The sequence below is a fragment of the Megalops cyprinoides genome, chromosome 4 (assembly GCF_013368585.1).
Source record: "Megalops cyprinoides isolate fMegCyp1 chromosome 4, fMegCyp1.pri, whole genome shotgun sequence".
NCBI classification, from domain to species: Eukaryota; Metazoa; Chordata; class Actinopteri; order Elopiformes; family Megalopidae; genus Megalops; species Megalops cyprinoides.
In genome coordinates, this window is record NC_050586.1 from 11238696 (window position 1) to 11381550 (window position 142855).

At 45.1% G+C, this 142855-nt stretch overlaps 5 protein-coding genes across 13 annotated transcripts in view; 3 read left to right on the forward strand and 2 right to left on the reverse strand.

Moving 5' to 3' along the window:
• Nucleotides 1–1123: 1123 nt before the first annotated feature.
• On the forward strand, nt 1124–51600 carry LOC118776716 (AP2-associated protein kinase 1-like). 9 transcript variants are annotated; one of them, XM_036527229.1, is made up of 21 exons: nt 1124–2560; nt 14715–14833; nt 16225–16333; nt 17249–17391; nt 17806–17927; nt 18426–18507; nt 19837–19969; nt 20333–20436; nt 21205–21284; nt 21687–21844; nt 22469–22683; nt 25271–25660; nt 26887–27080; nt 27482–27684; nt 29241–29345; nt 29927–30022; nt 35006–35110; nt 35525–35632; nt 38683–38865; nt 39550–39657; nt 48369–51600. In XM_036527229.1, the coding sequence occupies exons 1-21, from the start codon at nt 2401–2403 to the stop codon at nt 49235–49237; spliced, it is 3786 nt and encodes a 1261-aa protein (XP_036383122.1). In that variant the 5' UTR covers nt 1124–2400; the 3' UTR covers nt 49238–51600. The 9 variants fall into 9 exon arrangements, with proteins under 9 accessions (XP_036383122.1, XP_036383123.1, XP_036383129.1 ...); XM_036527230.1 differs by having other exon boundaries at nt 48372–51600; XM_036527236.1 differs by lacking the exon at nt 48369–51600 and adding an exon at nt 40450–41064.
• A 369-nt stretch (nt 51601–51969) lies between these two features.
• On the forward strand, nt 51970–56544 carry nfu1 (NFU1 iron-sulfur cluster scaffold homolog (S. cerevisiae)). The gene is made up of 8 exons (XM_036527051.1): nt 51970–52043; nt 53019–53128; nt 53270–53405; nt 53838–53904; nt 54074–54191; nt 54360–54423; nt 54541–54715; nt 55093–56544. The coding sequence occupies exons 1-8, from the start codon at nt 51985–51987 to the stop codon at nt 55135–55137; spliced, it is 774 nt and encodes a 257-aa protein (XP_036382944.1). The 5' UTR covers nt 51970–51984; the 3' UTR covers nt 55138–56544.
• An 859-nt stretch (nt 56545–57403) lies between these two features.
• Nucleotides 57404–78376, forward strand: gfpt1 (glutamine--fructose-6-phosphate transaminase 1). The gene is made up of 19 exons (XM_036527135.1): nt 57404–57457; nt 61111–61218; nt 61648–61755; nt 62697–62822; nt 63076–63134; nt 63368–63502; nt 63581–63642; nt 64003–64082; nt 64231–64339; nt 64674–64837; nt 66686–66781; nt 67306–67403; nt 67762–67882; nt 68595–68752; nt 71788–71902; nt 73000–73127; nt 74080–74247; nt 74663–74824; nt 76381–78376. Exons 1-19 carry the CDS (start codon nt 57451–57453, stop codon nt 76423–76425), a joined length of 2049 nt encoding a protein of 682 aa, XP_036383028.1. The 5' UTR covers nt 57404–57450; the 3' UTR covers nt 76426–78376.
• A 13869-nt stretch (nt 78377–92245) lies between these two features.
• LOC118776255 (anthrax toxin receptor 1-like) lies at nt 92246–136811 on the reverse strand. Its single transcript, XM_036526438.1, has 19 exons — nt 136787–136811; nt 132532–132655; nt 122913–122984; nt 121908–121979; nt 119042–119123; nt 118860–118893; nt 118566–118645; nt 117693–117761; nt 117361–117441; nt 116173–116233; nt 114347–114445; nt 111455–111524; nt 111217–111295; nt 110228–110323; nt 107726–107767; nt 104996–105091; nt 103970–104137; nt 100447–100527; nt 92246–92659 (listed from the first exon to the last, which is right to left on the reverse strand). The coding sequence occupies exons 1-19, from the start codon at nt 136809–136811 to the stop codon at nt 92246–92248; spliced, it is 1845 nt and encodes a 614-aa protein (XP_036382331.1).
• Nucleotides 136812–136822: 11 nt separating this feature from the next.
• piwil2 (piwi-like RNA-mediated gene silencing 2) overlaps nt 136823–142855 on the reverse strand; it is an 11702-nt gene continuing 5669 nt past the window's right edge. The window contains exons 8-20 of the mRNA XM_036526179.1: nt 142811–142855; nt 142598–142711; nt 142011–142199; nt 141731–141836; nt 141399–141488; nt 141031–141171; nt 140585–140698; nt 140051–140239; nt 139056–139157; nt 137637–137725; nt 137386–137491; nt 137022–137187; nt 136823–136827 (exon numbers count right to left, since the gene is read on the reverse strand). The exon at nt 142811–142855 is cut by the window's right edge and continues 36 nt beyond it. Coding sequence (XP_036382072.1) covers nt 136823–136827; nt 137022–137187; nt 137386–137491; nt 137637–137725; nt 139056–139157; nt 140051–140239; nt 140585–140698; nt 141031–141171; nt 141399–141488; nt 141731–141836; nt 142011–142199; nt 142598–142711; nt 142811–142855 — 1456 coding nt within the window. The remainder of the gene's footprint in view (nt 136828–137021; nt 137188–137385; nt 137492–137636; nt 137726–139055; nt 139158–140050; nt 140240–140584; nt 140699–141030; nt 141172–141398; nt 141489–141730; nt 141837–142010; nt 142200–142597; nt 142712–142810) is intronic.

Genomic DNA, 142855 nt, shown 5'->3' on the forward strand with positions numbered 1-142855 from the left:
TACACAGGCCCCGAACGCGGAAATTCTACGTTAAATGTGTGGATGCTTTTCCTGTAATTGTAATGTCACACGATTATGTGATACAGCTGCTATTATAAGTCATCGTTATACTTTAGCATGCAAAATGGTTCAACGAAGCTGTTAATATTGACTTAACATGGTGTTTAACAATATTTCTGAAACACTCTACTTTCAAAGGTATCCAGAGATATCAAATGCAATGCAGCAGCGACCTCCGCAGGAAATATTTTTATTATTCTTTATTTATTATTAATTTTCATTTAGACATGCATTGAATTAAGGCAGGATACTATTTCTCCGACCGAACAGAATGTTCGGTGGAAAAGTTTTAGCATGCAAAGTGTAACACTTCACAGTAACAATTAGCTACCAATGACATGACAAACTTTTACACATGCATACGTAGGCCACGGGGGCAATTAGACTAATCTAGTTTTCTCAACGACAGATAACGCAGCATAGGTATAATTCACCCTGTAAAAGTATGATTTAGCCATTAATTAAGAACTGTGTCGGCAATCTTGTCTGTGGCAAGACAGTATTCTGAGCTAGTGCAAAGCTTGTCTAGCTACCTAACGTTACCTCGTTTGAAATTACAATAACCTGAAATAAATTGTAATTTACATATTTTTCAGTTATGTCGTTATAATTGATATGCGACTGGATCGACAAAAACCAGTTTTACTTTAAGTGAGATGGACAAGATTACGTCGTGTCTCTTCCCAAACTTACCAAAATGGCACAATACGTAGTTACCGCCCCGTGCGTCATGTTCACCGAAGCATAACCAGCTCCCATCATCAGCGGGGGCAATAAACTACAACTAACTAGGGTCACGGTTGAAGAAAGCGAGTCTTTGTCACAACCACATTAACCTGTGCACTTCTGTTTAGAAATTGTCGCTGAGTCACAATACATTGGTTCTTTGTGTGATATTATTTTGGATATATATTTTATTTTATAGAGAATAAACGATGAGAAGTTTAGTTTCGTTCATGGGAGTTGTAGTACATTATCTTCCCTCTTTCAGTGGGGGTGGTAGGATCAGCGGTCATGAGCGTCTCAGTTTCTCCTCCCTCTTCCGTTAACGTCGTACCCCGGAGCGGGACTACAATTACCAGGTTTCGTCACGGACCGATAGTAATTCAGATTAGCGTATTTATTTTTATTTAGCTACCGACTTTAGCAACGTTCGTAGTGCTTTACTGTGGTGAAGAATTGTCGGCTGTGGGTTACAGATGTGAAGTCTGGACACCATGCTCCCCATTTCCTGTTTTGTTGCGTTTCCTGGTATGGGGATGAGCTGCTCAGCTGTTTTTTAAGAGCAAATCAGGCATTGAAATAAATAGCTGGATAGCTAGTTTGTCACAGCTTCGATAACAGGGGAAAAGCTCGATTTAATTACAAATTATATACTGAACAAACTCAACAGAAGACCCAGGGATTTGTCGAAGAATACTGTAAAAACAGACTGTTAAAATGTCACTTTGAATGGAAGGGCTGGACGAAGATGTTTCCAATTAGAAAATTTGCTGCCAACAACTGTCCAAACTGGAGCTGGATTTTTTAGCTAGCTAGTAAGCTAGCTAGTTACATAGCTAATCATTGCAGCGATTTTGCGACCTTAGATCGCTCGATGACATTAGTCTGGTGTCTTATTTATTAGGGCACCATGGAGGCAAATGATTGCATAGATTTTTAAACTGGAAAGGAAGAAAATCTATTTACCATTACGCAGAATAGCTGCTAGCTAGCCGTATGAGTATTATACATTAGCTAGTTAGCCATCTTGCTAGCTAGCTGAATGTGTTGGCTAGCTTGGTCGCTAAATTAACGTTAGACAATCGGAACAGGTACGGTATTGATAGAGTTAGATGTTTATTTTTCTAAAAAAATCTTATTGATTTTTGCGTTAAGTTGAATAACTACCTAGCTAGCTAGCTTGATTGCTAGCTAGCTAGATCGTTGCCTTCTTAGATTTGAAGGGGCTGGTCAATTTAACCTTGGCTTGGACTCTTGCTAGTGACACTGACAGTATCGATAGAAAAGGAAATTGACAGCCAGGTATTGACCTCTATTGTATGAACTGGTACGATACTGAGTTAACTTGTTTGATAGTTGTTCGTTTTAGTTGTCAGCTATCTAATACAAAGCGTGACTCAATCGGTTAGCATTGCTAGCTAGCTAGCTTGCTTGCTAAATCGTTGTCTTTGTGGCAAAGCGGGCTGGCTAGCTAGCTAGCTAACTAACGTTAACGCGTGATTTGGGCCACATGAGCTTCTGAAGCTGGCGACTGCAAGTCATATCCGTTCCCTGGAATTATTAGTCACCCATTCTCTTGATAATTAAATTAGTTATTTTCCCATATTAACGAAAACGATGAAGAAGTTTTTTGATTCTCGCCGCGAGCTGGTTAGCTCCGGGCCCGGTTCTGGAGCTGGTGGTGGAGGCAGTGGGTCCAGTAGCGGTGGCAGTTTCATTGGACGGGTTTTCACTATCGGGAGGTACCAAGTCACCGTGGATGAAACTCTGGCTGAAGGTAAGATAATGTTATTTAGATACATAATGTTATTTAGCTACAATTGTGTTTCTCTGTAGCCATCTGTAGCCTATTTTTAAAAACCGTATGTGAATCAGCTCAGGTCAGTGGCTGCATACAACAGTTGTAGGCCTTTCTTATTTGGTGGACGTCAGATGTACATATACACCGAATCACTGATTCGTATTATGTACTACCGTGTTGTATAAGAAAGTAGCTTATGAAATACGTTTAGCATTTGTAGGACGTCTTATTTCCTATCATACCAAACTCAAGATGTAGTCAGCATTTAGATACTACTCAAGTATGTTGTTTAAAGCTTGTTTCAGTTGTCTTTACCACATCAGAGATAAAAAACGTAGGATAAGCTTCGGTAATGTGAGGAAACTAGGAACTGTGCTGCCGTTCTTGGGTTTTGGTAAACCTTTCAAACTGATATGGATATGGCTCCATTGTCAGTCTCAGCCAAACTTGTGTAAGGTGGCCAGAACTGCTGAAGAACTTCGGACCCTGAACTGTATAGTCTTAGCTGTCAACCGATTAAAGCACTGTTCCTACATCCCCTTGCAGTGAAGTTGTTTGGTAGACTAGATACCTGTCTGATTGGAGCTAAAACACTAACCCTGGCAACAGGAGTAACAGTCCTTCCAAGCCCCGGTGCCAAATGCATGGTGCTTTTTCACAGATTACACAGATTATCACAAATATACTCTAGCCCTGATCTAGGACTGTTTTAAATGCCAAGATCCAGACTAATCACAGCCTTTGAAATTCCCCCAGCAAGAGTTCCTCTGTTCTTCTGACTGCTTGAATTGCTCTCTACAGTTAAGCCTTTTGCCATTTAGGAAGATGGTGGACATTAATGGCTTTTCCAATGTGATAAGCAAACTACAGCGGTAAATACTCTATAGGTCCCAGCAATGTTCTAGACTCGTAAATTGACTCTTATCGTCAGGCTTCACACTGGCCCCATCATGTTTTGTGTAGCCATACTTAAATAGTGGCCCCTTAGTTTGTCCAAGAGTTGATTGTTTGAATACAAGTTGTGTTTCTGGGTGCTCAGTTTTTCCTGTTCCCTTCATCATGTGAAATGACTGGGAAATATTGATACAAGTTTAAGGGTTTGGTTCTGATACACTTTGAGTGAAGTGAGAGAAACAGTGAAGAAACTATACAGTTCACTAAAATGCAGTCTGTATAATGAAGAGAACGATTGGTTATTTCAGGCTGGTGAAGGATAGAGAGCTCAGTGTTTGGAGCATGTAGCATGAGTACCTCATCCAGAGCTGGTGTTACAGGGTGCGGGCTGTGTGGGAGGGGGCATGGGGCTTAACTAGTGCAGTCCCTCTGATCAGCCCTGGTTAGCTGTGGGGTGTGGCAGGGCGCAGTGCCAGTGCATTGCTTTGGGTGAAGAGTTTGGAAAGAGATAGGGAGGGTGTGTTGCCCACATCCTGCTGAAGGCAAGGAGATGCTGGTACGTGTCAGAAGGGGCTCGTAACATGTCAGTCTATTGTAGCGCCGTACTGTCCTCCAAACTCATTATCCACATAGTGAGAGTGGTGGCTTCACTTTCCATTCTCACCCCATTAAATCATACTCCAAAGGTCCAGCTTATTTACCCTGTGTCTAATGAGATTTCAAAACTCTTCCGTTTCGGCCACAGCACGCTAACACCACTACTATCACTACCACTACTATCCCCCACCACTATCAGGGCCTTTGATCTAAATATGCAGGGGTTTATCATTGTTTGAACTCACAAGAGATTGAGTTTGGCTGCAAGAATTTAGTTTTGCTTTGAAAGCACTGCGGTTTGCCAGACATTTAATTGAGCCTGAGTCCTAAAATGGAAAGGATCGCGCCCAGCGAGTTGTAGGGGTTATTCGAGTCAGAACCGCCTGAACTGTCGCCATTTCCTTCGGTTCCACTTTTCTGCCAGTGCTCTGTGGGATGGGGAAGCCAGTGCACCTCGTTAGGGTTGATAGACCAGTACCTGCTCCAGTGCATCCCGGATGTCGGGCCTCCCCTATTCAGCCTGGTGGTTTGTCGCCCACACCTGCATGCCTGGGGTGCACCTTTACTTGCGAATCCCACCCTCCCTTCACACGCCTTTTCAGGGTATCTCCCCCTCACGGCTGAGTGACTCACTGAGTGTTTGTTTGTTTTTTTTTTTTTTACTGCGGCTCGGCCGATGTTTTGTGGCGTCGCCGATGATGTGCTGACGCAGCCGTGCCTGTTATGCGAGCCGCTCCCATCCCTGCTCCCTACCACTGTGCTGCAAGCCTGCAGCACCTGTAAAAAGGGTCACCGTGCAACGGACCCGTTTGAGCCACACACCCACGGAAAGCACCCCGGCTATCACTGTTGTCGTCACACTGGCCCCCTTTTATGCCTCTCCTTCTTTTTCGGCCATCACTTTAAAAGAAAGGGGGGGAAAAAAACGCAGGCTGTTATATACTCAGCAGAAAAAGCGTTTTGTTTTTGTGTGAGGTGAGGGTTTCGGTCGCTGTGGCTGCCGGGGATCTGTTTTTCAGAGAGGCTGCCGGGGATCTGTTTTTCAGAGAGGCTGCCGGAAACGAGGTGCCCTTACCCCTCACGTCTCGAGGCTGCTGTGCACCTCCTACGTTAATTCAGTGCTGAGTCACTGTTCTCTGAGCGGTGGGAGAAAGTGTGGACACCGGGGCTCAGACCTGCAAAATTCATACTAGTCCTTGTGTTGTTTCCATGCATCAGATATCTTAAAATCAAAGTTTTTCAAACTTGTCATGACAGTCCATACATCAGTGCTGTATAATTCGCCTTTGAAGCTGAAAAGCTCATCAACTTTGTACAGTGTCCAACAAATAGCTTTGTTATTCATTCATGATGCAGGGTTATTTATAAATCAGGAATGAGAATGATACAAATACATAGCAGTAATGTAGTGTGTTTGTACTGTGTAACTAGCACAGGATAACAATTCCTTATGTATGCATCTTCTCTCGGTTGTCAGGAGGTGCGCCTGTAAAGACGACCTGTTGTAGGCATTGGCAGACAGACAGTGTTATGTTGACGGTTAGTCACAATGTGGTATGGGAGGGAAATTGTGCTGTGTCTTCCTGTGTAATATGAAACCAGAGGCAGACAGTTCAGAGATGTATGTTTGGCTTCTGTGTTTTGATATTCAGAAAAAAAAAGAGGTTAAATAACTGCTGTTGTAAGTGCGGAGTGTGAGCCATGGAGCGAGGCAAAGCTTTATCAACTGGCAGTTTTGTCACTGTTGCAGCTTAGCATGCAAATGGCAGATATGACTTCAGTGAAAGTGCTTTTTCTGTGTGCAACGCCACTTGCATTTTTGAAGGTGCTGCTTTAGGTGTTACCTCATGTCTTAAAATAATGGCACACAGATATGGACACACCCACACAGACGGTGCCTTGCGAAGTTTCCATTGTGAAGTTGGTGGACCTGTGATGTCAGGGAAATGTTCTGGGCTGTAGACTGCATGCCAAATGCGGAGACAAAGAGTTGATGGCTGTAATTGTCTTCATTTCACAGCCAATTTATCTCTATCGAACTCTGTGCGTTGCCAAGGCCTAGCTGACAACAGCGTTTGAATCCCCTCAATGTGATGTGTGCATGGTTTGGCTTTCTGCTGTGCAGGATTGTTGAAGGTCTGATTTCGGCTTTAACCTGTAACTGTCTTCCACGCTGCGGCCTATCGCCCTGTCCTTCATGCTGGGGCCCGTCGCCCTGTCCTTCACGCTGGGGCCCGTCGCCCTGTCCTTCACGCTGGGGCCCGTCGCCCTGTCCTTCACGCTGGGGCCCGTCGCCCTGTCCTCCACGCTGGGGCCCGTCGCCCTGTCCTCCACGCTGCGGCCTGTCGCCCTGTCCTCCACGCTGCGGCCTGTCGCCCTGTCCTCCACGCTGCGCCCTGTCGCCCTGTCCTCCACGCTGCGCCCTGTCGCCCTGTCCTCCACGCTGCGGCCTGTCGCCCTGTCCTCCACGCTGGGGCCTGTCGCTCTGTCCTCCACGCTGGGGCCTGTCGCTCTGTCCTCCACGCTGGGGCCTGTCGCTCTGTCCTCCACGCTGGGGTCTGTCGCCCTGTCACCCTGTCCTCCACGCTGTGGCCTGTCGCTCTGTCCTCTACGCTGGGGTCTGTCGCCCTGTCGCCCTGTCCTCCATGCTGGGGCCTGTCGCCCTGTCCTCCACACTGCGGCCTGTCACCCTGTCGCCCTGTCCTCTACGCTGGGGTCTGTCGCCCTGTCACCCTGTCCTCCACGTTGGGGCCTGTCACCCTGTCCTCCACGCTGGGGCCTGTTGCTCTGTCCTCCACGCTGGGGCCTGTTGCTCTGTCCTCCACGCTGGGGCCTGTCGCTCTGTCCTCCACGCTGGGGCCTGTCGCTCTGTCCTCTACGCTGGGGCCTGTCGCTCTGTCCTCTACGCTGGGGCCTGTCGCTCTGTCCTCTACGCTGGGGTCTATCGCCCTGTCGCCCTGTTCTCCACGCTGCGGCCTGTTGCCCTGTTCTCCACACTGTGGCCTGTTTCTCTGTTAACAGCACTGTCAGTCCTTCTGTTCTCCATACTATGGTCTATTCTTCACACTGTTAACAGCACTGTCAGTCCTCCTGTTCTCCATACTATGGTCTATTCTTCACACTGTTAACAGCACTGTCAGTCCTCCTGTTCTCCATACTATGGTCTATTCTTCACACTGTTAACAGCACTGTCAGTCCTCCTGTTCTCCATACTATGGTCTATTCTTCACACTGTGGCCTGTTTCTGTTTTCCACACTGTGGTCTGTTGCTCTGCTCTCCACACTGCACCCACTTTGCTGGCCACATGGTGCCCTGTTGCTCTTTTTTCCAACACTGCCCTTTTAGGGGCACGAATGATCTCAGCGGACCCCGGGTTCCCTTCAGCAGGGCCTCCTGCCTCTCATCATGTCAGACTGGCCTCAACCCCCTGCCCTCCTCCCAGCATGGGGAGCACTCGGTACAGTGATCCAAGGCCATGGCGAGCATGGCGCTCCCCGTCAGCTGAGAAGGCCCACTACTGAATAATGGATGGGCTGCGGGTGATTTATTCATCACTGGTACGGATGGGCACCATCTGTCGGTCCGCACTCTGCCAGTTAGACGCCTGTTGTCCTCCTCACTGGCCTGGTATTTGGATAACTCCCCCATAACAGCGAGTGTGCTTTTCTGTCTGGCCTTTCTCATGCAACTGCTGGGGCCGAAGTGGACTTGCTTTGCTCAAGTAATGAGAGCATTGCCCTGCAGTAGACGAAGAGGAAAACAATGGCACGTGTTTCCTCAGTACTTCTCCTTTCCTCCCTCTTTTCACAGGCGTCAACCTGCTCTCTAATTCGTCCTTTTTTTATTTGGAAGTTTCTTTTGAGCCAATGCAGTGCCATTTTTAATCAGCGGAGAAACGGGATTAAAAGGCGTTAATCGCCAAACTGAGGCTGCCTGCTGCTCCAGCCTCCCCGTCTTCGCCCGTGCCCCGTCTGATCACTGATGATAATGAGCACATCCGTTTGGCTGATTACATGCGGCCGTGAGCAGCACAGTATGTTCTGCCGGGATCAGAATTCCGGCACTCGCCAATTTCCTGATTCCGGCCCTGTGTGGTTTCTCTCCCGGACACTGCCTGCTCTGGCTTTTAAAAATGCGGGAATTGTAGGGAAAAAAACACTAGCTGGAATGTTTTTCCAGGGATCGTATTTTGTGTTTCTCACTTTTACTGGGTGTGTTGTAGTCTGGATTGGCTGCATTTGTTTGTTCAGATGGTTTTGGGTTTGGGGGAGTGGGAGGGCATATTCCAATGTTCAGTGGCATTTTGACATATTGTCAGGTGTTTTGCTCACGGGCTAAAAGCTTTTGGCAGGCCCAAGTTATTAGTTATTCCTCATGCTCACTGTCCTGTCTTTTATGAATGTCCCAACTGTAAACATTGGTTTTGACCACCTTTGTTTCTCCTGTTTCATATTGCAACAACTACATAGTTTTTATGTCTTAGTGAAGGAAAGAAGCACTTAAGCCTTTGTATAGAACAAGGATTTACATGGCCACGGTCTTGCAACACCATGGTTCAGAGTGTCTTCAGCGCTCTTCCAGTGAATAATAATCCTAGAGCTTTTTAAAATGCTTTGAAGTCGTGTGTTTGCAACCCTCATTTGAACAGTAGGAATGACTCAAATTGTGTGCAGTGTCCATTCTTTAGCACTGGCGAATTGAAGCGGAGAGGCCATACTGACTGAGCATGGCTGGGCACAAAGCAGCTCTCAGGTGTTTAATTAAACAGCACATCCTCTTAGTCTGTCAAAAATGCTGGTCTAGCCGAAACAGAACAGCAGCACCAGCGCCTGCCCCTCTCCCACTGAGCCATTCTCACATGACCCCCCCCCCCCCAACCCCCCCCAGCTGGTCTCGGATCAGCACTTGGTTAAGAAGACCACTGCCCTGCCGTTAAGACTGCTGCTGTATTTTTTTCCCCTCACCTGGAGGCCACTTGTAGTTTTTTGAAGAAGGTGTCTGGTTCGCATTGATCCTTCTAGAACAACATGTCTCATTGTTGCTCCACATGCACATTGACTCTGCAGTAGCAGCAACACGTGATTGTCTGTCCTGGCTGGCCCGCATTCAGCATATTGGTCATTTATATATCTTGGTGTTTTCTGGAGTGATTCAGGTTAAATATCTTGCCCCGGGGCACAACGGCACTGACCCATGTGGGCATCAAACCTGAAATCTTGTGGTTACAAGCACAACTCCTTAACCACTATGCTACCATGCTGCTGTGTTGAGCGTGAAACACTAACTCATGGCATATTAACAGTAGCTCATGACAAAAACAGCTATGGATGTGTTCATTTACAAATTGAAAAGATACTTGTCTGAACATGGACATCCAGTCATGGAACTACAAATAAAATTCAGTGTACTTTATTCATGAATTTGTATACCGGTTTTCTATTTTTCTTTTCTTTGAAAGCGGGTATTGTCTGTAACGAGATCACTTTGGCAAAACGTGAAATGTATTCACATGCCAATAAAGCACTGAGGAGTTGAACGGAATTGAGTTCAGCTCTGAAGTGATGACGGCATCCGTCCCCTTCCTGGGGGGTGCTTCGTTTGTCGCAGTGACAGCGGAGGTAGACGCGCTGATATTCGCTCCCTCGCGCGCGGCGCTGCCGGGGCCGGCGGAGTGTACGATTACAGCCTGTAACACGAGCCTCTGCAGCGTTTTTTAAAACACTCCCCCTGCCATTGAGCCCTGGCCTACAATGTGCTGGCCTACCTGCCTGCTGCAGCATCCTCCGAGCACATGACACCAGGAGTCCCAGATAAGTCTGCACAGAGGCCGAGGCCCCCCCCCCCCCCGCCTCTCGGCGCAGGGGCCTCTATACAGCACACAGAGATGCTTTGCTGCATCTAAGTAAATTGTGTACTGGAAAGGGCGAGTTTATTTATAGCGCTGGGTCTTGTGTAAATCCCATCATCACAATGGTAAATTTACTGTACGCTGCACTCAAATGCGGGGAGCGTATTTCTGTCCCTGCGCGTGCGCGCGCGTGTGTGTGTGGGGTATTATTCTGGCTCACAGCAGTGTGAAGGGGTTATTTCTGATGTTGTTGTTGACTCTCCTGCAGGATGGAAGCGCTCCCGTTAGTGACGCTTGAGGAGGCCACTAATCTCTTTAATTTCACGCAGGCGCCGTAGGATTAGGCTGATAGAGTCAGCGGGCTGAGGAGGGTGGGGACAGGCGTCGCCCCGTCCGCCCACATTTGGGAAGGAGCACGCGCTCGCACGTTGCGTCCACCCTTGTGCTTGTGCATGTGCGCATGTGAGCATCCGTGTGCGTAACAGAGGACAGAGCGGGCCCTCGCTGCACACTCTGACTCACCACAGCGCGGCTAAGTGCAAGCACATGGGATAATGGGGAATGCACAGCTCAACATTTTGACAGCCAGCATGTTGTTTGTGTGTCTGCCTGTGCATAAACATACACATTTCGAACCAATTAATATGAAAGGCAGTAATAAAGATAAACTGAAAGGAAAACCACCAGCATACCTGTGCCTGATTGGCACCATACGGCGTCTGTGCAGCCCTGCGCAAGTAATGAAAGCATGGTGTCTTTTTCAGGGCACGCTGGGAAAACGCATGCCTGTCCCACACCACGGCCGTAGTAATAGGATTGAGTGTGTGTTCCAGTCACACTGCTGTGGGTTTAAATGTGGACCTCACTTCTTAACTGTTAAAAATAGGTGATGTGGGGAAAGTGTTCTGTGAGACTAATCGATATCTTTGGTCCACCTATCTCTGGAAAGTGCAGAGCAGGTGTAAGGTCAGTCCACATAAAGTTCCTTTATAAAAATGTGGATATTGTAATGCTTCTGGCTGCACCGTTTTACTATGAGAAAGAAAGGCATTGGCCTAAATCGTTTGACCAATGCTGTACTGTTTACTGTATAGAACTGTGGTTTGTATGTACCTCAGCTGATCCTTCATTTTCATATAACCAGTATGTGACTTGTCCAGTGTATGGTGCTCCCTAGCCTTGAGTGTTACCTGATACCTTGTCTCCGCTGGAGATCTGGAACCAGGCTGGCTCCCTGAGTTCAAATTCCAGTTAGGTTTTCATTGTCTTTCTTCTTTGTTTTTTTTTTCCCCCTCATGCTGGCTTGAGTCTTCCCGCTGGCCTTGCTGGTGTAGGCCTCTGCTTACAGAGGTGGAGTCTGAAAACCACATTAAAAAAAAGAACTGAAGAGCTGAACGTGGACAGCAGAAAGGACTATTCTGCCATCACTGCTCACAGCAAGCTGCCAGAATTCAGAAGTTGTCATGTAGTCTTAAGATGAATTTAACTGCAATATCTCAGCCCTAGACTGCAGACATGGTTCTTGATCTGCACATACAGGTTTTTGTCATATGCTAAAGCCCTGCTTGTGAACAAGCAGTGGAAATACATGTGTGCTGTACAGGGGTAGCCACATTTGGCTTCATTTCATGCCAGCCTGGTTTGAGCTCTGCAGTGAAAAAGGAGTATAATGAGCCAGTCTGGTTTGAGCTCTGTAGTGGAAAAGAGGTATAATGAGCCAGCCTGGTTTTCAGCTCTGAAGTGCAAAAGGGGTGTAATGGGCCAGACTGGTTTCAGCTTTGCAGTGGGGAAAAAAGGCCATAATAAGAGCCAGATTCTCGCTCTCTAATGGAAAACGAGTACAGCATTGCCTGCGAAAGTAAGGCTGGCCGACAGAAAGCTCCACTGAGCTCTGTGCCGTGGTTCAGGGTGGAGCTGCCGGGTACCTGTACCTTTAACGCAGGGCGGCGAGAGCAAGAGAGCGAGAGCGAGCAGAGTCAATCCCCAGCAGATTACCGAAATATCGTCCTGCCCCATATCTGTCTGCTCGCACGGCGGCCCACATTGCCTCTCTGAGCCGAGCCGCTCCGATAGCCGCGGAGCTGACAGCGCTACAATGCGCCAGCCCCGCAGAGCTGCCATTCATTCGGAGATTTGCCTCACTGCAGACGCTCACGCTCACACATACAAACGCAGGCCGAGACGCAAATGCAGACAGGCAACATGCTTGCAGACACGCAACTAGACAGAGGGATGGACACATACACACATATCTTCCCTATCCCATAATGCAGCGCTATCTTCAGAAATGCAGTGTTGCATCTCAGGCAACACCTGTATGTTCAGCATGAGCTCATCACACGCCAGCTCAGATCAGGCTCAGCTTGTTCTTGTCACACCTATCATTATACCACAGCAACTGCCGAGAAGCCTGCAGACAGAAGCAGTTGTTTGAACACTTTCGAGAGAAATTTTCACACTGCAATTGAGGCGACGCCCTTCTCCAGTACTCCTGTTACAGAAGGGTGACTCAGGGAGTGAAAGAAGCCGTACCTGCCGTTTCAGGACTGCACAATGCTTGGTGTTTGCCTCAGCTGTAGTGAACCCAGGAGATTAGAAACAAGAAAACCTTTGATGGTATTACTGGTTTTATATTCTTAGCTAATGCCCTTATCTTGGATGGTTTAGAATGCTTACAGCTTTATATCTCATACATACTGTCTGAGTTTATACAGCTGAATATTTAGTAGAGGGACAGTCTTGAAGTATGTTAGTCAAGAGTAAAACATTCATGTCAATGCCTGGGATTTAAATTGATAACCCATAGCTACTAGCCTGGAGTCAAGCACACCGTATGATGTTCTAGTTCTTTCTGTTCAAGATGAATGCTAGCACTGATGTGTTAACACAAACACCTGGGTGTTTATGTGGCAGTTGGGCTGGCCCAGTGAGCTAGGTGGCATCAGCATTGTGGGTTTGGTTGTTTGTGATGGGTGTGTACCTACGTGGGTTGCTGCTCTGTCAGCACGAAGCACTTAGTGTTGTTTTGCTGGTGGGCATTCTGGTATATACACACACACACACACACACACACATTTGCATGCGTGTTAGTGGATCTTACTGACACATGTACACAAGCACACACACACACACACACATATGCATGCTTGTTAGCGGATCACATACACACACACGCACGCCTTGGTGGAGCACTCTTGGACAGTACCTGCACTCTTCCCCACTCTCCCCAACGCTGACTCATGCTGTGCTATTTTTAGCCTGCCTTCCTCTGAGCTCTTACCAGCTTTTGACCGAAAACACATTTCACATCACGCCTTCCCGGGGCAGGGAGGCCAGCGGATTAGGCCCCCATGTGGCTGATGGGGCCGTCCATGACACGCCTGCTCCGGAGCCGGCTGCGGGGTCACACACAGGCTGGCCCATTCATGCCTGATGAAACACCCAGCAGCAGCTGCAGCAGCAGCAGTTCAGAGCAGGTGATAGGCCACGGGGAAGAGTTGGGGGTGGGGCTCGGGGCGTCTGTCAGGGTCACGGGGACACTCCTGAAGGGGGGGCTCCAAAGGACGTTATCTGTCTCTGTGGCACAGTTGTAAGCTGGGGGGAAACAAAACAATCTCACAGTGATGGCAACTGAGTATAAAATATTCAAAATGCCCAGGCAGTGCTTGGCAGCTTTGAGAATTTATCTTGCACGCCCCTTTCAACTCCAGCTTGTATGTGTGAACTGAATAGAAAAATGACCGCCAGCGCAAAGCAAGGCATTGTTCCACTTTATGTTCATGTATATAAAGCCATTTCTAAATGAAGTTTAAGTCTCGTATTACATTTTTTCATCTCTTACTGTGAACTGTATAGGAGCCCCATGCCATTCATACAGATATACAGTATATATTCGTCTCTGTGATGGCACAGAGAGGAATATATATATATTTTTCAAATTTTTTTCAATATATATATTTTTCAAAGTCCCATTTGTGCTGTGCAGATGATGTCGTTGCTGGTTTACAGCATGAGATTCCTGTGAGTGTAGCGTCTGCCTGTGAGTTCCAGACACACTGATGTGTCAGAGCAAGAAAAATAGAGTTGAAAAGGTTTCAGTATAAACATATTCACAAGCGATTTGTGCCGGACACAGTGGAGGGCAGCTTTTACAGTCTCTTCAGGCTGACCGTGGCGATTTTCCCATGCTGCTTTTTAGCTGTTATTTCATTGTAGTGCTTCCAGTGTGGAGCTACAGCACCATCCATCTTGAATTCTGAAATAATATTTAGCCTATTTGTATTCAGCAGAAGCTAATGCAGTGTCCTTGAACGTTGACATAACGGCTCAGCGGATCGGCTCAGTGGAGCTTAATGCTTCAGAACTAAAGTTTACATGACTCATTTGTGCTGTATTGACCATAATACAGCATTACACGACTGTTACAAGTTTGAGCAGGGGATTAAAAGGGACCCGAAGTGCTTTAATGGGTCTGTTTCGGTGTACTTTTTGTCTGCGTGTTTTTGTTTTGTCTAGTTATGGTTTGAAATGGTAATAAGCCTTAATTCCTTGAGTTGGAGGTACTTTACAGAGTCAGTGCATCCACTTGCAAACAGGCTCATTATGAGTTGCATGTCACTGTCATATGGAACATATTTTTCTCTGAATCATGGCCAGCGCTTATGGCAGTGGATTCTCATGTTCTGTCTTTCTCTCTCTGCCCCTCCCCCCACCTCTCACTCTCTCACTCTCCTTCCCTCTGTCCTTCCTTTTCTCACTCCCTCTCCCTCCCTCCCTCCCTCGGTCCGCAGGGGGCTTCGCCATCGTGTTCTTGGTGCGGACGCACCAGGGCGTCCGCTGCGCCCTCAAGAGGATGTACGTCAACAACGAGCACGACCTGCAGGTGTGCAAGCGGGAGATCCAGATCATGGTGAGGGGCTGCGCCGTTCGCCTCCGCTTGGGGAAAACCCTCCCTGTGGACCTTCTCTAGGGCACGCAGAACAGGCAGTACACCCCTCCCTGGGCAGCAAGCCCATTGCAATGAGTAAAGCTTAAGTAGCATATGGGCGGCAGTGTAGCACAGTGGTAAGGAGCAGGACTTGTAACTGAAAGGTTGCTGGTTCAATTCTCTGCTCTGGGTACTTAACCCTGAATTGCCTCAGTAAATATCCAGCTATATAAATGGATGACATGGAAAATTGTAACCTGTGTAAGTCACTCTGGAGAAAAGTGTCTGCTAAATGCCGATAATGTAATGTAAATGCTTAAAAACAGGACGCAGTTCCTGTCGTGAGAGGTAATGCAGGCACTTTTGACACAGGTGCATAGGTGGTGAAATGGAGTGCAGTCAGGTTTAATATGCAGAGAAAGAGATGTGCTCCATATTGAGGGAATGAGAGCACAGACTTGGAACAGGCATACTGAGAGAGAGAGAGAGAGAGAGAGAGAGATGGCAGTGTGTCACAAACTCCTAGCACAGTTGGAGTCTGCATCCAGCTAGGGGGTGGATATGGAATGGACTATTAGGCCCCTCCCGCCCAGCCCCCAGTCTGAAGCCATTCTGCAAGCTGACTGGCTCCCGCAGCCCCCAGCCTGAGCGCCAGAATCGTTGTTGCGGTGGTTATTATTATTATCAGTCCCTTGGCAGGCGCCCATGCCCAGTGTGACTTCTACACGAGCATGCAGTCACAGAACAGAGCCCCGCATTGTTGGCATGGGGCAGGCTGGCTGTGCAGCTGATCTGAGAGCAGCCCACCGCCTCATTCTGCAGGCCGCGGGCGCTCGCAGTGTGACGCTGCAGCCTTAACCATTTGTGTACGTGTGTGTCTGTGTGTGTACGTGTGTGTACGTGTGTGTACGTGTGTGTACGTGTGTGTACGTGTGTGTACGTGTGTGTACGTGTGTGTACGTGTGTGTCTGTGTGTGTCTGTGTGTGTCTGTGTGTGTACGTGTGTGTACGTGTGTGTACGTGTGTGTACGTGTGTGTACGTGTGTGTATGTGTGTGTACGTGTGCGTATGTGTGTGCTTGTACAAATGTGTGTCTGCGTGTGTGCATATACATTTGTGCCTGTGCGTGCGCTCGTGACTGTGTGTGTGTACATTTGTGGGTGTGTGGGTGTGCGTGTGGGTGTGCGTGTGGGTGTGCGTGTGGGTGTGGGTGTGCGTGTGGGTGTGGGTGTGGGTGTGGGTGTGGGTGTGGGTGTGGGTGTGGGTGTGCGTGTGCGTGTGGGTGTGGGTGTGCGTGTGGGTGTGCGTGAGTACATTCATGCGTGCATGCATACATACATGTCATACATGTGTGTTTTTTCATCTGTACACAGAGAGACTTGGTGGGCCACAAAAACATCGTCGGCTTCCTGGACTCCAGCATCACAGCAGTAGGAGTGGGGGACGTTTGGGAGGTCCTTATCCTCATGGACTTCTGCCGCGGTGAGCCTGTCTGCCTGTTTGCCTGTGTGTCTGTCTGTCCATCTGTCTGTCTGCCTCTGTTTGTGTCTCAGTTGATGTCCAGCATTTTCCTGAAAACGTTCTCAGCGCCCACAAAGCTTCCTCATCAGGCCTCTTCAGTTTTGGAATTTCAGTTCTTTTCTCCTCACTACATTTTTTTCCTCTCCTCTTTTTTTTTTTTTATTGTTATTCGGAGTCCGTGCTTCACCATGGGTCCGACCTCGCTCTCAGCTGTCTGGGTCTGAGTGGGGAAAAAGTGTGGCCTCAGGGGTGAAGGATGGACTTTGGTGAATAATGCATGATCTGCATTGTTACGATGATGATACAACTAAACTGAATCATTCATACAGCCCGTGGCCCTGCGAAGGCTTCTCATTGTTCGCGCTGAAATGTCAAGGCCTGCACATGGCCACTGGCCCTCAGTGAGGAGAAATGGCTCCTGTACGCGGCGTGATTTAGTATGCAGACCCGTGTACATCAGGAACTGGCTGTGTGAGATCAGTGATGTGCTGCTGCATAGATTTGCAGGAGCCTGAAGGCATCTTAACATGAGCGAAGTGTGTCCCAAAGAACCGGACAGCTGCAACATCACTACTATCTATGCAGTGCAAGTTGCTGCCATAAGCCAAAGAGGATAGCTGTGTCCCATTGAGGAAATCCACATGTACTGCACAGCTGTATGGCAGAGCTGCCTGTGTACTCAGCATTGAACTCAACAGATGTGTATAGCCCCTTGTCTGTGTTTGCACATGTATGTGTATATGTGTCTCGGTATCTATGTGCCTGTCTGGGTCATAGGTCCTGTGTGTGTGTGTGTGTGTGTGTGTGTGTGTGTCTAGACCCTAGTGTCTCTCTGTTTGGGTTGACTGTGTGTCCTGCTGTTTGTGTTTCCGACAGGTGGTCAGGTCGTGAACCTGATGAACCAGCGGCTGCAGACGGGCTTCACAGAGGCAGAGGTGCTGCAGATCTTCTGCGACACCTGCGAGGCCGTGGCCCGGCTTCACCAGTGCAAGACTCCCATCATCCACCGCGACCTCAAGGTATGAGCAGCTGCGCATCTGAGCTCGAGCCGTCTATCCTGCGGGATTCCTCACTTTCTCCATCACTCATTCAAAACAGCGGTCCAGCTCCTTCTCATAGATCGGAGAGGATGGAGTTCGAGTTGTGTGGTCAGCGGCACATCATGAGATCCTGTGCCATGCAAACGTATGAAGTAAATTATTGAAAGTCATCATGGACCATGATGATGTGAATCATTGATTAGAAATGTATAATCAGTGAACCACTTAGTTAAAAATGATTTTTATTTTTGATGGGGGTGTGGGAGAAAATGATTCCCTAGCATTATTCTAGGGTGATTTTTGTAATGTGGTTTCTGTCTGTCTCTCTCCCGCTCAATCACACACTCTGCGCTGTCCCCCTCCCTTCTCCCCTCCCGGTCCTTCTCCTTACAGGTGGAGAATATCCTGCTTCATGACAGGGGACACTATGTGCTGTGTGATTTCGGCAGCGCCACCAACAAGTTCCAGAACCCACAGAACGAGGGGGTGCCGGTCGTGGAGGAGGAGATCAAGAAGTGGGTGTGACCTCTGACATTGATCAGAGTCTCAGATAGGCTTCACAAACCCCATCATGGATGGAGCCACCACCCTGATGAACCAGTCATAAAAATTTTGCTAGTCATTGCAGAGCACCACAATTTCAGATCAGTGAGTGACTGATGGAATGTGTTGGCTCCACCCATTTTGCCATTCATGTCAGCTTACTGTCCAGTAATTATCTTCTGGTCCTTTGAGCTGATGTTGAAACCCAGCCAGTGATCCATATAGATTTGGCTTCATCACCCTATATTTAAATGAAACAGGATTGGACACACTATATTTAAATGAAACAGGATTATACCTTTTAAAAGTAATATATATCAACATGGGAATGAACATGTCTTAACTAATAACTTATGGCTTTTATTGAAGATCTCTGCAGCAGATTGTGTTTTGAGTCCACTTGAGTTAAGAGCAGACACAGAACAGCCTCACAGCCCAGTGATTAACACCCCTCCCCCTCCTCCTTCCAGGTACACCACCTTGTCATATCGTGCCCCAGAGATGGTCAACCTCTACAGTGGAAAAGTCATCACCACAAAGGCTGACATCTGGGTGAGTGCAGGCGCCAGGCTCCACCGCTTCTTCTTCTGATCAAACGAGTCCGATGGCACTCGGATCAAAATGGAATTCACCAGCCGCATGAATAATGCTCACTGGGCTAAAGCTGTTCTTTCCTCAATGTACTGTCTTTCATGAGAAACGTGCTTTAACCTTCACAATTTGTCACATACTTAGGAGATTACATCATGAATCATGCACCTACGAAAAGCCAGTAGGGTAGTGAAATTAACCGACAGCTGTATAGAACTAGCCAGATTGGTTGGTTGAAGCATCCCAGGAATTTCAGTAGCAACATTTTTTTCAGATTAGGTAGCCGACTACACGCCTTTGAAAATGATCACGTCATAGATAAAATGTGAGATGTGTGAGGGAGCTCTTGACATTTACAACACGCATTCTGTAGATTAAAGTCAAGTGAAAGTCATCACATGTAGTTTATTACAAAAAATTATGTCCGTCAGAGATAGTCAACAGCCAGGACACATTGGGTTGCCATTATAGTTTCATCCACATCATAGCTCATTTATAAAACTACACCAATTCATTGTGATGATTGAAATTACTCTCAGCAGAGGTTTTTCGGACAGACAGAACCCAATCCATTCAAGCTTTGAATGAAGTACTCCTTAGGATTTGACATCACAGTGCTGCAAAATTCAGTCCTGCACTAGGAAGACTTATGACTACTGTAGGAAATTCAAAGCACATCTTTGTTTTTATTGACAAATAAATGTCTAGACAGTATTTTTTTTTTTCTTTCAGAGATATTTTGCTGTTACAGTAAAGTTATTCAACATTTCATTCATTTGTATTGCTCGGGGTTCTTTCCAGTCACCATGGCAATCTAGAAGAAAAAAATCAATATAAATGATGTTATTGTGTTAAAAGAAAATGAAGGCACTATTTCAGAGGTCGCTGATTGGATTCGAGTTTATGATGTCACAAATTATAGAATCTGAAGAAGCTTGTCATTCATCTGGATTGTATTGTGCTTTGCAAACCTGCAGTGTAAGTGTCCTGTTTATATGCTGTGGGTCATTTGGACTTTTTTTCCTTAGATCTCCCCTCTTATATTAAAGTAGAGAATGGAAAAAAATAGACGATCTTAATCTTCCACATGGTAAAAATACCTTGAAAGGGTTCATCACAATTCTTATCTTCGGGCAATATTCTGCGCATTTAACTGTTATTATTTTTCCTTATAAGTGAATGTCATACCAAGTGCTAAAAAGCTCAGTTTGTTTACCGTAGGCCTCGGGCTATCTCCACTGTAAGGTGTGCTACCTCACTGTGCTGTGCATGTGTGTGATTCCCCCGCAGGCCATGGGCTGTCTCCTCTATAAGCTGTGTTACTTCACTCTGCCGTTTGGAGAGAGCCAGGTGGCCATCTGCGACGGCAGCTTCACCATTCCGGACAACTCCCGCTACTCCCAGGACATGCACTGCCTCATCCGTGAGTGTCCCCAATTCTCCCCTGTCCATCTGTGTCACTGACTCACCGGCTCCCTCCCTCTGTCTGTCTCTCTCCCCCTTTCTTTTTTTGATGTCTGGATCACTCTCTGGCTAATTTTCTCTACTCATGTCTGTGCTGATGTCTGCCTCTTTCTCGATGTAGTCTCTCCTTTATCCATGGCGCTGTTTATGTAAAAGGTTTCCTTCTCTGTCCTCTATACTTTCAATACTAGTGTCTATGGGTTTTTGTGTCCTCTACGTCATAACTTCACGTATTTGTAACAGAATCTTGAGTTGTATCATGGAGTAGTGCGTACTCTTATCTTTTGAAATGTCATGTCCGCATCTGTGTTTCCTGCAAAAGGTTACATGCTTGAGCCAGACCCCGACAAGAGACCAGACGTCTACCAGGTGTCATACTTCGCCTTCAAACTGGCCCGTCGGGACTGTCCTGTCCAGAACACACAGGTGAGTCCCTTTCTGCAGAGGAGCATTATACTGAACCTCTCTGCATCGAGTGCCAGGATCCCCCCAATCCCAAAACCTGATCCTTTCCGTATTTTAGACAACAGACATCTCGGGCAAGCTTCTCTGTGGCGCTATTAGGTCTCTTGAAAACTTAGCCACCATGATCATGTAATTACAATATAACAAGCCCAGAGATGGAAATGTCACAGTGCTGTCCTTCGTTGCATTCTCTCTTAATGCGTCACATTCATAGAGCCTTTTAGCTCTTCCGCGGCTTCCCAAGCTTATGCGTCTCAGACATGCACAGTTAATAAAATAAGCACTGCACACAGTAACGGAGGAAACGGTACAACATGGCTTTGCCAATTGGCTCTTTTCCATCAGCAGGTCTCATTGCAGGGAATCAATAAAATGGATCCCAGCAAACGGCCAACGCTGCAAATGTATTCCTCAGTTACTGGCCACACTAATTAGCATGAGACGCATCAAAGAATGAACTCTAAAGTGATTGAAGTTATTTTGGAAGCGGATTCAGTGAGCCTCTGAATGTCAGTGTCATAAGGACTCAGTCACTCTTTAACCATACATCAACCATAAACTCTGCTCCCTGGAGAAGGCAATATGCTTGTGGAATCCACCCCCCCTTTAAGACTTTTGACTATTTTAAGGGGTTGCTTAAAAAATCTGTTTGAAAGAGTTTGTTTTGAGTTGTCCAAGGTGACAGAATTTTGTTGACTTTGGCTGTCTGTGCTTTTTTGTTTTCTCTAGAACTCTCCCATTCCAGCAAAACTCCCTGAGCCAATCAGAGCCAGCGAAGCTGTGGCAAAGAAGAGCCAGACCAAAGCCAGGTGAGCACTGAAGGCCAAGTTTAACTTCACACATTTCCATATCCATTAACCTCCCGTGGGACTGTATTTACACCATACAGTATGTTATTGGCATCTAGCAGACGGTCTTATCCAGAGTGACTTACATAGGTTACAGTTTATTATTATTTTTTTTACGTTATCCATTTATACAGATGGATATTTACTAAGGCAATTCTGGGTTAAGTACCGTGCTCAAGGGTGCAACAGCAGTGCGCCAGCAGGGAATCAATCCGGCAACCTTTCGGTTATGAGTCCTGTTCCTTACCACTATGCTACACTGTTCTCCTGTTGTGATAAGCCATTTTTCTGTCTTTTGACAGAAGCTGGTACTGGTAAAAAGTGCTGGTAAAAGTTATAACCTGCATCTTTCTTTCTCTCTAGGCTCACGGACCCCATTCCCACTACCGAAACGTCCATCGCCCCTCGCCAGCGTCCCAAAGCTGGCCAAGCCCAGCCCATCGCCGGCATCTTGCCCATCCAGCCCGCCCTCACCCCCCGCAAGAGGGCCAACATGGCCGCTGGGGCCACCCAGCCAATCAGTATGCACCCCTCCTCCAGCCACTGTCAGACAGCAGGCAGGCAGTGTAGGCGTTTGAATGTAGACAAAAGAGACCTGCCTATTGTGAAGACTGTGCCAGGAGCTTTCCCTGTCTGTAGCCACGCTCACAGTGCAAGACATCCAATATTGAAGTAGACAAGCTGCATAATTCTTTGGCTGCCACAGCACAGCCCAGTAATCCTGGCGGGTCAACTTGTCCATCTTTAAAAAGCTTTTAATTGCTTTTTAATGAGCCCCAGATACTGGGCTTTGACTCCCAGAATCCCTAGAAGCCCTCCCATTCCCCTGGCTTTCATAGAAGCAGCGTACCAGCGGTGTAGCAGCTGTCTTTTACCAGGCACAACAGATAGTGGGGGAGAAGCGCTGGAAATATTTTTTGATTGTTTGGACTCATCCTTGCTTCTCATTGAAGTGGATTAATTTTATTCAATGTCATAGATCCAAAGGCTTCAGCAGTTGTGGTCATAGACAGAGTAGGCAGAGGTGTACAATAGCCTGTTGTTACCCGGCATTTCAATTTTCTCTTGTTTTGTCAAATTTGTAAATGAGAATCAAAGCGGCAAAATATACAAAGCAACCTGGTCCTTTTTAACATGTTTCGTAGGTGTGAGCATAGGAGCTACCCAACCTGCTGGGGTCAATATCCAATCACAGAAGGCACAGGCTCCTCAGACTCCCGCTTCACAGCAACAAGCCACGCCCACTCAGCCGCAGGCTCCCGCCCAAGTCACGCCCCCTCAATCGCAGGCCACGCCCCAGCACCAGCAGCTCTTCATGAAGCAGCAGGCGGCCGCCTTCTTCACAGCCCAGCAGCAGCAGGTAGGCTATCCTTTTGCTCCATTACACTGAAAGCAACATTCAATATAGTTTATGGATAGTCAGTGGTTGTTCTATTACAGACATTTGTGAGGTTTGTCTTGGCATCGGCACGTGTTGGTGTGACCCTAAAGGTTGTGCACCTGTGTGCATTGCCACATCACCCATTGCAGTGTTGGTGCACCAAGTATCGGTTGTTACAACTTTGCAGTGTGCACTGCTCTTTCATTTTTTAAAATATGTTTTGGTATAAAAAAATGAATTAATGGTTTGTTGTTCAGTGGAGGTCTTGATCTTGCCATCAGCTTTCCTGTGCTTGTTTGTAATACCAATAGGCTGTTTTGATAAGTAAACTTTCGTATTAAATTTTCATGTATGAAGCCGTTGTGTTTTCTAGGCCTCCATAGAGAGGGGGAATCACTGTGGGGGCGTCTGATTGGTACAGAATTTAAAAAAAAAAACATAAAATATGCAACAAATGGAAAAAGCCTCAAAGCATCTGTTTCATCTGGTCAGTACGGTCAGAACAGTGATATAATTTATTCCAATCTAGGGCAGTATGAATTCCAGTCATCCGGTTTGCTTGATCAACATTTTATTTTCTTTGGGTTTTAATTTAACTTTTTTTTCCATTTTTTTATCTAACAAAAATGACTGAAAATCATGCAGACACATTTTAATGCACAGCTACCATAGCTGCCCGACAGACATTCATCCAGAGGGATTTATGGAATGCGCGAGCTGAATGAAAACTCACAATTTTGAAACAAAGTACTGAAAACATTTCAGGGCCTTGGTGACATGTTTACCTTCTTCCTCAGCGGGCAACAAAGACACTCCAAGCAGCCTGCCAAGCGTGAAAATAGGCAGCTTAAACCTTTAATTGGTATTTTCCCTCGGCATTTGCTCTTAAAGAGTTCAGGTAGACACTGCTGTGTCCTGTGTGTGTGTGTTTATTCGATTTCCTCTCTTGAAGAAAGTGTGCCCCAGGTTGTGGGTCACACTCTGCCTTTGTGCTTTCCTCTTGTGCTGTTCTCTTTCCTGCCTTGTGTAATTGCTCTGTGTCTTCGCCTCTCTCTGTAAAGAATGTGCCTTTCAAAGGACTGGCCTCTTTCCTCCTCCTCCCTTCTTCTGTAAAATAAACGCAGCTTCTCGTCTAGCTGAATGCCAGTGACTACAGAAGAATGTGTGCCGTGTTCAGTGGTGATCACGAATGTTGGAATATTGCTGAGAGAAAATTACAGTTTTAACATCTCAAATGAAGGAAAAGTATGAAAGCTGGTCCTTCTGTTGATTTCTCCTCTTAATCTATTTGATGCGTCTGGTGTTGTACTGTCATTTTTGTTTTAGTACAGGTGTAGTGTTTGCACTCATTCTTTCTCACTCGTTTCCCTGTCCTGATGTATCCATCAGTATGAAGGAGGGGGCCAAGTTTATCAGACCCTTTTCAAATCACACTTCCCAGAGCCGCTGGCTTGTCCGCCCATGTCACTGCCGGTCTTTCTGCATCATCAGCTCTGCATTTCCCTGCTCCTACACTGTCACTTTCAGCTTGTCTCCTGTCATTTGCTCTCAGATAAAGTGTCCCATCTGAAAGGCCATCATTGTCTCGGTGACTGATGTGATGCAGTGCAGATTTCGCAGTGTGAAATTATGGATCAAAAGGGGGAAATGCCAAAAATTGGTATATATTAGCATTTCATGGACAGCCTTTTGTGTTTGACATGAATTGCCCTTTGCTATGTTCCTAAAAGGATGTATAATCCTGCATGCACACTATATTTTGAGGGTGCCAATGTACCATACTCTGCTTGGGTGGTAAACAAACAGCACTGACCAGCTGTGAGCTTCTGTTAATGCACCAGTTCATAAAAAAAAAAAAAAAAAGTTACATTGGCCCTCATGTTGTCACGCTTCACAGTGGCTTCCTGTTTACACGGGAGGAGCTAGCACATCACACAGTGAGAGGTGGATGGGAGAAAGCCTTGAGAGTACCCGCATTGTTCAGCCCATCACAGTGCAGCAGCCATTTTCTTCCTGTTTGCTGGCATTGCCTCCGTGTCTGTGCAGTTGAAAAGGGCGGCAAGGCAGCCAGAGCTGAAAGGGAACACACAGTCACAATGACAAACTGCTGGTAATGGAGGTGGGAGCACAGGAAGAAGGGAAGAGCAAGTCTGCACGGCTCACTGCAGAACTCACATCGATCCATTGATATTTCTATTTTTACCATTATATTGCCGGCTATAGTAATTTGAGCTCTCTCAAAAGGATGCAGAAGATGTATAACACATGCATATGCACACACACACACACACACACACACGCGCACACACACACACATACATAACGTAACCTAGCACCCCAGACAAAATGGAGGAGAAGCACATTCAGCACTTTCTGAATCGTGGCCTTCAGCTTTTCCCGGGGGAGCTGACGGCTCTTTACTCCGCAGGTTATTGGAAATCTTGTGGAATCTAGCCCTTCCTCTCTGTGTTTCTGTGAGCACTCTCTCTCTCTCTCTCTCAGCATGGCTTGGCTGTGTAACTCTGCTGCTCTGAGTGTCGTGTTGCCCGTCTCTGTGTGCCAGCAGTACCAGGCCAAGCAACAAGCGGCGCAGCAGCAGCAGCAGCAGCAGCAGCAACACCAGCAGCAGCAGCAGATGCAGACTATCTACAAGCAGCAGCCAGCGCAGTCCCAGCAGGCACCTGCCGCGCAGCCGCAGCAGCCAATCACGGCGGCCCAAGCGGCAGGGGGCGTGGCTGCGCAGCCCAAAGCTAAAGCGGTCACCTCGCTGCCCCAGCAGCCGGCCGTCCTCACAGGGGCTGCCCCCGCCCCCCAAAAAGCTGCGCCCGTGCCCGCCCAGCAGCAGCCCTGCCCCGCCCAGCCCAAAGTACCAGGTTCCGCCCAGCTGCCGCAGCCAAAGCAGCCCTCGGCAGGCCAGCCTGTGGCGTCTGCAGCTGCAGCTGGCCCTGAGCAGACGGTAAAGCCCACTCTGCGGCAGGCTGCACCCTGCAGCTGCTCGGCTGTGGGAACAGGGTCTCTGTCTCTTTGCACATCAAGGAGATCACATCATTCAGGAGACAGGAGACATGTATTCCTCCTAGACATGTATTCCCTCCCTCCGCACTGGGGCTACTGCTCTTCAGTGTCAAGCAGAATAAAAAGGCCTACAAGCGATGTTACATTTGTATGGTAGTATCCTGGAAATGGTTGACAAATTATCAAACTACATTAACTTTAAATGCGGAGGTCCACAGCACCCCAAAAACCAGTGCTGTATATCTTTCCAAGCCATGCAGATTGTAAAGGGAAAAGTAGGTCCTGTGGAAACATTTCAGGTTGGAGCTGTGGAGGACTAAAACACTGTGAGAATGGGTGTGATTTCAGAGCTGCAAACGGGGTGAATACATGCTGTTTGGAGATTTTCGTTTGTTTTACAATTTTCATGCCTAGTGCTTAAAAGTGCCTTGGGGTTTTTCTGGAAAAAATCTTTAAAATTGTACCAATAATATGCTTTGCACATCCAGCCAGAGAGACTTTCCAATGGAACTGTAAAAAATGTGATTTGACGCTTGAACATTAGACTAAGCTTACACAGGGAATAAGTTTGAAATTAAAATGTAAGAATGTTTCAAGAATACAGAGTTCTACTACTTGTCTTTGTACATACCATTGTATTAACTGCTTTAAACAAAAACCAAGGTATCAAAACATCAGAAACACCCCGGGGTGCTTTTACGGTTTTCTAACTTAAATGCATCTTCAGTCCTCATTTTAATGTGTCCTTAATTGCAGATTTCATGATTGTATGACTAACTACTGTAACAGAATGAATCCACCTAAGATCATCATCAGGGCTGTTTCTGGGGCATTGTCTCTCATGACTGACTCTCCTATACTAACTGTCTACTTTACTCCAATGTTTTTTTTTCTGCAAGGTGATCACTGCACTCCAGATTACTTTGTTTCTAACTTTTGGAAGGGGGTTGTGTTGATCACTGCACTCCAGATTACTTTGTTTCTAACTTTTGGAAGGGGGTTGTGTCTTGGCTTCATTTAATTTCTCTGTCTTCGAATCCCATCTCAGATTTTTTTTTTCCACTCCCCATTCGGGTCTCTCTCAATCATCTCTCTTTGAGATTTCCCTTTTTGATTCTCCTCTCTTTCCAGTACTCACCCTCCCATCTCTTTCTCCGCCACCTCCAGCCCATGGCTCCAGCCCGCGGGATCCACAAGGTGGGCTCCCTGACACCCCCTTCCTCTCCGAAGGCGGCACCACGTGGGGGTCACCGCCGCATCCTGAGCGACGTCACCCACAGCGCCGTGTTCGGGGTCCCCGTCAGCAAATCCACCCAGCTGCTGCAGGCCGCCGCGGCAGAGGCCAGCCTCAATAAGTCCAAGTGAGCCAGGGTCATGTGACTTACACTTAGCCATAAGGGGCAGCAGCGTAGCATGGTGGTTAAGGAGCAGGACGCGTAACCGAAAGCTTGCTGGTTTGATTCCCTGCTGGGGCACTGCTATTGCACCCTTGGGCAAGGTACTTAACCCAGAATTGCCTCAGTAAATATCCAGCTGTATAAATGGATAACATTGTAAAAACCTGTAATTGATGTAAGTCGCTCTGGATAAGAGCGTCTGCTAAATGCTAGTAATATAATGTAATAATGTACATAAGCCACCGGGTCTGCTCTCAACATCTGTTCTGTGCCAGCATTGCACAAAAGAAATTCTCCATTGCCGCTTGACGACATGGAAAGGCTGCTCACGGATAATTTTAACGAGGTTGTTCTGTGTGCCCCAGGTCAGCTAGTACCACCCCCTCTGGCTCCCCGTGCTCCTCCCAGCAGAGTGTGTACCAACCGGCTGAGACCAGCACCCCTGCTGCCCCTGCTAACGTGCGTAGCCCCCCGGACCAGCCCACCTGGAACCCCTTCGGCAACGACAACTTCTCCAAGCTCACCGCGGAGGAGCTGCTCAACAAGGACTTCGCCAAGCTATCTGACAGTAAGGCTGCCTCTCTGGGAGGAGTTAACAGAGCCAAGGTAGCCCGCAGTGAAGCTGCTCCTCTGAGAGGGGTTAATGGAGTCAAGATGGCAGACAGTGGGCCTCATTCATCAATATGTTTGTAGAAGTGATATTTTGTTCTTGGGGAAAATTGCATACAAAAACTTCACGTTGGATTCATGAAGTGTGCGTGAACACCCAATTTTGTTCGTAGCCTCAAGCAGGTGATGATTAATCCCAACTGTTGTTAAACTGGATGCTCGTGTACATCATCTCTGATCAGCATAGGCAAATGCCCCAACAATTCCATATAAGGACAGCTGATGCTGATGAAAATGAAGACAGGTAGATATAGAGAGATGTAAACAATTCTGACACAAGCAGATGCAAAAATATATACCTAACATTCATAGTGGAGTGTCTGTGACATCTGTAAATCACTGGTTAAAATTGGCATTGAGTTTGAAAGAACTCCAACATCTCTTTTAGATCAAAAAGCTTGTCCTCAGCTTGGCAAACAATGGAATTTGTGTCTGACACATAGAGGGTATGTGGGAGTAGACCTTACAGATGTATGCTGGGGGTAAAAAGGTGGATGGCTATATGTTGTTAATACTTTTATTCAAAGGTACTTAGTTCAGTGCAAGTCTGAATTGTAGCCATGTTCTCTGTAGCGATTCAGGCATAGGGCCCTCTCATTGCTGTTCATCTGATGGCAGACAAACGCCATCTTTCATGGCTATATTGTGTCATCTTGCATAACTTCTTTGTTATGTACAAATGCGTACCGTCTGCTCCGCCAGCCTTTTAGCACGCTGATGGTGCGCTCCATTACCGAGCGAGTGTGTGTATGTGGTTTATGCAGCTTTGCATAGTGTCTGCCAAGTGTCATCAGTCAGGGTTTCAGGACATGGCTATGTATAACAGAACAGCTCTGATGATGTTGCTTGACTGAATTTGCACGCGGGCACTTTGCCTGTGTTTTCCACCAAAAGAAATAAGGTATTTTCCATCTCGGGTAATAACTGTGTTTGTTTGTTTCAGTGTTTGCTTATAGGCGCAGAATTAAACTTTCAGCATAGGGTATGGAGTATTGGTGTAGAGTGTCTATAGACCGATTTGCCATTACAATTTGGAAAGTTAGTTAATTACAGTATAAATCTATGGATTAAATTAGTTAGTATATTTTTGGATTTATTTCAAATTGAATTCCGTTTTTAAATATTTCCACTGCAATTGGTCATTTAAATTTGATACTTGTACACTTTTATAGCAATGGAAAAAAAAAAACATCTTGCTCAGATTTATGTGGGTGTGACGGAGCTAAACTGGCAGACAGCAGGGCTGTTGGAGTCAAGATAGGCACCATAAATGTTGTTTCACTGGTTGCTGGGGGGGATACATTGAACTCCTGGTATGTATATTCGATATCGGGTGGAAAATAAGGAGTTTGTGACTTGAGATCTTCCTCCTGGTGTAAAAAGACACAGCCACAGGGCAGTTCCTTCTGCACTGAGTGGAACCAGAGACATTGCCTTTGTGTCTGTGTGTCACAGGCAAGGCGGCGGAAAGAGCGAGCACCTCCACAGAGAACCTCATTCCAGGCCTGCAGCCGGCTCCAGCCACCATGGCCTCTGGCAAGACATTCCCCCAGCCCACGGGTAGGCTCCCTGACTGGCCATCTCACTGTCCCTCACCAGCCCTGTTCTGTTTCCCTCTCTGTCTCTCCTCCCTCTCATCCACTTCTCCTCCCTCTCATCCACTGCCCCCCCCCCCCCCCCCCCCCAACCAAATGTGGCCATCATCACATGACACAGTGAGCCCTTCAGTGCCTCAGTCTGCCTCCAGTCTCGCCCTCTCCCTGTTTGTGCTTATTTTCTCTTCGGTGGCTTGTGTCCGCATCGTTCATCCATCACGCTGTTCTCTCCCCCGCTCCCCTGGCAAGATAGATGCCTCTGTGATAACAGTTAGACCTGCTGGAGTCCGGTTCTGTTTCCCAAAATCTCGTTTGGCTTTTTTTTTTTTTTTTTCTCCCTGGCCCTGTTTGAAGATAACTGTAGCCAATTATTCCTGCCCCCCAGCTGTGCTGCGCTCAAAGCGAATTCCCCTCCGGCTGCCTTTTGTAGTCATTATATTGCGTTTTAGATGTTGCTTTCAATGCTTTTCCCCTTCTTTCTGTCTCTGCCCATGTCCCTTGCTCCCCCCTGTCCCTGTGGTGTGGCTGTGTGTGCCCCCTGCTAAGCCGAGAGACCCGCTGACATTCTGAGTCTGGACTCCGGTGCCACGCTGTTGAGTGTCCCGGACCCCTTCAACTCCCTGTCCCTCTCAGACACCCCAGGTAATGACCCAGCAGTGCCTCTGTCCTGCGTTTGCTGCAAAGAGCCCAATGTGTAACGTTGGCCCTTTCCTGAAACGTACCCTCTCCCCCAGTCGCATTGCATCAAGCACAGTGGGCTGTTCTGCTAGAAGGATCACCTGCTGTTTGTTATAGGCCATTGCAAAGAATCAAAGCTTTTCTCCTTTTCTTTATGGGTTAGGAAAGTGATATGATCTAATGTTTGTCCTTCAGCGATAACAAGCACATGATATTGCAAGAGGTTGGTAAATGGGTTCCTGCCAGGTAACGTTACTGGTCGTGAGCATTACAATGCTTGCCCTGGTCTTGAATGGTGACGAGCGCGTTGGCTCAGCTGTATAAACATTGAACGAACGTTCCAGTCTTGAGGGTGTCTCCCACACACGCATGTTATATCTGTCCTTTGAAGATGAAAAATTTGCATCCTCATTGCACCCTCTGAAGAACTGAGTGCATATTTATAGGGGAAAAAAAATCTTTTTACCATGCTGTTGATCACGGAAATCGCGTGGTAATCCCACTTCTCCAAAGTATGCGAAAAGCATTGGCAAGGTGTTCCAGATACAGCACTGCCTTGATGTTTTCACTGGGTCTTTGTTTTTGCTTAATGCCGTTGGTATGTTTATGGTACAAGAATGAAAATCTGTACGTGAACAAGATGCTTGTACATGGAAACGTAATGCATTATCAGATGAAACTGCATGCATAAATGGGAGCTATATTGCTCACGCCAAGCAATCGAGCTTTCATCACTCTCTGCCTCTGCGGGTAAACACAGTCTGAGAGATCCAACGGGCTGTTTTCAGCAAGTCAGTTCTGTGTTCCTCCCCACCCCCCAGGTCAGAACAGTGACTGCTCTGGTTGGGATTTCTGAAGTTCAGTGAACAGTTATCCCCTGCTGATGTGACGTGCCTAACTGGGTAAAATCACAGAGGTGAAAAACACTTTTTAGTATTATTTTCAGCTTCCTGTGGCTGCACATACACCACAAGCTAGCTTGCAGTTAATAGGCAACCGACTGACTTGCATGCCAATTTACTTGAAACAAAGAAAGTCAGAATTAAATCTGAATTCCTCGTTCTGTGAGCACAGACCTAGCTGTGCCATACTGTGGTGTAGCCCTATGGCTGTCTCTCACACAGGCCGCTGTTCTTTAAACAGATCTCTCCACGCGTGCAGGCCTCTTGCCTGGGGATGGGGATTTGCTGTTGAGGGTGTCATCAAGTTTTGAATCCAGATCCGGGTTCCACACCTCTCTCAGTCTGCGCTTCACCTCTTTGCCAAATAGCCCCCAGGAGAGCCCGCCTCTGCCAGCCTGTCAGGCTGGAACGCTTCGGTCAGCCTCACAGACACGCCCCTGACTGCTTCGGCTGCAGTGGCGGGTTTCGCGCTCTCCAGCGGACCCTTGCGGCAGAGCGTGAGCGCAGCTCTGAGGCGTGAGCCGCTCCGAGGGAGCCGTGAGACTCTTATGTAAGGCTGGCTAATCCTCTCCGAGGCTAATAACTCCTGGAGCGCGGGCCGGGCCACGCAGGGCAGTGCGGTGTTTATAGTGCCGATAAATCCACAGAGACGCTGCGCAGTCTCGCTGCAGCGCAGTGGTGTGACCCCCGGCGCATGGAGAAAGGAATAGCATTCCTTTACAGAAACGCCTGTATGGGAGGAAACCCGTATCTGTGTCATTAGGGCATACTTATTCTCTGAATAAGGGAATTGATTAGATTTGTAGTGTCAGGAGTCAGGTGTTTGATAAGGCAGGTAGCTGTGTGTCTTGTTGGCTGGGATGTGCTCGTTTGAGTTGTTTTCAATTCTGTTTGTGTGCGCGTGTGTGTGTGTGTGTGTGTGTGTGTGTGTGTGTGTGTGTGTGTGTGTGTGTGTGTGTGTGTGTGTGTGTGTGTGTGCGCGCGTGTGTGCGCGCGTGTGTGTGTGTGTGTAATATTTGATTTCGCTAACATTTGACCTTGGATGGACAGAGAAACTCATTTCCTCTACACTTTTGAAAGAAAGGGATTTCAGTCCTAAAAATAGTAGTCTTAGTAGCTTTAGTCTTAGAAAAGTGAATACGCCTGCTTGATGTACGGAAACATTGCCATATGGTCAAATGAGCAATGGGGGCAGAGGTATGGGTTACCCCCGGCAGTGTTGCCAGCAGTGACCTGTGACCTTTCTCCCTCAGTGAAAGGGGCAAGGGGACAACTGTGCTGTTCCATGTTCTGAGATCCCCGCCCCCCCCTGCCCCTGTGCCCCAATCATCTATCTGGACTGTAAGTATGGGGATGAGGAGGTGGCTGCGAAGATACTCACACGCATGCACCTGGTTGGCAGTCAGAAAGTTTAGAAGCACTAATAACCATTTCCCCTTTGTGTAATTCCCAAGAGATGGTTTCAGTGCACCTGCTTTGCCCGTGGCATCATCTCTGGTAAAGAAACTCACCTGAGGTCATCTGAGATTTGGCACAGAAGCAGTTCTCCCAGCATGCACAGAGAGTGCTTCAGGGTGCCTGTTATGCTGATGCTGCAGTTGATCAACTGTGTTAACCTCGGGCATGCTGAACAGTGGGCGCTGAAGGAGGCTGAGGGGCAGTGATTCAGCATCTAATGCCCTGAGCAGAGAGCAATGGGAAAGGTAGTCTGCCACAGACTAACATTGTGTTTTTCAGACATAGCATGATGCTGAAAGGAACTAACACACGGTCTGACAGACCCTTCAATGGAATGAGTTTCTCTCTCATAAGACCAAAAAACATCATGTCTCATGTATCAGTTTTCTACTATAGGATTGGTACCAGGCCAATCCCTAACCCAAGGTCACCAAAGACCCAGCAAAATTATATTGCTCCCTTGTGTTTAGATAGCACTTTTATAAATTAGGGATTTTACTAATTTTAATGAAATCACATGCTGAGAATGAAGATATTGGTTATTTATAAACTTACACAGGAGTGAAAATGACAATCTGAGTGATGACAACCTGACTCAATTCCATAAATCTTGCAGAATGTGTTGTCGTTTACTTGCCAGCCACCGTCATCTCACGTTGTGTGGCAGGCAAATGCAGTATCTCCTGCGGATAGTTCTTCAGTCCTCCATTGCCGTAACAGTATCATGGGAACAACAGTGTTACTCTCACCTGCGGACCAAGGTCAGCACCAGAATGCTGATTGGGCCAAAGTTTATCGGTCTTTTTTGGAAACAAAAAAACACACAGCTGAAATGCACCTGGGGTGAGCATCATAGCGCAAAAAGGCCATTATGTTCCGGCTTTTGGTTTGTGTCCACTGAGAACAAGCCAAACCAGCAGCAGCTGCAGGGTTCGCAGCCCTTGGTTGTATGTTGATTCTCAGGTAAAAATTCAGCTGTAAAAATGGCCAAAGTATAGTATACATAGGTTACCATGGAAAGGTAGAGCCAAACTGATCCAAAAACTAGTCAGAACTGGGGTTAGGTATTGTTTGGATTTTTTCCGATGCCGGTGCTAAAGCGATACTTTTAAAATGGTACCGGTGCCTAAATGGTACCTGAACCAATACTTTAAAAAAAGCACAAAACGACGGTCGACGACATTAAAGAATGGCTTTTTTTATTGCTTAGGCAAATTTGAACTTGAAATTGAACAATAATATTAACTGTTAACAGTTTAAAGTATGCTTAAGTGTTTTGTATTTATATTTATTTATTTAAGAAATTTATGTAACAAATTCACATAATAAATAAAACCTAACCCAACTACAATAATTTAACACTAAATAACAATTACAGTACTAATAACAGCAAAATAAATTTTGGGCAGAAAAATCTCACTTGTATCTATATGTTGGTTAACTTACCTATTAGCTTTGAAAAACACATGGCATATGTTTTCACTCTTTATCTTTGCAGCCATGTGTTGCCATCTACCACACGGAAGCAGCATAGTGCTGTTGCTGTGATATCAACATTGAATAGATACGAGTGGCGTTTTTTTCCCCTGGAAGCATTTCACATGGCCTCGGAAAACTGTAGGTGTGCTCCCGCATCAGGTATGACTAAAGGGAAAAAATACGGGAAGAAACGTAACCCCACTATCCGGGGATAGCTGTTATTGCGCTAAAAATAGCTATTCGATGTATCGCGACGGCTATACCGCCCAGCCCTAGCTCAGGCATTTAAGTGGCATCAAAATCTGCATTGCGATTCAGTCCGGTAGATACCGGTTGTATAGGAACCGGTGCCGTTTCAGTACCCAACCCTAGTGAGAACTTAATGGATCATGGTCACTGTGAGACTGGTTTTAGAGTGTGCATCTGATAACCTGAGCTTGTGCTCTTGCTATTTCACATGTCACCTTGCAGTGCTGGTTTGTGTCCACTAGGGGCTGTTTCTCTGAATGCATGCTCATATACCTCTACTACTTGGTTGTCTTGAATGGTTGCAAAACAGTGGGCTTAGCAAAAGTGGGATTGCTCTTATTCAAATACACAGTGTAAAATTAACACACATAGGTTGGAGACTGCCTTCTGCTTGAATATTCGGTGACTTTTATGATTGCTTTTCATTTTTAATTTATTCATCAGTTTTACACAGTATTGAAGCTAAAAACTCAGCAGTTTGATAAGTCTCCATGGATTTAGACCGTGAATATTGGGCACATTATTAGGGCAATGTAGTAAAAGACTGAAAATCTAACATCTTCCTCCCCAATAAACCACGTCTGCTGTTTTTCTGTTAGCTATTCCTTAATTCTACAGCCTAGTTCTCAGCCTGAAGTTTCTTCTTGCTTGCTTCTCTGATTTATGTCTCTCTCCCTTTCTCTTTCTTTCTCTCTTTCACTCTATTTTTCTTTCTCTCCATCTTCTGGTTCATTTTTTCCTATTGGCCTGCATATCCCTGTGTTTTCCTACTCCTCAATTTTTTACCATTCCTCACAACCTCCTTGCTCTCTTCCTCGCCTTCCTCTTCCTCTCCTCCTTTCTCCTGGTCGGCTCACAGAGAAGCTGATTGAGGGGCTGAAGTCCCCCGAGACCTCTCTGCTGCTCCCTGACCTTTTACCCCTGACTGACCCCTTCGGCAGCTCCGCAGAGGGCTCCAGCAATGGTAACAGGCTTTGCTGTCCGTCTGTCTGTCATTGTGTCCATGGGAGCCTGCTTCGTCCACCATGTTTTTGGCTGGGTCGCTCTGTTGGCCTTCATGTCCTCTTGCATATGTGCTGGTCTTGTGGCAAAATCCAGTCTCACATCCACAGTTTGACGGTGTGCTGTGATGAGGGAGGGGGGAATCTTTGGGTTTGTGTTGTAAATCTGTGGGCCAAAGCGGTGCCTCTCATTCGCTTCTTTTCGCTCACTTTATTAGACCCTCTACCTCGTGTCTTTTTTGTCCACCTTGTTCACATTCTATATACAGTGCTCTTGTATTTATGCTTTCTCCTGTGCTCTCTTTATTTCTCTCTCTGTCCTCTCTACCTCCCTCCTCTCACTCACACGCTCACTTCTTCCCCTCTTTTGCTCTCAGCCGCAGGTAAAGTGGAGATGGCGGTGGATTCTCTGATCCCGGGATTGGAAGCCCCCCAGCCCCAGCGTCACGTGGCTCCGCCCGATGCCACCTCAGCCAGCGTGTCAGGTCAGTGCCTGGCCCTGCTCTGTCCCCTGGTATCAGCCCTGCAGTGGGCCACCCCTTTCTCTGCTCTCTACAGATCTGCACCTTTATAGGAAACATTACCTCATGAAGGTCTTTATCATTCCAAGCAAAGACAGTAAACAGATGGAAGGCAAACGCCTGGTTTAAATGATTCCTGCAGAGGAGAGCTGTGTTAATCCCATTGCACGATTACTGCTCCCACTGTCTAAGGCGGAGCGGCTGCCCAGCCATAAGGCATTTAAAGCAGCTGGATGGTTCCAGATGTTTCCTCCGACTAACACTGCGCTAACGGCGTCGCGTGGCCGGGCGCCTTGCGTGCCGTCGGTATTTCCGAGCTGCGTGCGGTATCGCGTGCAGCTGCCTCCGCTGTGTGGTGGCAGCACGGCGCTGGAACCGCCGAGCCCTGTGTCACTTCGCGGAGAGTGGCCCGCTGAGCGAGACAATGTGCCGTTGACGACTTCATCATTCAGTGCCAGCTGAATTCTCCCCCTGTCATCGCTTATTCCTTGCCGCCATCTAGAGTGTCTTGACCGCTCACTGCGGGCGGAATGTCGGTTTAATGAAGCAGGCGGTTTAGTGTCCTTAGTGTCCTTTGAGCACCGTCCTACAGTTCTAAAATAAGAGGTGTTATTTAAGGACAGTGTCCAGAGAAGCTTGTTGTGGCTGTTTGAGCTCTCCCTATCATATTCTGTAAACATTTAATGGCAGTGGTACCAGGTATCCAGGGGAAAGGGAGGGAGATTCTCAGGTGAGCATTCTCTTATCACAAATTTATCATAGTGGGTCGATAGGAAGTTCAAAATATATAGTGTGGTCCAGATGTTGTCCAGTTGAGCAGACTGAAAACTGATGACTGGTTGCCCAGCTGGGTAGCAACATTTCAGAGTAAGCATAGAGCCTTGGAACTGAAGGTGGGGCTTGTCCGGCGTGTGTGTGCGTGTGCGTGTGTGTGTGTGTGTGGATTGGCCCTGCCCTCATGTGACACCAAATCCATGTCAGACTGACTTCACTATCCGACCTTTTCCAAGGTGGAGTCACATGGCTTCCTGCTGGCATCCGCCAAAGCAGACGACGCCAGGGACTCTTCCTGTAAAACGGACCCATTCTCGGTGTCCACCAGACCGTGCTCGGTTCTGTCTGACACATTGCCTGCCACGGCGGATTGGCTCACGCTTCACCTCGTGTTGCCGTTTGATCATGAAGTCGGGCATGTGAGTCCGGGGTTATTCTGAGAGCGCCGTTGGGGCCAGACTGCAGCCGTACGGCCGTGGCCTCCGTTTCTGCTCTGTGTCCTGAGATGTGGACCGCAGAAGTGTGTGATATTGCAGGCAGGGACGGTCTGGGCACAAAAAACAGGCTGAGGATTTACATGACAGCAGCCCCGATATCTATCAAAACGAGCACACCGAAATAATTAAAGCAGTCAGAGCACACGGCCACAGTCACTGAGTCAGTGAAAGGGAAGGCAGCTATTAAACGGATGTAACCGGACACCAGCTGAACTGACCGTTGAGTTGAACTTCACACATTTGCTTAAAAGCAGACTTGAATGGTTTGAATGGTGTAGAGTTGGGCACAGAATGGATATTAAAGATTAAGTCTATGATAAGGTTTGAAGTGGTAAAAATAATTATATACAGTATTGTTCACAGTCTCCTCAGCACCTGAGGTGAATGTTTCGTGCAGAATCAGTGGAGCTGGAACATCAGTGTCTCTGTCAATGTCAGTGAGTGAATTTTTGCTTGATTCACTATCGTCCTTTTTTGGAACAGCAGTAAAATAGCCTGTTATTAATCAGAGCGTCAAGCAACATTGATTGTATTGATACGAGCTAATTAATTAAGAAAATGGGGCTACACTATCATTACATGCAGCAACCCTTCCTATGTTTTGGTGATGGGAGCATGTGTGAAGCAGTAGACAACATCTTTCCTGGGACGCTGGCTAAAAAGTGTCGGAAACATGGAAAAAATAAAACCCAAAGTTGGATCTTATGCTTGTAGCATTACTGGTGTCTTTTTGAGCATCATTGTTGAATTATGGTCGGCTAACAACGGGCAATCACTGGTAGCAGAAAGTAAAGGAAACCAATTAACTGATTTTAGCTACTGTTAGCTGGCTAGCTGTTTGTTATTTATGTTGGTTATGAAACTTGCTATGAAGCTGACGCTGAAATGGTCAGCTTTTGAATTCTTTAAAAATTACAGATCTTTATCAAGCAGGCCTACTTCATTCCCAAAAGTTAGTTAGCTAGCTACAAAGGATAACTTATTAGCATTGATTATAACTCAGTAAGTGACAAGCACCCAGTCTTATTCATAGTTCACATTGCCTGGCAAGCCAGCTACCATTTAGTCTAAACCACAAATAGTCAAATTAATAAATGTTGCCATAGTTAGCTCATGTAGAAGCTAGATAGCTAGCTGTTAACCTTCTCAGGTAGACTGACCAATTTCATTCCAAGAAAATACCAGGCAACTTCAAATAGGGAAGACTGTCCTCCTCCTACCTAAGATATGGCAATTTTGGACTGATCGAAGAGTGTTAGAATGATGGTGGTGATGTATGTGCCTGTGAGAGAGGGAGAGAGTCATTCTGTGAAAATAATTCAGTCTAATGTACCCGTTATAAAGAAAAGACCAGCTGAGTGTACCAAACAGGTCCAAACAGACTAGCCCTCTGATGACAGTCCCCAGATTCATCCCCACTTTCTCTACCTGCAATCACACCGCGCCTGATTGCAGGTAGAGAAAGTGTTCCTGGTCATACAGCACCATTTACACATAGCTTGGCGCAGTGGAAATGGAGCCCTGCTGAGCTAGGCTGGTGGGCCTCCTGTCTAAGCACTCTGAGTTTGGAGACATCGATTCCTGGCAGATGGGGAATGCATGTGTACTAACTCTCACTGCTTTCTCTTCTGCCTGCTTGAGCTAACATCTTTGTTTTACTTTTTCTTTCTCCCCCTTTCCCTCCTAACCCCTGGTCCTGCAACCCGCCTCCCCCTCGCCTGTGCTCCTGCTGCTGCCCTCTAGACCCTCTTGCTGGTGAGGACTCGCTGCTGGGCTGCTCCCTGCTCTCTCACCCCTCCACCCCTGGGGCTCCCCCTGCCTCCACACCCCCCTCCTCCTCTTCATCTGCCCCTGCCCCTGCCAGCTCTGCCTCCTGTCTGGACGAATTTGCCCCTGTATCACTGAGCGCATCCCAGCAGCTACCGGGTAAGACCCCCTTACATAGGCTCCGCCCCTTCTCAGGCCATTCATAAGCCGAGACCCCTGCAGTACGGCCCAGCCGAGAACATGCACACACGCAGTATGACGCATGTCTCCATGATATTAACTCTGCACGTCTGCATCTCTCGTAACAAGGCCACAGTATCACTGCCTGTAATCACACCCATATTTCGTACTACCAATCATGTCCCCACTATAACTCACAGCCAATTATGCCCACAGTGTCTACCACTACAAGTCAAGCCCACAGACCAAAAGCTGCAAAAAGACTGCAGCAAGTGTTACCTGTACTGTATTTTGTCTTTGGTCAAGTTGGAATTGGGTTCTGGTAATGTTAAATTAAAGCTTTTGAATATTAGTAAGTTATTCAAAGAAATTATTTAGCATCTGGTGTTTTGCCAGGCAAGCATAATTGGTGTCAAAGGGTTTGACCTCACTGTGGCTCTCAGATCAGCTGTGGAAAGCGAGTTGGCTGAGCTGAGGAGCATTTACATCACTGTATAGCAAAATCCACATGGGACACATCGCATTGCACTAATACTATAACCCTGAACTGCTCTGGCTGTGTGTCTGTCTATGCTGAATGGCACTAACCACAACGCCCACCACTCCCCCCCACCTTCCTCCTCCTCCTCATCCCCTGCCCCTCCCCCTCCCCCCCGACTGCAGACTCTGGTTACCTCATCTCGGGCTTTGAGCACCCCGAGAGTGCAGAGAAGGGCACTGAGGACGAGTTTGACCCCATCCCTGTGCTCATCTCCAAAAACTCCAACCAAGGTAAGGCCAGAAGGACACAGAAAGGTTCAGGGGGACCAGACGGCCCCTGACCACGTACGTGCACAAGCACGCACACATGAACGGTTCTGCTCTCTGTGGTAGCCCTTGCTTGGGAGGGTCTCCCAGTGCATGCAGTCTTCCGAGGATTGAGCACACCAGGTGACTGCCCTATGGGAAGAGTCTCCGCCTGGAATACCAAGCATGTTGGCAGACGCTAGTCAGAATTTGCCAAAACCGTAATAATTCTCCATTTTTCATTTGGGCATGCTCTCATGTTAGACAATTATACTTAACTTCCTGTCATCATATTAGGTCAATGTTTTCCTGTAGTGTGTTCAGCACTGCAAAAAAACTAGGAATTCTCTCACCGTAAGGAATTCTGCCCATTGACAGACTTTTCACTGTAGGCTGAGCTTGTTTAATATCTGGGCTTATCCTGGACTACCCTGGGTATGTTGTCCATCTCCCAGAGGCCTCTCCCTGAAATGTTCTGGGGACCTGGGGGTAACCCCTGCTTACTTCCTGTCTCTCTCTTTCTCTTCCTACCCCTGTCCTTTACTCACTCCTGACTGCTGTGTCTTTCCTCTCTTTCTCTCTCTCCATCTTTCTCTTGTTTGTTTCTTTCTTTCTGCACAACTTATTCTGTCCTCCTCCTCATTAATCTTTCTTTCTCTCTCCCCTTCTTTCACTTGCTCTCCTTCTACCCTTCTCTTTCCACTTCTCCTTCTCCTTCTCTCTCTCTCTCTCTCTCTCTCTCTGTTTTCCTCTCTTTCTGTCTCTGGCACGTTTCAGGTGGTCACTCGCGCAACAACAGTGGCAGTTCAGAGTCCAGCATCCCCAACCTGGCCCGCTCTCTCCTGCTGGTGGATCAGCTCATCGACCTGTAGTGGGGTGGGGGAGGAGAGGGGGGCAATGTGCACTCTTTGCATATAGCAGAGGGAGAGAAGGGGAGGCAAAGCAAAACTGAAATTGGGGAGGGGGGGGGAGGAGCGGGGGTGGTCCTGTAAGAGCAGTTTGCTTTAGTTTGCCCCTTTCCCCTCCTCCACACCCTGAATTCCGCTTCCCAGAAACGCTGGCTTCAAAATTCCAGCTTAGCTGGCTCATCTCCCCCTCTGCCATCCAAATTCCATTCATTACAAACACCCGAGTGCCCACTTTGGTTTTGTTCTGCCTTGGCTGCTTAAAGTTCTCTCTCGCTCTCTATCTCTCTCTCTCTCTCTTTTTCCCCTTCCCTCCATCTCTCTTCATCCCTCCATCATTCCATCAGCAGTCTCCTTCCCTCTCCCCTCATGGTCTCCATGCTTGTGTTTGTGTGCACCCCATATATGCACCTGTGTGCACCCAGTCTCCCTGGCCTTCCTATAGCGCCACTAACTTTTCCATGTTCCCTGTGCAGCATGGGTTAATTTCCCATTCAGTGTCGACTCCATCCCTGGTTCCGTTTTTCGAATGTCCTGTAGCTCCTAGTGACGTCCTTTGTGTCAAAACTTTGAACCGTTTTAGAAAAGCACAGCAGTCCTTTCTCTTATTCGGAGACGCATGTACCCTGCCTGCTCTCCTTAAGCAGCTGTGCCTATGTGCAGACTATAGAGCCACGCGGTAGCGCTGTAGGTGTTCCACGGTCACGGCGTTGCTCTGCCGAAATCTGCGAGGGTTGCACACAGACCCAGCAGGGATGTCCTGCCCGGTACTGCTTTGCACTTTACAGGTGGAGGTGACTTGTGATGTCTGGTTGCCATAGCTGGGGCTCCCTGTTCCGCCACTGCTTGGCACCAACATCTGCATTTCCTTGCACATTTCTCAAGTTACCTGCCTCTCAAAGGCTCCTACTAAAGACAGACTGGGTAGCAGTCAATGTACAGGCCTCGTTGCACGTTTGCTGGTAGCATAAGCTCCCCTCTGCTCTCCCCTCATAGCCTGTTTAGCAACGCTGAGAGGTTTGTTAGTGCTCCCCGTACCATAAGCATCCTCTTGCGTGCAGTACCCCTCGGACTACATACCCCATAATGCTCTTTACCATCCTGTCCTTCATTACTTAAGCTCTCACAGCACCCCCTTGCGGTTTGTTGTTTACATCATGGTTTATACCATGGAATAAATTATTCAAGGTCAGAAGGTGGACAGAAGGTGGAGCAGAACTCAATACAACATTTCTTAAGAAAAACAGGTCTAGAGGAATGTTAGGAGTACATCTGGAAACATGTTGCTTTCCAGTTCTGAGATATACCTGTATGCTTTAGCCATCTGTGATTGTTCAGAAAGAAGCTCTGTCCTGCCCACCCTGTACAGAATCAAGCTCCAAGAGTTAGGACACATGAAGAGGATGGAGGCTTTTCACTAAAGCCAGCTTTAAATAGTAGCTCTGAGCACTAAGCTCTCTCTCAAATTTTTGTCCTTCCGTGATGTCATTGGCATGTTAGTTTTTTGAAACGGTGCTATCAGGGATATACTTCTGTGGAATATGTACATAAATACATAAAAAACATTTGTTGCATTGTGGTAAACTCATTAAAACCCCAATGCTCAGCAGAGTGTTCCAGTATAGCATCTAGCACAGCATGTGTAAATAGGAGCTGTTCCCCCAAAATCATGTTGTTGTGAATGTCTTGCCTAATGAAATCCACAATTTTAATGCTATTGTTGACCTGCTTAAGAATATGTGTTAGTGAATGACCATATTTGGGCATTCCATCAGTAGCTTCACACCCGATACAAAGTAGCATTTTAGCAGGGGATTCCTGTGAATTTTGATGACCTCTTAGCTGAGTGGGACAGAGCTTCGGTTGTCTGTACTTCGTTTTGTTCTTGCTGTGGGAGCGCATCTGTTGGCATCTACACTATTCCCTGTTCATTCAAAAATACTGAAGCACACCTTCATCCATAGCCATCCTCTTCCTCACTCTTTATGACTAATGTACAGAAACCCTTTCTTGATGTTGTTTGTTTGACCCAAATGATGTATATTGTTAAACTGCTATTGGATCGATTCTCCGCCTCACAGTGTCAATACATGCTATGTCCCCTATGTATAAAGCCACTGTTAAAATGTCCTTTTCCCCTTTTCAGATAAATAGTATAAGTACATATAAAAGTGTTAAAGATATTTAAAAGATATGTCAAATATCATGGTAAGAATAAATGTGACTATAGATAGAGTGCTATAGAATGAATGTATGAAGTGAGTATCAATATATAAATATAATATTCTTACAATTATATATCATAGTTTAAAGAAAAAATCTTTATTTCTGTGTCTTCTTTATGAAGCTGTATTTGCGAGTGTAAAGATCTAGTGTCCCTCTTTCTGGTTCAGAGTGTCTTTTTGTCTTTTCTCTCCATCTCTCTGTTTTGTGGAAGGCAACTGCTCACTCCTCATTGTTTGCAGAATATAGTTAGACAGATGGTCGAACATAAGTTTGTTTTTTTTTCCTCCTCGCAAACATACATTTTAAGTCAGATCACTTGTCTTTGGGCTTAGTTCTGAGTACATTTCATCTGGGATTGCCTTGAGAGAGGTTAGTCAGGTAAGGGTGTTTGGTCAGAAGACAGATCACGTCGGACACTGTCCATTCTTGGGAGAAGCTCATTCAACAGTCACAGCCAAGCTTGACTATAGGACTGCGCTAGTATGACAGTAAATTTCAAAGCGCTGCATCACTGCTCTCTGCCCAGTGCCACACATTGTTTCTAAATGTACATCTTCAGCTGCAATTTTTTGGGGTTTTGCAGGCCTCATGATTCGTTCATTTTAATGAACCCACTGGCAGGGTGTAGGGTTTAGGGGGTGGGAAGGGATGAGTACTGCCATTGTGGCCTTTGATGAGACCATGCTGTTTTTGTATGGCTGGTGGCAGCGGTAGCATGGACAACATGTTGAGCCAGAAATCACAGTCCTCGTAAATAAAGTTTGCTGTCCCGAGCTAGAATCCTTCAGTGGGTCACAGAAGGAGTATGCAGTCACTGCTGTGCAGAGAAGAGGCGGTTTTTAAAGTTGATTCTATGAACCTGTGGATGATGGATCAAGGGGCAAAGATTGCCTCCTCTCTGCCTTGCGTTACATGTAACTTTTGGGAACATGTTGTCCCAGCTGAAACGACCAGAACAAGCCCTGCTGTATTCAACTGATGCTTTATCCCCAGTTCTTTATTTTAAAATCATTTTTTGTTTGTCAGAGGGCAAAAAAAGAACAGACATATCTGTCCTTTACAAAATGACACTGTTTTTGAATTGGAATGATGACAGAAACTTAAGTTTAACAGCTACTGCAGAGATGGTGCTGGTTTCATTATCATATCCACACAGTAACCTCTTCCAGTAAGATGAGAATAACCCTAAACATGAGTGATAAACATACATTTTCTTAAAGCATTGTACATGATCTGCTTTAAAGGGATCTGTGTAGATAAGTTAATTTAACCAGTGCTAGCACTAGCAATCCATCCCATGTACACATGTATGTATGTGGTTTGCGTTAGTGCTCAGTGTTGCTGTGACCCTGTTTTAGGTTGTATTGCTGAGAAACATTTGGTGCCCCTAGAGTCACAGCAGAGTAAAGCTATTCCCATCAGTCTGACTACTGCTGTCAGAGACGGTGGCAGGACACGCTCATGCTCACTGGTGAACTGAATGGATGGAAAATAAACCATTTGTCTGAGGAGCTGCTGTTTTTGTCGAGGTAATTTGCCATACACTGTAGCTACGTGGTTAGTGTAAGAAACTGCTCAGTGCAGCGGTCTAACCATGGCAGGTCCGCAGTACAGTATTCACTGCAGTAGGCAGGTTCATCTGGGTGCGAGCTGTGCTCATAGGAGGCAGGAACTCTTAGTGCTCTGTCTGCAGTGGGGTAAATAGATGGATGGAGGAAAGATGGAGGGCTACTGTCTCCCAGCTATCACAGTGCAGTGGGACTGTACCAGATCACGCAGCCTGACTTTTGTCATGGCTGGTAGAGAGGTATCTTGGCAAGTGGATTTGGCTACTGAGCATCAGTATTTGCTCTCTGCCGGTCCCTCCCTCTTCTTGCATTAACTGACGGGATTTTGTAAGTGAGTGAGTCATGTATTTGCTTGTTGCTGTAGATCATTTGCGTCTTAGGAATTACTTGGGCTACTTACCGTCCAGATGGCCTGCAGTGCTTGTATTGGATTTGGCTGATGTGTCTCCAATCTGGTTGTCTGCAGCAAATACTGCCTGCACACTCCTTCAGTGTTCAGGGAAGTACAGTTTAAAGTTTGACTCAACAGTTGGACCACAATGTTTACTTAATCATGCTGATGTAAATACTAATGAAAATTAAATTCAGGCTCTATTCCCTATATCAAAGATGAGGAACACCCATTTAAAGAAGGCCTGAAATATTAAAATAAGATATTTAAAAAGCAATAGAGCTACAGGTTTAGAGATGCTTGTGCCAAGAAAATGGCAACGGTAGCAAAAGAACCAACGTGACGGATATTGCCGTGCTTTGTATATCTATTCTATCATTTCAGCGCTGCTTAAAAAAGGGTGTTCCTCTGTTCTGATTCCATAAGGTCATGATTTGATTTTTGCCTGTATACACAGGGAAGATTATGAATCGGACTGGGTCTTGTGTTTTTGTCAGTTTTGTTCTGTGTAGTCAGTGGAGGTGGATTTCCTCTCTCTGTATAAGGTGGCTGTTGTTTGCAGTGTGGTGGGAGGAGTGTAGTACCCCTTCCTGTTCTGTCTCCACCCCCCCCCCCTCTGGACACAGGGCTCATGAAGGAAGTCTCTTCCTGATGTCTCTGTCTTCTCTTTTCTATGAATCCCCCTACCCCTCTGAATGCGTAACACAAGTCAAATGGTTTTAATTCTTGGCTTGGCTTTGGATCCAAGTCAAATATTCTGTATCAGGAGGGCTTTTATGTAGCTGTCCCAAAAAAGATTTTTTTTAGTTGTATCTCTTGGAGTGAAGACATTATCACAACGGGCAGTTAGAGCTTGATCTGAAGCACATCACAGGGTACCAAGTGCATTTGGACCCTGCAGAGAAATTTTACAGATGCTTGCTTTCGGAGTCAGGCTGTTACTATGACACATGTACAAATGCACAACTGTCTCATCTGATTGGCCCCCAAATGGGAGTTTCAATTGGCACCTCCTGCTGAGTGCTCCCATTGGCATATCCACCTGTAAACATCTCTAAATATGCGCACACAAACGAAATGCCTATTAAACCAACACATATCATTTCTATAGAGATACTACCCCTGAAGTACTTTTTAAAATGAAAAGGAAGTTTAAAACATGTTTATCCTGCTTTCCATAGCTATTTATAGTGAATAGTCAAAAGGCAAATATTCTGGACAGTGGTGGTGCTCATTGAGTTAATGTAGGCTTGTGCAGACAGATCATCCCTCACCCTCTCTCTCTGACTCCACACACACTCTCCTCTTGCTCTCCATTCTCCATGTTGTACAGTTGAGTCATTTGCAGATCTCTGTGTGGCTAACCTATGCAATCCTAGTGCTTACTTTTAGACACCACAGTGCTGTATTCAGTAGAGGTCTAGCCTTGCCGGTAGAGTTTTACTTGTGTTGCTGTGAAAAACTAATGTACCCAGTGTGTTTTGGAAAAAAAAAAACATTTATGCTCATTCTGATCACAAGAAATCTGGACAGAAAATATTCTGCAGCAAACGCCCATTCCTGTGTTGGAGCAATGATGTATAATTCAATGTGTACCTTCTATTTTTATGAAATGACAAAAAAGAATAAAAAAAGAAAGGGGGGCGTTAAATAAACATGTAAATGTGAATGTAACACAAGTCTTGCTTGGCTTTTTGTTGATTCATTATAGGTGCAGTCATTTTCTTTCTGGAGTGAAGCATCACATTGCTTTGAGATCCTAATGCAAACAATCAGTGATTTTACTGAAATGCTGCTTATATTGGTTTGGCAATGAGGTGCTTTCTCATGGCTAATTTCTACATGTGTGGTGGGAAAACACACACACACACACACACACACACACACACACACACACACACTCACACACACACACACATTGAGAGCCGCAGCTAGATACAGATGCTCCAATTATCTGAGCATCTTGGCACAGACATGCGCTAGTCAATCTCAGACTGTCTCCTTCCTGATTGCACATTCTTTTGACTCTTCAGCATCAGATTGCTGGAGATTACGGCTCCTCTCTCATTACTGTGCCAGCTTCTTGCAGATGTGCGAATGACATCCCAGAAAACTGTCTCCAGCTAAGTGTTAGTGAGCAGGCCAGGCCTCACCCCCTATGTCCCTGGCTGCTCTCGCAGCTGAGGCAGTGGCACATATTTCCGCTTACACTCACAGACCCCTTACATTCCCAGAGCTCATTCACCTACCCCCAAAGGTCTAGCCACAGTCAGTAACCCATAAAGAAACCTCAACAGCCCCCATATTTCCATAGCTCACATACTGACCCACAGAGTTTATTCTGACTGTTACGCCTCTCTGAATGCATCAGTTCCCAGAACTCACTTGCTGGCCCTAACATATCCTCACTGGCTCGCTGTCTGATCCACACTCAAGAGCTCTCTCACTCACCCCACTGATGCACATTTCTTAACTCTCATTCCTGCAGAGCTGTCACTGACCTGCTAAGTTTCCAATGCTCACTCACTGACCCCCAGAGCTTACAAACTGACCCCCCCCCCCCCCCCCCCCTCAAGTCACATCATGTGGCTGATGCCTGACTGCCAAAAAGCACAGACCCCGTGACTCTAGAGCTCACACTCGCTGACCTCTCAGGACCAGAGTTCCCTCACACTCACTGGTTCTCCCAGGTCTTTCACACTCTGGCTGACTCTGTTTGGCCCTGTCCTAGCGGGCTGCTACTAACCCTCTCCACCTGGAGCTGCTGGCTAACTTCTGCTCTCTGCACGGTGCAGGTAAGGCTGCCTCTGTCTCTCCCCGATCTCTGCCTGTCTGTCGGTCTCTCTGTCCCTCTCAGACTCTGCCAGGATGTGGTTGTGCCCTCTCAGTCTTCCTTGTTTCCACACGGTCTGCACCCCTCAAATGAAGACCTTCTCTACCTCGCCCCGCTTTTTACTGCTTAGCTTCAGAAATTCCCACTGGTGGATCTCAAATGTCCAATACTCACATTCAGATCTGTGTGACTATGATTACAAAACAAACACACCGGCACATACGTGTTTGATTTGTTAACTTTACTGCACATCTGCCAGTACTGATGAAGAAAAGCAGGTGAAAGGGAGAGAAAGTGGAATTTCTAGGTAAATGTGATATGATGTTTACCTTGGAAAAATGCTGCTGGAGCTGTGTTTGTGGAAACAAGGTTACTTGTTTGTGGTCTTTGTATGTGTGGTTAGTAGTTGTCTGTGCAGTAAATCGTTCCGTGCGTAGTCAGTACACTGGTTGCTACATGTGCAGTTTGTGCGCTAGACTCTTACAGTCGGCTGCTTTTTGGTGTGGGCGCTGCTGTTTGAATTTTTCTTTTCACATATTTGGAGTTTTGAAATGCTTTGGAAAAACTGCTGCATTTTAAGGTGTTGGAGTTCTGTAGTCCTCCCTCAAACCCAACGGCAGCAGTGTTCAGGGCTAAAAAGCTTGTATTAGATCAACTCCATGATAGTCTTCCATGTGGATTCATGTAAGTCACCAGTGTGTGGATGTTAGGTGTGTTTCCAGGCTGGCAACAAAGTAAAGGAGGAATTCTGACTCCCTCGCCTCTCTCTCCAGCAGATGTGCAGAGGGAGACCAACGGCTACAGTGTGCTGTGGGAGAGGAGTGAGGCCGAGTTCCCGGGAGCTGGCGGTAGCACGGCCCCAGGCTGCGTACACTCCAGCGATGAGGAGGGGAAAGAGGAGGAAGAGCGAGGAGGAGGGACCAGCGACGAGGAGCGAGGGGCCTTAGACTGCAGCGGCTCCAGACCCCTGCTGCAGGATTCGGAGGAGGAGGAGGAGCAGCAGCAGCAGCAGCAGCAGGGCCAGATGGCTGGGCAGGAGCCGCATCAACAGCCTTCTCATCAGCCCTATCACCTGCCCCTCGTCCACCCGCAACCTGCCCAGATCCTGGCCCCTCCCCTGGCGTGCTCCTCCTCCTCGGAGCCCTCCAGGGAGCCAGAGCTCGTCCCGGACGTATTCTCCAAAGCCCCCTTTCGGATCGGCCGGGAAGAGGCGGACGACGTGTTCGCCAACGCACCCTTCCTACGCCCTCCTGTCCCAGCCCAGCAGCAGCCCGACATCTTCCTTCAGGCCCCGTTTGGGAAGAAGGAGTCGGTCGGAGGTCTTCACCAAGCCCCCCCGCCCAGAATGCAGCACCCTCTCCTCACCGCTGCTCGCCCGGCAGCCCCCGAGCAGGCCTTCCTGGGTCAGGTGGCCACGCGGCCCTTCCGCCCGCAGGCCCTGGCCAAATACTCCCGGCACTTCGAGGCCCCCCTGCCCCAGCAGCCGGTGGCAGCCCACCGCGTGGTGTCCAACGTCAGCAGGCAGGCCGCCGTGGGCTCTGTCCCCGTCGGGCCCCTGCACTCCTGGACCTCGGAAGTGAGCGCCGTCGATCCCTTCGTCTCTGCGCCCTTCCACCTCAAGGGCCCACAGGAGAAGCCTTGAAGCTGAGGGACGACGTTTCATCACGGCAGACCTCTGCCTCCTCCCTTTCTCCCCCCCCCCCTGCAGGGCAGTGCCGGGCAGCTGGCCGTGGAGCTTGTCCCATCAGTCACAGAGTGCGTTACACGAACGCATCCTGTCATCGGTATCTGGGCTGGACTGTAGGACTGTATGGCCATCCTCAACCTATGAATTCACACATCCTCTAATTTATAAACGGCTGAAGTCAAGTAAATTAACCCCAGAAATCGTATCAGAAACCGAAGCCCTGCAGCCCACATCAGCCTCGGTCACCAGGATGTCGGTCGCCGTTGCATCCTGCGGTGTCAAACTCCAGCCCTCCACGCACAGGCATGGCCTTCTCGTTTTCGTTCTGCCTACCTCATTCCACCGTTTCTCTGTCTGAGCTAATGCGATGTTCAATTAGTCTGCTTTTGCTCCGGCTCTTAGGCCAGTAAGGGCTCAGCCAGGCTATTCCATGCTGTACTGCCGTTTCTCTGCAGCATGCGAAATTGTGCAACACCGCCATTCTTTTGTGTGAAACAGAGTGTGAACAGTGACCAGGAGGAGGTTCCCATGTTCCTTGAGGAATGGAGTTTGACACCCGCGTATGACTCAAACAGGGAGGAAGTTTAATCCAAAATCATTCCACCTATAGTTCTATTTCCCTTGTGGGTCCAGTCATAAAGAAGACCCTGAGTTGACACTCATTTGTGCAGTACAATCTGTGAACATCTGATGTTTAAGGAGGTGAGGCAGGCATTGTCATCAGCAACACTACCCCTCCTTATTTGCGTTTTCTTGCAGTTTTACAAACATGACTTCCCATTATGTTGAGTGTCAGATCCCACTTGGAAAGTTCTGCTGATGTTTCCTGGAATGTCTCTTGAACTTGTTTGAACATGTGTCTGTAAACTGTTTGGTTTTGACAATATTTTAATGCCTTGCTAATGGTTTACTTATATTTTACACCGTGTTGGTTAAATGCACATACCTGACTAACATTCATCAAATGCTGGATAGTGTTGCATATACACATCAAACCGTAGTAGTTTATGCAAGGTGGAGACTTAACAATTTGAGTTTGGCACAGATTTCCTTGCAAACGAAGGATGACATTCAACTCAAACAATCTGATGATAGTGTTTGCCCCGTCCCAGTTGCCCCCCCCCCCCCCATGAGTGTTTAAGTCAATACCAGTGGCACAGGGAGGGATAAGTATGGGGGGAAGGACCTCAGAGATCTCATGACTCAACAATCATACGGTATTGTGTGCCTAGACTTACTGTGTACCAGCCCGGTATTGTAAAGTCTGCACCTCAAATTATTTGTGGTGTTGGCCACTCTTTTAGGTGTAAGCTTGAACAGGCTGTCCAGGAGTGGCAGATGAAATGGTAGGCAGCCTTTACTCCATAATGAGGTAAATTCCAGCATCAGTGGTTACTTTTCAATCAGAAACAGATTTACGCCTGGTACACTTGGTGAGGTGCCTTCTGATCCAAATGATGACTTGAATTTACACAAGTAGGAGCTAGACCAAATGCCAGCAGACCCCACAGGCCTTGAGGAACAGTCACTCAGCACTCGTTTTACGTTACCAAACACCTTCCCTTCCAGCACATTCACTCCATGTCATTCCTGTGCGGAGCCTTGCCGGGTCTGCACAAACCAGTCTCGCACTACACTTCTTGTCTGGCCTCCTTGGCACTTTCCCCACTGCAAAAGAATTCATGCTGTGACGACATTTTCCTGTGCATCACAGGGTCCTCACGCACTTTGCGAATGTCCGATGCCCCCATTTCCCTCAACACACTACAAGGTGGCAGTGAGCACACTGAGGGAGCTCCTGGTTGCTGGACCCAATACAGAAGGTCTCTGTGCTGTACAGGGGCAGTGTAAAAACAAGGGATTGTTTTGAATGTCTTGGTTTGCAGTGGGACTGAAGGCCCCTTTGCACGCCTTTGACATCGTCTCCTGATCTTTTTTTGTTTCTCTGCAAATTGATTTGCACACAGCATCGATGAAGACACCGTGCTACAACAGATGATATGCGTTCAAGTGTGTTACAATCACATGACACAGTAGCGTGTGATGAAAGTGTTTACCCCAGTTTGTAAGTTTGTGTTTTTAAGTTTGTTAACTTGTATTCAAAATTGTATATCGTTACACTTAATGTTTTATTTCTGTATGTTTGTGTAAAACCAGGCTCTGTTGAATAGGAAGAGGGTGATGGTTGAAAATTTCACAACCGGTCTCCTCTGCTGAAATCTGAAGGCACTCATCTCAAAATACTTGAGTAATCCAAAGCACTTGTTAAATACTGTCATGACAAGCTGTGTACCATCAAATAAGAAAAATAAATGAATGCAAACAAACATTAAGACAAATCACTCTCTTCTTTACAGCATTTTTTATGTTTGCTGATATTCGTTGCAGCGTTTCTACCACATGCTGATGTGAGATATCTAAGGATATTTCATTTTGCTATGCTTGATTTTAGAAATCATATGTTGTATTTAAAGTAATAGAATATACTCGAGAATACACAAAATAACACATTTAGTGTCACAAATCGCCATTTTTAGGGAAAATTCATACAATTCTATGATTGTTGTTTTCCAGAAGGAAACAGGAAAATGTGCAGGAGGAAAAGTTCCGCCCTTGACAGTTAGGGGGGGCAGTAGAATTTTCGCTTCCGCCCCGCAATGAAAGCCGGCACGTCACGGCATGTAAGCTTTCCCCTCACAAACATGGCGTCCTACAGTCGTCTCGGACGTTTGTTTACTTGTTCTGCTGCAAAGTCAGGACCGTAAGTGCTTTTCTGGCGTGCTCAGTGCATGTAGCTAGTAAAATTAGTTGTTTTATTGTGACGAATGTTTCATTAACGTTTAATGACGAGTAGGTAAATGTTCAGCTATGTAGGTTTCATAACCCTGTCAGCTGGGCTCCTGTGTAGCTGTTTAGCCAGCTAGCCATGTGTAGTTATAGGTATCTGTTTGAGATTTAGTTAGCTAGATGGATGGCAACTACGACTTGATTGTAGCCTACGAATATGTTTACGCTTTCGGCACGTGTAGATGTGACGCTTTTAATGTGGTCTCGGGCAATTAAAGTGACCTAGCTAGCAAACGTTAGCTACCTAGCAAACTACGTCATCTGACCTTGCCTTTATAAAACTGTTAGCTAGCTCGCTGGCGGCTCTAGAATTGGCGAAGATTTTGAAATCCTAATTAAGGGATTGCATGCCTACTTTGTCACATGTCGGCGATGTTGTTGTTGGCTACCTTGCTAGACAGCTAACGCAAGCAGTCCAGCTAACAACGCGGTTGGAATGGCTAGGTGCTTACTATCGAGTTGGGAACGGTAGGCACCTAGCAGTTGAAGTATGATTTTATTTGAATTTGTTTGCCAGCAATATCTTGTCATTGTTTCATTCAGCTTTGGGTAGCTAGTCATTCTCTAGTATATTCTTGCATTTGGTCGATTGCCATGTGCAACATGTGACTAAGTAAAATGTTCGCTTGATGTCGCCAGAACTTGGAATGAAATGTCCAAGAAAGGGGTTGTAGCCTACCGGTATCAAACTCAGAACCTTCATACGCATTGCCAGAAATTTTCAGGGTTTTGTAGAGAATAATCAAGTAGGCCTGTGTTCTCTCAATGTTTTGAACACGTTAATAGAGCTTTAAGAGCTTTGAACTTATCGTTGATATGGAAAGTTTATCGTAAGTTTAACCTTAATGACCCAATTCAGAATTAAAGTTTCTTCTCACATTATTTGTAGCCTTGTTCACCCATCTATACGCGGGTATCAGGGAGCAGGACTGCACTGGGCTCCACTTAATACAGTCCACAATAAGAGATGGACTCCGTTGCCCACCTCGCACATTCCAGGTAAGTGCAGAAATACTGCAATGTCTTCATCCACATTCCAGCTACACAGGTAACATAACTTTTCAATGATGGTATAAGCTGAGTAGCTGTCAGTTTGTTTTAGAAGGCTGGATTATACTTTGTTTTGTCTTTGCTCTACAGTACGGAACATGTTCATTCAGACCCAAGATACCCCAAACCCCAATAGCTTGAAGTTTCTGCCTGGTCGTGTGGTTTTGGAAGCTGGAACAATGGACTTTGCAGCACCTCGAGATGCATATTGCTCTCCCCTGGCCAGGTACATAGAGATGTGCAGTGTTCAGGTCTTAACTTCCTCATTTAAAAAAAAAAAAATTAAGAGATGAGTTGCACACTCCAGATTTAGTGTAATCTTTATGGTTCCAGCACCATTTTTTTTCAGCTGCTCACTGACTTTGTCTCTTGTTTAACATAACATGACATAGGTCTGATGACCTCATTAATCGTAAAATGAAGTTGTATCTAAAAGGCAGTTGCCATATTTGTTCCAATAAAAGTTAACTCCCAATATTAGTCCTTTCTTCTGCTGTGAGCTAGAACTCTGGGAATACCTTGGAGGACTTGTAAAGTAATATAGCATTTAATCATTGTCTTCCTGAAGAAGATATACTGGAGAGTATTAGCGTGCATCACGTCACGCTGGTAGACTTTTTGGCCGTAACAAATGCACCCCTTTTCTCTTTCCTTTCAGACAGCTCTTCAGAATAGATGGAGTCAAGAGCGTCTTTTTCGGCCCAGACTTTATCACCATCACCAAGGTAACAGAATAGAGGAGTGCACAAGCAAGAGAAAAGACAGTTACCACCCAGTGAGCTGTCCACGATAGCAAAGATCCCTAAAGAGAAATGAGTGGCAGTCATAAACAGATAGGGAGGAAAAATGAATCCTGGCTTTCTACTTTCGAGCTGTGTTTTTGTTTCTCTGTAGGCAGATGTAGATCTGGAGTGGAAAGTGATCAAGCCTGACGTCTTTGCTGCCATCATGGACTTCTTCACCTCAGGGCTTCCTGTCGTCAATGAAGAGGATACTCCTAGTGCAGACACAGGTGCCAGTCACTTTCTGCAGCTGGGCTGCTTGCTCTGAATCCCCGTGGACAGATATTACACAGAGGCTGTATTATCCAGGCATCTCTTACATGATGAAAAGAAAAAGGCCTTTGTTCAATAATCTTGCCTGAGTTGCTGATGTTGACCTGCTATCCTTTTCTTTGCAGCCCCATCAGAGGATGATGATGAGGTGGTTACCATGATCAAAGAGCTCCTGGATACCCGCATCAGGTACAGTGCACTGGTTCCACTGACAACGGCCCTTTAAGGTCGTCCACTTGTGTTTGGTCTCGATGTATCCGTAGCGTTTGTGCAGCTCTCCCTCAAGGCCTGCATGTCTGTCTGCAGGCCCACAGTGCAGGAAGATGGGGGTGACGTGCTCTACAGAGGCTTTGAAGATGGCATTGTGAAGCTGAAGCTGCAGGGCTCCTGCACTAGCTGCCCTAGCTCCATTGTCACCCTGAAGAATGGCATTCAGAACATGCTGCAGTTCTATGTCCCGGAGGTGGAAGGCGTGGAGCAGGTGTGAACCATAACGCACACACAACACACAGGTGCCCTGACACTGATATATGCACACATTTAAGATTTCTGAGGTTGTGTTTATATACCCTTTTTCCCTGAACATAACACATTGGGAAAACAGTGGAAAAGAAGGAGGCGCATTTTTGAATATGGCATACAAGGACACCTGCACAACCATATTCCCTGTCAGTGTCTCTCTATGTAGCAATCCATGTGAAACAGAGGGTCAGCTTCAGGGTGGGATTCTCTCATGAACACACATACACCTAGATACACTGTATACATAGACATGTCTACACACACACAAATACACAGACGCACAAACATACTACTCAAAACTTACCCTCCACCTGAACCATGTTTGTATTATTACAGGTGAAGGAGGATGTGGAGAGCGTGGAGCAGGAGGCAAAGGCTTGAGCATCATGGAAACCTTTCAAAGTTCTACAGCCCCAGACATTCCGCTCATCCCTGTAGTTACCAGCGATTCCCCCAGTTACATGCATAGCATGAAAGTGTGTTACAGAATGAAGAACAGCACGATGCTTTGAGAGAAGACTACAGTTTTGAGGCTATTGTTTAAATGAAAACCCCAAGTAATGCTAAATCCTAGCACTCAGTGGTAACACCAAGCCGATGTCAGTTTCAGCATGGCATGGGATTGGTGGATAGGAGGTGCCCTTAAGATGTTCATCTGTGGTGTTGACCAGCTTGTTCTGTATCCTGTGTTACAATTGCCCATGACAGCTGGCAGAAGGACTGACATTTTTTTCATTGTCAGGGATGGGTTTGTGGAAAGGTAGAAGATCTTAAGATTATTTATTGGTTGTCATAATTTGTTTTCCCCTAAGAGCAACAGACATGTACTCCTCATGCACTCCTCCCAGTGCAATAGACAGGTGTTTGAAAATAGCAATTTTGGGATTTTAACAAAAAGACACCTACTCCGCACTTGTTTGTGTATAGTGTATATAGAATAAGTGAAGAGCTTTAATTTAAAGTGCATCTGCTGTTGAACACATACAAATGCCTTGCCTCTGAGACTTACATGTAAGGCATACTGAAACATCATTGTTTTGTCACTGGAAATGAATGTTGAAGTGTGGTTTGATCCCAGAGGAAGTAAACGCACAAAAAAGCAAATGTATGCAATGCCCGCCCAGTTTCCTCAATCCTTTTCAGTTTCTCTCCTTGTAGAATGTTTTATTTTGCTCATGTTACATCCATAATCATCACAAATGATCTGCTTCCATTTAGTAAGTATTATTTTTTGGCTATAGTGAACTTGCTGTCTGGTTTATATATCCTGAGTAATAAAGGGGCTTTTTGTTTGATATGTTGTGTAAAATGTAGGAAACATTACCATAACTTAGAACAATCCATCCAAATTGCAGTTAGCCCAAAGCCTTGGGGCAGGAGTTGGCTCTGGGCTGCGCTCTGACAGGTAATGTTTTATACATAATTACAAAACATCAAATGAGACTCTCCCTGGTGTGTCCGCTGTAATGAGTAATTGCAATTACAACATTTGCAGTATTGTCAACTTACAGTATCTCAGCGTGATCAGGCATTATGTCCAGACCATTTAAAACTTTTTAAGACTGATATTGTATAGATATATACTGGTTTGAAGTGCAAATATATGAATACATTAATTGTATAAACATAAAATATATTTTACTGCTGTAACAGATATGTAATAAAAATGCAAACATATTGTTAAAACACCTCTTCTCCTTAAATGATATTTGTAAGGGCCCAACTCTTAAAATTTGACACAGTCCTCAGATAAAATGACAGGTGCTGAGACAACACACAACTGCTGGAACTGGGACATTACTGTGTAATCTTTGAATTTGCCATTAGTTTTGATTAAGTGAAATCGAAACAATATAAATGAGAGTAATGACAAAATATCAGTCGCAAAGCAGTCACATAATCTTTCATTCTCGGCCATTATTTCATTGTGTACATTTTTTTTGTCATCATTTAGCTTTATGGTGAGGAAGACATTGCTGAGTTGCCCTCAATTTAGCACAAAATGTCTTTGTTGTTTTTGTGTATCTTTTTTAACAAATGCTGATAGATTATATGCATCCAGCTCTTTAAACCCTCTTGACAGTCTCACGCCCTGTTCTTTGCTGTCCGTAACCTCCTCTGCTGAGTATTCAATTGTGTACAGGGTTTTGATGGCCTTCCAGTTTTTTTGGTGTCCGGTGTCACCCATTTTCAACAGATCACAGCTGTAGCATATAGTTTGTTTTACTATCCATTTGCTAGTCATATATCCTGGATCAAATACAGTTTTATACAGTTAAAATTAAGTCAACTTATTTTGCCATAGGAAAATTTAAATACAGATATTAAACATACCAAGTGACGCAAACCTGCTTGGTTGATCTTAACATGAGATTTTGTGCGCTCATGTTAATATCATGATATGGAACATTCTCCATTACAAAGCCACAGTCGGTGAGGTACAACCCCTCTTTTTCCCACCCCCTCTATCACCTCTTTCACTACGCATTGTATGACGACGCATCTATGCATCCTGCTGCCACGTCTGAACCGACTTCGTCGACAGGTAGTAATAAAAATGACAGCTTCCACGCCAATGGGAAAAGCCGTGGGAGGCGTGGCCTGGCGTCTGTCCAATAGAAGTTGAGGGGCGGGTCCTGTATTCTGGAGTCATTCTGAGGAGGAACAGGAATCTATTTGGGCGCAGAGGCAGACATGTGTGGTAAGTAAATAGTATATAATTATAACATGTACATTGTGTATAACATTTAACATAGGTGTATGTTTAGAAACCATTTCAAAAATGTGTAAGACTCGCCCTGACAGTACACGTGGTATGATGGAAAGATTACTAGCTTAGCCAGCTAGCAACCTGGGGTTGCCCTGGATAACATCAGCGTGTTAGCTAGCTAGTGTAGCTAACCAGCTATAACAGCTATTGCTTCCTTTATCGCCCCTGAACACATGAGTTTACGTTACGCAGCTAGCATCACCGGTTGAAGTAACCAGCAGGTTAAGACAATGCCGCGTCACGCTTTTAGTAATGTTAACGTTAATCAACGAACAAGCTTGTCATGTTTGTAGATTCGCGTTGTTATACGTCTCCCATTCTTTGGAACCCGGCCTGCAAATGAAAAGCGCTTGGTCTAAGCATCTAACTTAGCCGGCTAACGTTAGCTGTCTTGCTATCCCCTATATTATAAACTAGCCAACGTTATCTAGCTCGATAAAATATTCCAGAAAAACTGGAAAACCGGACGCAGGTATTTTGGCTCGTTAGTGTAGAAGTGTCTTACTCTAAGTAGTTCCTCTGCTACCTGACGTACACTGCACATTAAAACGGACGTTTGTGGTTGGGGAGTATTCATTCATTTGTCATATTTCCTGGAATTACATTGCCGCTTCATAATAGCGGCTATCATAACTATCTGTGCCATCTCGTCTAACTAACAAGAAACCAATGACTGCCCTGTCTTCTAGTCGATGTAAGTGTAAAGATGACAAGTAAGCACCATTAGTTTCATGACATGGGTATCAAGCCCCAAAGAAGTTAACAGGCATTTTAACATCAAAGGGAGAGGGTCTTTCTCCACAGGTGTATGCTTTCATTGTTTATCCAGTAGTTATGTGGTTGTTTGGTTTGCTTGTTCTTTTGTAATTAGTACAATATATAGTCCTGTCATGTATATACATATAAATAAATATCTTAATAATACAGCATGTCCATAACAGGTGAAAATTGTTACACACGTGCCTAGAGTTGAGGTTGGTCAGTGTCTGTTGTTGGAAGGACACTATTGCATTATCGTCTAGTCAAAATCATATTGACTGCGAAGGTACTGGATAGACACTACAGCCACGTGTCTTCCTAGCACAGCTTTTGTAAGAGTGGTGTTAGTGACCTGGATTTAAATTGGGTCTATGACTTTGTCACTTTACACAGCTTGTTTTCTTGGTTTGTTGTAAATGATGGTCTAAGCGGGAGGAGCGGGTTAGGCTTGATGCTCTGTGAATTAGGACAGTGAGTCGAACCCTGACAGAACTTGATAGGTTATCTCTTCATTCCGCAGTTTTTCCTCTGCTGACCCTGTGCTAGGCTGGTGATGGGTTTCGTGTTGGGGAGGGTGAGGCAAAATGGGAAAGAGAATGAGGGGTGGGGGTTGAGGGAGGGGGGAGGGGGGAGGGGGGAGGGGGGGGTGATCAACGCCATCCTTGTTAATTCAGCAGGTTTGTGAGCACTTAGCCACCCTGCTAATGGAATTTTACTATCAGGGGAGGAGGGGCTCTTTGCCTGATAAGGAGGAACACTGTCATTTCTGTTTGAGAGAGTGAGCGCACTGGGCAAGCCAAAAATAACTACTCACCACTGATGTACCAATTTAATGAAGGGAATCTATGGTTCTTCATCAGACATGGCGTCTTAATATAATAATATAAATGGTGACTGTCATGGGCCAGGAGACATCCGTCTCTGTCTGTCTCCCCCCATCCCTTCATGTGCCCCCTTTCCTATACAAAACAGGGCCTTGTGAGCATGCACCTTGGCTCAGCCACATTTCCCTTGCCCTCCTGCCTTCTCTCTGTCCAGCTGCTCTCTGAAAGAGGGCTCTGTGAGTCCGCTGCCCCACCTCCCAAAAAAAGAGGGGGGCGCCACACACTTGCTCCTCAAATGGTCACTTTTTGCTTTTTTTTTTTTTTTTCCTTCTTCTTTCAATGATCCAACTGCCAGCGTTTGTAGTGAACTGAAAGGCCGTAGGAGCCAGAAGATGCCCTCACTTCCTCATTCGCAATAAGTTTCAGTTTTTTTGCGGCGACAGTGGTAATGCGTGTGACCGCGTGCTTCAGAGGGGGAGGGGGGGGGGGGGGTCCCGTCACCCACTTCAGAACTGCGCCTGGTTTTTACATGCTGGGGAGCGTAACGCCGCCAGGAGGGCGCGGAGATGCGTCAGTGCTCTTGCCCCGCTGTGAGTCATTCTCGGTTGCTGAAATCCCACACCTGCACCCTCTGCATTCGTACCCTCTGCCGTGTGCACATCAGTCTGTGCAGTAGAGTTTACCCTCACACCCCTGATGGCTTTGAGAGGGTACTTAAACGTTGTGGCAACATTCTGAGTAAAGTTCAGTGTCATTGTTCAGCCAAGCTGTCGCTTTTAATATAATGCAAATAAATCACACCTTTCCTGGTATTTTGTTTGTGTAAGCGGGTGTGTAGTTTGTCCTGTTTGCTAAGTGTTTGGAAAGCTATTCCTGCTTGCATGTTGTAGATGTACTGTGTTTTGTGTCATTTGTGCCATTTCTCCTAAAATCCTGGTTGGTGCACTTTGTTCCCTCAGACTTGTTTTGGCAGCGATTCCTGGGATGGAGAAATTGTGTGTCATAGTACAGGCTGGGGACTTGTTAAACAGGAGTGACGGGGGTTGCACCTTACAAGTGTTCCTTTTTCCAATTTCATGATCGTGACAGGGCAAGGTATTGGCCGTTTTCCTTGTTTAAATGAAGGATGCTTTCTTTATGCTAACATCCTCGGGGTGCTTTGCTTCTTCTCTCTCCGTACATTTCTAGGCCACTCCCTCAGGGCAAAGCAGGTGTCTGTGTCATGCATCAGCAGCTGACTCCTTCTGATATCTCATGACTGGCTAAACCTGAAAGCCCACCCCTCCGCCCCCCATGCATTGAAGGAGCCAGACTGGCTCATCCTCATTGTATGTTTTGTCTCATTCCTGACAGCGGAGGTCTCAGTGCCCACTGTGTTTATTCTCTCCTGTGAGCATTTGTTCTCCAAACAGTATTCTATTATGTTTTTTATTATTTAGTATGATATGGGTGTGACCTTCAAGGAGAGCTTTGAGTGGGCTCTGGCAGACAGAGAGGCAGAGTATTGGTTATGTTGAGTTTGTTTTAGTTTCCTTTTCCGATAGCTTACCAGCCGTGACTATGAAGTGCTTAGTTTTACTCTTTGCGTTCTCATGAGTTTTTATGAAAGGTGTTTATTGAACCCCTCACAATATGTATGAAAATACCCAGTTTAATCATTTATAAAGCTCACTTCTCAGATTTAGGACTGAACACCTGTGTCTGGGATATTATTCAAATCCCTTCTGCCAGAATAATTATAGTATTATATAAAGCCTCAGGATATGTTTCACAGTGCTCTTCTTATCTCCGTTGGACTTCCTGGTGATGCAACAACAGTGTGCTCTCTCTGTCTCTCTCTGTCTCTCTCTGTCTCTCTCTGTCTCTCTCTGTCTCTCTCTGTCTCTCTCTGTCTCCCTCTGTCTCCCTCTGTCTCCCTCTGTCTCCCTCTGTCTCCCTCTGTCTCCCTCTGTCTCTCTCTGTCTCCCTCGGTCTCTGTCTCTCTCTCATCCTTTCCTTCAGGAATTTTTGCCTACCTGAATTACCATGTGCCACGGACTCGCCGTGAGATCCTGGAGATCCTCCTCAAAGGGCTGCGGCGTCTGGAGTACCGTGGCTACGACTCCGCCGGTGAGGGGGGGCGGGGGGCAGGAGCAGGGCCACAGGATTCTCTAGCTCTATCTGCATGCCTGCCATTCAGCCTCTGTATATCTTTGTATGTGTTTGCCTTATCGTAGACGATGGCTAATGTTGTTCTGCCTGCCCTCTGCCTGTCCACTGTCCTGACTGCTTGTCTCTGTATTGTCTTTGTGTGTGTGTATGTGTATGTGTATGTGAGAGAGAGAATGGCATTGGTCTTATCACTCTGAGCGATAAGTGTAATCTGGAGTCTCTCTCTCTCTCTCTCTCTCTCTCTCTCTCTCTCTCTCTCTCTCTCTCTCTCTCTCTCTCTCTCTCTCTCTCTCTCTCGCGCTCTCTCTCTCTCTCTCTCTCTCTCTCTCTCTCTCTCTCTCTCTCTCTCTCTCTCTCTCTCTCTCTCTCTCTCTCTCTCTCTCTCAGGTGTGGGCATTGATGGGGGGAACAGTAAGGAATGGGAGACCAATGCCAAATCTATCCACTTGATCAAACAACGGGGGAAAGTGAAGGCCCTGGATGAGGAGATCCACAGTAAGATCTGTGTGTGTGTGTGTGTTCTGTTTGTATATCAATAGTGTGTCCCTTTTTTTCCCCACCCATGACATAATCCCCTTCTGTATGTAGTAACCAGTCTCCAGACCCTCCAATCAATCTGTAGTGGTCAGTGCATAAATGCTTAAATGATATTCCCAGCAGGGTTTCCTGTGTTAAATAAACCTCTGTGCACTGCTGTTGCTGTTTCTGCGTCTGTTTGTGGAGGAGTTGTTGCTGTTGTTGAAAGTGTTACCATCATAAACGCGACGCTTTCATTACCCAGCTGTGTTTTCCTCCCAAACTACTGAAAAAAGGCTCATAAACAGGCTTTTCTGTGCCAGTCAAATAATGGTGCAGCAGTGACACAGGTTGCATTAGTCACTGTATCATACAATACTGGGTGATTAATATACAAGTAAACATAAGGCATCAAGTTTCACAAGTGACTCATGCTCGTACTTATTAACAGTTGCATGTCTGTATTTGTTAAGATGGTATTTACTTATATTCTAACTTATTGAAAATAAGCTTAATAGTATCTTATGCTGTTTAAGTACAAAAGCACAAATGTGTAAGTCATTACTGACTGTTATGAACCATTATGCTCTTGGTGTTAGCTTGCACATGTTCTGTTTGTTTTTTTTGTGTGATGCATTTAATCCTCTTGCATCAAAGGTAATCAAAGAAGTTGCTTTTTATGATGCCAGAAAAAGTCAGATTTGTTGAACTGTGAAGCAAAAGTGATATGACAAAAAACTTCAGATGAAGTTTATAAACTGTAGCATGGAGTGTAGTTATGTGGACAGGTGTCTGAAGCATGTTTTAGTTAAATGTGATTAAGATAATACTCATAGGGTAGTGAGGATAAAGCTGTGACATGTCGCACATAGACGCTGGTCCCTGACTGGATCCCATTGTGTCTGTCACCCCCCTTTCAGAGCAGCAGGATATCGACCTGGAGGTGGAGTTCGATGTTCACCTGGGTATCGCCCACACCCGCTGGGCCACTCACGGTGTCCCCAGCCCTGTCAACAGCCACCCACAGAGATCAGACAAGAACAACGGTCAGTGTCAGCTGTGCTCAACAACCCCCCTGTTACGACAGTGCTCATAGAGCCAGGGCTGGTAGATCAGTCTCAGATCAGCCCAAAGAGCAGCAGTCAGTCTGAGAAGTGCTCAGTGCTTGATACAGCAGTACACAGAAAACTAGGCTCAAGGACAGGATCCAGGATTGGATCAAGTGCCTGTCTCATACCGTCATAGATCTGACTAATATGTGATCTTCTTTTCTTTTTCTTTCTTCAAACTGTCTCCCAGAGTTCATTGTCATTCACAATGGAATCATCACCAACTACAAAGACCTGAGGAAGTTCTTGGTGAGTACAGAATTCCAAAGTGTCCTCCTCTTTGACCAAGAGGAAGGCTCCAAAAGTGAAGCATACAGGGAAGCATGTACTGGGATGGGAATAAATTAGATGTGATTTCAAAGATGTGTTCAAGGACTGTGAAGGCGGTGCCTCTTGGCTGGGAGTATAGGGTTTGTGCATGTTGTTGGCTTTGGAAAGAGTTCTGTAAGTGCTGATTCTCCCCCTTCTTCCTCTCTCCCCAGGAGAGCAAAGGCTATGAGTTTGAGTCAGAGACCGACACGGAGACGATCGCCAAGCTGGTCAAGTACATGTACGACAACCGGGAGAACGATGACATCAGCTTTGCTACTCTGGTGGAAAGGGTCACCCAGCAGCTGGTAGGTTTCTGTCCTAAGTGCTGTCGTTGTGGTTGCCCTAGCTCTGCGGTCCGTCTCACTGCACACCCTCTCTTTCAGGAAGGAGCCTTTGCCCTGGTTTTCAAGAGCGTTCACTACCCAGGAGAGGCTGTAGGCACCAGGTACACCATTTGTAATGACAGGATGATTTCATGATTTTTTTTTTTTTTTTTAAACAATTGATACACTCAAAGGCAGTTAAATTGGTTCATATCAGCAAGCCTCTGATGGGTCATGAAACATTTGCTTGTCTCTCCCACCACTATTACTTATGATAAATTAGGAAACCTAGTACAACTACTTTTAGCTTGCTGAGTTTTGTTGACAAAAGGAGTCAATCGGGAATGCTTCCTAGGGTTCAGCTGATGGAGATGTAATGAGGAGAGAACTGATGGTTTCTAGACACCAATGGTCTCTAAATCACATAAATTTTTGACCATTTGTAATTTTTGCAGATGCATCCTAATTCCTTTATTTTGCAGGAGAGGGGGTCCCTTGCTCATTGGCGTACGAAGTGACCATAAGCTGTCGACGGACCACATTCCTGTCCTGTACCGCTCATGTAAGTGATGGCCCGCACCCAAACCCCCCCCAAGCAGCTCCTTCCCAGAAGCATTTCTCCAGGCCTGCTGCTGCTGCTACTGATGTCTGTGTGGGGGTAGAGGATCGCTTGGCACTGAGCCCCTTCTGTGCCTGTCTGTCTCCCCCAGCTGGCAAGGACAAGAAGGGCTGCAGCAGCCTGCCCCGAGTGGACCAGGACACCTGCCTCTTCCCCGTGGACGAGAAGGCTGTGGAGTACTACTTTGCGTCCGATGCCAGGTCTGCTCACTTACACATGCGCACACTGACAGATACGTATATACTCACACACATACACTCGGGTGCTCGCTCACTCTCTCATACTGTGTACAGTAAGTAGCCTCTTAAACACAGCTTTGTTAGATCGATTGGACTGATTGATTTACTGTCAAAATGGAGCAGCGTGGCCATAGCGGCTCCATTTTGAATGTAATTATGAAAAACATACATGTTTCAAAACCGCATCGGCAATTCCCCACTTCCTACACAAGACAAAAACATCCATGAACTTACTGTCTCTCCAATGATGCCAACGTGCATGGCTGAATGACTCGGCCTGTCGTCCCCCCCGCAGCGCTGTGATCGAACACACCAACCGCGTCATCTTCCTGGAGGACGACGACGTGGCGGCGGTGATGGACGGCCGTCTGTCCATCCACCGCATCAAGCGCACGGCCGGAGACCACCCCGCCCGTGCCATTCAGACCCTGCAGATGGAGCTGCAGCAGATCATGAAGGGTAGGGGAGCGTTAGCACGGCAATCGCTGCTGTTTGTGTTATTAGCGTTGTTATTATCACTGTCGGTGTCGATATTAATTTTACTATTAGTCGTGTTCATAATGGTGTGTTGGAGGCAGGGTTAGGAAGGGTCTAATTTAATGCCATTTAGGAGGTCAGCATAAGCTACTTTGGACCCTGCGTTAATGGTAGCCCATGGAGATATTTAAGCACGCTTGCGTATTTGCGCACACACACATCCGATCAGCCCTCTGTTCATTCTTTCCACTCCCGCCTGTTGAGAGGGTAACCATGGCAGCCGGAGCCCTGATCGTGAGCATGAGTGGTTGACCCCCCCCTTAGCCTTCTGATCCTGCTGCAGCGGTTGCCCTCTCAGTGTGAAGGCACACTCACCAAACCGCTGTGGGCGCAGGGGTCATTATTTTGCCCTGTAATTTTGGGCAGGGACATGTTGTGTGCAGGAGGCTGTTAAGTGGAGGTTGTTAAATGGCTGAGGAGCGTGGTGCTGGAGTCATGGCTCCGTGTAGCCCCAGCTGCCTGCTTTAAACCCCTGTTCGAGGCACAGTCTTTCCATGGAGGTGGAGTGAGACACTGGGACCCCAGTCACCCAGGTGAAATCGGCACTTTCTGGATACTTTCGACATCCCTGGGCCATAGGTGAAAAGTCTACCAATCCGGTTCATCCAGTTTCCTTCAGCAAGAGGCAGCAAGGACGGCGCTGGCCTGGGGGCTCGCATGCCGGTCTGGCGAGCTGGTTATCATGGGGCTTTGTAATGATGATAAAGATAAGCCCTCAGTCAAACCACATTCACCTCCATCAAACAGGCGAGACGTCGGTGACACAGACAGTGGCTGGCTCGAGGTATGACACTATTGACAGGAAAGCTGCGTCTTAATTTTCAGAGTGCCTTGGACATTCTTGTCCATAGCAAGGTATTGCTGGGTTTCCTTTATTCATGTTCAAATTTTATACATTTAATATGGTATCCTTGCCATCTGCATCAGCGAGTGTCAGTCTGTAGTTGGTTATATTCGGCTACTGGTTATAGGTTATTGAAGGGGTATTGGTCTCATTGTTTGTTTGTTTTTTTTTTTGGCCACCAGAGGGCAGTGTTTTATTTGAAGTGGCCATGTGTGAGACATTCCTCCACAGTTCACTAATTCAAGCCTCTTCTCTTTCCACACTTCATTCCGGGGCTCCAGTGAAATAACTTAATTCATGTGACCTAAATTGCTATTAGAGCCAGGCTGCAAAACAGTTTCTCATGTTTCATTTGTCGCTGATGGCTTCTCCGTGGAAACGGCAGTGACTTTGTTTTCTTTGGTCTGTATATTTTTGTGTCAGGCCGAGAAGACTTGCTCAAGGCTTTGTCTTTGTTTGTTTATTTCTTATTTTGCCTTCTGCAGGCTTAAAATCCTGAATTTGCACATTCTTTCCCAAAAGAGGCTATGGTGCTCATTCTGTGAGGCTATTACTCAGCCCCAGTTCCCTGTTCAAACACACCACTAACTCAGAATGTTTACTAAGCTTGCTTCTATTGTATTTATGCTGAACATTTTTCCAGCAATAATCTGTGCTCATTTTAGGTGCAAAATCCTACCATGTTTAATGCATCAAGTGCACTGGGTTCCACACAGAATTCAGAATCACATTCTTAGCCAGATACACAATGATGTTCATTTTATGAACAATTAAATGTGACATAAAGAGATTCACTTGCTCGAACTATCGAGGAGACAGCAGGGTCTGCTGCTCTGTACCAGTCTCTTGTGCATAGCCGAGCTGAGATGAGCTGTGTTGAGATCTTCAGGCATGCATCACCTGATTGCCTTGTGATTCTCCCACAGGAAACTACAGCTCCTTCATGCAGAAGGAAATCTTTGAGCAGCCAGAGTCTGTGGTCAACACCATGAGGGGGAGGGTCAACTTTGATGACAACACCGGTAAGGAGTCTGTCCAGACCTTCAGTCTGAAACCACTTGGGCATTACAAAGAGAGGAAAAACCATTTCATAAGCCAGTACTTTGACTGGTGTACAATACAAATACAATATACATACAAACATATACGTACAAATACAATTATATTTTGTGACTAATTGATGAGAATCTTAAGAATTAGAAGCTCAGGGGAGGCTTTAAGGGGGATTTAATAATGCAGATTACAGACTCAATTTTAAATTATATCAGCTGAACAAGAGGCCACAGATGAAAATTATGTGAAGGTAAATTTCATTCTGACTCAAAGAAGTGTTGTTTCATAGTTGTTAATGCAGGATATTGCTTACTAGGAACTCTAGTGGAAGCTGAGTTCCGAGGATTTTTCTAGACCAGGCCTGCTACAGCACTAGTTGCCAAACAAGTGTAGATGGGCTGCATGGTCTGTTTTCATCATTAACTTTATGTTCCTATGTAACGGCCCAAAATAAGCCTGCTATAGGAGTCGCCTTGCGTGTTTGTGCCCACAGTGACGCTGGGCGGCCTGAAGGATCACATCAAGGAGATCCAGAGGTGCCGTAGGCTCATCCTCATCGCCTGTGGGACCAGCTACCACGCTGGGGTGGCGGTGGGTACCCAGGGGCCAAGACAAACAGGGCTTCTCATCACTGCAATTCAGATGTGTGTGTGTGTGTGTGTGTGTGTGTGTGTGTGTGTGTGTGTGTGTGGCAGCTGTAGTCCTGTCTGTGTGGATTGGGGTGGAGCCTTGTGTTTCCACTGATGTGGATAAACAGTGCAACAGAAAGCTTGTGGTTCTGTCCCACTCTTGTGGCTTTCACTTATAAATGAAATTCCTTTTTGTCTGAGAAATAAAGGGTCGATGTGCGGTTGCCAGTGAGCTGTGAGTCTCAGGGGTAATATGGATGGGGGAAGGGGGGGGGGGGGGGGCCGAATGGGAGGTGACTAGTGCGTGTCTGTCTCTGCAGACTCGGCAGGTGCTGGAGGAGCTGACCGAGCTGCCTGTCATGGTGGAGCTCGCCAGCGACTTCCTGGACAGGAACACGCCCGTTTTCCGAGATGACGTTTGCTTCTTCATCAGCCAGTCGGGTGAGGAGAGACGAGTCCTCTGTGGTGCATTTTGTTTTATTCAGGAGGAGCGAATTTCTCCACATGCAAATGAAATGAACTCGCACATGTCATTCTGCTTCACCTCTTTCTTCTGACTGTCTCTCCTCCCAGAGCAGAGCAGTCAAGGTCTCTGGTAGCGCTTGCAGAAACTGCTGGCTCCCTGTCTTTCATTTAGAAAGAAAACCCTGTGCCTGTGCCTTTGTCTGTGCATGTGCGTGTGGGTATGCATGCCTCTGTGTGTGTGTGTGTGTGTGTGTGTGTGTGTGTGTGTGTGTGTGTGTCCATTTGTTTACACATGTGTGTGGTTGAGCCTTTGTTGGGTCTCTGCCACCTGGCTTTGCCCCCTGTAATATGGGCTTTAATATCCACCACCCCATCTGACTTTCTGCAGATGGCTCACAAAAGTGGATGCCAGACTACTGCCAATCTGTCACCAAAAATCTCCTGCTCACCCCCGCCTACACTTCCACCCCTCCCCCCTCCACCTCCCTCTGCCCTGGCAGCCGACCCAGCTCCACCTGCGCCCACATCAAGCTCACACAATTGGCATCTCGCAGAGTCACATCCTGTAACTTGAGTCCGCTGCAATAAATCTCACTCTTTCAAGAAAACGCTTCAGCTCTCTAGTGTTTTTAGGGAGCTGCTATACCGCTGAAAGAGCACCACCATTGACCTTGCGTGTGCCCTACAGGCGAGACTGCGGACAGCCTCATGGCCCTGCGTTACTGCAAGGAGAGGGGCGCCCTGACCGTGGGCATCACCAACACTGTAGGCAGCTCCATCTCCAGGGAGACAGACTGCGGCGTGCACATCAACGCGGGGCCTGAGATCGGAGTGGCCAGCACCAAGGTGAGAGGGGGTGGGGGGGGGGGGGGGGGCAGGGGTGTGGGCGAGAGTGAGAACTAAATTTGTCTTTTTGGGCATCCTGTTGCCAAACTATACAGCCTTTCCTGTCCCACGCAGTGCCAGCTGTGCTTATTACAGTCTTCACGCATGCAACTGTCTGGGCTGTTGGGTCTGCTGTCTCCATTCACAGCATGCTGACACAGGTGTGCAGTGAGAGGAGGGATGGACAGCCAAGCTGGGTGGCTGAGGAGACACTGTGGACTCGTTCAGCTCGACCTGCAGCTAAATGGCTCCCAAAACCCGGCAGAACCTACTGCCCTTTTTGCTGGCTGAACGGCCTCCTTTTTGCACTAGTAATGACTGCCTGGCATCCAGGTGGCTGTTGTAATGCCTTGCATCGCTCACTGGCTGTTCCTCAGTCAGATTACATTAGCCCTGTTTAGATTCTTGGAATTGCTTTATTTGTAATTCATTAAAGACAGGCTGAGCTGTCCAGAGGGTGTTTTGCATGACTTGGTCTATTTAATTGGCTATATAACTCCCATTGTGCAGACTGTTGTGTAATAATTAGCCTATAGACACAGACACACACACCAGAATCCTGTGCCACTGGGTTTTGAATGAAAGTTTCCTGTTGTGTTAATAGATGTCACTGGAACTCCTGAGGTGACGGTTAGACCTGTCACTGCAGGCCTTCAAGCGGGAGATGCTTTGATGCTGATCTGAGCGCAGCCCTTATTCTGTAACGGCGGAGTGTCCCCTGGGGTGCGGTGCTGCTGCTTCCCGTAAAGCGGCTCTGAGTTCAAGTCTTTTTTTCAACTCCATGTCCATGCAGAGGAGGTTATCGACTGAACCCGTGCTCCTCTGCGTGGAAACGTGATACGCGCTTATTGGAACTGTACATGCCCACCAAGCGGCTTTCTCCCGGACCAGCATCCAAGACTGCTTTAAGCCCTGAGCTTTTGTTCTGGTCAGTGCTGTAAAAAATATGAGGCCATACCTTCCTCTCTTGCTCTGAAAGCAGTGAGCTAGCAGGTCGGCCAGGCAGGGCTGGAGGTGGTTGTGTGAGTATTACCCACACAGGAACACAGCAGTCCTAGCAGCAGTAAAGGCAGGTTCCCTCCCCTCTACGGGTGTCAGATTTGGCGCACAGATCGACAGGCAGCTCCAAGGCCCAGGGCGTGGCACATTTAGGAAGCAGGGGCCCATTTCCATGCTCTGAGACGGTCCGCAAACTGGTCCAGAGGGACCTGGTCTTGGGAGAGGATCCTGTCCACTCCTACCGCTTGGAGTCCTTGAAAAGCATCTTACTCTGGTCAGGAAAGACTTTTTTCCCCAGATGACCGTTAATGGGGCGAGGAGAAACCTTGGTGATGGCTTGTTTAGATTTCTATAAATTGGGCTTTATATGAATTCTAGGGCTGCTGGATGAGTGTGGATTAAGCAGCCAGATAGATGTGAAGCTGGCAGGTGATCGCGCTCGTCTGGTGAGAGGCAAGGCTGCACCGGGCCGTGTTTATTTTTTCCTTTCCAGCCCGGAGCCAAGCAGCGGACAGGAGGAGAGGTGAGGGGAGTCACCAGAGCACAGTAAATGGAAGCCACCTGTTCGTCCAACCACAGGTCCCCATGCGCTTTTGCTTTAAAGGGGCGCAGGGAGAAGAGAGGACAGCGTTACGCTTGTCCAAATCACAGCTGGAAACATGCGTGTGAGTGTGAGCTTGTCACTCATTTTGGCAAGGTGATGGGCTAGTACAGCACAATGCATTCAGGCAGAACAACGCAGTGGCACTTTGTCCCTCACACATTAATGTGGCACAGCATTGCAGGCCACAGTTGCATTAATTGTCTGACTTTTTAAGGTTTGCAGATGGTGTGCTGTCAGTGAAATAAGCCTAGCATAAATATACAGCTTCGTCCCTGGCATTAAGCTCTGTCACCAAAAGGACTGGCAGGGCTTGCCAAAAAAAGTTTGAGCTCCCCAGGAGTGTGTTAAATCTCTCAATGGAAAGACAGAGAAGGGACAGTGAGATATGATGTGCTGTGGCCCTCAAGATAATAGATCTGTAAGCGTCTTCAGGGGAAATGGAAAATCACAAAGTTCAGAGGCAAAAGAGGAGCGCCATGATGGCCTCTTTAATGCGCTCCCTCTTCAGCGGCACGCTGGATTTTCCAGGAGCGAGGGGGCGTTTCCGTCGGCGTCTCGCTTCAGAGGATGTGTTTATCTGCGCGGTGGCCAGGCCGCGGTGCCCCGCGCCAGCGCCGCGCTTTCGCCCTGGTGTGGAGAGCCGCGCACGAGCGAGGCCTACCCGGCGCTCCCTGGCTCCTCATCTGGACTGCATTATTAGCAGGGGACGGCCTTGGCGCTTCCCCCGCAGTTGGACGAGCGCTCCAGCTCCCAAGCTCGCCTGAAAGGCAAACACAACAGGGAATTGGCAGCTGATGTTGATTGCTCAGTTGAAGCTTTCGTCATTCCTGGCCAACGTGGACGAAGTCCACCAAACACAAAGAGGGTGTCCTTTATTCCGGAGTCAGGCAGTTCATTATGAGCATTCGTCTCCGGGCTCTGACGCGAGCAGCCAGAATTCCACCCCTGGGTGGCACCTGCAGCACTCTGGACTGTCACGCTCACAGGGACTGGCTTGTGTTTGTTTAAGGGGTTATGTGGCATTACCTTTTATATATAACTGTGCTTGACCAGGCACAGGTTCTATAACTATGTGTGTCTGGCTATGCAGTTAGGTTCCTCTGCTGGCAGGTTTATTGTGTGTGTATATTAACACACTTTTCGTGCTTCCTCCCATCATCCCGTTGTTTTGTGTTTGTGTCCATATCTTCTGGCTCCTTTCAGATACACACCATTTGTGTGCCTGTGTGTGTGCACGTGTGCACGCGCGTGTGTGTCCTCAAACACCATTCTTACCAGCGTGTGTGTGCGTGTGCCAGCGTGCGTGTATGTGGGTGTGTGTCTGTGTGTATGTGTCCTCAGGCTCCATTCTTACCAGTGCGCGCGTGTGTGTGTGTGTGTGTGTGTTTTCCAGGCCTACACCAGTCAGTTTGTGGCTCTGATCATGTTCGCCCTGCTCATGTGTGATGACAGGATCTCCATGCAGCCGCGACGGCGAGAGATTATCCAGGGTCTGAAAGTACTGCCAGGTACCTGCACGCACATGCACACACGCCCATTTACACTGCCCTGTTCACAGCAAAATCTCTGCTTTTTCATAATGATCTGTCACTGCAGTCCCCTGTGCAAGATCCCGGGCTATGAATAAGCAGCTGTGCCACGCAAGGAATCTGTATCTGCAGATAATGACCGCAGAGGAGAGCAGATAATCCAGTCTCTTTACCAGTGGTTTTAAATATGGAGAATCTCTTTGGTTTTATTTCTTTGCGAGCAGAGGAATTGTTGGCAGGCGCTTTGCACGAAGTGGAATGTTTGTGTACTGAGGGGAAGAAACAGGCTTTGATATTGAAATGCTGATTTCATGGAGAGAGCTTACTGAAGCGTCCCCTGAAAACGGGTCTGCAGGGACCTTCTCGCAGTGGGAGGGGCCTGCAGCTGGGCCCTCGTTGTCTTTTTTGGAAGACTCCTCTGGACCAAAAGAGTTTGGTGGGGCGTCCCTCCTGAATCGTGTTAAAATAATGAGGTCAAGAGTGTTTAGGCACAGTCTGATGGGCTCAGCTGCTCTCCGACTGCGCAGCGGAAAGCCGGCATCTAGGCGGACCGCAGAGACCTGTCACAGTTTCGACCTGGGCGTAATATTGTTAGGTGTTTGGGGAGTTTTGTTGCTTTAGAGCACAGGGGTGGGTCAGTGCTTGGCACACGTTAAATGCCATTGGCCTTTTTCACTGTGTGGGTGGAGTGTCTGCCTGCTGTGTTTGAAAGTCCTTGGAGAGACTTACTTCAACTCATTTCAAGGTGTAAGAAATGCTCTTGCTGCAACGGGCAGGAATGTCAGTCTACCACTTACAGATGACCCACTAACTACCAACCAGGCACAAATGTTTTGCAGGATAGTCTCGCCGATGGTGCCAGGCAGAGTGCCAATCTGTGAACTCAGATATGGGAGTAGTTTAATGTGAAACTTAAGTCTGCCTTATTCATTGAGCTAAAGTGAAAATCTATGTTGTGTGTCTCCATTCTCTATCTCTACCAACCCTCTGTTACTTCCTGGCTTGTTGGGCATGCATGTGCACCTCCTCTCTCCTGTCTGTCTCTCCTCCTCCTCCTCCTCCTCTTTTCTCCTCAGATCTGATCAAGGAGGTGCTGAGCCTGGACGATGAGATCCAGAGGCTGGCGGCAGAGCTGTACCAGCAGAAGAGTGTGCTTATTATGGGCCGAGGGTACCACTACGCCACCTGTCTGGAGGGAGCCCTGGTCAGCCGCCTCTCCCTCACACTTTGTCTGTCTCCTGGCTCTCAGTACAAACACAAATCTGTAGGAGGCTCAAACCTCCTTTAAAGCCATTTTTACAGATAATGAGTGTAGAGAGAAATTGAAGGGAAATTAAAACATGGTTTTCATTTGATGCATCTGAGGGTACCGTGTTATGAACATCTGATTGAGATTGAAGTTATTTTGACATTTGGAGTATTATTTTTGGGGGGAAAGTTTATGAATTCCATCCCCTCTGTGTGATGGCTTATTACTTCTCAGAAAGGCTGAAGAAAGTTTGAAAAATGCTTTCAGATCACGCGAAACCCAAGTAGTTTGTCCAGGCTGAAGTTTGTGTTACTGTGTTTTTAATCACAGCATCAGACTAGCCTTACTAAAAATGACACTGTCTGATTGCATACATATCTTGCGCTGTTTATATTGTGCAAAGTGCACTCTGCTGCTGATCTCAGTGGCTGGAACATATGGCATTTGGCTAGCATGCTCTAGTTTGTGTTGAAGTCTTGGGTAACCTGAAATCCATAAGCCCTAGAGCTAGACATAAATTCAAGCCATTTGTGTAGGGATTCAAAGAAAGCCCAAGGTTGAGTGAGCAAAAAATGGCCATCTGAACCTCTTATCTCAAGTGGCTGCATATTTGTCCGGTTGTGTACACTTGGAATGAGTTTTTGGAAAGCCACACTCTGAATACTTCAGCCAGTTCAAAAGTCACCAAGGACTGCTCTATGTGAAAATATAACCAAGAGAAAGTGTTTAGTCAGAAGTACCAGATTTTTTGCACTGTGCCTTTTAAAGGCAGTTAAACTGGTTTTTCATGGGTAAGTCTAGCTAGAGAAACTTTTCCCCCCCCATAGAATAGCCCTTTAGTGTTCTGTGAGGAACAGGTGGGTGAGGAGGCCTGTCTGATGCTGATGCTCTGGTGTCTCCGGTGCAGAAAATCAAAGAGATCACATACATGCACTCGGAGGGCATCCTCGCCGGGGAGCTGAAGCACGGCCCGCTGGCTCTGGTGGACAAGCTGATGCCTGTCATCATGATCATTATGAGGGATCACACCTACGTCAAGTGCCAAAACGCTCTGCAGCAGGTGGTGGCCCGGCAGGTGAGGGGAAAGGCTCCAGATGACAGCCTGAACTCTTTATTTCTGCCTTTGAGGTTTTTTTTTTAAATTAGCTGCGTGGCTAATTTATCACAAGTAACAACTGTAGCGTTGGATAGCACACTTTTAATTTGTTGTACCTCAAGGTGACTCATGAGCCTTAATTAAATTGAGATTAAAAGTGCTGTGACATTTGGAAGCCTTAATGCAAGATCATATTTGTACTATAGCTCTGAAGTCAGTTTCATAATTCATAGCCTCTCAGCAGAGCTTGTCTAAATACTGAAGTGCTTCTGAAGCACGCATACTCCCAGGACGGGAGTCCCTGTGTGGTGTTGATTTCGGTGAACTTGTTCCTCGCGAGCTGTCGGAAGGTGGACCGCTCTGGGGAAAACTGACCCCCTGCTACATTTTTCAGGGCCGGCCCATTGTGATCTGTGACAAGGACGACTACGAGACGATCAAGAACTCGAGCCGCACGATCAAGGTGCCGCACTGCGTGGACTGCCTGCAGGGCATCCTAAGTGTCATCCCTCTGCAGCTGCTCTCCTTCCACCTGGCCGTGCTGAGGGGCTACGATGTGAGTATCACACATGCCTGTGAGGCAGAAGGTCTTCAGCCATCGCCACCCTGTGCACAGAGAGCCTATCAAGCAGCAGGTCTTCAGCCACCAGCCCCATATAGAGAGCCTATCAGGCAGTAGGTCTTCAGCCACCAGCCCCATATAGAGAGCCTATCAGGCAGCAGGTCTTCAGCCACCAGCCCCATATAGAGAGCCTATCAGGCAGCAGGTCTTCAGCCACCAGCCCCATATATAGAGCCTATCAGGCAGCAGGTCTTCAGCCACCGGCCCCATATAGAGAGCCTATCAGGCAGTAGGTCTTCAGCCACCAGCCCCATATACAGAGCCTTACAGGCAGCAGGTCTTTCAGCTATCCTCTCCACCATATACTGAACCTTACAGGCAGCAGGTCTCCAGCCACCAGCCCCATGCACAGGCAGTAGGTCTTCAGCCATTATAACCCCCATACCCAGAGCCTGGAAGGCTGCAGACCAGAAAGCATTACATTTGTCTTTGGGTCTTTGGCATTTGATTGCACAGGGATCTAAAATAAGTATTGTCTGTTTGTCTGTTCTGTGACTAAAATGGGTACTTATGAGTGAGCTTAAAATATACTAAAGGCTGTTCCTTTTTAGTCAGAATTTAATTTCCTCTCCCTGTATTTACACCATGGTGGCCTGTACATTGGTGAAGGAGGGTGTGGTGGTGGTGGTTAGGAATTTGGGGGTGCTATGAATTGTTAAAAGGGTGTGGTGGGTCTGTAGAACTTCAAGTCCCTTGGCATAGGAATGCAGCTGTCTCTTCACTTTGACCACAAGAACAGCCTTCCCTTTTAAACCTGATAATGGTTTTTCACATTGCTGAGCTGTAGTCATAAGAGGTGCTCGGTCACACAGAAAGGTGGTTTTAATGCTGCCTGCTTTTTCACTCTTCATCCTCCCAGGCAGTGCAGGGCCACTGAAAGGGGCTGATTGTGCCCTGCAGATTACATTATGGGCCACAAAGAAGAACCCTTTGAGTGTCCAAGCTAGAGGGAGAGGACCCAGGCTTGGTCAGCAGTCATGGAAATGATGTGATGGGAATGCTTCCCGTTTGGATAAATCCTGTGTGATGAGAAGGCAGGGGCTAGCCTCTGTGCTGCCAGATGTCAGTAACACTGGTTTTGCTCTGTGTAGACAGCTGTTTCACATAGGGACACCTCCCAAAAGACAAGAGAGGACAAAAGGGAAGGGGACATTTCAGACGAATGTGTAATTGTTAAACAAGATCTAGTCAGATCAGGTCAATTGGGGAGATATCCACTGTACCGTTTTCAGTCCTCCAACATCCCATGATTCCCGCAGTACCTTGAATAGGAATATGAAAACCTGGCAGAAAGTTGCAAAGCTTACTTTGAGGCCCACTGATGTGTCCTTATTGTCAACTGTGCGATTTCCCAGGTGTTTGCTGTAATTTAACCAACAATTTATCGGAAGCTAATCTTCTGATCTTATTTTCTGAGAACTGTAGATGCCCTTCGGATCATCCTTGTTATTTCTTTGCACTAACATCCCCCTCCCCCCCGCCCTCCTCAGGTGGACTGTCCAAGGAACCTGGCCAAGTCTGTGACGGTGGAGTGAAGCCGCGCTCTCAATCCCACGCCTTTTCAACTGACATATCTGCAGCTCTGCCCCAGGCAGCTGCACACATGCAAATATCACGAGCGAGAGAAAACAACACGATTTCAACACTTATTTTTCCGTTTTATAAGCGTCTTGTACCATGGCCATTTTTAATGCAGTTCTTACTTTCTTACTCTATCCAGTCATATACTGTAGTCTTTCCTGTTTCCTCCCAAAACTTGTAAGTGAAGGCATTGTTGTATTTTTGTTAGTATTGTTGTTGTTGTTTATGTCAAGGTGGCAAGGTATGGGTGGGCACTGGCATTGGCTTGTTCTCATGGGGTCACTCAGCTCACAACAGTTTGCCACAGAGTTTAAGAAATCAGTCATTTTTATACATCATGACCCTGTTAAATGATGCAGAAGTGGGTCGAAAGGGTGCGTTTTACTCTGCCCGCTGATTGACCCCTGCAATGCTGGAAGCCCGCTCGCTAGCATTGCAGTTTCTTCTGCTTTTCAGTAGCTGTGTAATAGAAGCCTTATGTGGAAACTTGATTCAAGCTGTATCTTCTGTTTGGTGCCTCAGTTGTGTAGCAGTTTGGTCTGAGACACCTTTCAGGTAGTGAAGGATCTGTCTGACTTTTATCTTAATAGCAGTAGTTGAAAGAAATCAGTCTCTTGTTTCATTGCTTTGTATGTTGAGCCAAGTTTGGATACGTTCAGAGTTGTAGTTCTCTGGCTGTGGACATTGTCCCAGGTCAATATTAACACCAGGAAACGTGTCTCTTGACTCTACAAACACATTTTTCCCACTGCAGGATAAAGATTTATAATTTTTCTGCTCTCTGGTACTCTGTCAAGTGTTAAGTAGCTAAATACCTAGGTCATCAGTTTTTCAAATGCAGATCATAATCTCAATTTCTTGAGGACTGAATGAAGACGGTGTGAGCACAGATGTGGTTCTAAAATGTTTGCTTTATAACTGTGAGATTTAGATCTGTTTTAGAGGAATTGTATAATGTCAGAGTGTGCTAAGGTTTTGTTTTATACATATATTTATGTATACAGAAGCACAACATTGAAATCATCAGCTTGTCAAGAGGCTGTTTGTGGTCTGAGTTTCTAATTCAAGAAAAATTCCCCTGCATTAGCAGTTGTCAGATGTATTGATATTGCAGTATACTCTTCACAGCTGGAGTCTTAGAAGTGAATTGTTACTGAGGTTTTTCCTGTATTCAGGAAAGGCTCATGGTATCTGGAAGGGAAGAAATCTTATTATCCCATTCATTCAGTAATACCTCTGCACAGAACTACGTCTGGTGCCTGATCATAGCAGTTGACTCATCTTGCAGAAAATGGCCCATTGGCACGCTAGGCAAAGGACTCCAATGAAGTCAAGAGTGGAAGGGGTTGAGGGTGGGGAGAGAGGGGTGGTGGGGGAGGTTACATGGTTTTTCTTATTGTGTTTATCGTTCTTGTCGCGGGAACAGTCTACCTGCTTTAATGTTACACCTTTTTTTTGTGCAATCATTATGTGTTCAATGTTACATTGCCTTGTTGCAGAGGCGGCCCCAGTTCTGGGTTGGGGCCCTTCAGTGTACAGTAAAACTGGAAGTGGAAATGAAGTACCTTTATGCTATTGGCTGGAGCACAGAGAGCACATGTGTGAACGCGGCCCATACCTTGCCATCCCATTCTTTTTTTTTATTATTATTCATGTAATCACGGGACCATTGCTTTACTTCTTTGTCTTCTGTATCTGTTTTCTTTATTTTGTTTTTTGGGATGGAGGGCTGTGGTAGTGGTGACAGTGGACTGTGTTTTATTACGATTGTGCTTTCCCCGTACGCAGTCACCTGATGTAGCGAAGGACGGACTGGGTGAAAACCAAAAATTAGGACACTTGCCTGAAATCAGTCTGTTTACCACCCAAAGGTGGATTTTTGAAATGGAGATGAAGCTGCCAGGGGTGGGAAATATGGGGGGGGGGGATGGGTGTAAATATTTTTCACCATGAATTTGCAAAGAAACACACAGTGCAATGCTGTAGTTTTGTTACACAAAGCAGCTGCTATTTTAGCTGAAACTTAATGTAATTGTGTCATGTCTGTAAGGTTAAGAAAGTGTGTCTTTTGTGCTTAAGGTCATGAGCAGATCTTTACGCTCGTTTGCATGCAGAGACTCACTCAGTAAGAAGTCATTAGCCTAACCCAAAATGGGAAGCCTGACTTTTAGTTTTCATTTCTAGTCTTTACCTGCTGTGGTGGGTATTTGTTCTGCATATAGGTACAACTGAAAACTGTCAGATTTGGTCTCGGTTCAGTCAGGAAGTGATCATCTTTTTCCACTACATCACTATGCGCAAGCGTCTGATTGGATAGCATGCACCAAGCCAGTGTAGAGATCTGTGTAAATCTGACCTCAGCACAAAGCTTATTGATTGGCTGATGCAGTTAGCAAAGAGAAGGGCATGCAGAAGATAGCCCTGGTGTTTAGGCTGGGGACTGACATGTTTTCTCATGAAGTAACCAAAGTGTCACATTATGAATGGTTTGTTTAATGTGTAGAACAACAACAAAAAAAAAGTCCCCGCAGAACACGAATGGGTCCTATGACGTCTGTCTGGATCATATCAGCGTGTGTCTCTCACCACCTCTTTTGTACATTGTCAAAGTTCAGAGCATATCAAACTGATCGCATGGCAAGGAAACTGGAATATGAGTTTAACCCTCACAGCAGCATACCCTGTTGAAAACCATTGTGTTTCTTGAATAGAGGAGGGGGGGGCTTTCATGATTAGAACTGATGCAATAAAGCAGATTCATTTCTTTCAGTTCCTGTGCCATGTGTAGTTAAGGAGTGCACCACCTCACTCGCGTCATCACACCCGTGGGCACGTTGTGGCTGAAGGCAGGTTTTTCACATCTGACAACTTCATTTGAAACAGCTGGGAGTCCCAGGTTCAGTCTAACTGCCTTGTTTTTTCATCCTTAACTGTAAATTATGAAATTAAGCATATTTTCTGTTTTTTACAGCACATTTCAGCAACCCTCCCAAATCTTTTTTGTAACTAAAACTGTACCACCTGCAGGAAAATAGCCTCCTTTTCATTGCAACTGCAAAAGCTAAATTATTCAGTGTGGAAGATGCCATCAGTTCTCGAAACTATCATAAACAGCTGCTGCATCATTCCTTGAGTCACAGTAAGTTCTTTGACAGGTAAGCAGCTGTATGCCACCTTATTGGACAGGGAATATGCTCTGCCCTGCCTTTCATTATTTTGTTTTCATGTTCAGAGAGAAATTATACATTGGCTGTCCTTGCCTTTTATATTTCATCATTTTTTAGCACCAGCTGATGCACATGTAGTTTTGGTGAAATGTGAATATTTTACATAGTTCTGGCACACAAGTGCAGCAAGTAATACTTAAAATGTCTCTGGATACTGGGAATCTGCTAATGTGAATTACAAAAACAGCTCTGGGAGTCATGCTGAAAGACTCCTCTTAAATAGATGAGTGTGGGAATGTGGGGATTTTATCTCACCCTGTCTCCCACAGTATTTGCAGTTAATAAAAAAAATGACCCTGAAAATGTGTAAAGGACCCATGGGCATTTTTTAATGTTTAAATTCAGGCCTGGAATGTGTAGTCTCACTTTGATGGACAAAGTCAACTTAATGTGAAGCATAATTAACCATTTAAGTATTGCCATTAAGCAAGAGTAAGGCAATTTAATCATCATGGGTGGCTTTTTGCCTGCGAGTTGCAAGTTGAATTGAGAGATCGGTTATTCAGTATCCCATTATGGCATTTATAATTTGTGATAAACATACAACAATGTTTATTCTGTGTAATTACATGAGAAGGGTGTTAATTTGTGTGTGCACAATGCTTTTAATGTAATATCCAAACAGCATTGTGCTCTGTATAGGGCATTAATATGTTCATAGGAAAATAATTGAGGATCTTCAAACAAATATGAAAAATTTATCTTCCATGCACAAATGTGAAAGAAAGACATAAAATACCTTTATTTTGTAATATCACTTTTTCCAGAAGGATAAAATGTCACATGTAAAAAACACAATAGTACCTCTCAATGCTAATATGTAGAAAAATAAATAGCTAATACAAGTTATTTAAAAGTTAAAAGTAAAATTACTGGATAAAATGTGTTCTGATAGTTTTAAGATACTAAGACACTCAGCTTGGTGAAATCAAAAATAGTTGAGAGTGCTGTCCCAGAACAGTCAAGAGATCTGCAGTGGCCAAAATTACAGGTATAAAACAGTAGCAAAGGGCAACAGCTGCTGATAGTACAGGTCCACAACTCTCACTGAGAGCCAAAATGGCAGATAGCAGTGGCATGACACAACCACTAAGAGCCAAAATGGCTGACAGCACTGACTGGGAGCACTGACTGAGAGCCTGAGTGACAGACAGGACTGACCAGTAACACTGAATGAAAGCATCAGTTGTTGACAGCGGAGATGTCGGAATGTATGATTTGAGAATGTCTGTTATCACCTCTGACTGAGCGATTTGAGAGAGCATAAAAATGCTCGACCACACTTGTTCAGAACATCCAGATAGGGCAAGGATGGCTAACAGCGTTAGCCAGGAACAGTTGCTAAAAACTATTACAGTCAAAAGCAGCGGGACTGAGCATTTACTCAGAGCAATAACAGCTTCAAGCACAGGTCTTGAGCATTTACTGAAAGCCACAATCACATTAAGCACAGGTTCAATACATTCTCTTAGTGCAGTGACAGCCTTGAGGAATGGGCTAGCTCTTCTCCTCAGTGCCACCATCACAGCATTCACAGTCTGAGAGAGACAGCCAAGCGCAATCACTGCTGCTAGCGTTATTCGAGAACATTTAACTACGACAACTGTCAAGGAATACAGCAACCTTGCACTGGGACCGAGCAGTACAGTGAGAAGGGGCTTGGATCTTCTGCAGAGAGAGAGCACTGCAACGAGGATAGGTTTGGATAGTCTGCAGAGAGTGATCACCGCTGGGAGGTAGGCTCTTGATCTTACACAGGCAAAAATGAATGCAAAAAGGATGCATCTTGATATCCTGAAAACGGAGAGTAGTGCCCAGAGCATGGGTTTCCATCTTCTGCAGAGAGCAATCACTACAGAGCAGATGGGCCTTGATCTTCTACAGGCAAAAGTCAATGCTGAAAGGATGTGTCTTGATCTTCTAACTAGACCAAGCACTACTGCAAGGATGGTCCTTGAAATTTTGCCCAGAGCAAACACTGCCAAAAGGATCAGCCTCCGATGTCTGCTGAGAGCAAACATCGCTGAGAGATTGAGCCTTGATCACCTGCATGAAGCTACCATTGCTGAGAGGATGAGTTGTGATCATCTGCATGAAACTGACATTGCAGTTGATGTCATTTGAGATCCAAAGCTGAGAGAAACCTACACTGATGATCCCAGGCCCCCCAGAGCCTGCAACCATGCAGACTGGCTCTGTCTTGACTGTGCACTTTCCTGCAGAAACAACAAATGACCCAGGATTCTAAGTATTTATTATCTCTCATACCATTCCATTCCTCCCATGGGGTTCTGTAATTGGTCTGTTTTTAATGGAACCACTCCCTCTTCTAATGCTAATAGATCAAAAACTGAGAGGATCGTTAACCAATAATGTGACACTGTGGTGTCTTCAAGGGCTCTTCATTGCCCTTGAAGACACCACAGAGTGCCACAGCTGAGGGAAGTCTCCCATTAGACAGTCTCAGAACTGTTCAATACAGACAATTTTATGCCACATTTTAATGAAATACTGACCGGAGGTATAGAGATAGGGATCAGAACTACAGTAAAATACTCCCACACCAAATGGTATTCACCTCCTTTAATCACCATTGAGAAGTATTGTACAATGTCTGTTCCATTGAATTCAGCTTTGTTTTGATGGGCGATTGCCAACAAGTTTTCTAATACTAATGTAATTAGTAACACATTGTTGCTCCCTACAGAGAACCACATGATTTGCTTAACCTTCCAGTTCTACTTCACTGAATTTTCATCAAAATAGTAACAGCCAAACAAATACCGTCTCAATTTAGTTTATCTTAATGCCAAATAGAACATAATTCACCATAAATTCCTGTGAAATTTGCATTGGTCTATACAAGGCAGTTTGTTTGTAGTTGTTTAGTAAGAACATTATCACTATGTGCCAGTGGCATTGTAGCTTGTAGCACGTTATTTTTCCTTGTAAGAAAGTCTGATTAAAATACATGCATGGCAGTAACCAATCAGACTGTGGCTTTTGAGTTGAACGCTTCAATAAATTGTGCGTTTAACACAATGGGGATATTACATAACACAAAATTTGATATTTTTGCACCCTGTGTTCCTCAGACAGATTTGTTCATTTGAAGATGTTACTTTTATTTGTGCAGTTACATATGCAAATTATTGCTGTCCTTGGTCTGTTTTCAGAAATGTGTTCTATATATATGTTTTTTTTTTTTTTTGCGCTATAATGCCTTTTTGCATATTGTTGAATAGAAACGTTGAATGTGAAAGAGAGGTGTACATGTACGCTTGTCATATCTTTTTTTTGTCATATCTTGTTCACTTCTGCCTTTCCAAAAGGTTAACAAGAGCAATCTGTTATGTGCAAATTCCTAGCTTTCTTATTCTGAAATGAAAGCTTGGTTTGGTGTGGATCAGATGGCATTGGCCTCTGTCTCACTTTATGAGGCAGATCTGTTGAGAGCGTTGTCCTTCTGCCTGTCCACAGCTGAAAATGTCACATCATCTGAAGTCATATCAAGCCCTTGTGTGTAATTACATTTCTTGTTGTAGGAAGGTCTTATGCAGAAGTTTTGATTACTGGCTGGTATGCGCAGCCTGGGTCTAGCTGGCACTGAGAAAATGTGAGCATGGGGTGTGCTCTGCTTACAGTAGCTGAAAGTGTGAGAGTTCATTTTTTGAAGTTTGTGGAGAAGGTAGGGCTCAAGTATTGAGAGAGACCTATTGCAGCTGTGGTGTGGTGGTCTGCTGTCAACCGCTATATGCTTAATGAAAAGATTCAGCAAACTGTTTTATTCATAGGATGACTGAACTAAAATGCTGGAATAACAAAAAATGTCCTCTTGGCCAAACTACATGTACGGATTCAGAATAAATGGCACTACAGGTTGTGGTAGGCATGCACGAGAGGCCCACAAAATGGCTAGTCCCAAAGTCACAAAATGCATCAAGACTGCAGTTCCCCTTATCACAAACAGTTGTAGAAAGGTTGTGTCAGTGTGAGCAAAACATCTAATGTACTTTAGGATGTCCCTCCAGAAAACCAAGTTCGATACATGAAAGAAAGAAATGTGTACCAACTATTTGATACGGACATTCTATCAAACTGAGGAGTAATCAAATTTCCTTTTACATATTGTCCCTGTTTCACCATGTCACATTAGTAAATGGGATAGTGTTGTTTATGATCAGATGTATTTTTAATTCTGAACAGTATGTGCTGCTGCTGAGGCTAATAGAGCCCTGTGTTTATTTCAAATATCCTATTGCATCAGAAAAGGGAGCACGTGTTTTTTGTGAACTCCATGGCTTTTGTGCAAGCAGGGTGTGTCCTTAAGGGCTTCAGTCCCACAGCGTTGGATGGCTGAATTTTATTACTGCTGGAGTATGCCTGACAGTCCCTCAGCTTCCAAGAAAGAGAGCAGTTTAAACCATTAGCTGATTTTGTCAGAGACGGAGCATTCTTAATTATCTTTCGAGAGTAACTTGAGATCATTCCCATTGCATGCAGATGGAGATGTACTCGAAGTCTTTGCAGATAAAGCCCACCTGGAACTGCATGTTTCGAATGTCAAGATAAGATTTCAGTCATTTTGGTACCACTTTCGGTTGACTTTTGTGCCATAAAACTGATGGCGTGTCCTCAAATGTTTGGCTCTGTAAAATTTCAGAGAGTTTTACCATAACATTCCACAGCAAAAGTAAGCCTCCTGTTCACCTCACTTTCTTCATCGCTCCCTTGTGCCAGTCTTGTGTGTTCTTTCCACTCCGGCATTCATTGCATTTATGGTTCATTCTGACAGTTAAAAAAAAGAACTTTCTAGAAGCCAGTAAACAAATAATGCACTATAACCTCTTCCCTCCTTTCAACCTCAGATTTTCCTCCTAATCCATTACTTGTATTTTGTCATCTTTGTACTCACATTCCCATGGGTCCCAATAAAAAAAAAGTTCAAAAGAGTCTACGGTCTTTCAGTGACGTTATCCTCTTTTGATTTAATTTGTCTTTGTGGCCTACCCTTTTAAGAGGAATTTATGCCGTTTAATTGTCATGGTTGTTATTTAGCGGTATAGATGCTGTACATAGAAGGCAGTCCAAAGCACAGAGGAGACATGAGGAAGAGTACTGGCAGTGAAGAGGTGATAAAGAAATATGACATGTTATCATTCAAATGTTTTTCAGCTCATACTGCAAGAATGCAGAAAATTGTGTATTGGGCTCAAATGTATAAAAAAAAGTATTAGGAAAAACACCAGCGAATGTTAAGAAAGTTTTGATTTTTCCAGGTTAACTTCCAACAGAAGTTTCCCATCTGAAGCATGTTACTGCACTCAGAGTGAGGCGAAGCGCTGCACGAAGACTCAATACAGTTTACGTAGTGCGCCAGCTTCAACCCTGTGGCTAACGCCTCATCCAAAAGCTCCAGCTTCTGACAAGAAAGTAAAAAAAAAAAAACACATGAAAATCTATTGCCCCACTAAATCTGTCAACATAAAACAATTTAACCTTTAAGGCCAAACAGTAACCAAAGTTGTAATTAGGGCTAAACGTTCTAGTTTTGACATTGCTTGTGTTTCGGGGGGGTTATTTAAATAACTTATCTCTCTGACATAGTTTTTGTTAACAGTGAATCCATGTTTCTTCTTGCGCTCGTTATTAGCCACTTGGCAGAAAAGGGAAGGTTTCATAACTGTTGGTGTGTAACTTATTGGCTAAAGCGAAAAGTGGGTCAGGGACTGGTCTCCATCACCCCAGCTCTTAGTCCCTGGCCACACTGCAATGTCCAGAACCTTCCTGCCAGATCACTCCGTCACCCTCGGCCACTGCTTTAAACGCTTTATCACAAAACTCACCGACGCACCTCTCGCACTGGTCTAGATACTGTCCCTGTTTTTGTAAGAGTTAAGAAAAATGTAGGAATGACATCCAATGAGCTTTGACACTCTAAAGGCCCTTTGTTCTATGCTGCGTTTCTCATGCAATAACATGGTCTGAGATGGCCTGAGATCTCTGACGTCACTTTGGCGTGAAATCTGTGAATTCATCTGGCAGCCCCTAATGACAGATCTGTTTCATATGGTTCCTCTTATTCACCAAATCCATGTTTTGAATAGTATTACCAAGAGGTTGAGATTTCCTAGAAGGCCTACGTCTAATAACAAAAACAATAATGCAAAATGAAGCATATTCGTTTCTACCTGGAAAACATTTTTCTTTTTTTTTCCTTTTAAGGCTGAATTAATGGTTCCAGAGGTCTTTGAGTCAGAATGTGGAAATGTTGGCTTTGTATTCATCCTGTACAGCTTTGTTTCTATGCTGCTGGGTCTGTGTTGTTGGGGACATTACCCAGAGGAGCCACCAGCAGAAACAGCCGTTGGGCTGGAAGAGTGATTGATGGGACCTGGCTATCTGTGGGCTTGCCTTGAGAGTTCAGACTCTGAAGTAAAGCAGGCATCTCTGCCATAATGGCCCCACGGGGGGTTAAAATAAAACACACAAACTACTGCCTGCATATTTCTTGCATTTTGTGTGTTTGGCTGCAGTGGACGGAGTGAAAATGCTGGGTCACCAGGCTGTGCAGCTGGGGTCACACATTGCCGCATTGACACATCACTTTGATGCAGGAAATGCCAAGCTTCAAGGGAATAATACTGACCCCTACCCTGTCCCCTAGGGTAACATACCCACCAGAAACACCAACAGCCAAAGGCCGGTCACAGCAATGGCTGCCTCTCTGCTGAGGCTGGATCAAACACAATGCAAAGCATTCTGGGAAAGATGGATTCTCTAGAACTATCAGACAGTTGGACCCATGTGTATTTGCACTGTCACTAGTATGTGACCAAGGTGAATTCCTGCAACAGAGCACAACTGAGCCATCCTCCTAGCCATAGTCCATATCCTCTCTGTCCCTCCTCCCACACCCACAGACTCTGCCATTATGTCATGTAGAATTAATCCTGGCACGTCTTCCCCGCAGCCTGTCCACATTTCCTGAGAATTGGATGAGTTTTAATATTTTCCATGATACCTCACTCCACTTCTGTGTGTGACATAATTCAATGTATGCCCATCTGGAGGTCATTAGCATAGCCGAATGTTTCCTTCAAAGTTATTTTCCTCTCCCTTTTCCTCTTTCTGTTAAGGAAAGAGTACAGTATGCTGTATGCATTCAATCTCCTGTGCTCTCTAGCAATCTAATTGAGCCATTTTGTGACATTAGTTTGGGATCCAAACTTATTTTTTCATAACTGCAGCATTCTGACAGTTTATTTCCAAGTCTGTTTTTTGTCCATTTTCAAGATTTTCCGACCTGATCATCTGCATTCATGAACTCAGTTTTCCCTTACAATCTCTTTTTTTTTTTTTTTTTTTTTTTTTAAATGACAATCATGTTTTGTTTGGACAATATGTTTTGAAGCCTGAGAATGAGCTGGGCATGAGCCATGTATGTAGGAATCTATTCTGTATTAACACACTGTAAACTCATCAACATATTTATGTGTTCAAAAATTAGTTTTTTTCTCTCCTAGACTCATGTTATCCTTTTGACTACTTTGATCAGATAAGTTATAACCATAATAAATGTACTTGAGACCCCATACACAGAAGCATTTAAAAATAAGTCCTTTTCTCAAGGAAATGTGATAACAGTAAATTTCCTACATGTAATTTCCTGAGTGCAAAGTATTTTTGTGCAACTGCAGTGGGGCTTTGAGGATTAGGAGAGCCTTTGTGAAATGCAAGAAGCAATTCCTCTGATTGATTCCTCTTTGCAGGCTTCAGCTGTTGTACTAAAACCTTCTCCTATTTTCACCCTGTTAAAGGCAGCAATTCGATATGTGTGCTTATAAGTATTCCTATTTCCCAGTTTGCTTTGTGTATTCTGTACACTTGTCCTAGCTTGTCTTTTCAGTAGATCCACCACTTCTAAATAAATAACAACTTATGATAATTTTGTAATCCTGCCAAGCATACTTAACAGTGATCCACCCTGTGGTCACCAGATAAATTCTCTGCATGACAATAACTAGCATGATCTACAGCTAAGAAATGAAAGAGTTTGTATGAGAATGAAAAGGTTGATTATGGCCTTCTTGGTAATATGGTAAGTAGTGGTTCAAAAGTTTTCATTTTTTACTGTGCATACAAAAAGCAATGTATAGAGAAGTCAAAATTTTAAGAACAAAGCTTAAACACCTCAGAATCCCACAATGACCCATATAAAAGTTAGTTTCCTGATACTGTTGCCTTTCTCATTTTTTCCTGTGAATGAGGATATACAATAATCAGCCACAGTAACATGAAAACTGTTGTGGTAGTAGTGTAATACTTCAGCTTCATTTTTAGTTTTCTTAATAAAACAGACTTTTGAAATTTAGTGAGATCTTTTGGATTGAAAGCAATTCCTAAGGCTTTATCTCTCAAAGCGACAATATGCATGTGTAACACATGTGAATGTTCTTTTTATACATCCAGCATAATGGTTTAAATAAATCAGATTGCAATAGCTTGGCAACCAGCTTCTGCCAGCTTGAAATTCTGTGCCATAAATCTGTGCTGAAAGGCTATGCATATCACAGGAGGGTATTCTGCACCCCCATCTAGATTCCACAGAGATAAAGACAGACACCAGATGGATAAAACACATTTCAGGGTTTACTTTTACAGTCTCATATAAGAAGCGATGGTTACATACAAAGTGAGGGGTACGACTATAAATATTAGGATATAGCAGAGGAATAGGTTCATCTTGGCTTACACAGCTCTTGGCCTTGGCTACACTATCTCCATTTACAGTGCTCACGTGGAACAGGTACAGATGAGTCCCCTCGGGCTCCTGTCAAGACAGGAGACAGCTACGAAGAGAGATAATCATTTCAATAGAGATGGTCACTGAGGGACAAGATCTGGGTGTGGAGAAGTACGGGAACCATCACACATGAGCTCATTCATTTTCTTCCTGTTTTTAATTTACACAATCAATCTTGTTATCTGAGATCAACATGGCATGCACCCAAACTACTGTCTGCTGCCTGGTTCCAAGCTAATTCTTTTTTGTGGACAGTAAAACAAGTCTCTTGCACCTAACTGAATTAAATTAAAAACAAAATCTAGGCTTTTTATGCAAAACCAGACATAGCCACACCACAGTGTACTCCATGAACTCCTTGTAAAAAGCCAACTTTCCATGAGTGTGTCTACTATCTCCCTGTTGAGAATAGGTGGAGGGTCTGGTCTGAATTACTACTCATCTGGAGGGATAAAACCTGTCTGTCACAGCAGGAGGGAGATATGGAAGCTATTGTCCAGGCGAGATCAAAAGGTGTGCACACAGTGACACAGTCAGGAGTGTGTGTGTGTGTGTGATTTCCTCAGACAGCTGTGTTGTTTTGTAGTCAATAAAACCCTTTTGACAAAGACTAGCACCAAGTGGTTTGGGACGATTATGACTGGATGAGGTTCTCACTGAGTGACGTGGAGGTTTAGGTATGGTCCCCTTGATTTATAGTGTGGTCAAGTACTGCCATCACCATTATTTTATCATTTTATCATTATACAGACGGTTAATATCCCTGCATTCCTGTCAGTTTACAGTGATCCATAATGACCCTGCCTCTTCTCTTGGCTCATACAGTCAGAAATGGTGCATTTTGCTACCAGTAAATCTGACATGGGCATTTTCCCCACTGATCAGTATGCTATCATTATGTCCTTTCCAATATATTCATTTTCAAATGGCAAGTGTGAGCCTCTCTTAACCCTATCTAATTGAAATGTTCAAATGTCCAACCTTCTAAACATTTGAATATCTAATGTATTTATTATTGTAGACATCTGACAGAATACTAAACAGACTAGCTTTCAAAATCTACAGGAGTACCTCAGGAATTTCAGGAATTTGAATTTGTTGTCGGCAGCATGGCATAACTTATACTGTGCAAATGGGGAAGTCTGGGGTAGACACAGCCACAACTTTATGAGTCTGACAAAGAATCATTCCACTTGGTAAATCTGGCATCATTACAATCTCTTGGATGTGATCTATTTTGTGCTGTTCAGTTGAAATGCAAGTGCATAATATTCAAGGTGCATGCCACAGTGTTTAGTTTACCATGGCCCATATTTCCAAATGGAGTGTCTGCTACATGTGTTACAGTACAGTACTGTCAGCATCCTGCATGGTGCTTCAGAGTTACATAGCCAATGCTGTGTATTGGTCCTTTTCTGATTCGGAGCGTTGTGAAGGTATTACAGATAAGCCCCCCCCCCCCCCCCCCCAGCTGTTTGCCTTGCTTTCTCAATGGCTAATATGCCTTAACTCATGTCATCTAAATCAAGTGAAATGATTACCTTTACTCTGAATTCACACCTCTTGTGAATTTGGTCATTTTTTACAGAACAGCATCTTATTTCTTAAATTCATTCCCATCTAAGATGATCTGAAGCTTTGCAAATGAGACAGAAGTTCAAAGCTTGGCCTGACAGCCTGGGTCTCTCTGTGGTCTGAGTACCCTGCAAACCAGTAAAAAGTCCACGACCCTTCTTTCTCGGTGGGCTAAGGACTGTGTAAACCATGTTTTTGTCACCAGTCCCATACAGTTGTACCATCAATCTTGCAACAAATAAAAGTCAAGGCAAAAGGAAAGACATACCAATGGAAGGCCTGGATTTTGTGTAGATTTTGAGCCATCCTCCAATCAAAATCCCCCTGTCTTCAAGTACCAGGTCCTGTCCATTTGGTGAAGGTTTAGATTTTGGCCACACTGATTTATGTACAAGCCCTCAGCAGAGGCAGCAAGGCATGTGATCTAGACAAGCACATAGGGTGCAGCGATACAAGCCTATGAGATGTGCCTGGCTTTACAATAATTTATGCAGTGAGGACAAGGAGGACGGTGACAGCTGAAATCAGAGGACAGGTAAAATAACATTTCAGGATGCTGTGATGTAAAAATATGTACAAAATCATCATTAAAAACAAAGATAACAGCAAGACAACAAAACAAAATAATACAAAACACATACATTTGAGCCCACCACCCCAAGACTGTTGAATCATTCCTTTGGTGGTATACACTTAGGATTCTACAACACAAGGATAATTCAGTTTACTTCCTGCGGCCCCTACTTCACTTGAGATAATCAAATAGCTATCTGGTGCTAAATGGACAATGAAAGAATGTAAAAAGTTTTATATATATTTATATTTTTATATTTGTACATATGTATAAAATGACTCACTAAATGCTAAGAACAAGCACAACCACACATACAAACAAGACAAGGATGAAAAAAAAAAAAAATCTCATTTTGTCTGACTTCTGCAGCATCCTTAAACAGCACACTTCCCCTAAAATGTGTTTTGCCGTTTTTGCCTTTTCCCTGGCATGCCTGGCCCAAACTTCCTCTTATTTTGTGGCAAACGGTCTTATGTGAAGTTTGCTGATATTGACAACCAGGATATAGGCCACACTGAGCAATCCTCTCTTTGGCAGGTACTGTGCAGTGCAAAGGAGTGATCACCTGTGTTTCCCGAAAGTTCACCTGGTAATCCGTGCCCTACAACATGTGCTCCTACTGAGGCCACCAGCAGGTCTTACAGCTCTTTGTAAGGACAAGGGGCAATCTGACCTTTGACATAAATGACTCCCAGGTCATTTGGAACCCTGCAATGAGCACCCACGTATTGCAGGAAACGTTCATTTTCAAGTCCACAACATTGCTCGTCTGTATTGCATTCTGTTCTACCCTCTTAGTTTTAGAACCCTGGCAAGGTAATCTGGATCACTCCTCCCTGAGAAAGGGATCTCATCTGGCGGTCACTATGGAAACAAATCAACAAACAGGAGCACATCTTCCCACGACAGACACCCAAGCAGATACCATCGTATGCGCACCCTCCATAATTTCTTCCTTTCAGGACCCTTCAAACCGATTCATAATGCCCTTGCAGATTTAAAATTATGCATTTCGGTACTGCATCAGAAACAAAAATAAAATGATACCATCATACATTGCAGTTGAGGAACACAGAGATGAAGAAAATTGTGCTGATCTTGTGATGAAATCCTTTTTTGCTCTGGCTGTGCATGGAGCTGAGTTGGACATGTGGAGATCCAAATGGCCATAGCAAAAATAAAGCTGATGGGGTTTTTTTGAGTACGCCTACATCTGTCACTTATGTTTATGCGGAGAGAATGCTAGGATACGTCCAAGCAGCCAAACGCACATCATCATTACATGCTTCGTCCATGCTCTTTGGCCAGTGGTTGATTCCCTCCCAGATGAAACACGGAACAGCCAATAAACTGTTGACTGTTATTTTTTTCTCTTTTTTTCTTACAGAGAAGTAGTAACCTTCTCAGCTGGTTGTTGGTGTGAAAGAAGAAAGCCATGTGGAAAGCCAAGCTGGAGTGGTTGGACAGGGAGTGAGGGGTAATAGTCAGGGCTTTGGGTGACGGGGGACATTCAATTTGTTTCTGTTTAGCCTCCTTTCCACTGGACAGTCCCTGGAAGCTGCGTCCCTCCCGCTTCAGTGAACAACGTAGCTCTACAGAGAGGGGCGTGGCGGGGGGCGGGCAGGGGGAGGGGCTCGGCAGGGGGGTGGTGCCAAGGGAGGAGGGGGCAAGGAACCAGTTGGAGACGCAGGTGGAGGTGGAGAGGGTGGAGCTGGGGGTGGAGGGAGATAAAGGGAAGTCGGGGGCAGTTCACGGGTTGGAGGAGGAGTATAAGGGGGAGGGGTCATGGACAGAGGAGGGGGTGTTGGAGGCAGAGGTGGCAGCGTGGAAGTGGAAGAGTGGGTTGGGGAGGCGGGAGGGCTGCGAGGGGTAGGGGGCAACATGCCTTGTGGAGGGGGAGGGCTGCAGCCTCTGGAAGGGCTGTAGATTGGGGTGGAGTGGTGGTTGTAGAGAGGATAGCGGGGGGGTGTGTTGGATTTCGCCCGGGTGAAGTTGATGCAGCGGCCCTGCAACGACAGAGAGAAGGAAAGGAGTGATTTACCCATCTGTTATTTTGTCCACAAATTCCCACCAAACACACAAAGCAAAAGCCAGTTTGCAAACAACAGTGACTGAATTTTTGTATGCTCAGACTTGATGTTATCTTTCATTCATGAGTCACACATTCCTGTCTGATATGGACTGTTTTGAGTGGAGATACAGCTGTGTGCAGACAGAGAAAGGACTGGAAGGGGAAGAAAGAGACAGACTGCTAGTGAGCTTCCACCCCAGCCTTGGATATCTGTCACCACTCTAAGCACAATCATAGAGGATTGTTTTTTTTTAAGAAGAGCACAGACTGCTATTAACATGCAATACATACAACCATGACCCTTTATTCAACCAATTTAATTTACTTATTGTAGAGCAGTTTGCAGTCAAGATAAGTATTACAGAGGTAAATGAAAAAAAAAACAAAAAATACCACTTTGGTGAAAATAGAAACTATTCCCTGAACCAAGGAACTTTTTTTTCTGAAAGCAAAACCAAAAGCACCAGTAAAAAAGATTAAAAAATAAGTCAACATTAAATAAAACAATAGTAGCAAGAAGAAAGGTAACGATAATAATGGACAGTAGGCAGGTGTACAGTCTTTGAAATTTACACTGGTTAAGTATCCCACCAATAACTCCAGTTAGTACTTGCACGTTAAGATGTCCATTATGTGCTTGAATTCATACTGTGGTGGAATCCCCATGTTTAATTTTTCCACACTGCAAAAAGGACCTGCTCTTGTGCCAGGCTAAATGCAACTCCAGAAGAGGTTTGCAAGCCAAGTGTGCTTGTGCACTGCATCACATTGGAGGCTCAGACTGCAGTGTTTGCATCTTGTATATTGTGAGCAGATCAGAGGTAAGGCAAGGCCAGCAGTTTTGGCCACAGGAGCTGTGCTGTGCTTAGAGGGATAGTCACGTCAACATTCTACAATCCTGCCTGTCCGGGCCCTGTGCCTGCAACAGCAGGAGCCTTGCATTATGGAGAAGGTAATCCCCTGGGGCAGGTCACTCTATCCCCATGCACTCCCCATTGGAGTTTGTACACAAGGGACCAGAGAGAGATGTACTTCTACTTTATTGGGCTGCCACAATGGGCATGTGAAAAATTAGCCAGATGCTTAAATACCTGAGTTCTCCTGCTGCTCAGGGGAACTTATTACACAGATTGATGCACCAGATGTTTCTATGAAAATTGGCTCTTAAAGAGGAAGTGCGGGTTATCACCAACATTTCCCATGAACATGGCTCTGGTTTAATGCATATACATCACATTACATTACATTATTGTCATTTAGCAGATGCCGTTATCGAGAGTGATTTAGACAGTGCCTCTAATAAAGTAGAATGAAACATTTTCACAAACCGGACACTATTAACCACAGGACTATGAACGAGCATCAGTGCCAAAAATAATTCTGAGATCTCAACAATGTGGCTAGTTGTCAAGTACATGTGTACGACTTAAGGACTGTACCATTCTAAATATAATGGCAACACATACCACATGCATTAAAGTTAACTTCGACATTCGCCATTTACATAGATCTCTGAAACACACTTCCACACACATACATACTAAGAGGAACGAAATAATACACTTGGGTAGGAGGAATAAGATGTGGATCTTCAGTCTGCAGTGAAAGACGGCCAGTGTTTCAGCTTTTATGACTGAAACAGGAAGTTTGTTCCACCACATAGGGGCCAAGACAGACAGTGTGCGTGACTGGGATGCAGTGTTATGAGAAGGAGGGACAGCCAAGAGCCCTGAAGAAGTTGAGCGCAGTGGTCTGGCCGGACTGTAGGGTCCACTGAACGTAGGAGGGAGCCATTTTCCCCACTACTCGTTAGGCTAACACCAGTCTTTTGAATCGGATGTGAGCTGTCACCACTAGCCACTGAAGGGAGATCAGGAAAGGTGAGACATGGAAGAATTTGAGGGCATTGTGGACCAATTCAGCAGCAGGATTCTGCATAAGCTGCTGGGGTTAGATGCATCATTTGCTTGTTTCGCTCACTCTGCTAGCTGGCTACCTGTTGTTTCCCTGTTGTGCCCATGCTTTGGGAGATTGGTCCAGATTTGACTCAAAGATTAAAAGCACAGAGGATGGCTATGGACCATCAGTGGTATTGTTCATTAGGAGCAAGAAAGCCTTGGTCATTCATGGTCCAAATAGAAGGACACTTACTCAGTCACACCAAATCTACCCTTTGTCTCTTCCTCATACACTGTCGCTAAAAGGTCTCCACAGGAGAAGCTAGCAAGGAACGGTACTTTAGATTTTACACCACGGTACCACAAGGGTTGCTGCAAAATCCCTGAGCGTGCTGTCTAAGGCACATGTTGTCACTCTTTCTAATTGGTCCCTCTGGTCCAAGCGCTCAGGCAACATGACCCACTTGGGGCCCATTGTTGCCGCAGACATATTTGCATTCCCAGTATAATAACTCACAGCAATGAGGTCCCTGTGCTGGCATTGAGCCGGCCAAGAGAGCCTGTCTAACTGTTGTTGCAGTGTCTGGCTGTGCTGAGATGAAGCGAGGCACAAAAAAGACTGGAGATGATGCAAGTTTGCTGCATGTGGGGCCGTGGGCAGGTTCCAGTATTGTCCACAGGTGGTAAAGCCTACAAGAGTGTATCGTAACAGTAAGTTCTGTGTGCTCGGTGCTAGCGGGCTGGAATGAAGTGAGCCGCAAAGCCCAAAGTTACAATACGTTAGCCAGAAAATTGAGGAAATAAGGGATAATTTAGTGTGTCACAACTCAAGGCAGGTCAGGGCTGTGGTGCAATCTTGTTTTTTTTTTGTCTCTCTGTGCAGGTTTTCCACCATCAGTGAACTCCCTTCCGTAACATTAACCAGAATCTCAGCAGGGGGTTAAAGTGTACCCAAAGCTTTAGTTCTTTCAAATTCGCATGGGAAAGTCTACAATCTCTCTGGTCATATCTAAAAAATGTTATTAAACTGGGTTTAATCTGGACCAGGGCCACCTTGAGCTGAGGCCCAGGAAATATTCTCATTCCTTGTCTCAAGATGAGACTAATCTGGTGGTAGCAGACAGCACAAATGTAATCAGGCCACACATGATCAGGCCAATACGTCCAGTCAATATTGGGTTTGTTTATGCTGGGTGATAATATTTACCATGTTTGCACATGCAGTGAGCATGCAACTCATCTCTGTTGTCTGTTTGAACTAGGCTGTTAGTTATTGTCAGGAGCCACTTAATGCAAGTTCATTCACACACTATATGATACCTTGTGTCTTATTCTCATGGCACCTTATTTATACCCTAGTCCATATGTACCTTATTCAATTTGTTCAAAGACAGCACAAAGAAAATGAACATTGTGAAAAACGCAAACATTAATACCTCGATAAGGATGAGCGTTGAGGCTCAGCCAAGAGGGCTAAATCATCCATGTATTGTTTATTTGACACATTTTTGATAATTGAAGCTCGATCAGAATGTGTTGTGTTTGGGATGACTAATGTTGCTGGGAGATTACACATCAGTTTACACCAGTTTGTATCGCTCACTGTTTTTTACTGGAACCGAAGGAACTTAATCACTCATACGGTAACTTTCAAACAGTTCAGTTTCTCTGGAAGTGTCACAACAGTGCAGGAAGAAACGTCAGAAGAACGGGTAGTGGAGGTCCGTGCCAGACGATATGCGTATTTGTTTTTGAATACTACCATTTATTGAGCAAGGCCCATGCTCACTAAATGTTTTAATGTCATTGTGGACAAAGCACTTCCCTGTTCCTGTAAAGTAGGCTGCCATTATCACACAATTATGGAATGTAGCAGAAGACCCTGATGGGAAGTGATCATCAAGTCAATGTGGTAATGGTCCCACAATTCAGGGAACACGGGCAGGGGGTTGCTGAGTTGGTTCTACTCCAGCTTTGCCCCCCAGCCCCCTCCTCCGATACTGAGGAAGTTGTAAAATCCATGCAGTGCCTTAAACTCACCATGTAGATTGGAAACAGAAGAAGCTTGTTAACTGTAAATGCTAAAGAAAATTACAGAGTGCTCCAACTACCTTCCTGTGTGCAAATGGACAGCTTTACTGAGACGGGGGTTTTAGGCATTAGAGTTAGTCATACAGAGCCTTGCGATATTGAGATCAGCACAAATGCACCAAAGAACGGGATCACAGTTGGAAAGCATAGCTTTGTGGATTAGGCTCTGTCACACTGCCATGGTTTTGGATCCACTTGCGTGGACATGAAGTCATGCTTGTGAGAGTGTGGACAGGAGATGGGGTCATGCAGACGGGAAAGCAAAGTCTTTATTAATGATGTATCACAGGATGGATTTTCAGAGTGGGGGCAGCAAGGATCACAAGGCTAAATCTATTGGCAGGACAGGCCTCGGTGTCTGATTGTCGAGCTTACTGCAGTAATCCTGAGCTAAGACTAACTAAGGAAATAAGCATGTCCTGTTGCTGAAAAGTTCACTGGGTTGCAGCTTATTCTGAAGTGGCAGATATACAAGTGTACAAACAGCAGAATTTTTTTTTTTAAGATTTCAACCCCACCCTCCACAGGGTCAAGGAGGAAACACTAACTGCAATACTTATCTTAAAACGAGACATTGTGTGATTCATTTTAAGTGCTGTGCTGTTACAAAACAAATAGTTACACTTCATATTAAGATATATGATCCTGAAAGGCAACTAACTGGTGATAGCAAGGGTCATTCAGCCGACTCTTGGAAAGGAGTATGGTTGATCCACCCCTGGTGAATTAAGCCAACACCGGTTACTTTTCATAAAGAGACATATGATAATCTACAGCTATGGTAATCTAATCACAGCTGGTTGTGCCAGCAAGACAATGTTATAGAGCTCATTTGCTGTCTGAGACTGCTTGTGTGAGAGACAAAGAGTGTTTCTGCCCCCTTTTCAAGGGGATGATGTCATCACAATGAATCCCTGAATACAGATCAGACCAGGCCTTAAACACATTAGATCACATGGTCCTTTAACTCAAATGCTGTCTCCCTATCAATTTACTGGCCCTTTAATTCCTCACCAACCAGTTTCTCCCCCTGTCTTGTCTTTCTACTTCTCCTTTCCCTGTATACTTTTAGATTTCCTTACCTCCTTGCCATTTTTAACTTTTCTTATGATTTTCGTCCTGTGTTTAATTTCCTCTCCCCCATGTCTCAGTCATGTATTTGCCACATCCAGCCCACATTAAAAAAGGTTCCGCATGCCACCAGATAAAACAGCATTACCTGGGGCAGCATAGGACCAGGCAGACCTCATTAGACTCAATAAAGTCTGGGAGGCAGGTTTTTTGATGTGCCCTACCCGTACCACTCTGCTCCCACCCTCCCACGACCATTCCCTCTTGCTTCCTGGAATGGCACCTTTTCATCAGCAGACACCCAGCATAGTCAAACAAATCAACTGCTGCAAAACTGCTGACAATGCCACCTTCTACACATGTTAGCATTACTCCTCTGATGCTCTGTGTCCATTTATGGGCTGCAGACGGACCTTCTTATTGTGACAGTAAGTTTTCTTTGTGAAGCAAATGCAATCAGAGAGCTTCCCACAAACGTGCTGACTTGGCTTTTGGTCACAGCCCAGCAGAAAATAGCCAACTTGTTTAAACTGCACATGTAGCTCAAATTGAACTTCCTGTGTATGAGAATATGTGGAATTGGGGGACCGGGACGGGGGACGGAGGGCTGCTCCCCTACAGCCCCTAACCCCCCCCCACCTCCCCCATCTGCCCACAGCTGTCAACAAGGACCCCCCCCAACCCAACCCCCCCCAATAACAATCTCTGATCAGTGGATGTCAGACAGTAACCCATTTTTAGTCTTTTTTTGGGACGAGAGAGGGGGAATAATTGACCACTCTTAATGACTTGAGCAGACTTGAGCTCATTCCTTGTGTTAGGTGCAATGTGAGCAGCCATTACAGTCTGGATGCCAGCTCACTGCATGCCTTCCCAGAAGCCTCTTTTTCTGCACACACTTTATGGTAAACATCTGTGCCCTTTCAGACACATTATCTGATGCCACAAAACTTGAGACTTAAATGGCTCCAGCCATCCTCCAAACACAAAATTAGGCTGAATCTCCCAGTTTGCACAAAACAATGGCTCCAGGCACTGCCATTATGAGAAGGAGGGAAGAGAGTAATTATACTATAAGTTCATTTTATTTCCAATAGTTGATACAGGTTAAAATGTCAAGATGGATGCTTGCTTGCCTACATCAGTTTCTTAGAAGTTGGTAAAAGTTATAACAATGTGATTAACCTCAGTATTGTGAAGAGTAGCATTATAACCAGACTCACCCCGAGTTATTGTTTTGAATGTTTTAATTAACATATCTTCAGAGTTTTTCTCATCCTTTGAGGTCATACAACAGCATGGATGTGATTGTGACTGCACAGTCACATCCAATGCTAGCTGCTGATGTAGTACATGTAGAACTTTACTACAACATTACAGATATTACATATTTAACTGTTGCACATAGTTTAATTTGTCTTCTTATAAGCTCACCCAGAACAATTGTAAAAATAATCACCCAAGAGGGCTCTACACAACAGAGTCATGATTGCATATGGGCATGAATTTCTACAGATATTGTACACAACATAATTGTTGACAAACAGCACAGTCTATACTGTACAACTACAGCACAGGTTTTTAGAACAGAGTTTGCATGTCAGACAGCAACAGCACTGCAAACCAAAGCATCTTGGCTGTCTAATATCATGAAGGGCTTTAAAAGTCATGATGAAAGCATGATGTACAGTATTTTAACAAACAGCCTGCATTCAATTTGAAGCAGACATGACCTATCAAGACAAGATCCTAGAACTTGGCCTGAACCTTGTCCTCAGATGTGCACACCCATTGGAATGTGACATGGTGCCGCCCTCAGGTTAGACCTGGTTTTATAATGGGTCAGATCCCTGTGGTATTCATGGTATTTGGATCTCTTTAGTGGATTACCTCCTTTGGTGCTGTACTGTAATTGTCAGTTGAAATGTCAGAGGATCCCTTGCCTACAGTATTTTTTGTTGTTATCTGATTGCTCCATACAGTATCCTACAACTAGACTGATACCTGAAATTACTTCTATAAATATGAGAGAACACTGACATCATCAAATGACTTTAAATCTTTGGGGGTGCTAATTTTATGAATATTTCTCAGGATTTAACAGCTTTCCTCCTGTGACTCCTTGTGGCCATGTTGAGGAAAAGATAACAGTTAAACGGCTGTATCTGTATGTATAAACCTGATGTTACATAAAGGCCTTATGTATTATGTGCGGAGAAAGCTCAGCAAACAGAAGTTGTCTCTGGTACGGGTTTGCCAGGGTAGCGGCCAGGGCAGAAGCCGGAGGAAATTCTTGCATTAGAATGCGTCCTGACCGCCAGAGAAGGAGGCATTCAGGTTAATTTCCTCAGAGCCCGCCGTTGTGTTCATCTCATGCGGTCTGGGACGCAGATGAGGCTGGCTAGTCCCTGTCATTATTTTGAAGCATGCCCTTCTTTCTGACTGACCAACAGACACCCAACCATGCAGGGTTGAGCCCCACTGTCTGGGAATGCTGTGGACAGAACGAGGTTTGAAGGGGTGGGGGTGGGGGGTGTATGGTTGCATCTCTTCTAAATCAGAAACAATTGGTTCCATTTGTGTTGACACACATGTTTATGATCGTAGAACTAATGAAAGCTGCAGTTAAGTTGGATGTCTGAGTGCCGCATGCCACTCTTACCTTGTCTCCTGGCTGTGGTCTCATAACAGACACGCGGTCATAGCCTTTCCTCAGCAGCACCCACAAAGCGTCCAACTTGCCCTGCGTAGGAAGTAGGCACAGGGGAACCATCAGTGTCAGCGGGACATTTCTGTTCACAAGCAGCAGTCAGAACGTATGGATCTTCATTTGCTGGACCTGCTCCTAGTTTCACCACTGTAAAGATCCATGCATTCTACATGTATGTTAGGATGTATGGATCTTTCTTTGTTAGACTTGCCTCTAGTTTCCTTGCTTGTGATTGAGACAGACGTCTGCATGACTTAGCATATGTGTAATGATCAGATCTATGGAGGGAGATGGCATGTCTATTTGAGATCTGGACTCATGGGATGCTTAATCTAATTGTGTAATGAAAGAAATCCCATTCTACAACCCCCAGGGTTTTTTTTCTGTCCAGCAAAGATTATGACCCACAAACGCTTCTGCAGAAATTCCATAAATGCCTAGTATTACACCATGTCTGGTTAGTTTATTCATGATCACAGCAATAGTGAAATAACTGCTCTGCAAAGAAAACCAGATTAGCGCCTCAGTTAATGTGAATGATTGCTTCTTCATACATACATCCCGCATTGCTTTGTTTTCCAATTATGTTTAGATCATCTGGTTTACATTCCAGCCAAGCAGCCCTGAAAGCAGATTTGATAAAGATTTGCACGATCCCAGTGGATGCTGACCTCTTCTTTCTGACTTAGTGGATGGGTGGGAATGCAGTATTTGGAACTGTGCTCCAAGACTTGGGATGTGCCTTGCGTTATTTGCAATTTGCTGTTAAAAAAATTGACCTATTTTATTTCCTTCTCTTCTTCGAGGTCTGAACTTGAAAAAGGTTGTTTGTTCATTGAGAATTCCACAGGCTCCGGGCAATTGTGGAGGGGTGGGGGGGTCTAAAGGAGGGGTGTGGGAGGGGGGGGGTCTAAAGGAGGGGTGGGGGTGGAAAGGAGGAGGGGTGGGGGTGAAAAGGGGGAGGGGGGGTGGAGCTTGGAGGGTCGGACAAAAAAGACAGAGAGAAAAGAGTCTGTTTTTCCTCTGAAAACCGCTAGCTCTGCAAGCTCCAGCCTCTCAGAGGTCAGTCCAGTTCATGTCTGGTTTCTATTAACAATCCCCAGCTGACTGTGTATGCATGAAACAATGCATTAACTCGCTCCTGGCCCCCGCCACAGTCTGTGGCGGTGCTCATCGCTCAGGGACACGCTGCGAACGTTACACCTAGCGATCATTGCTGAGCTCCGGGCCAGAGGTCTGGGCGTCAACCCCTCCTCTCGTGCAGTGCGATTACGATTCCTTCTCATTGGCGCCAACAGACGTCAATTAGGTGGGCTGTAAATCAATGCGGCAGCTCTGCTTCCTCCCCACCTCTGTTATGTTAGGGTAATAACAAAATGAAATGTGTCCCTTAATTAATGGCCCATGTGCGGTTATTACTCTGGGTGTACATTGAGCACACTGTCACATGACATGACTCGGGAATGCTCAGACTTGTGTATAAGTTTCATCCCTGTACGGCTGCCAAAAAAGTGTCCCTATGCAGATCCTGTAGGCAAAACTCACTCTGATTGCTGATATCAATTTGTTTCTGTGTAGCCGGTACAATGAGCTGAACCAGAGGGATAGAATCCAGAGTTAGTGCTCAGGAATTGGCTGATGACTGTGTGTGGTCATTTGGTGCTTTTATATTGGGTCCAAACAACCTATTTCTTCATGCCCCATGCAGCACCCTGTCTTATATTTACAAAATGTGTATTCACATGTAATGGTGTTGTAAAATACAGCTGTTGCTTTTGCAGTTATGCAAACAGCTTAGAGAGATAGCGGTGCCAGATACTCTGTGGTGCATTCTTTATGCTGAGGCGATGCATCTTGAAACCTTTCAGAGGTGCACAACTAGGGCGGCTAACTGTCAAATTATTGCAGCAATTAAACAAACACAACAGTTTTGCTAATTGATGTCTTTTTTTCTCCTTCAGTGGTCCAAGCCACAGCACCAGTTATCAATCTTTGTGACAAATTGTTTTTCCTCTGTTTTTCTGTTTGTCATAAATGAAAGTGGGCCTCAAGAGGACGTTTTAGCACTGAAGCCTGTTTTAGCTGAAGACAAATTAATTTGCCCCCCTCACTGTGTTTCCGATCACAATGTTCAGCGCAGCATACTCCATAACAATTACAGTAGCAAATGGTGGCTGGTAAGTCTACAGTTTCGCCATTTTGTGTCACACTGTACTTATGTGGCACATCCACAGATATGCATGAGTTTGGCTGGATCCTGTTCTCTCTGTGTCAAGGCCACATATGTGGTGACTTGCAGCCGCTGCCCCGCCTGCCGTGCTAACCACAACAGCACCGCAGACCTCATTGCAGTGTCCGCTCGCCCCAACACACACACACACTTCAGCCATCAGAGGGAAAAGAGCACAAAAAGAATGAGAGTCAGGGAGCACAGTATGGGAATTATATGTTTTTTAACAGTGTCTGAATAAATTTCAGCATGTGCCTCGTTTGCAGCAACAGCACTGTCGTTGAGTCGGTGCACATCTAAAAGATGATGGAAAAGAGGGCTATAGCAAGGGCCTGGTCCATTCTACCCAAAGGTTTCCTCACTGGGATAGTCTGAAATGCTCTGATTGTGGGGTGGCAGCAGTGTAGCATACTGGCAAGGAGCAGTGTTTGTAACCGAAAGGTTGCTGGTTCAATTCCCCGCTGGGGTGCTGCTGTACCCTTGGGGAAGGTAATTAGTCCAGGATTGCTTCAGTAAATATACAGCTGTATAAATGGATAACATGTCTAAATTGTAACCTATATACATCTCTCTGCATAAGACTATCTGCTAAATGTTGTGTAATGATTGTGATGATTGTGGTCATCTTCAACCTGCCTAATAATCACAATTAGAAATGACAGAAAATACTCTGACACATTGTGTCGGGGCTTTGTCAGAGAATTGACCAGTTAGGTTATGCTTGGACTTTCTATGAGGCTCATTTTTCCCCAGATGTTTATAATGGACAGCTGTGAAAAGGCTGTTGTGAGAAAAAGGAAAGCACAAAAAAGGAGATCTGGCACATAAGACATGCAGTCATAGTGTGTATGTTTATGAGCCTTGATGACATGGTGTTTTGCCATTCTTTTCAACTCCAGCTTTAAGGAATAACTGAAAAGTTCTCGTTGAGGGCAACGGTGTTACATTCATTTGTGTCATTTGACACTCTGAGCACAGTCCCTGGCAACCCTTCTCACATGGAACCCTTCTGTGTTTTGACATATAAAAGCCTCTTCCTTTGTTGAAGGGTAGAGGCGCTGAGGAAGAGATGAAATGAGCTTGTAAACTCTGGCTTGACACCACAACAGACTCATAATCCAGGCAATAAAAATCACATCCTACTCTCTGGAGCAAGGCAAAAACAACTGCTAATGCCCAGGGAGGAAAAGGAGAAGACACCTCCCACCCCTTCATGTTCCCTCCCCCAACGCATCACTGGTGTACCTTGATGGGGGAGTACCACTTCCGCGGGCCCAACGGTTTGCGCATGCCGTTATTGAGGGTGCGAGCAGGCGGCAGCTCAAACTCCTGTTCTGGCATCTTCACCCGGGCGTTCTTGGCCTTCTCCAGCTTCGCCCCTTCCTCTGTGGAGCCCTTCTCACCCCAGCGCACCTAGAGAAAGCACACAGCCAAAAAAGTAATGGGTTGTATGTGTGCTCACCAAAATCGTGCCAGCAAGTGAAATAGCAGCATTTATACATGGTATGCGATGCAATTGAGCTTATCTCAGTTGGTGCAGTCAGTGCCAGTGCGTACACAGACGTGGGATCATTCCACAGTTTGCCTAATGTAGCTGTGGTACTATGGATAGAAGGGAACAGCTGTACTGTACTGTGTAAAAGGCAGGGTATAGCCAAGTTCTGTAGAAGAGAGGGTGTAGCTGTGGCTACTATGGAAGTTTGGGTATAGATGTGGTTACTGTGGACTGGCAGTGTGGCAAAAGTGGTAAGGAGCTGGGCTCGGAACTGAAAGGTTGCTGAATCGATTCCCCACAGGGGCGCTGCTGCTGCACCCTTGGGCAAGATACTTAACCCAGTATTGCCTCAGCAAATATCCAGCTGTACAAATGGATAAAACAGTAACCTATGTAAGTCGCTGTGGATAAGAGTATCTACTACATGACAATAATGTAATGTAATAATATAATGTAATGTATGGAAGGTTGGGTATTACCGTGGTTACTATACATTTACCAGACGCTTTTATCCAAAGCGACGTACATAGGTTACAGTTCTTTACAATGTTATCCATTTATACAGCTGGATATTTACCGAGGCAATTGGGGGTTAAGTACCTTGCCCAAGGGTACAGCAGCAGTGTACCAGCGGGGATCGAACCGACAACCTTTCGGTTACGAGTCCTGCTCCTTAACCACTATGCTACACTGCCGCCAATAGAAGGTAGGCTGTAACTGTGTGTAGCTGGCAAGGCGCAGTATTGTGGTGTGGGTGTTTGATCTTTAACGCTCACCTCCATCCTCTTGATTCCACCCACCCCACGGCCCCCGTAGTAGGAAGCATCCACAGTGGGCCATTTCTTCTTGGGAGCACCATCATCTTCCTCATCCTGGAAAGACAGACATTCAGAGAGGGGAAGGACACTGTCAGAAGAAAAACAGTAGAGTCCAAAGTACAGCTGAGGCCTTTTGTAATGCTCCTTCCCACACGCCTTACCTCCAGGCTTCTTCAGATATGAGTGCACCCAGCTGTGAGCGGACTCATTATGACTGACTTTACCCCACAGTGCTGACTCTGAGGGGGGGGGGGGGGGGGGTCACAGCAACTCCAGCCCCCACACCCCTCCTCTCAATCCCCCTCCTCTGATCCCTTGACACTCTTTTTAAAAATGCCCACCTTGTTCAATTTTTCCAACTGAAAATTACCCCCCCCCCCCATCCCCCAAAAACATCAGCTGCCTTAGTCTCCCTGCATCCTTCACACAACCTGCGTTAGATCTCAGGATGTGACCAAACCCATCAATCTCCCTTGCCTCAGATTTCAGTCTTTTAATTGGCCCTGTTCAGCTTTCTGGATCTGATCTAATCCGCCATCGGCACAATAAAGCTGGGGAATTTGAAGGGGGAACTGATGCAATAACCCTCAGTATGTAGAATATGATTGAGAATGGATCCAAGGTCTTTTCTGTGCAGAACCTATACTTTCTCTGAGCCCTAGCCTGCAAAACTGGAGTACGGGAGGTCCACTAAGTCCTACAAAGCCAGCATTCCTCTGTTCATTCGTCAGTGTCGTGGAGTTTGCGTAGCCACCTCAGAGCAACAGTACCACACCGAAACCCCTTCAGAAGTGCAGTGTGAATCCTATCCAGATGGCCAAAACCCAAATGGGCCACAAAAGTCCTGTTTGTGACAAACAAGTTCTCATCTTACAGCAAATACCTTTTCTGAGTCACTGTCTCTGTACTAACCCCCGTTGGCTGTTCCAGTCCTTCCTGATTTGACATTTTTACTGTTGTTTCGAAGAAAGCGTAGAAATTAAATTTGACAAACACTTAGAGAAACTTTGGAGGTTTTAGGACCTCACCCAACAATAATAATTGTGGTGGTTATAGTTAGTCATGGTAATAATACTGTTGTGATATAATTCTAGGGAAAAAAAGGTCAATGTCCTAGTTATATAGCCAGTTTAAAATTGTAAGATGGTGTTGTGCAACTCTCGTTTACATTTTGTTTTTGCCTATCAATCTCGTGAGTGTTCCTCAGTGTGGAAATATTACTTCTTTAATCAGATTAGTGCCTCTGGCAGGTTGTAAATTCCCATTGGCCAGTTCAAAACAGTATGGTAGTTTAAAAACAGATGGTTCCGCAAGTGGCCATAATTAGAACCTTTCTCTCCTCTCGTGGTGTTTAACAGCAGAGATCAATTCTTTGTGTGAGTTGCCCTGTGGGTCTCTGCCAAGAGTTTACCCATCCAAGTCCTTGAGTGATGAGTTCAAAGCATCACCTGTCTATCAGAGGTCTATTATCCCTCAGATCTTGCTGTCTAAATCAATCTCATCTCTGTGTAAAAGAGCCCTTCAAATAGCAATACTTATCCCTCAATCCAAATTAGTTCTCAAAAGCCATCAAAATGACAGGTGGTTAAGAAAGAGGGAAGTTTAAAAGACTCAGGAATTGAAAAAATGGCCTATTTTGTGCATATGGTTAGTATGTATACCACAGAGAGAAGACAGAGCTGTCGGAGAAGTAATTATCCAATTGAGCCTCTTGAATCGGACACAAAAGAAGTGAATGTAGACACAGAGCAGACAGAAGTGGTGGTGAGTGGCGGGAGAGGGCTGGGGAGCGAAGCAGCGTGCATGTGCGGTGTGTGTGAGTGTGTGTCAGTGGGGTGTCTGTTTGAGTTCTGCTTGAAGCCTATAGTCCTCAGTCTTGCCTTGTTCATCTCCGACAGAGACTGTTAGCTGTCAGGGACTGAGGATCTGAGGAGACATTCCTACAAGTTATGGCATTTCCTGTTTTTAGGAATGGGCTACAGGAGAAGAAGAGAGAGAGAGAGAGAGGAGAGAGAGAAGGGGGCGGGCTTTCTTTGTTGTTGAAGAGTGTGAGAATATTTTGCTCTCCTTTATCTCCTACCCCTTTATATCTTGGTTTTAATTATTTTATTTTTTAAGCTGCTTTCAACTGGTTTAGCCATTTGCTGTTTTTATATGCTAACTTGAATCATGAAATGAATCCCACCCTCAAATTGACCTATTTGTATTTTTTATATTTTATAAAATATAAAAAAGAAACACATTAACATTTTCTGTAGGCCTTGAGGTTTGAGGTTGTAGTAAGTATTTACATTCAGGAGAAATGAGTAGATGCAAAACAAGGGCAAAAATCATAGACCAGGTCTGAAGTATTCGGGAAAGGGGATAAGGCCTGCCCGGCAATACCTCTACATGTGTTTAAGGTTTATATGACTCCTGCAAATGAACCCTAAAAATGATCTCTCAGTTGAATAAGTTGGAAAGAAGTAAAATAAGCAGTTAAAGCACCCTTAAATGTGAGGAATCTTCAGATTAAGGTCCAGGACATAATTTTTTTTTTCTGCATCTTTAACTTGCTCCCTAGCCCTTATTGCCCAAGCATACCACACACTGTATTCATTTTGCATTAAGTTTGTTGGGTGTTACAAACATCGTGACATGTTACAAACATTACAAACATCGTAATCATGGCTAAAGCATGTCCCTTACCGAACTGTCTTCCACAACAGGGGGAGGGGGGTCATGGATTATCTGTGGAGAAAGTGGAGAGACAGCTAAGTCACACTGAAAACAAACACATCAGATCATGTGCACTCCTCCGCTGTGGAATCCAACCTGCACTTTTTATATATTTATTTATTTTATCAGTGTGTTACACGGCCAAACAAATGTGTTCAATGTGTGCCAAAAAAACTTGGTTACACAAAAACACATGACTGAGGAATTGCTTTTTTTTTCCTCCCCCTTTTTCTGTTATTTACATGGAAGTTTCACTGACCTAGAAATCTGCTGCCCATCTGGCTTCTTTCCTAAACTGGAGAGGTGGGCTGGGTGGTGGGGGCAAGGGGGGAGGGGTCTGGAGCTGACAGCATGAGGTACCACAGGAGAGAAGTGAAAAGTCATGTGTTGGTTCTACTCTTTTTTTTTTCCACATGTTTTTGTTTTGTAACCAGTGTAGAACTCTGGGAAGTGTGTTCATGTGATGAAGAAAGAATGCAAACAAGAAGTCAACAGCTCCTCTTCTGGGGCTGTGACTACTTTGCTAGTGACAAAACAGTGTAGAGCTGTAAACATGGGGTAAGATGCTCACTCAGTCATAGTAGTCAGTGAATGAGTGAATGAAGGACACTATCAGCTCTAGTGCTGCTTCCTCATCCCAGCCAAAACACTGAAGTCATTCCACTTGCATACATAACCTAAAAATCAGCATTCAGCACTTTTTGTTTTGCAGGCTTGACATTGTTTTGAAGGTTTGCTCAGTTTAAGTTACCATGACATATACAATATTGTAAACCAATTTTGTGAGTTAATACCTCCCCAGAAACTGGCACTGTGGGGCATAGTGGGAAAAAGACCAGTCAATAGTCTTGACTTGGCTTGTGGTTTCAAACCAGTGTGAATGCAAATGGGGTTAAAATCCAGTAAAAAATGTGCTGCTTTAATGGGCTGCAGAGTGTGACAGATGTCAGACTTTGCGTCTAGTTAAGGGTGCCTGCTAAGCAAACAAATACTGTAATGAAACTGGACTTTTTCTTTTCCTTTGTACTTATCCAAAAAGCTAAAATGCAAGCCCATTTCCCATGGTAACCTGGGATCATTTTCCTAAACAGTCCTGGGCAAAGGTGTCTACTGGAAGAAATAGAAAGGGACTTGGGGGTGAAGAAACGAAGGCCATGCTGTAAAAATAGACATCTTTTTCCATCATTTTCTTTCCCTTGCTTGTCAATTTCCAAGCTCATAAAGCCGAGGGAGTGACCTTCCTCACTGCTGCTGAGGTGATCCAGGCTGTTAGTTCAGACGTGTCACGTACAGTATGGAGTTCCCGAGGTATGTAGATAATGCAGTGCGTTGGAACGCGATCAGGCTAGAGCTGAGGGGAAGTGACCGAGCTGTGTCTCCTGAGAGACTGATATCACTGCAAAGTTTTTTATTAGGGGCGGGTTTCGGGTTCGGAGCTGAGGCGGCGCAGAGGGTGATAGCCGCCACATGCCCTTGCGTAATCCGCCGATCGCATCCCCCCGTGCGCTCCTCTCCGCCCTCTTCCCTCTTTTCTCACATACTCACATTTCTGCCTGCGCTGCTCCTCTGGGTTTGCAGGTTACTGCATTCTCCAGTACGATCGAGCCTACTGTAAAGAGCATCTGGAGAGGCACAATAATGGATCTAGGATGCAGTCTCTTCTCACTTTTTTATTTGTGCTCTCTCGTCTTTCCCCTTCTGGGTTTGCCACAAAAATACACAAATCCACTCACAGCTCCCTAGCTGCTTTTATTTTTTTTTGTATTGACTCTTTTGCAGCACTTCCAAGGACTCCTCCATTATTTCAGCGACACAACCAGGATTGGAGCTTTGCATGCACTGGTCACTGAGGATCAGTCTCCAGTGCGTTTTGTTTACTGGGAAAGGTTTCATTGCAAGGGGGTTTTCATTTAATCTGCAGAAGCAAACATCTCATTTGCACTGTCTGTCATTTGTCACGTTTGAGCAAAGACATAATGGAGGAAGGTAAACTTCCTCAGGCATCAGAATCAGAGTCCTCTTGAGTCTCAGTGACCCCAGTTGCAGCTGAATCTGGGTGAAGTAATCTCCTATACAATTGCTGACCAGTCTTGACCTTTTGAGGCAATAAGGTTGATGAGATCTGTAACAGACTAAAAGGGAGCCAAAAAGCCAAGCTTTTTGTATTTAACTCACTTGAGCTGCACTGAGACCATGTGAAGCCTGTTTAGCTTATTTGAATTCATTTTAGTATGCTCCCTCTAACACAACAACCCTTGCAAAGACATCATCCCATTAGTATGAGGTAACAAAATGGCCCATCTGTAACATGAGAGGTTCTTTTGATATCCTTAAATCAATTGCAACCATTCATGGCATTTCTAGCCAAACTAGTGATAACCAGCCCCCCCCCCCCCCCCCCCCCCCCCAACGTGCACCCCCTGGTGGTTTTAAGGTGCAGTAACGACTGAGGGAGAGCAGCGTGAAACTCACCACCGTGCAGCACAGGGGCCAGAACCACCAGAGGAGGGCCAGGGCAAGCAGGAGCATGAGGATGAGCAGAGCAATGGCCAGGATCGTCCCATCGGACTGGGAGAGGAAGGAAAGACAGGGTTACATCACACATCACAGCACAGTAAAGGGTTTGACCTGCTACTGTGTGAGAACAAGGAGAGCTAAACAGAAATGATCAGCATATGGAATCATTTAAATCGCATTATTGACATTTAGCAGACACAAACTGTGCATTGTACTTATTCTGACAATTTTTTGCTTCTCATAATGTTATGCTACAATATTTAGCCAAATGTGATAGTGATTACAATGATTGTGATCATGAAAATGGCGATTAGGCTGATGATGATGTCAATCATCATGAAGTACTACAGGTTCTTGCGGAATACATTAGCAACAGTAAATATTTCAGGGCCACAGAGGTTATACCAGCTGCCACCGATCTGTAACTCTACTGTGACATCTGTATATGATACCATAGGACACTCAGGATACTGCTGTGTTTCAGCCCTGCTGAGTTTGTAGACCTAAATCATGGCAAAAATGTGTATTTCTATATAAGGTATGATTTAGAATATTTGACACTGAATATATTACGCTCAAATTAAAATGGTGATATAATTTCTGCCTTTTCTTGCAACTGTTTGTCTTAGTAGGAATGTGTGGGCTGTCCTGAAATGCATTCACAGAAGACACACATCTGATATAGAACAAGTCATTATGTGTTTTGGTCTTATGAGGAGTTTCACTCTTCCAGAAGACTAACATATGGTTACATATGGACAGTATGTTCAGAAACACTGAACCACTTCATTGGCATTAACAAGAGCAATTAGTCCTTGCTGACATGAACAATTAGCCCTGATGTGCTGGGTTGGGTTGGATACTTCAACAAGTGTTTATGGAAGTGTCACCCCATAGGGAATTGTGGGATATGGCACATAGTCACAGTCTGCACCAGTACTCACACAGCCAACAGTTGTGATTGTGACTGAACTGGAGATGAAGCTCAGGCCATCATTCATGCTGACATAGAGGGAGGCTGCCCTGGAACAGAGAGAAACATGTTTAAGACAGACAGAGAGAGAGCGAGAGAAGGACAACAACTGGCAGCCTCTGCTTTGAAGTGCTCTTTGAGGAGTATGACATAAAGGCAAATCTGAATTACGAGCGGAGGGTCATGCATGTAGGGTCATGATCTCTTACGTTCCTACTTCCTGGAGAACCGGAGCAGGGCAAAGGAGATAGGTGTCCTTCACCACCAAAGGTTTCTCCACTAGAGAGAGACAGAGAGAAGGAAAGAGGAGAGTCAACATGCCAAATCCAGGGTTTGTAAACAGGAATGAAAAGCCCCTTTTTGGGTAATCAAAATATCCATTTCCAAAACAGAATGACCACAAGCTGTGAGACTTGGAGGCAGCCAGGTGAACTGATTGTGAGTGCTTGTACTCCTTGTTGAGTTCATTCTAAAAAAAAAAGACATGGAATAAAAACAAAACATTGATTCAATAAAAATGTGCCTGTTGTTAAACCCAGGTTCTCCCACTCTCCCTCTCCCTTGCTGCAAAATAACACAGTCATTAGGCTCCACCTTAACTGGTTGTTTATCCTGAGCCCCTCAGAACGAACTCCAGCCCTGAGGAGAATGACATCAGCCCTTTTGTGATCATTGTTCCTTTAGTAAAACACCACGCTGGACGGAGGAGTCAAGGAGGGGCTCGGAAAGCATTGGGATATGATAGAGCAACACAGGAGCAGGCCAGCTGGCCCTAACATCCCAGGCAAACCCAGCCAGAATTCCAATGCCGAGTTCACTGCCACAACTGCACACCAGCCATCCGGGGTAGCCTGAGTGATCCGGGGCCCTGAAGATAGCCCTCCGCATGCAGAATTACTGCTGAAGTCACCAAACCCCTGCAATGGTCGTATTCCCTTGATTTCGCTGGCAGTCTGCCGTTTTGCATTTAATTATTATTTAATTATGTTGTTTACCTTGTGATCGTGAGCAAGGGTCATGTTTTACTTGTTAGTAAGCATGCATGTGTGCAGGATTTGAGCAATCTCAATAAATTACCAGCAATTACTGCTAATGCCAATCTCCTAAAATCTACCCAGATCTATGACAAACTTTCCAAGATACGAGCAGACCTTCCCTGTAAAGTACATGGTGTTTCACTTACAGCTAGCCTCATCCATACACAAATAGGTACATAAAGCAAGTGAAATGGTTTCCTTACAAGGGGGCCAAAACACAACATAGCACAAAGTGTAACACATGTCATCATCACCTTTTGAAGTACTAATATTTACTCTTTGCTCTGTGTTGACCCTCTGTTCTGACATCTGTGACAGGATGAGAATGGTCGACATTCCCTAGCACTATTAGACCTGTAAAGTTTTGGCATTGTTGGTGCCCTTCCTAGAGATCAGTCCTCAGACTAGCATTCAGCTGTTCAACACATGTAGCTACACATTTTCAAGTTCCTATGATTCCCTTTAATCTTTGAGACATTTAGTGGGGCTGGGTGAGACAGGGGGTATGCACTGTGGGGGAGGCAAATACGATGCCCTAGTTCTGCTTGAGGCCCAGATACACAGATAATTAGCACGCATGTGCAATATTGGTATAATTGCACATTATTTAGTGGAAGGAGGCCCTTGCAGTGTTTACAACGGATAGACTCTTTGGATATAAACAAAACCTATCAGACTGTGGGCAGACACACCAAATACTCTGTAATTTTGGAGTAAGACAGACACAGGGGGCTTGTGGGGGGGGGGGGGGGGGGGTGTAGGTGAGGGTTGGGGGGGTCAGCAAGGCATTTCCACTTTTTCAAATTATTTCCATGTCTCTTGCTTATCTGCTGCCATTTGTTTTTCAGCTACACACAAACATTTCAACATGACAAGGTTTGGTAAGGATCGTCTTTTTTTAAAATAAGGACTTAGGAACATGCAGCATGCAACATTTTGCTCTGATCTGAACTCATTTGCACTGACCTATACCGCTACACACATATGATATCTGTAATGAGATTGAACACAGATGACAGGACTTTGATCTCTCCCCATGAGTTGCAACAGTGAAGAAATCATTACAGTTTACTGCAGTCAATATTCCACAATGGTATTTACAGTTGTTATGGGGACCATTACGTGTTGCATAAATGCAGAAATAATAAGAAGAAATAAACATTTATGCTCCCTCAGAGGAGCGAATCAAAATAGTCATAATGTAATAATGTAACGTCATCTTAATCTACATATGTTACTTGTTCTTATACTTGTACATTTCTACCAGTGTCTCAAAGGCAGACAGACATACTAAGAAATGTACGTTGTATTTCAAGGGACACTGTCACATGCGCAGTTTATGGGCAAGCTCTGAGTCCCCTGAGGCACCTCTATGTCATCCTCAAGTCCATCAGCTGAAAGCCCTTCACAGCTCCCCTGTGGCTGAAACTCACAGACTTGTTTGTGCTTCAGCTCTGGCTCGGCTCCCCTTTTGTTTGCAATTAGAGCATCAGCGTCCGCAGCTATGCAGTGGCGTGCATCCGAGGGGGTGGGTCTCACATATCCATTAGGGGGCTTGTAAAGACGCCGGGGAAACTTGGAAGTGCCTCAAGGAGTTTTTCCTTGCTGTCTTGTGTGTGGTACTGTTTTTTTTGTAACTTTTATGTCTCTCTCTCTATTCTGGCTCAGTCTTACACTATTAAAGCAAAAAGAGAGAGGCCCTTTAAAAGCCCAGAATGCCACTAGAGGTCCAACAAATGAGGTTGGCTCACAGTTGGGCATGGTGAGACCTGGTCCTGGGCTGCTGAGTGACTTACATTTTGGATGGTTTGACAGGGTCCTGATGAGGCAATCACAGGCTCTTCTGTTTCTGCCTCTGAGTTCCTCACTCTCTAACTCCTCCAGCTCTTTTATCAGTGCCCTTCCATTATGCCAGCGTACAATCATTTAATAGCCTGTCCCTCCTATATCCTAACATGTCTGATCAAGTTTCTAGTGTCTTGAGAAAGCCTCTTGCCACAACATTCTTGTATGCGAGACCTTCCCGCTGATCATTGGTCAGAATCCATTAGTCTCCCCACTTACTCTTGGTCAGGGTGTCGTTGATGCGGAAACTGCACAGGACCTTTTCCACATTGCGGGCGTGCAGAAAGCCATTTCCTTTCACCACCACTTGGAAAGTCTCTGAAAACAGGAGACGACAGAAATGTACAAAAAAAGTGAGATTGCGGGGCAAAATGAAGGAAGCTTAGAGAAAACACACTTTGGAGGTCCCTTCACTGTCAAAGAGCAATGGTTCCTCACGTCACACATGACACTGTTCCTCAATAACGTCTCAATATCTGATATTCTTTGAAAGGCCAGACTACGCCAGCAGTCCCCTAGTGATCCTCCATGCCCTGGCCATGGTGGTTGCAGAAATGAAACCCTTCACCAAAAGCCTTAAAAACGGCCCTGCGGTCAAAGAGCCTTGTAGTTATTCCGACATGTGAGAAGTGCAGCATCCGCTGGAGCCAAAACCCCAAAACCCAAAAACGCAGAGTGTAAACACTTCATGTTACAGTAAGGCAGGCGGTTGATTGCTGGGCTGCAGAGTGGAGACTCCCAGCAGTGTCCTACATTACACTGAGCTGACCGAGCAGTTTTCCTGTGGGTGTGAGTATGCGGAGTCACAGAATACGTTATAGAGAAAAAGAAATTTGAGACAAAACCTCACACACAGCGACAAAGCATACACACACAAACAAGAACACACACACAAAACCCTAAGAAGAATGGAGATCTGACAGCTGCTCTTGTGTTATGTTTGAATATGTGGTACAAGCTGAAGCCATAGCTTGTTGGTTGGTTGCCTCAGAGTTTTTTTCTGCTTCTCCTGTTAGGTGATTCAGGTTAAACAATTCCTTGACTTATCTCAGTGGCAATATTACTGATTTTTGTTATGATGGATGTGGATCCATGGTCATGCAGTGTCTGTGTTCATCTTCTCATTTCTCATATGGTTGCATAAATCACTAACATGGTGAAGGAAAGTACAATATGAGGAATATGAATATCAAACTGTGTGTTTTATATCGGTAATTTATTAATCATAGCCATTGTCATAGTCACTGCCATATTCACTACATACTTGCAGCTTATACTTTACTTTCGGTGGTCTTGCATACACCCAAAAATGCATTAATAAGGGTTACAAGACAAGACAACATAACAACATAATCATAGTAACATTCATGAGATGACCAACTACTATTCATAATCATTCACAGATTTATAGCCATATATTTCCATGGATATTATTGTCACTTGTAATGTCAATGAGTAAGCATGGTGTTATGTAATTTTATGAGGTGGTTAATAACACATTGTAAATGAAAAACCCTTAAGTAATACCCTTAGCCCTTATAAATAAAAACCCTTAATTAACATATTTACTTTATTCATTAAACAAATGCACACCTTGCTAGCTTAAATGAATAAATGTAATATCCCACATTTTCTAAAATTACAATGTAATGTGTGAGATTCATTATACTATATATGCATGAATGATTGGTTTATTGTAAGATACGACATATGCAAATATTTTCCTTCTTATCCTTTCATTAATCCTAGCATTAATATTAAGCACTAGAAGACCTGATCTGATTTTGTCCTCAGGAGCTGATTATATCCCGCCCTGAATTCAGGCGTCCAAGCCCACCCACTAGGGGAAAATTAAGTCATTGCAACCGATGGCACTGTTACTCACTTTTGATTGGGCTCTTGGCCCCACTTGAAGGGCTAGACAGTCATAAGTGTTTGCTCTGTGATGTGCTGTGACATGAAGGTCACACCTTTAATTTAATGGAGGTCTAAGAGACCTGAGTGCATTAACGGGGTTAGGCAGGGGTCAAAAAAAGGTCAATTACCTCCTGCACAGATGCTAGAGGGTTCAGCCGCCAGGATCTCGATGCAGGACTTCTTCAGGATCTGTAGATGAGGGATGAGAGGAAAGTTGGGGGCATGAATGTGAAGCACATCTGTGTTCACATGACCTCATAACGTCCGACTTCTATGACCATCCCGATGTGTGAAGTTCATAGTCACAGATGAAGCCTGTGCTGCTTCAGACAGCTCCTTATATGGAAAGGTGTAATGGTTATGATGACAGTTTGTGAACCCATTGATGAAGCCAACCGGCAATGTCTAGCAGAAAAACATGCCCTTACAAGTCAGTAAGCGGCCAGCTTTGACACCTCCTTTAACCCATCTCTCTGCACCCTTCGCCCCTTCTCCCCTGCTCCGCCTCCACCGTGATCTCTCAACACCTCTGTCCAGGAAAGTATGCGACATATGGAGGAAGATGTGACTGATTTACAACACGCCCGCCCCGCTTCCTCCGGCCGGAGCCAAGGCCTATTAGTACGCCTCTAATCAACACCAGATGAGAGGCGACGGGTGCAGGGCCACGGCCGGGGGGAGCCTGCTGCCCTAAAAACAAGTGACTTCTCTTTGGATCGCTTTCCCTTTCATTTCTGGACCGGGTCGGCGGATAAGAAAATATAAAGCAATGCTGTGGAGGTGGAAGTGACAGTCAATGTGGAGACATAGGATACAGTGCGCGCGCTTTGATCCTGTTTGCACAGACTCCAGTGACTTGGATCAAAAGCAGGGGCGTCGGAGTGGAGGCGCAGCGGGCTGTCCAGAATTTTGGTTCCTGGTGAGACTCCAAAATTCTTGATCGGCTGAATGAATGTTTCTGCTTTTTTTATTGCACAATTTTTTGTGACCCTCTCGATTTCTCCTTTTAAGGTCAACGGGTTCATGGCTTAATGTCATTTTGAAATTCTAAGTCAATCAAAACTGCTGAGTTGAGCAAGATTGTTGGAGGAGAGGTCAGTGTTGCTATCATCACAAAAGATGGAAGCGGGTTAAAGGTAGAGTCTGCCTAATTCACATCCAAAGACTACCATCTTTTCTCATTAGAAAGTAAGTCAAAGGACATGCGCTTGTGCTTAATGTGGACATATATGGGGACATCCAAATATACTGGTTTTAATCAAAGTTAAATATGCACTGTTTTTACCTTTATGTCCAGGACTAGACCACTGTCTTACCGAATCTATGACTCCTTGCAGGGCTTCGAAGCCATCATTCACTGGGAAGACGTGGTCCTTGCTGTCTGCAATTTTTGCCAGCTGAGGAAGGGGAAAACTGAGTTAGACAACAACAACTGATGAATGATAGCTTTGATATCAGCACCCTAGTGATCTTCATCTATCACGTGCATATGTACTCTTTCCCTGGTACAGCATGTATAGTCTGTGTTTTGATCCAGTGCTGTGCTGTGCTGTCTCCAAATAACATTAAGCACTCTTCCTGCCCATGTGTGAGGTACCGCTTTTAGATGCCACGGTGAATCAGAACACTGGAAACATTAAAAGCTCACCTGTGTCTCATTGAAGTCCTTCACCCCCACACAGTACACTGAGGCGCCCAGACTCCGCGAGCGGTTAGCCTGACAGGTATTCGCAGATCAAGGGGAGAAACAGGAAAGAATTCAGCGTCTGGAACCAATTACCCAGCACCAATGCACAGTGTTCATCAAAACATATTACTCTGCAGCACATCGACCAAACTGACTGCCATGAAAATTAGGGGCTCCTTTCCAGGTGTGCAAGTTTAACGAGTGCCTCGTGTCTGATGCAGGGACACACGATGTAGATGTTATCAGCAGTCAAAAAGCAAGCAAGGCGACAGAGAGAAGGCATGAGAAGAAAAGCCACCAGTCCACTGCAGACAACATTACTCAGTCTGAGTGGCAGCTGGAAGGCTGTGGTAATTGCCGTTGAGCGGCTTGTTCACGGTAGTGACATTTTCCCAAGGAGGGATCAATTTAAAACTGTTACTGAAAAAGACGTCTGGATCACATCATCGATCATGATGCTGCCGCCCGGGCCGTCTGCATCCACAGAGCACGTCCGTGAGAACGGCAATGTATGTGGCTGATTAGCGGGCCTCAGCCAGACATGGCCACACCTGCACACTCAGCAGATTTTCTGGTGAAGAATTATAGGCTCCTGACCCAGATATGCCGCAAATAACTGGGCCTTTTGTCATTCATGGGGCAGATGGGAGATATAAATTTGACAGATGTGCTTAACCCCTTTTTCCTCTAAGATCTCCATTGAGGAGCAGTGTATGAAAGGGTTAAGATAACTGATTTGCAACATTACGACACTGTCAACTTGGACCCTCCACTGGACTCTGTTCGTGTTCAAGCCCATTTCCACTACATGCTCTGTGCAAGCATGAGGATTACCTCTCTCTCTGCATAGTAGAACAGGTCTTCATGCAGCTCACCATCCGTCAGAGCAATGATAACACTGGCTGTGCGATATCCTGCCCACACAAACAGCGCATTTGTTACACAACTAAAACGGCACTTAGCCGGTCTTAGCACACCATAGCAAAACACAGGTTTTGGTCATCCTGCCTAAATCTATAGCATGGCAGGAGAGACGAGGAAGTAATGCAAAACCCTTAGATTAGTTTACTGTTATTTACTTTGTGAGAGAAAGAAAGGTATAATGACAACCTCATTGTATCATCTTACCTTCTGTGTTCCCATAGTATATCTGCTCGCTGGCCTGAAAGAGCAAAGCAAGTTTACAACCAAGGATGAGGTGCTGCAAGAACGAAGCACACAACTCTTCCAGAAAGGTGTCAGTTATGTTGGCTCCTGGGCCAGAACAGTGATAGTTTAAAGCTAGTGCTGTGCCAGGGTAGATGCCTCACCCTCTGGATGCCCTCATGCATGAAGGTGTCTCCTCCTGGCAGCACCCTCTGGAGCTCCTCCAAACCCTTGCGAATACGCTCCCTGGACAGACAGACAGACAGACAGACGGACAGACAGGGGTACACCCACAATGTCAAACAAGCAACAGCTGTTATAAAAATGTCAAAGAGGTTTATGGGTTTTCTTTCATACACACAAGTTATATGATATTCTAAAGCTGGAAAAGACCGTCAGCTCTGGGGTATGGACTAAATGTAGAATGGAAAGGGACTTGGGATGTCAATTACCGTCTCCAACAAAAGCACACACATGCATGCGCGTACATGCACACATGTACACACACATACAATCATATCCATGCGCACACGCGCGCACACACACACACAAACTCTCACAGGCACACAGACACACCAAATTCACACACACATACACCCATGCCCATGCCCGTGCCCACAGGCACACGCACACACATACCTCTGTAAGGACTATATGCTGAAGGCAGCCAATACAAACAAAGTAGAGTGAAAGCAGCAGGGAGGTGGGGGGGGAGTCCTGGGGGCCAGACTGCATGCCAGGCCTGATGTCTGGCTAGCTAGTCCTGTACTAGGTTGTGCTCTGACAGGAAAGCATGGCTGTTGCTTTTGGCCATTTCTGTAGTGCCTGAGTTCTGGGAAAACTGACAGTTCAGGAGTCCATCTGCATACTGTTATCTCATCAAAGGGCTCGCGCCTGTCGGCACTATGCTTTGGGACCAAACGTTTTCATTGCTGTGGGGCAGCAGTGTAGCAAGGCGTAGGGAAAGACGTAGGGCGTAGGGCTTGTAACCAAAAGGCTGCTGGTTTGATCCCCTTTAGGGCACTGCTGTTGTACCCTTGGACAAGGTACCTACACCACAATTGCCTCAGGGAATATCCAGTTCTATAAATTGATAAAATTGTAACCTATGTAAATTGTTCACAAGTGTGGCAATAACAATAATGTAAATACTATAATAGGCTGGGAAAATGCACCTGACTAAAATTTCTTTTCACCCAATGTTTCACCCAATATGTGAGTGTGTGCATGTGTATTTGTATGTGTGTACATGTGTGCATATGTGTGTGCATGTGTAAGGTGCGTTGCAAGTCAATGAGCTGATGCTTTTCTATTTAAAAATGATGAAAGCTGTGTGTACACTGGTATGTGTTTTTATGGAGCCAATATGTTAGCTAAAAACAAAAGCTATTTTATGAACAATTTACTTCACAATAAAGAATTTAAATTGGGATCTTAGAGGAGGGTTCTGTGTCTGGATTGTGCTAAGATATGCCCTTAAAAATCAGAGAGGAAACTTCAGAACATGGGTTTGGTTTATGTCCGAGCATTTAATCAGAACTGCACAGGACCTTTAAAGCTGTCCCAAAAGCCACTATTAACATGAAACATGGGCGATAAGATGTGGAGGAAGAGGGTTATTGATGGAATGAAATAGCAGGAAGAGATTCAACACAAGATATGCCCTTTTCAAATGCATGGAAAGTGTTCTTTGTAAAAGTTTACACGGCCAACTCACAAAAGTGACATTTTATTATCGATTCTGAGTGCCGCTTGGCAGCAGTCATGACCAATTTAGTGCTGGGAATGACAGCTGTACCCGGTGAAAGCAGGAGCCAGATGTTACGAGCAGTCTCTAATGGAGCATTTAGCTCCAGCTGAATCAAGACCTTTTGTGGTCATTACATAAGAAGAATTCCAATTCCGACAAACAGATATCAATTGGAAAAACTGAATCCGACCAGCTCAGTCTGTACACAGTTGTACAAAACACAGTGCAATCAAGAAGTATTAAGTAGCACAACTCAGTGCTCTATGCAGCTCGATATTGTAATGTCAACAGCTGCAAGTTGCTGCTGACTGCTGGCCCTGTTTTGAAGGATGAGCAACATGCACTGTTCAGACCTAGTAGGTTATGAAAATACCCTCTGGATTGCTACCTCAAGATAAAAAGTGGAGGAATTAATCTCGTCCTTGTACCCCTGAATCCTTAATACCTTTGAGGAACTTACAGTTTCAAAAATAAACTGTGGTCCAAGAGAGATGTCACAGAGATGGCATCAGTCTGTTTGTTTCAAGAAGTGTCATTACTGATTCTGAAATGGTGCTTTTAAGCCTGGGATACCCCAGATTGGTTTTGCTGATAGCTTAAAGTCCTGTTAAGTCTTTGACACTTTTTAAAATTAAAAATGAGATCTCTGCTCAAATGTGAGGGGTTGGTGGCCATTAAGGATCTCCATACAATGTTGATTTGCTTTGCTATAAGTGTAAATCATAATGGTTGCACAATGAATGGAATCATCTTTTTCCAAACTCACCCTCTGAGGTTTCGTATGACTCATGCATGCACCATTTATGAAAGATTTGTGCACTTGTAATGATAAATTTCTCATTGAGTTTCAAATCATGCACATGGCTTCTTATGTGTTTGGTCACATACAAATAACCTCACTGCTTTCACACAGAACATCCCAGCATTTATTCAGGAGGGAGTCCTGACCTGAAGTATGCATGTATGTGTACCATATCTAACATCTAGCATGGATATGTGCTACACATGTGCAGTATTGGTAAAAATGTACATGTGATGGAAGATTCCTGCTAGACCCAGTGTAGCATTGCAAACACTGCTAATCTAAAGACCACATTTCAGACATTCTGATGACACTCTTATGAGTGTTAACAAATGTCTAGCATTTCAGTGGAAGGCAGACACATCTTCTTCATTTGGTGATTTGTCTGCACGCATACTCAGTAGCAGTGAAGCTGGCAATCCCATGCTTTGATTCTTGTTGGAGCCAGCAGTTTGTCAGCATGAGAGTGTTCACTCACCGATCCTCAGTCAGTCTCATGAGAATCCTGCCCTCGGTGGAAAAGACGATGAAGGACATCCGCAGCTGTGGACTGGAAGGGGGCAAACAAGAAGCCAAAGACAGCTAGTATGAGGGGTGGACAGGGGGAATGCACTCTGCATTTACAACCAGCAACAGAGACTACTCAACACAGATAATGGGATATGAAGGGTAAAAGTGTAGCTCTTCTATCACTTACTCATATTATTTCTAGGAGTTATGGATATTGTAATTTATTAGCATTATATGTGATTTATGATAAGTACTTGACAACCTTCCACAGTTTATAGATGGTTTCATACTTGCATATGGTAACTTGTGTTGATACTTGAATGATGTTGTACACGCACTTGCTGGTCTGGCAATGTTGTCTATGGAAATTTAACTTACATGGATACACTTCTGTTCTCTGGATATTGCTCTGGATAAGAGCATCTGCTAAATGAACGTAATGTATGTAATGTGTAATGTAAGTCAGTGGCTACTGAATACACAGCAGGTATACTGTTGTGGAACTGCTTCTTGAAGCTTTGTTTGGCAGTCATTTTTTTTCCTCTCAACTTGAACGTCTGTAGGTCTTCATTAGACCATTTGACAACGAGAGGCATGCCTCCCTTCAGAATGGAAGATCTAGGGTCCCACCCCCAGGAATGTCACAATATTCAACGCATTCAAAGCACACATGCAAGCATGTGGTTGTAAGTATAATTTTGCCAAATTGATTTATATTGTAGAGATTACCTTCAGGCACTAATTAAAGTGCTTACATAACTGTTCCTCCTCCAGGCAACACTTTTTAAGAATGCTAAATTAACTGCAGTTGTGACACAACTTTGTATTTTATCTCTGCAATCCCCACTAAAAATATACAAAACTCACATCAAAATAAGACACCGTATTGTCCATCTAACCTTTTAACAGCTCAAATTTTTCCATGAATCATTTCAGGCCAATGCTGTACAGTGACATACGTTTCTGTTTTTACCTTATGAACTTATGAGCCAGATGTTCGACGAAGTGATAGATCTCATTCCAGTGGTGCTGCACACTCCCGGATCTGCAGAGAGAGATTGCAGCCAGGGGGTCAGTTTTTATTGGCTGGAGAGGAAGCGAGGGGGGAGCCGAAGGGCAGAGGTAGAGGAATACCTGAGCGTACGTAGCAAAATAAACAAGGAAAGTAGAGCAGGGGCCAGGGAAGCACAGCCTTTCTGAAGGGTATTGTTTTTACCAGACCTGCTAGTTCCATTCACTCATGCAGGCAGGGGGGGTCCACAGAAGTCAGGCTTTTTTTGATCTTTTGAGAAAGGAGGAGGAATGGGAATAGGCAGAAAGGGTAAGGAACAGATGGCCAGAATGACTGTTTTATACCTTTGGTGACTCTGGTCTTTCGTATATTTTACCATCATAGCACGTTACCGAGAGTCATGATCCTCTGTGTCTGTCTCTCTGCAATGGTGGTTTTACCTCTTTGTTGCCGAAGGACTGAAATGTGAGGATGGGATGTACAGTAAGTATAATGCACACCTGAGGCTTCCAGAATTGGATTACACATCAAAAACTGACAGAAAAAACAGAGCGGCTACATGGGAATGCTTGATCCTCCTGAAAACACCACAGCATCATTATATTCTCGTCTTCACTTAAAATCCTTTGATGAACAGTTTGAAAGTATTTTATAAACATTTGGGTGCCAGCCTTTCAGTAGCCAGTGCAGGGCATATCAGGATGTTCCATTTAGCCTGATTCTGGGGGTCAATACGTTCCATTTGATGGATGCTCCACAGATGTTTTCCTGCTCACATCTGCAGTAGGCCTATGAAAAGCTAAGGCCATATATTCAGTCAAACTTTCCCCCTCCCTCTTCCTCCAAGTGCCAGTTCTTCCACCTTCTGTGCCCGACAGATTACTGTAAAAGCGGTGGTGTTACAAGAGATGCCAAATTGTTTTGGGTTTCCCACTCTCTCACAATACCCTCTTTGTGCTTTTTTCTTTTATGCAGCCCTCTTTTGGAATTGCCAACTGGACATATTAGGCTGATGTCACCATGACAGCCATTGTACTCATGCAGGAGTGCTGGGGCATGTTGCAATCCTCCCATACGCTAACACGCCAACTGCAACTGTATTTTACACTACAAGTTGCCCATTGCATTACAGAGGAGGACGGGTGCAGCTTCACTGACATTATCTGAGCAAACTACAAGTGCCTGACGAGTCACTGGGTGACACAGGAGAGCAGTGAAATGAGCAACCCCTGCCAACATCCCCATCCTTAGCTCTGATGGAGCAAGGACAATTTGTTCCACTACTGTAAGCCCCTGGTCATTGTTGGCTGATGACACAGAGGGGATCGAATCTGGGCCATAGAGCTCTGCTTGCATTCAAGGCTAGTTTTGTTTGACCACTGAACTACTCACAATAGAAGCTATTTAGGCTTCAGTGAAGTTAAGATTTTGCCTGAGACAGGGGGGTTGAGCTCTGACTCTCCACAACCTCCTCTACCTTCACCCTCAAGATAGGCCAGCATTAATTCACTTGAATCTGAGACTAAGGTAATCAATTTTTGGCCAGGATTGTGTATCTGATTTTGCAGGGCTGTGCATGGATTGTGACTGGGATAATACATTACATCCCTGCACATTGCGTGGCTTTCACAAAACCCAAAAAAATGCAAGCTTTGTTGTTAAGACTACAGTAGAATAAGAAGCATGTCAAGAAATAACACTTCTACCTCCAACAAAGCTGGGAGTCAAATCCTGGCAAATTTCAATTGCAATTTAACCGAGAGGGTGTAGAAGTACAAGATGTGTTGCAAAGGGTGTACCCCACAGCATTATTCTGTGACACACCCATTCATAAGTGACAGCACCATTGAGAATTGAGCACTGCCCTCTGATGTGGTACGCTGTGATATTTACTGGCAAGTGGAAGGCATCGGGACTGGTGTGATAAACTTCTCAGCTTCAGTACAGCTCCACCATCTTTTTAGTAATGTTTTATGAAGTGTTGGGAATAATGACCTCTCTCTCTCGCTCGCTTTCATTCCTATTCCAGTGTCCTCAGCTGTCCCGAGGCTGCCTGGTTGTGATTACTTTTGGAATAAGCTATGGCCCTGAGCTCATCCAGCCAATTCATCCTTGAAATGTCATCAGCACTATAAACACAACGTGCAAAAAGCCTGCATCTCTCCTCTCCGGTTGAAACCATTTACTGGCTTTAGAGACGTTTGCAATTTAACTAGCACCTGCTTTTTGCAAACTCGAAGCCCCTCAACAGTCTAATCCCACAGGCGTGGCATCATTGCCAACCGTATCATAACTTGCACAATGTGCCTCATTTGTCTTCCGTTGCTCTCTCTGTCAGGCAGTGGTGTCAGACATCAAGACACGCAGCACTTATGTGTGAGAGTCATTCAGTCAAATGTTTCTACTTCTGACTTCTGGCAGCAGATTCACAAACGCACACAGACAGCGTGTGTATGTGCATGTGTGTATGTATATTAAAATTATATGCCTTACTCTTAATAACAAACAGAGCATGATAATATTGTTAATGCAAATAATGCATTTTATTCCATGTGTTTGAGTAAAATATGGAAAAAGCTATGGAAAAATATATGGAAAGCTGGTATCTGCAATGTTGCCAGATAGTCCCTGTGTCGCTGCATGCGTATTCTTAACAGGATCCTAAAAAATCTCTGGCTACGCTTCTTTCCCACAAATGTATCCTGCCCAACCCCCCCCCCCCCCCCCCCCAACCCCATGCCCAGTTACAATGCACTCTTGTTCTCCATGAGATTTCTCCAATCCGCTCTCCTGGTGGGAACTGTTCAGGAGTTCTGGAATGTTCATAGTCTGTATTCCAGGGATTGTCTTCTGCTTCCTAACAGCATAATGTCATGCTGCAGAAGTGTGTTAAACTCTTGCATAAATGGCCATGATGTAATCTGCAATGGATAACCCCCATTAATCGCAATCTCACTCGATAAACATTTATCAGTCTGCAAGATAATGAGCAAGTGATCTCATTTTGATGACTGACAATGACATCACTTTCTTTGGTCAAATTGCAGTTAATTACACTTTAATGATCTGATAATCTTGCTCAAATGATCCCAATCCAGCGAAATATCAGCGATTTCAATTTTGTCCGGGAACAGGGCCCAAGCAGCCATGAAATCACATCTGAGACCAAGTCAGACGGTTCTGTAATGCTCTACACAAGGGTGACAAAGTGGTGGCACTGGGCTTGAAACTTTGCATTTTCTATGTTGCAATATGTTTAGTGCAGCTATATGAATCTGATTTCCCAAATGCTGCAATAATTGTGTGGATGTTGATATTTATTATGTTCTTGGATGATACATGTGTAGTCATCTCCCAGCTGCTTGGCCAGTGAGCCTTGTCGCCATAAAGTGGGGGAAAGCTTAGAAGGAAAAGGGGAAAACAGACCAAGCAGATGATTGGGTGTTTATTTTTGGGTGGAGGGGAATAGGGAACGTGGGACTCAGGAAATGGGGGCATGATTACGCAGCAGCCTCTTTGAGACTGAGGAATGAGGAGGTTTGAGGAATGGGAGAAGGAACTCACTGATCTGACCTACTTAGATAAGATCGGTATTTCAGATGGATTTAGCACCAGTTTAGCTTTTCAACCTTTATCAGCAACTGGTTATTTATCATTATAATTTGGCAAAGATGCTGGCTTTCCAGAACCTAAACCGGGTCCATACATAAACAGTTCACTTGTTGCTCCAAAAAACCATTTGTAGACAGCCCTGATTCAAAGATTAGATTATCAGTGGTCCCGTCAATACTGCAAGTCAGTCACTCCCAGTTCACTAAAGCCATGGTTCCCACACCCCAAATGCAATGAACAAATTAGTTATTGCAACCCTCCACCCCACCCCCTGCCCCCCTCTCACAATCATAGGACATCTGGAGTCCTAAGGATATACAGTGAAACTATTAATTTCAGGCTCTGATCCCCCAGTGCACCTGAACCAGAAGACTACCAATTAGTAGGCATCCCCCTCTCATTTGTTCTCTGGTGAATTTTTACTTTTAATTGCAATGTTTAAATAATGCATTTCCCATGGTCAAAAGAGAGACACAGCTATGGGCAATTGCAAAGACGGAGATTCAGTCAAGATGAGTCACCAGTCTTCAGTTTCAGGACTTCACTTTGTGGGGGGTGGAAGGGCTGTAAGGCAGATAGAGGATAATATTTTTTGGCAACTACACACACACACACACACACACACACACACACTCGTATCTCTTTTTCATAAAGAAAACTCAGGATAAATATGGTATGGCATTTAAGTTGTTTCATGCATTGTGCCTTGCACCAGTGTAAAAGTTACTGGTAGTTATTTGAATTGAACTGATGGAAAGGCAATTTTCCCACAATCTCTGTTCACAGACAAGCTGAAGGTCTGAGCCAATTCCCCACAAAGATGAAGACAGTCTTACCTCATAAATGAAAAAAAAAAAAACTTGAAATCTGAATATAACAGGCAGTGATGTGGCATTTTTCCATTCTCAGAGGACATACTCAGAATTTGGCTATGCAAGGAATTAAGATACAGTCTTGCTATATTTCTAATTAATTCATTTTGGAAGAAGTTGTTTGTCTTTGTTTTAACTTTTCTACACACCAGCTCAGCTTCATACAGCAAGGAAGGACTTCTTGGAATCCTTGGGGACTAATTACCATTCCATTGCAATATGAGGCTGACAGGACTAATGCACCCTCCATTGAATCTGCAGAATCAGATCCTCAGAATATATGGAGAACAAAAATGTTGATGTCAAAATTATTTTTACTTTGCAAAAAAAAAAAAAAAAAACAGATGTAGTAGCACTAGGGGTGGAAGATGAAGTGCGGGTTATTAGTACTAGTAGTAGAGGTAATATTAGTTCTTTTGAAATAAAAGAGAATCCAGAGTGACTTTTAAGACAGTCATGGCAAGGTACATGCAGTGCATGTGAGAGCTGAAATTTAGCTAGAGTAGAGAGAGCTTACTTCTCTTTTGAATAGAGGTTGCTCAAAGTGCTGTCTGCACTGGTTGTGCTCCAGCATTTACTTCACTTGGAGGCTCAAATGATCCATAAGTCACACCCTCCTGCTCCCTGATTGGCTGAACCTACAAAGTCTGCTTGCTCACAGCTCACCAAGAATCTGCATGTAGATAGGATAGAACATGGCTCCAGACTACTTCCAGTCATACAGCTGACTGGGCAAATTTTCTGGACAAGATTTTCTGGTTGGCTGTAGTCCACTTTGTGCTGGCCTTTATGTGACCATGGGAAATTGATTATTTTCAAAATGTAAAGTGTAACTGAATAAACCTTGTAGAAATTGACCTATAGGTGTCCGAAATAAATTGTACAAAAATTATGCAGTGTACACACCACATCTACCCACTGTTTGTAGTATGCAATGGCATTAATCAGCATAAACACGTACACATGTTAGATAGACATAGACCTTCTACTAAATAAAATATGAGGAGGAATAACATTAAAAGGTCCCATCTTTTACGTACTAACAATTTGAAAAGAATAATAAAAGAATAGACAAGTCCCAACTACCAAAAATATGACTTCTTCTTCGCTTCCTCCCCCCTTTCCAAAACACATATGCTTTACTTTTCTTCATTTTACCATCTGTGCATATCACTCATTCTTTTACTTTTTCTCTCTCTTTTATTGGGGCTTGTTCTTCATGCTGCCCTCTCTCACTCTTTCCCCCCTCTCTCTTTCGCTGCCTCTCCCTCCCTCCCTCATCTCCTTGCTTCCTTTTTCATTGTTGCTGCGATACAAGTCCCAATGCGGAGACAGCAGCCAAAAGGCTGAAGCTTTGGAACATCTGGACCTAATGGTGAAAGGGTTCTGCAGACAGAAAGAGAAAGCAAGAGAAAAGAGCAGTAGTTGCACAGAGGAAAAAGGAGGAGGTGCACGTCAGCGTTTTTGGCGTGCAAACCAGGGGGTCAAAGGGAGAGGAAGGGTTGGGAAAAACACGGGGACACCAGGGATGCCTACACTGCAAGCATGAAAGACAGAAAACAAAACCAGGAACAGACAGCATAGGTGATGGACCAACAAAGACAGATTTATTGACCACGGGTCATTGAAATGACATCTTTTCCTGATATAGCATCACCACACCTAATACCTCTCTTTTGAAAGTGATCAAACCAAACAACATGTTTGTTCTTTTAATATTTCTTACTGGACACGAAAGAAAGAGAAAGATGGAGACAAAGACTAAAGGAGACCAAGAAAATTAGACTACACATTTAGCAAAAACATTTTTGTTACATGTTTAGCAAAGGTCATTGTGGATAGAGACGAGTAATGATTGAGCAGTTTGGAGAGGCACAAATAGAGGAGAAAAAGAGGGGAAATTGACAACATGAGAAAGAGGCAGCCATATTTCTGGAAAGCCTGAACTTCACATGCAAGTTTTTCAGTTCTCCCTCAGTCATCCATAGTCTAAACAATGCACATTCTTGCTCACATTCACATGCAATAATGAAGAGTTTACATGAAGTGGGAATACAAGTACACACTTTCTAGTGCACAGCACAGCCACCCCTGCAGCCACGTGACTGAATACATTGGCTCAAAAAAAACTGTAGTAACCGAGACATTACATAAGGAAAATAATTACTCAAATGCTCCTCACTGTCCAAACCAGTGCTACAATCTGCAGTTTGCCATCTGCCTGCCAAACCCCCACCATAAATCTCAGCGTAATCCACAAACAAGAGCTTTTTCACTTTTGTTTTTGTTTTTGTTTTTTTGTTTAATTTCTCTCATCTCGTTGTCATTTCTCTCTCTCGTTTAAAAGATCAAGAGCCAAGAAAGTCCCCCATGAAGGCACACCAAATATGTGGAGCCAAGAGTCCATACCACACAGAGGGTGAGAAGGAGGGCGAGAGAGATGTTTGCTTAACAAAAATCATTTATATTTGAAAATTGTGTAATTTCCTAGATGTCTCCCCCCCCCCCCCCCCCCCCCCCACACACACAGACACACACACACACACACACACACACACACACACTCTTTTGGCTGTGAAACATCCATTTACGTGCAACATAAGCCATCTCCACAAGTCATGTTTGCTTGAGCAATGTGCTGTTATAGCTGCAACATCACAGTGCAGCGGAGTTGTTTTCATACATTAATTTACTGCATACAAAGCTGAACAAGGTAGGATGTTCTGGTGCATCCCGTTCCATTGCATCCAGTTTTATTTTACAAAAAACTTCTGAACTTGCTTAAGTAGTCTCCCACCGCATACCACAGAATAGACCCAATTTACAAAGGGGGAAATTCTTGAAGCCCTTTCATATTTCATATCGTATTTTCTCTTTGCCTCTCTTTCTCTGTGAGTCTGAACCTCTGAGCTCTGCTTGAATTTCCATTCAGTTTAAAGCTGCACAGCCACAGAAATGTCTGCCTGGAGCTGCCGTTTAGAGCCACCGTAACTGGAAAATCCATCTCGACGTTTGCGTAATGCAACTTCAAAAACAGTGTGGGGGGGGGGGGGGGGGGGGGGGGGGGGCATAATTTTAAGAAACAGAGCTGTTTCAGTGGCTGCTTTTCCTCATCAGACCCTGAATCAGACAAGGGCATTGATTTCCATGTTGTCATTGCATTGCATCAGCTTTAGATACTTGATACAACGGCTGAATAATATGGGAATAAGGTTCACTTCCGAGAAGCAGCGAAGTTGAAAGGGCTGGAATAGCAATATGAACTAGACAATAAGCAACATATCCACTTTTTCTTCAGTCATTCCTTGGGCTTTGGCTCTAACCCTCTGTTAACAACAACCTGTTTAAGCCTGCATGTGCTTAAGGTCAGAGTGCTGAAATTGGGATGTAATTAAGAAAGAAAACAGCAGAACAGTCAATCATACCTCTGTGGGGAAAAGCCTGATAAGAGTGAATCATACTGTTTGCCACAAACTTTGTAAATCCTAAAATTGACTCAGAATTAATATTACAGCTCTGTGGAAGAAGATACAGTCTTCCAGCAGAACTAAAGATTTAAAGAAAAAGAGGAAGAGAGAGAAATAGAGAAATAGAGTTGAGGTAGCTGTCTGCAAACAACATGACTATGAATTACAAGCAGGTAATGGGTAAAACAGACAGATGAGTCTCCTAGAGAAAAGTGCATGCATTCTACAGTAGCTGGTAGTGCATTGCTTTTCTGAGATAACATCTAAGTGCATTACAAGCTAACAAATTTGTTTTCAGACCCACATGGCAAGGTAAATGTAAAACAAACATGAGTGAATTCATAACAAATTAGGAAGGGTAAATATAGCTGTTTTGACGGGTTTTAAAGACAGTGCATGTGAGCTATTCCCCATCTGTGTCAAAAGCATCTATTGGAGCCAACAGCCAGTTTTAAAACAACTGAGAAGCACACGGATTCCTGTGGCAGTTACCTAACTTGTATGGAGTCCAGACCTCCAAAGCAGAATGCCCAGGGTGAAGTTTAATGCCTCACCTCTCATCAGTTACCCATGTCCATATTGGACTGAATACGAATGGATGCCCTCCAGAGAAAGCATCATTCCACCACAGTCCTGCTGAGGCCTCAGATGTGGCATCTGGCTGGTTATTGCTTGGGTTCACCTGATGTACACCAGGAGGCGCTGCTGAGCACTGAACACACAAGGAAGCTAACCCTCCACACACACACACACACACACACACATACACACACACACACACCATTCACCTACTCACCAATGCCATATGCCCCCTTACAAAACGTAAGAGTGAGAACTTTAATGATTTATTAATAGCTTTTTGAATGGAATATGTACCAAAAAATGCAATCTGTACAGCTATGATGAAGCAAAGTAGTCACTGCATTTCGAAGTGTACAGTGGCAAAGCCGCACAGACTAATAGGCGCCTTTCTGTCCATAAAGTGAATACTCAACTGGGCAAATGCTGCTCAAAAGCAGTGACTGTCTCTATGACTGTTGTGTCTTCTTCAACTCATTTGATGGAGTTATTCTGATACTGAGCAAGCATTATTCTGAGACAGATCATAGCATTTCTCTTCCAACTAGAGAAAAGGAGAACAGACAGGTTAGCACCATCACGACTCTCCCTCACATCACAGTTTATTTGTCTATCAGTGGTTGCGCTGCTGCGTCTCGACACATATCACAAGGACTTTTTCCGGCAAGCCAATGTGCAGAACAAAAGCTCCAAGCGTGCACTGCTGATTTTGCCCTGTTTTAAAGATTGCCTTGCACTGTGGTCTTAACCCACTGACAAAGTGCAAATTTCACCATGCTGAACAGAGATGAGCCAGTTAGGCAGTCATGCAATTCAGAGAAAACAATTCCTCCTTTGCAGACGATCTCAGAATTCAGTAAGCCTGTATGGGTAAAAGCTGAAGTGTTGTAACTCCTCGGGACACTTTGGGTCTCGGCTTTAGTGTCCCCCTGCTTCGCAAGCTGTGTGAAAGCCTGACTCTGAGAGTTCACCCACAGCTGTGAGCCTGGAGACGGCATGACAATAAGAGGGGAGAGGGGTATAGGGGAGAGGATGGGGAACTGAACTCACTTGTCCAAAACGAAGTAGAGGTCGAATCCCCCGTAGCAGGAGGGCCCTTTCTCCTGGCTCTGCCCGATGCTTCCTGCTGCCAACACTACCACCATGGCACAAAGCCTCACTGCCAACCATGCCCCTGTGTGCCCACAGGTAGACATTATTCCAGTTTGCACGAGGACAAAGGACAAAACAATAAAAAGGTAAAAATCAACCCCAGGGGAAAAAAAAAAACTAAGCAAAGCAAAGGAAAAAAGCACACAGAGGAATTTTCTTCTTTGCAGTTGTGAAATATTCCCCTGTTATTTCACTGTCTTCTAATCCCACAAGCCATCCAAAGAGAGAGCCAAGTGATTGGAGAAGCAGGATCGGGGTATCCTTCAGTGCTTAGCAGTCCAACAACCGAGGCAGAGATGCTGTGATCGCAGTTGGTCTGGACTGAATCAGAGGGTGCTGATCTGATCGGAGGCAGACAGTCTCACTCACACACGCACATGCACACACTCACAGATACAGACTTCACACAATTCTTTTCCTTTCTGTAGTTTTGTCTGTTCTTTTTACAGGTAGGGAGCAGATAGTTGCACTGCTGCACTGCAAGCTGTGTCACTGTCTTTGAGCCTCAAACTCTTTCGCAAACTCTCAGATCTTTTTTTTTCTTCCTTTCTTTTTTATGGGTTTAAGAGGGTTGCAGCAATGAAGAGACATCGGGATGGGGGACACAGATAGACATCTGTGGTTGTAGCGCCGCCTGGTGGACAACCATGTATAAAGCAAAGACATTTAAAAGAACCAGAAAGCTTTTGCTTTTTCTCTCATTCAGAAGTTGTCAAAGGATAGTATGTCATGACTCAGGTGACGACTGCAGTGTGAAGCTGGTGAAATTCCATTCTTGACCACAGTCATAAGTTGTCAGACTTTGAATTGTTGTAATCTTTTTGCCCTCTTTTTGCACTCTTGGTGTATTTATACTGGATGGTGAACCTGACATTAGACAATTAGACCCCACCCCTGCAGTAACTGAGTGGTTGCAGGTTTCTATAAAGTTCAAAGAGCCATCTTAGGCAAAGGAAAAACCCTCCAGTTCTGTTGAAACCTTGATAATTTTTGGAAAATTGTCATTAATGATAAGAGAATGCTGAAAAGAGAAAATGAATATGCCTCAAAGTTTCAGTATATATACAGAAAGATTATAATATTGTATGTGCTAAATTATTTATTTATTAAGATTTGTTTTTGTCATTGTATTGTCATGTTATCTTTGTCGTGTCTTGTTTCTTTTTTTGTGAAATGAAATAAGGTACTGCTAAATTAATTATAATGAAATTAACTTACTAAATTTATCTATTTCACTGGTAAACTATGGTCATGATCAGGGCCGGCGCTATGGTGCTTAGGGGTGCACTGCATCCCCTGACGGACCTCAGCTGTGCACCCTCGGTTTCCTCTTTATATCCCGATGTCTACATGGTATTTATTACGTTTTTTAAGATATGATGTAACACTTATCTGTCATACCCAAAGCTTACTAAAGTCCTGTTTTCAACACAGTCATGCGCCGCTTAACGTCCGTTGGCATATACGTGCGTAGTCCCATAAGGTTATAATAAAGTTTAAAAATCCCGATCGCAGAACGAGACGTAGCGGACGTAACCGGACGTAGTGAAGGCAAAGCCTCCCGCACGCAACACGTGTATCTCATGTCTCATGGAAATAAAGCGATTTCGCTGCCAGGCGTATAATGGTACAGTACATAGTATACCATATAATACATATCTTGTTAGTCATAATATACGTCTATGCATACTTACAATTAAAAAGTTTACCATATAACAGTATATGCTTCGATTCGAGGCAGCAGCATCCAATCTCGTGCCTACTCCATATAGGTTTGCTAAGTAAATCACATAACGTCCTATTTCACAGAACGTATCGTGCACGTTAAGCGACGCATGGCTGTATTCTTTATTTAGCTAAAGTACACGGTTTACCTATAGATGATGACCATAAATGTAACTCAACTTTCCCACTAAATGCTAATCCAGAGGTATCTTTAGAAACCTGCTAAACAATCTAAAATATCTAAGATATTGTTAAACTAAAAAAAAAAAAAAACTAATGTCTGAAACTGCTGCCTTAGTAAAACAAGTTGCCCATACTTGTGATACTAACGTGTAAAACAAGTATTTTCAAGCCGAGCCTTGCCTCAGAATTTAGCAGCGATCTAAATTTAATGCAAACTGTCTCGGGTCAGACAACTCACTTGAATTTTTTTTTCTTGCTCAGACATCAGGCCATTACATTGCCACCCTCAATCAATGGATACTTGATTTCCAGCTGCCTGCAAGTTACCGTTTACAAATGAGGCCTCAGTGAATGTTTAATGACTGAACCAATTAAGCCATTTGTATAATTAACGCGGATATTATTTAATAAATGCAAGTTGAATAGAAGTGTACCCTTCAGCTGTTTGCTCTACTAAGCCTCCAGTGTTCAGCAGGCAAAATGAGGCCACTTACTCCTCAGCTGGTACAAAATATGAGTAAGTACCATCTGTTAGACCAAGGTGCTTTTAACTGAACCAACATGCATCTCATTGTCAGCAAGGATGCAACATACAAGCTCATCCTTCTCACCATGGGATCAATAGTGGCTGATTTCAGAAAACACTGTACTGTCTAGCTAATGTTTCAACCCAAAGTAAGGGTTATAGGTGCAACTCTTCCTCTAGCAAATGAGCTCAAAGAGTGAAATGGGATTACATGTTTAAGTGTACACAGTAACATAAAATGACATCTACTGGGGCAATGGAGGCTCTTTTAGTGCATTTCCCCATAGGCTGCTATTCAAGGTTTATTTTTCACACCAAGCCTCTGAATGTGAAATCTGGTAGCACTTGAAAATCTAGCTGGCTAGCAGTTCATTTTTATCAAGACATATTGTGCTATATTCTTGGGAAATGTTAAACATTTTCCCAAAATGTAACTCTTCATATTTAGCAGGTCACACATGGAGAAAGTTTGGGAATTCCTGGTCCATAACACTCAATCACACGCTGAAGGTGAATAAAATGTCGACACTTTAAAGAAAGATCTTTAATTCACACCAACCGAGTTATATTTGCAACTGCAGCAGCTGAACTAGAAAATAAATTGCAAAGAAACCAAAGGGAACATACTGTTGCGATTGATTCACCTCAATTTCACATAGTGCAACAAAGTGCAAAAAAAACCTTATCTAAAGGTGAGAAAACTAACTGTACCACTGATCTGATCCCATGTAGGTCCCATCCCATCCTCTTGGACGGTTGGACTTAATGGATGTAAAACGTTTCAAAATAAAACGACAACACCCCATCTCCATTTGAAATGGGTCAAATACAATGATGTATGGCTTCAGGAAAGGCACATTTTACAAGATTGAACTCTTGGAACTTATTTTTCAAAAGCCTGCTTTTTGCCAAGCTGTACCCCTCACCCCCCTTCCCCCCCTCAAATTCTCTCCCTCCCTTCCATTGCTGTCCTCTTTAGTTTTTGCTGTGTTGGCTGTCCTCTCTGTAGCATGTACACCGGAAACAGCTACTGCAAATGCCAAAGTGCAGTTCAGAGGAAGAAGAGCTTGTCTGCAAGCTGAATGGCAGGCTCAGAGTGCAGGTACTGGCCCGACAGGAAGGCCAGTTTGTGGGCATATTTGCACGGCGCTGGCACACGGATGGTGCCAGCCCAGTTCCAGTACATGTGGCACATCTTGAAGGTCAACCTGTGAGGAGTGAGAACATTTCAATCCAGCCACGTGGCGCCAACTGCTTTTCTACACCACCTTAGTCTAATGCATCCATTTGCCCAGATATTCTGATTTCAGACCACTGAAAAGACTCTTTTCAGTGCGTTTCAATTCATTGTACGAGTGAAAACATGTAGTGTAGTGCACAATGTTCTCCGTCAAACCCTTTCAATTCTCCTTTTAAACCCTTTCAAGTTGTCAACCATCAAGAAAATCATTTTGCTCATGCCACCAGTTGGGAAAATTGCTGAAAACCATACTGAGTTATTTGGAAAATCACAGAAAGTTTCAACTTACTACCAGTGCACACACATATTGTGCCTCACTGCACTGAAATAGATTGGGTTGCACATACAAAGTATGGCTGTGCAAATGACTTTAGGGAGACAGTCCAGCGAATTTTTGTAAACACTGGCTCACCTCTGAAGATGGTCAGGAGTGAGATTGGCAGTGTTGTACACTGAGATGTAATGTGTTGGCAGACCACAGCCCTGACGAATGTGATGAGCCATTAGGTAGAAATCTACCCTGAGGGGGCGAGAAACAAACCCTGTTAAATTCAAGAAAAACAGCTGCTAAAAGAACAGGGCCAAAGTCATGGAGGATGCAGCCCCCTCGACGCACGTAGACTAACCATTCCCTGTTGGTGACTGTGTGGTCCAGGACAGTCCCCGGAGGGGGTGTGCCAAAGCGGTCCCCAGCGCAAGAGTACAGCGTGGTACTGATCCTCTTCTGCACTACGATGAACGCCAGCTTGGGCTCGTAGTTGGGGAACGTCTCAAAGCATTTGAGCAGCTGTGGAATCTCAAACTGCTCCACCATCTTAAGCTGGCCGTCGGACACCCCGTCACGATACACCACAATCTTCTCAGGGAGGCTGTGATTCACCTGACAGGGCAAGCGCACCACGGCCCAGCAAATGCAGGGAGCAAAGCAGCTTCCAACAGCACTCTTCTAACAGCTTGTTATAACAGACTTATAACTCTATACCTCTTATTACAGAGACCGAATTGGTTAATAATTATCTGCAAAAGTGTGCTTGGGATACATGCTTCACTCACTAAATGGGAAGTGTAACCGCTTTACCTCATAGTACTTCTGCAGAGCCGCAAGCAGGCACACTCTGAATCCGTTGATTACCTCCTCATTGGGCATCTGGAACGTCACTCTCGAATACCACCTGGTCAATGAACTACAAAAGAAAAAAACAAAAAAACAAAAAGGTCATTAAAAGAACTAATTCCTGATACACTGGATCAAATGTTCTGAAAACTCAGTAAAAGATCCCCCCCCCCCAGACCCCCCGATGGAAACGTGGCACATTGTCAATGGATTACTTGTTCAGGCTAGCCACAAATCCCATGACTGATCTGCTCTTCTTGCTGGTGTCATGATGAACGTCAACTCCAATCACCATCAGATGTTTCTATGAGGCAAACGGAAAGGAGTTAGGTCACACGTCAGCTTCAGTATAAAGCTCAGTATAAATGTAAGTTAAACAAAATGAGAGATAAGAGTGGGATACGATTATTAATCCCTGTAATAAGGTCACGTGTTAATAGATTAGTGTCAGTAATAATGTCAGGTAACAGATCGATTACTGTCAGATCAAAAAGACATTTTATGTGAGCATGTCACACACACATATTTGGGGTGCAATGTTGTGCCATGTTTGGCTGTGTGAGCGCACTTAATTCCGAGACCACTCACCAAAGGAACATTGATGGTCCACAACTCCCCTCCCAACTTGCAGTTAATCTGAAGAAGGATTTTTTGTGCGATGGTCCTCAGTTTTTGAGGTTGGGAAATGGTCCGGACATTTATTGCCTGTATCGTTCAAACAATGATTGACGGCTGAAACAAGAATTATGTACATTTTTCTGCATGTCTACACAACTAGCATACATACGAACAAGATCACAAATTAACACCTAGGCTAGACTGGACCTCTGTATGAGTCAGACTAAAGAAAGTGTTAGAGCTTGGTTTATTGTTTGGTTTTGATCATTTTAGTGAGACTAAGCCAACTGGAGAATAATAAACCAGTCTATGTTTTTTAACTGAAATTAATACTAAGGGGAAAAAGGTAAATAGTTCAGCCAAGAAAAATTCAATGCAACTGAAGAACAATACTTCACAGAAATTAACAGACCCACTTCACCAAATAGACAGGAATACTGAGCTTTGATCAAAACTCATAAAAAGCAAAATACAAGACCAAAAACAAGAGCAGTCAGAGATTGCAGGCATTTAAAAATAAAACTTGATTCATGATGTGCTGTATCTTCAACAAGGGGAACAAATTCCATAAATGGACATTTGGATCCTCTCACCAGAGTTGCAAAGGCAACATTCACAGTTTTATTTGAAAACAGTTTGTGGGAGAAGTCCATTGCGAAACATATTAACCTGTGTTGCACCAGGGCAGCACAAACCTTTAAAAGATCATTATCAGAACAAAGTAGCGACACAGTGGTCAAAGAGCGAAGGGTCGTAAAAAAAAACAAAGCACTATGACATCGCAAACACGCTTTCACTGTTCACTTCAAAAACTGATTTTCACATTCAAATTCCAATCTCAAACCCTGGGGGGGGGGGGGGGGGGGGGGGGTCAAACCAGTTTCGAGAACAGCTTTTTAATTGCTTCTGAAGCATCAGTGGTGTTATGCCACCCCTGCCCTTTCGGTCAGCTGTAACATACACTGCCCACAGGGCGCAGGCATCACGGCCCCCCACTGGACCTTGCCGCATGTCACCTGAGAGGGAACGGGATTCTGGACGCAGCAGAGCTTCTTGATGGCACTGTACAGGTCATCTCTGTTCCCGGTCATGATGCACACCACCAGCTGCGTGTGGGGCTGAGGGAGACACACAGAGCAGAAAGGGCCAGTCAATCAGCACTCTGCATTGGACTTCCAATGGCAAGCAAGCTACTCCAGATTTAAAGGGACCTTGACCACTTGGTCCACTTGGAACAAGAAATTAAAACCCAGCCCTATATACCAGACTTTGAAAAAAGTAAACAAGAAAATCTTTTAACAAAGTGACAGTTACTGAACCTCATGAAACTAGTTTCACACAACAGCCAATCCACATGTAGATATTGCTTACATATAGAGAAGTCAGTATTCATTTGTAGTAACTCATTTTTGAATGCACTCAGTGGCCAAGTGTTTCATTCAGAAGATCTAAGTATCTAAAATTAATTTGTGTTCCAGCAGCTGACAGATGGGGAGGATAAAATAAACCGCGTGGAGCCAGGAGGAGGAAAATCACATTCATTGAGTTTTATGACAGTTTGCAATAAAATGATAAATAAAATATCAACATGAAACACTCATGTTTAATTGTACTGGCTAACAAGCCAGCTAATGTTAGTGGTAAAGAAAACAGCTGTTTTGCCGTTTTTGCTCTTACCAAGTTTTGGTAAATTCACAGCTTGAAATGCTTGGTAGCTAATTTGCTAGCCAGCTAAATAACTTTTAACGTCAATGTGATTTGCGAAAATTACAGCAAAAATGCAATTGGTTAACAATAAATCATTTAAAAACATTCAAATATCACAATTATCAATTGAATTTACACACAAGACTGTGAATTAAGTTCAATCACACTATACAGCTATGGATATAGACATGCATATAAATATATACAGTGGCTGGTTTAAAAAAAAAAAAATTGAGCAGCTGGTGAAGTTTTATTGTTCACCTGCCACTGTGTCTGGTCATTTTGCCACCCTGGATGGCCTCACCTCACTGGTCAACTGGGAGTGGATGCTCTTGATGTAGGTCTCGGTACGGTCATCCTTCAGCTCCACATGGATGGGCCGGTGCAGCCGCAGCCCCATGGGCCCGGCCACTTTCCCGAAGGTGGCCACCAGCTCCTCGGCCTGGTCCGTGCAGCGCCGCGGGTAGAACACAGCCCAACAGTTGAGGGGAATCTGGGCACAGACAGATTTAGTGAGCAGGACAGGCGGTCTGGGATGTACGTTACCATGCAGGACCCATGCAACCCAGCTCACACTGCTCATCCCTGCTTGAATTTCCAAAACCTATACTATCTAATCAGACAAAACACACAGCCTGAGCATGGCAGGGACCCCATGATAAACTTTTTAAACAATTCAGTTTAATGGCACTGCAATATTTCCACTTGGTTTGTCATGTTTTTAATTAGAATTCAAAAAAAAATTCCAAGTTACCTCCAAAATTACTTCAACCCACACAGCCCTCATGTTGGTGATATGCAACAAACACAACACTAGCTAAAGCAGTGGCAGACTCACACAGCTGATGGAGGCGTCCCTGACCACTTCCCTGGACCAGCCGACGTCAGCAGGAGTCATGAAGGAGGCCGACTGCAGGTAGATTGTCTCCAGAGGTAGGGTCCTCCCTTCAGTCTGCCACAGAGAGAACACGCAGTTCCCACTAATGTCTCTGCCATACGCTCAGTTCATGGTGCACAGCATGGATCATAAAGGGCCTGAAACACATAGCCCTCTGTTTCACACCAAAGCACAGTGGACACAGGGGACGTCCCAGTGCACAGTTGGTGTGGATTTTACTTAGTACATTGTCTTGGGGCACACTTGTGATAAACTTGAGGCACACACTTGTTATCTACTACCTACCCATAGCTGTCCCAGTGTTCCTGTCAGATGTTTTAGATTAGACCTGACAGGCAGAGACAGCGCAGTGTCTCTGGAGGCCCTATGAGGACATGAGGACTCACCACCAGGATGTCAGTGCTGATGGCCAGGCCCCAGCGGCCCAGCTCCGTCAGGGCCTCCTGGTTGCTGTTGATGCTCTGGAGCAGCTGCTTCAGTGAGTGGGTGTGCTGCTCCCCACTCACATTGATGTGCATCGTCAGGTCCTGTGGGGCGATCAGTACATGTACACACACACAAACATATGCATGAACCCCTATTCCGTTTTTCTTTCCTTTACTGACCCCAGACAGCAGCGTTGCCGACAAAATGCTATCGTTAAGTAAAAAAGTAAAGAAATCCTTAAGTCTTTAAGTAAAGAAATGGCAATCATTGCTGCACATGACATCATCTATAACACGATCTGGAACAATGCACTATCAAGACATCGTACCTTCATGGCCCGGAAGTCCTTCCTCATTTTGTCAGGGATCCCAGTCATGAAGGAGAGCTCTGGCAGGAGGAGGATCACACCTGTTATCACCTGTTGGGAGCATCAACACAGTCCAAATTAAACAACCGCTCCAGATCTTGACCTAAGGGCTGCAGGAATTCAAAGACTGAGCAATAATGACAATTATTACAATTCTATAAAGAGTGAAATGAAACAAAGTAGAAGACATCAAAACATCTGCATTAAATTTTCCCTTTGGCTTACACTATTTAAGGCAGCCCAAAGATAGATAAGTATTAAAAATGACTAACAAGCTTTCAGGAATAGCCTACCTTTCCTCCAGGCTTTGACCTCTCTTTGGGCCGATGCACAAGCAAAGGCTGATCCAGCTCTTTTATAGTAATGCCATAGTTTTTGCTGTTCAAACCAAGAACACATCTGATTGGCAACATATAAAAGGGAATAATACAGTTATGCTAGAAGGGTCTACAATGGTGGAGGTGAAGCCAGTGGAAGATTCCACCTTCTGTCATCCTCTTTTCTTTCTTATAGTGAGGTATGAAGAATGTTGTGCACCCCCTACCTTAGGTGAATCCAGCAAAACTGGGGTACCTGTAGTAATCGATGAAAGAGATCTGAGATCCGTCTGCCATGGTGAAGGTGTCTTTAGGGGACTTGGCCCACTCGATGTCGTCGATTCGGTAAGTGCGGTTGTTGTAGCGGGTGATGACGATGCTACCGATCAGCTCCTTGGTGCACTCGTCCTGGAAGCTCTCCCTGCTCTGCTGATAGATCACATTCCTGCAAATCCAATAAAGACAAATCCAGAGCCAATGCCCTGTTAACTACCAATTGCCTTCAGCGGGCCTACTTAAAAGACCCTATGAGAGACAAAAAAATGAAAAATGTTTTCTCGACATCTGTGTAATATCAAATTGCCTGGTTGGACAAACCAGAAATCTTCCAGTGTAAGTGTCACCAACTTGGATTGTGCATGATATGTATAAGCTTTCTCTGTAGTGTATTCTGTCACACTTAGTTTAGTAACACTTACCAGAGAACTTCAAATGAACTGCAAGCTCAGATATGCATGTTAAACTGTGCAAGGAAAGTGAGCGGTCTTACCACTATTATTACCACAGGAATGCCTTCATGCCCACTGAATTTGAACCGTGTGCACTGATGATGACTGAACTCACATGACGTCGAGCACAGAGTCGTTGCGGAGCACTTTGTGGGACACGTCCACAGACAGGTAGAGGCCCCCATCAGTGCGCTTAATGCAGGTGGAGTAACCAGGCCACACCTGCAGCCTACAGGAGAAACACAGCTGACTCATGAGGGAAAAGCACAACTCCTCTGCATGTCTCTAAGGCCGTTCAACTTTTCTGCAGGCCTTCTGAGACGCTTACCTGTGCTTTCCGAGAATAATTGCGCTTTTGGGGTCAAAATGATTT

Excerpts from the sequence above, each read along its gene's own strand:
- LOC118776716 (XM_036527229.1), top strand. The coding sequence starts at position 2,401 with ATGAAGAAGTTTTTTGATTCTCGCCGCGAGCTGGTTAGCTCCGGGCCC. Across the intron at positions 17,392-17,805 it reads TCATCCACCGCGACCTCAAG|GTGGAGAATATCCTGCTTCA; the intron begins GTATGAGCAGCT and ends TTCTCCTTACAG. Across the intron at positions 19,970-20,332 it reads GGACATGCACTGCCTCATCC|GTTACATGCTTGAGCCAGAC; the intron begins GTGAGTGTCCCC and ends TTCCTGCAAAAG.
- nfu1 (XM_036527051.1), top strand. The coding sequence starts at position 51,985 with ATGGCGTCCTACAGTCGTCTCGGACGTTTGTTTACTTGTTCTGCTGCA. Across the intron at positions 53,406-53,837 it reads TATTGCTCTCCCCTGGCCAG|ACAGCTCTTCAGAATAGATG; the intron begins GTACATAGAGAT and ends CTTTCCTTTCAG. Across the intron at positions 54,716-55,092 it reads AGGTGGAAGGCGTGGAGCAG|GTGAAGGAGGATGTGGAGAG; the intron begins GTGTGAACCATA and ends GTATTATTACAG.
- gfpt1 (XM_036527135.1), top strand. Across the intron at positions 74,248-74,662 it reads AGCAGGTGGTGGCCCGGCAG|GGCCGGCCCATTGTGATCTG; the intron begins GTGAGGGGAAAG and ends TACATTTTTCAG. Across the intron at positions 74,825-76,380 it reads CCGTGCTGAGGGGCTACGAT|GTGGACTGTCCAAGGAACCT; the intron begins GTGAGTATCACA and ends CGCCCTCCTCAG.
- LOC118776255 (XM_036526438.1), bottom strand. The coding sequence starts at position 136,811 with ATGGCTCATCACATTCGTCAGGGCT. Across the intron at positions 122,985-132,531 it reads CTCTACTTCGTTTTGGACAA|ATCCGGGAGTGTGCAGCACC; the intron begins GTGAGTTCAGTT and ends CTCTCTCTGCAG. Across the intron at positions 105,092-107,725 it reads CTGTTGTGGAAGACAGTTCG|GATGAGGAAGATGATGGTGC; the intron begins GTAAGGGACATG and ends CTGTCTTTCCAG.